Here is a 143,078-nt window from a genome sequence, read left to right on the forward strand (position 1 = left end):
TGAAAAAACTTCCAACAAGTCTCAATCATATCGCCCCCTCTTTCTCCTGTTTGCTAGTGCCTGCAGTCTACAAATTCTCAATCTGTTTTCATAATCTGTATTCTACAATCCTGATATAATTTTTGACACTCTCCTTTGCACTCTCTCCACCATATTATTATTATTCAGGCCTCCATGGAGTCAAAAGACTCATCGTGGGAGTGCCTTTCTAAGAAACACAAGTCTATCAAGACTCATCGAGGGAGGTCCCTCCTAGGAAACACAAAGTCTATCATACCACTCCTTAAATGCATTAACTGTTTCGCTCTCACCACTCCATCAGGTAATGCATTCCATGGTTCAACCAGCCTCCATGCAAAAAACCACTCCTCACCCTCTTTCTCACAGTTTCCTTTCGTAACTTCCAGGGATGGCCCCTTGTCATGACTCCTTCCCGCTGTTCAACCAAGCGAAAGAAATCCCCAGTGTCAACCCTGTAACCACCTCTCAACAGTTTAAAAGTCTCGATCATATCACCCCTCCTTCTTCTATCCATCAAACTCTGCAGTATCACAATATCAGAATCACAACGGAAACAGGAGACCAGACCTGCACAAAATAGTTTAAGTGAGGTCTTATCAAGGCCTTGTAAAGAGGCAAAATGACATCCTTATCTTTACGTGTGAAGGTTCATTTCAGCATTGCAATTATCTTTTGAGTTGTATTTTGCAATCTTTGGCACATGACCTCTGAGCTTCAACTTTCTATCTACTAACACTCCGAGATCCCTAACCTTATCAGTTTCTTCAAGCATAATCCCACCAATATAATACGATAGTGGATATCTAATCGTACCGAAGTGAATGACTTTGCATTTACTGAGATTGAACTGACACCCATTTTCCCATGCCTACAATTCCAGCCTATTCAAATTATTCTGCGAGTACTGCATATCAGCAGCATTCCTGAAATGAGCATTATATTTTTGGAAAAGTTAATTGGAGGATAATGTTGTAGCTAAACAGAGAAAATTATCATCAACTAGTTCATGTTCTGTATATTGTTATGTTGTTTCCTATAGGAGCATTCTGAAAGATTGTATGAAATGGATATGAAACTCGTGATATGGATACAAGAGGGATGATGGACAGATATCAAAAAGTAGTATATTAAGGAGCAGAGACCAGGAGAAAGCAGGTGACTAGTGATGTACCACAATACTTGAATCATTGTTTAATTTGTTGAAAATTTATTTATCACTAGGTTAGACTATAATAGATTTAGTTTAATCCTTTATCCCAGTGAGAGCAAACAAAGTTTGCGCCTGAAAATATCTTCAGGACTAAATATAAATATATATATATATATAAATATATATATATAAATATAAATATATATATAAATATAAATATACTATAGTGTTGTACTATCTTATCCAGTAAGTAGTGCAACACCAAGGCAACTCGTGGCAAAGGTGGAGCAAGCTACCAGGCACTTCTAACCCAGTATCTCCCATAATGCAAAACACATTTCCTATGTGGATATGTATACTGTTATGCATTAAAGGGATTGGCCATCTACCCAGACTAGTTTCGACCTTTATTGAGGTCTCTTCAGTGGGAGCCAGGCCCAGAGCTGGAGATACCAGGCAGAAGCAGTAGCAAGTCATCTGTGCCTATGGGAGTTGCCAAAAGGTTTATCACCTTTTTTTAAAAATTACTCTGGATTTAGAGAAAGATGTTGAAAATTTATTTATCACTAGGTTAGACTATAATAGATTTAGTTTAATCCTTTATCCCAGTGAGAGCAAACAAAGTTTGCGCCTGAAAATATCTTCAGGACTAAATATAGTGTTGTACTATCTTATCCAGTAAGTAGTGCAACACCAAGGCAACTCGTGGCAAAGGTGGAGCAAGCTACCGCATAACAAGCTAATGCATAACAGTATACATATCCACATAGGAAATGTGTTTTGCATTATGGGAGATACTGGGTTAGAAGTGCCTGGTAGCTTGCTCCACCTTTGCCACGAGTTGCCTTGGTGTTGCACTACTTACTGGATAAGATAGTACAACACTATATTTAGTCCTGAAGATATTTTCAGGCGCAAACTTTGTTTGCTCTCACTGGGATAAAGGATTAAACTAAATCTATTATAACATTGTTTAATTTGTACATAGATAATGTGCAACCTGGTTGACCGAGAGGTTAGCATATTTGCTCTCCAGCCAAAAGGCTGTGGGTTCAAATCCTGCCATGGATGTTTGTGATTGTGAAAATACTAGTGGTGGGCAATAGATAGTGTTGGTGTAGATAATGTGGTTCACTGTAGTTCATGGAGTGAGTGGTGAAGACAGAGAGTTGTAGAGTAGGTGCCCTCCCTCGATAAGTCTTTGGACTCCTTGGAGGTATCATATAATAATAATAATATAGGAAATGATTGAAGGGAAATATTCATTTGTTTGCTGATGGATAATTGGGTAGTGTAATTGTTAATCAAGGTAATGTACAAAGTTTGCAGGATGAGTTAAATAGGCTGAAAGTGTGGGCAAACGATAATTGTGTGTGCTACTTGGATGTCATAAAGTGTAAAGTTAATTGTTAAATACTACATTCCAAATTGAATCCCATCATTTTGGAATGTAGTGGAACTTCATCAATGTAATGTGCACTACATTGATGATACTATATCCAGGAAATTGATGAAGTTGGGGATTTGGAATGTTGGTGATAGGAAGTTGAATTCAGAGGGCATTTGCAAAAATGGTCAAGGTAGCTCATAGGATTACTTGGTTACTGAAGAACACACAAGCAAAGATAAAGAAGTTCATCTCTTTATAAGATTTTGATACAGCTAGGGATCGCAGCATCTGGATTTCTTGGGGATGAGGAAGTAGTGAAGATGATTCAGAGGTGAAGTGTGCGGGGTTGCAACCCACAAATTAAAGGTTGCAAAAGTTAGTTGATGGGCAGAAAAGAAGGGATATGATAGACATTTAAGTTACTAAAAGATTAATGCCTTCGAAATATTTCAGCACTTGGCTAGAGGTGGTAGAATAAGAGGAATAGATTTTTCACTTGGAAATGTGGATTCATTGTGGAATTGGTTGTTGTTGCTATGTGACTGTCAGCATTTCAGTTATTTTATAACAAAAGTTATGGAAATATCATGGGTTGCCTGAGGAGAGTGGTATTAGAATGCATGCCTAGGGCCAAGTGGATAAACTATTCAGGAGTTAAATGGATGAATCACATCTTTAAGCAGGAACTGGAAGATAATAATAATAATCAAAAACATTGCAAAAGGAATATAACAGAAAATGTGACTGTGCTGATATTAGCAGTGTAAAGTATACTAGCACAGCATGGTAAGGAAAGAAAAATCAGATTATGAGAGGAATTAGCTGAATAGATCAAATGAAATCTTAGCGTTATTTTGCTATATAACAGTTATGTGATTATTGAAGGATAACTTTAATGTAGCCTAATTTGACAGAATTAGTAAATTCTAGTACAAGAAATAGTTGAGTTACTAGCGATCACTTTGCAAAGGTGTATCATCCATTTAAAGATATTACAGTTACATATTGCAACTGTAATATCTTTAAATGGATGTTGCAACAGAGACCAAGGTGAGAATTGAGGTAAATGAAGTAGAGGTGCTCAGCATATTGAGAGATCAGTGTAAATACAGGCAGTGGAATTGGATGGGATGTTAGTCTTTAGGCTATGAGAATGTGCAAGAGAACTGGCAGTGTCTTTAACCAAGCTGTTTAATTTAAGTGTCAGCTCTGGCAAGATTCCAAGAGTGGAAAAATAACAAGATAGTGCTATTATGTAAAGCAGCCTCCAAGACAGAAATAGCAAATTACAGACTGATTACTATCTGAGGAGTGGTGGTTGGGTATTAGAAAAATTGGTTAAAGGCAGAATTCAAGAATGAGTGGATAGGAATCTGATAATAAAATCAGATTCCTATCCACTCTGCTGGAGGTCGGTGCTTGGTGAAAAGTAGACTATCTGAGTAATTTGCTTGCATTTTTTTAATAGTGACATTTAAGTTGGATAAAGTAAAAAATTGCGCTATGGTACTTCTATATTTTGTCAAAGCATTTGGCAGCATAAATACCACATAGAAAACTGTTATATAAGTTGGAGCTGATGGAATAGATAAGAAGCTGGTAGCATGGAAAGGAAGGTGACTGACAGACAGAAACCAGAGAGTAGTATTCAGAAGAATGAGTGACCAGTGGAGTGCCTACTTAACTGAAATGATATGGCTGTTTTTCAGATATCCTGCACTTATATTACTTTAGCCAGACTGTTAAATTTGTTGCTGTTCATCATGATGAACATTATCATCAAATTCCTGATATGTACCCTCAAGGGAGGGTGTAGGATATTATGATAGTACTACATGAAAAGGTTATATCATTACAACGGACAGTCTTCCTCCATCTCTGCTAAGCACTGAGACAACATAAGACTAAAATCCTACATAGAAGCATGTGAAATGCTCAAACATGATCCGAATCTGAATAAAAATGGTCTAACCATTCCAAGAATGTGGAGGACCCATCTGCAACCTTCATAGCAACCACGAAGAAAAATCTCAATACAAGAAGACTTGGTGAAGTGTTTTTTTTTTGTTTTGTTTTGTTTTGTTTTCCTGAAAATTCAATAGCAACCCGTACTGTACAAATCCAGAAGAATCCTAGTATGTGAGGATTTTTTTTTTTTTTTATCACTAGAGGACAGGCTAAGAAAAAAGATTAGTTAACAACGCAGATGTAATTTACCTGTATAGAGTGCAAGCATGTAGCTTGGTTCTTATACACATGTATCCTTCTGATGATGACCTCAATACAGGGGTCGAAACATCAAGTTATTATTTTATTATTAATCAGTAAAATAATGTTTTCAACATGTGTGTTTTTTTTTATTATTATTATTATTTGACAATTCCAGGGAGTCCAAAGACTCATCGAGGGAGAGTGTGCCAGCATCGAACGATTGTTCCCCTTCCAACTACTAACTGCACTCAAACTTACTTAACTGAGCAATTAGTAGCAGAGGCTCTACCAAATGACCAACCTTTGCCGGCTGTTCCTAAATTCTAAATATGAATGCTGATCACCGTGTAACCTTAAAAAAAATTGCAAGTAAACGATTAAAAGTATATCATCATTGAACAAAGTTTTAATTTTTATTAAACAAATAAATAATATGATATAATTATGTTACTATTTACTTTTAATGAGATGGATGAGCTTCTCGGCCTTGCAGAGTTGCTGGATATCTGGCTGAATATTGGTCAACTTCATTCGAAGATTGGCACACACATACACACACAAAAACGATTTCTGTGTTTTGTTTTATTTGAAGAAGCAATGAAAATCCTTTCTCACAAAGATAAGTTGTAAAAAACTGCATGATGATTTTCAATGCTTCAGATAATTCGGGAAATTCACTTTTCACTGAAGGCGAGATCCAGAATCGAGCCAAACCATGATCGTGGAATTGCATTTTAAGCCCACTGTCACTTGAAAGCTCAATTAGCTGTTTTTTTTTTCGTTAATGAAAGGTCGTTCTCGTGACTGCAAGCCTGAAATGGATCGTGAATCCACAGAAATTTCTTATAAAAGCTATTCAGAAAATATGTTTCCAAATTCTGTTTCAGAGTTTTGAGGTGGATGCAAACCCTTTCCCAGTGGTTAAATTCTAAACTAATAAGTTTCGGGGCCCTATACAAAATAACCAATTGTATTTACCTTTTGAATACTATCTGGGAAAGCTCCAAACCTCCTCATCCCTTTCATCACACTTTCGTAATCAGGCTAATGTTGATATTGACTTTATATACACATTCAAAACTGTAAACAATTGTTGAATAAAAACACAATAATGTAGGCATAATTACTGTCTTCTTCTTCTTCTTCTTCTTCTTCTGCAGCTTCTCCCACTTAAGTGGGGTCACTGTTTATTATGAGTCTCCTCCACACCTTCCTGTCTTGGGCTGTCACCACATTCAAGTTCTTCATCTTCAAGTCCTCTTCTACCAGCTCCCTCCATCTCTTCTTTGGCCGCCCACGCTTCCGCCTTCCTTGCACATCCATCTGCATGACCCTTCTTCCCACATATTTGTCCTCCCTCCTCATCACATGACCAAACCATTTCAACCTTGCCTCCTGTATTTTCGCTCCTAAGTTCGTAACTTTCACTGTTCCCCTGACATAGTCATTTCTCAGATGATCCTTTCTGGTCACACCGCACATCCACCTAAGCATTCTCATCTCTGCTACTTCCATCCTGCTAATGTTATTTTTCCTCAGGGCCACAGTTTCTATAGCATATGTCATAGCTGGCCTCACTACTGTCCTATAAATTTTGCCTTTCAGATTGATCGGCACCCTCTTATCACATAACACTCCAGCCATCTCCCTCCAGTTCCTCCAACCTGCTTGTATCCTGCATCCCACTTCCTTCTCACCTCCTCCATCTTCTTCCACTGTCGAACCTAAGTATCTAAAGTCTCTCACCTTCCTGATGACATTTCCTTCCAGCTCCAGGTCTGTCTCCTGGCCACCGCCCACTAACCAACACATATACTCTGTCTTACTTCTGCTCAGTCTCATACCTCTCTCTTCCAGTACTTTTCTCCATCTTTCCAGTTTAGTTTCTGCTTCTTCTCTTGAATCTACACACAGCAAGATGTCATCTACATACAACATTGTCCAAGGTGCATCTTCTCTCACCTCCTCTGTTACCACCTCCATCACAATATTAAACAGAAACGGACTTAATGCTGACCCTTGATGCAAGCCAACTGTTACTTGAAAACTTTCTGTCTGTCCCAAACAGGTCCGAACACTTGTCTTCACATTTCTGTACATTTCCTGCACCAACCTGACATATTTCTCCGGCACCTTCTTCTCCCTCAGACACCTCCAGACTTCTTGCCTTGGCACTCTATCGTATGCTTTCTCCAGATCAATAAATAACAGATGTGGCGCCCTTTGTTTCTCTCGATATTTTTCCATCATCTGTCGTAACCCAAAGATAGCATCTGTTGTTGATCTTCCAGGCATGAAGCCAAATTGTTCCTTTGCAATCTCCACCTCCTCCCTCAATCTACCATCAAGAACCCTTTCTAGGATCTTCATTGTGTGGGACATCAACTTTATTCCTCTGTAATTTTTACAGTCTTGTGCATCCCCTTTACCCTTGTAGATGGGAACAAGAGTACTCTCCCTCCATTCCTCGGGTATATTTTCCTGTTGGCAAACTTTCATGAACAGGTCCCACAGCAGGTCAATTCCCTCTTCCCCCAGTGCCTTCCATGCCTCCACTGGAATTCTGTCGGGGGCCCACCGCTTTTCCATTCCTCATCCTCTTCATGGCCTCCGTCACTTCCATTCTACTGATGTTCTGCACCATCCCCTCAGAAGGCTGCCCATCTCCTCTGTGAGTCCTTGCATTTTCCTCATTCAGAAGTCCCTCAAAGTATATTTTCCATCTGTTTCTTATGTAGGCATAATTACTGTAAAGGCAGAAAAGTCACAAAACAGAAAAATGTTCCTACAAAATAACCAATTGTATTTACCTTTGAATGCGATCTACTGGTCGAGTGTCCAGCAAGTCAGCAAATCTTTCTTTTCATTCAGCGTGTTAATATTATCGCATTGCAACTGATGGGAATTCTGTGTTTCTGTGGATTCATTAGAGATCTTCTCTTCAGAAACTACACACAAACTATCATTACAAACTCATTTTGTATTGTCACTGTCATCCCGTGAACACACACAGTTCTACAGTCATAAATACTTAACCCCCCTTGAGGGGGCTCAACTTGTCCCAGTAGGGATGGGGGAGAAATAGGGAGGAAACCCCATACGAATAAATAAAACTGTCATCCGAGCTATTTTTCTGTTTAAAAAAGGTACCAATGTACTTATCCATAATTTAAATACCTTACTTACTTGAATATAACATTTGTATTTGTAACATTGGTAGTGTTTGCAGAGAGCTTCTGAAAAGATAAGCATTATTTTGAGAAAAAATTGGCAATATTGATTTATATTAACGTAGTATTATTTGTTTTTGGTAACTTGGTCTGTCTGTGTGATTTTTGGTGTGATTTCCGCTTTATCTAAACTAGTAGTTTAAAGATACGATTGATAGTGTAGCACATGGCAGCAATGCGACGAAAAAAATAAAGGCGACCAAAACTTCGCCATCTTTGTTCAAAAACTTTAATTTAAGGGAATTCGTCCAGTGTGATGTGTGCGGGATGTATGCTTTTACAAAAGAGGCTGGAGTCTGGATAGATAATGATAGTGGTGGGAGACTTTGCCGAAAATGTAAGGAAAGTGAGGAATTGAAGTGTGTGTCAGGTTGTGAGATAGTAGTTGTAGAAGAAAGCCGGAATGTGAGAGAAAATAGTGGTTTGATAGTAAATTGTGATGTTGTACAAGATAGCAATGAGAGCGGCGATGAAAGAGAGTGTGAAGGTAATTATACAGAGAGAGAAAATGGTTTGAATGATGAAAAAAATTAGAAATTAGCTGTAATGAGTGAGACTGCATGGTTACGCGAGTAATACATAAGGTGAATTGGCAGTTGGAGCAACTGCAAAACTCTTTCCTGAGTGACTCAGCTAACAGAAATAAACAAGTGTATGAAAGGAAAAATAAGCGTATGACTTGGAGTGTTTCAGAAATGAAGGAAAGAGTGTTGTACGGTGACTCGTTAGTGAGAGGTGTGATAGATGAGAGTTTGACTAAATCGTACTTACTGGGTGCGAAAATTAAGGATGTAAGTGAGAGTATTAGAGCGCAAAAGCAGAGGGTGAAAGAAATGATAGTCATAGTGGGAACGAATGATTTGAAAGGAGATAAATTTGATGGGCGAAAGTATTTTGTACAAGATGAATGGATTTAGTGTGCGAAGACTGGAAAAAGTGTTGCTGAGTGAAGTGAGAGTGGATGTGCAAAATCAGGGAAACTAGAACTTTTAAGGAGGGGAGGAAGTGGATATACAGTCTGCTCCTCTTGCACACCCAGTCTCTCATTTTCTATACTCGTATCACTCACTTCCCCATTCATATCCACCTCTTCAATCTCTCCTGTCTTACTCTTCTGCTCTTCCACATCACTCCCCCTCTCGATCTGATTCATTCTCTCTATTCACTTTTCTACCTTCCAACAGCAGTCTCTCCAAGTGACTCACACCATAACCACTGAAATGCAGTCCATCACTCCCACACAGCTCACTTCGTCCCTCAAACTCATTGCACACATTAACAAACTGTACTCCCATCCCCTAACACATTTCAGTCAGCATATCATTCATAATCCTTGCTCTCCATAAGCAGCACCCAACTGTACATTTTGTTCCGTTAGTCTCAATCTCACACCAAATAGCCTTAAATGAACTCTTTTCACTATCCTGCAATACAACTTCTATTCTCCTTGGTTGCAGTTCATCAGCTATCATCAATAACACTCCTCCCCCCATTTTATTCTCTCTGTCCCTCCTGAACACACTATACCCTACACATTCTATCCCACTAACTATATCATCTTCAGTCAGCCATATTTCACTAATGCCAATAACCTGTGGCCAGGAATTATTAGAGGTAGTGAAAGAAAAGACTGATAGAGTTAGGTGTATTTTGATGGGCGAAAGTATTTTGTACAAGATGAATGGATTTAGTGTGCGAAGACTGGAAAAAGTGTTGCTGAGTGAAGTGAGAGTGGATGTGCAAAATCAGGGAAACTAGAACTTTTAAGGAGGGGAGGAAGTGGATATACAGACATAAGTGAGGCAGTCGAGTGTAAGAACGTATATAATGAGCCCGAGCCAGTACGAAGGACAGGAAATCAGAATGGGATAGTTAGGGGGGGACAAATGGACCACTGCATTTCATGTATACTAATGCCAGGAGTATTAGGAACAAGAAGAAAGAATTTTTGGCCTTGGTTGGCTCTTCCTGGCCACAGGTTATTGGCATTAGTGAAATATGGCTGACTGAAGATGATATAGTTAGTGGGATAGAATGTGTAGGGTATAGTGTGTTCAGGAGGGACAGAGAGAATAAAATGGGGGGAAGGAGTGTTATTGATGATAGCTGATGAACTGCAACCAAGGAGAATAGAAGTTGTATTGCAGGATAGTGAAAAGAGTTCATTTAAGGCTATTTGGTGTAAGATTGAGACTAACGGAACAAAATGTACAGTTGGGTGCTGCTTATGGAGAGCAAGGATTATGAATGATATGCTGACTGAAATGTGTTAGGGGATGGGAGTACAGTTTGTTAATGTGTGCAATGAGTTTGAGGGACGAAGTGAGCTGTATGGGAGTGATGGACTGCATTTGAGTGGTTATGGTGTGAGTCACTTGGAGAGACTGCTGTTGGAAGGTAGAAAAGTGAATAGAGAGAATGAATCAGATCGAGAGGGGGAGTGATGTGGAAGAGCAGAAGAGTAAGACAGGAGAGATTGAAGAGGTGGATATGAATGGGGAAGTGAGTGATACGAGTATAGAAAATGAGAGGCTGGGTGTGCAAGAGGAGCAGGGAAACGGGGAAGCTCAGGGTGGACAGGGGTACACAGCGTGAGAAAGGTGGATACTCCAAGAGGAGGTGAGAACATGTGTAGGTAGGAAAGAAATGGGATACAGGGATCAAGATGAAACAGTTGGAATTGAAAAGGGTTCTAAAATGAAGAAGTAGAAAGGGAAATGGCCCCAGTCGAGCATGGAGAGATCACATCGAGTGAGTGGTATCAGTGGAACTAGCTGTAAATCAAGAAATGAGTTGTTGTGTTTGTATACAAATGCTAGAAGTATAAGAAACAAGACAGATGAAATGGTTGCACTAATTGTGTCTGTTCACCCAAAGATTGTCAGAATAAGTGAGACATGGTTGGAAGAGGGTGACATCCTGACAGGAATAGAGATGGAAGGGTATGATGTGTTTTGTGAGGATAGAAGGGATAAAAAGGGAGGAGGAGTGCTATTGATGATAGAGAAAGAATTATGTCCATACAAAGTAGAGATGCAAGGCGGAAATAGTGCTAGTGGTTTTGAGGCAGTATGGTGTGAGATAGAGGGGAATGGAATCAAATACTTGGTAGGATATTGTTATAGACCAGGTAATGTGGATGGTGTTGATAGTGAAATGTATAGTCAAATCAGCCAAGCAAATAAGAAAAGGGTGATCATTATGGGTGATTTTAATTACAGCAATATAGACTGGAATGATGAGATAGCAACTGGAAGTAAAGAAAATGAGTTTCTTGAGTTTTTGAGGGATAACTACCTCAGACAGTATGTAACAGAGGGCATGCAAGGATTAAGGGTCTTGGATTTGGTCATCTCATCAGAGGATGTAATTATAAATGAGGTGTCAAATCATCCACAATCGGTGAGAGTGACCATGAGGTGATTACCTGGGTGGGTGCCGGCAGTGTGAGGACCCCTATGAGAAAAGGGGATATGTGGAACTACAAGGGGGGGGGGTGATTATGAAGAGCTCAGGAGAGAGCTTGCAGGTGTAGCATGGAATGAGGAGTTAGCTGGAAAAGAGATCAATGCAGCTTGGGGGATTTTCAAAAACTATCTAGTAGATGCAATGTCTAAATGTATTCCAAGGTTGAGAAGGTTAAATAAGGTTGGTGTGAGATGGATGAATAAAGAGATTAAGCATGCGATACAGAGAAAGGGGGCATTGTGGTGGCAGCATAACAGAAGTGGAAATAACCAATTTCATGAGGTTTACAAAGACCAGCCAAGGAGTGTGACTTGGTTGGTGAGAGTAGCTAAAGAGAGGTATGAACAGCAGTTAGCTAATGAAGCCAAAAAAAATCCTAGGGAGTTCTTTCAATATGTAGCCAGCAAAAGAAAGAATGATTATGGAAGGATGACATTGATTGGAGAAAATGGTATAAAGACAACTGTTGCAGAATGTGTGGTGGAGGAACTTAATGAGCAGTTCATAAAGATCTTTCAATCTTGTGAATGTGACTTCATGGAGAGATTGAGAGCAGTTGATGATGGGGAGGAGAGACTGACTGTAAGTGAGCAAGAGGTGTATGGGGAGTTCAGCAAACTAGATGTAAATAAGGTTGTGGGACATGATAACATATCACCGTGTATTCTAAAGCAATGTGCAAGAGAGCTGATGCTGCCCTTGACATTTTTTTTTGTATGAGTCTTGCACTGGGTCAAGTTCCTAAGGAGTGGAAGGAGGGCAAGATTGTGCCACTTCATAAAGGAGGTGATCAAACTCGAGCATCAAACTATAGGCCTATCTGTGTGTCAGGTGTTGTGGTTGAGTTGTTGGAGAAGCTTGTGAGAACTAGGATCCAGAGTTGGGTTGACAACAATGGTATTATCTTTGATGGACAGCATGGATTTGCTAAAGGGAGGTCATGTTTTAGTAATCTACTTACTTATTAAATAAAGTGACTGCTTCCTTGGACAGAGGAGAAGGAGTCACAGTAATATACTTGGATTTCTCAAAGGCTTTTGATAGAGTACCTCATGATAAGTTGACAGTCAAACTAGAGCAGATGGGGTTGGATATTAGATTAGTGCATTGGACTGGAGACTGGCTGTCTGATAGGTATCAACAAGTTGTGTATGGGGGTGCAATATCCAGGAAAAGGAAAGTCACTAGTGGAGTGCCTCAGGAGTTTGTTTTACGGCCATTACTGTTTAACTTGTATATTAATGATATTGGCAAAGATTTGGATGGAGATATTCAATTGTTTGCAGATGATGCAAAGTTGGGATGAACCATAAAGAGTAGTGAAGATGTTGAGGCCTTGCAAGAAGATTTGAATAAATTGAGTGATTGGGCACGGAAATGGGGATGTGAGTTTCAATGTTGCAAAATGTAAAGTTTTAAAATTTGGAAAACAAAGATGGGATGCAGAATTTATGCTTGGTGAGAATATATTATTGGAGGTAGAGGAAATAAGAGATCTGGGGGTAATAGTGGATAAAGATCTAAAATTTAGGGGCACATCGCCAAAATTGCAAAGACAACACAAAGGCTTCTGGGAATGATGCGGAGGACACTGACGTGTAAAAGTAGGGAGATTCTTGTTCCGTTGTTTAAGCCTTTGATTAAGCCACACATGGACTATTGTGCCCAGATTTGGTCACCAGGTTTTCAGCAGGATGAAGAGATGTTGGAAAGGGTCCATAGGCGACTGACTAAGGTAGTTCTTGACCTCTGGAATGTTGAGTATGAGGAAAGATTGAGGAGATGCAATTTGCAGAGTCTGGTGGGCAGGAGGAAGAGGGGAGATATGATAGAGACCTACAAGTTGGTAACGGGTTGTTATAGAATCAATGGTGGAGAAGTTCTACAGAGAATAGTGGGAGATCAGGGGAGAACCAGAGGTCATCCCTGGAAACTGTATAAAGAGGATGTGAGTAGGGGAGTGAGAGGCATGTTTTTTTTTTTGTGCAGAGTTGTGAATGATTGGAATACCTTGCCTGAGAGTGTGTCTGCAAGGAATTTGAGTGTGTTTAAGACATGGTATGATGAGATGTGTGTGTGTGTGATAAAAGGACCTCTCAGATGAGTCTTTAACTCCATGAGGTCTTGGGATAATAATAGACCAGGGTAATGGAATAGATGGTGGAGATAGTATGCATATACATATTGATGAAATAAGTGGAATGAGGGTAATTATTATGGGGGATTTCAACTATGGTAACATTGATTGGAAGGAGGAGAGGACACATGTGAGGAAGGAACTGGATTTTATTCAGTTACTAAGGGATAACTCTCTGAGACAGCATGTAATAAAAAATACTAGGGGTTCAAGAGTGCTCGACCTAGTAATAGCATCTAGAAATTTGACTGTAATGAATATGACTATGTTGCCACCTATTGGTGAGAGTGATCATAGGGTCTTGACTCGGGAGGTGGCTAAATGTGTGAAATTTTCAATTAAGACAGTGTACTTGTGGAATTACTGTGCTGGCAAGTATGGCAACCTTAGCAGATTGCTTGGTTTAGTGCCATGGCATGTAAAACTGCAAGGGCTGGATGTTGATAGGGCATGGAAGAGGTCAAGGAGCATTTTATTATTATTATTACATCACACCTCCAGGAAATTCAAAGACTCATTGAGGGAGGGCATCCACTCTACAACTTCTCCTTTCACCACTCCACCAACCTTCATCATCTAACATGAACACCATCTACTGCCACCTATCACCACTGGTACTTTCACAGACAATCAGAAACATCCATGCCCACAGAGGGATTCGAACCCGCAACCTTTTGGCTGGAGAGCAGATACGCTAACCATTCGGCGAACCAGGCCGGCAGGAGGTAATGGCTGACTGTATACCTAGAGTCCGAATAATAAATCATGTAGGGGTTAAATGGAAAAATAACACCATTAAACTTGAGTTGCAAAAAATTAACAACTATGGAAGGAATTTAAGGAGAAAAGTGACCTGCAGGCACATGACCGGTATAAAGCTCAGGTCTGAAGGATAACTAGTGTGATAAGAAAAGCAAAAGTGGATTATGAAAGGAAAAATAGCCATGCAAGCTAAAGATAATCCCAAACATTTCTTTCAATATGCTGTAAGTAAAAGAAAAACTATACACGGTAGAATGATTTTAAGGAATGCCGATGGTAGGGTGGTCACTGAATCAGTCGATATAGTGGAATTACTGAGTGAGCACTTTGCAAGAGTATATCATCCAGGTGGTGACATTGAAGGAATGAAAGAACCATTAGTTTATATGGGAATTGTGGTGAATGAAGTGGAGGTGAATAGTCTATTACAGAACCTTAATGTAAATACATCTGTGGGATTGGATGGTATACCAGCACTGGGCTTACGTGAAGCTGCCAAAGAATTGTCAGTGCCCCTGACCATATTGTTTAATCTGAGTCTCGGGCCTGGTTTAGTCCCGAAGGGGTGGAAAGAGGGGAAAATAGTTCCACTGCATAAAGGAGGATCCAAGACTAATGTTGCAAATTACTGACCAATCAGGAGTCATTATCAGTCTTGGAGAAAGTAGTCAAGGGAAAAATACAGGAATGAATTGATGAAAATGAGATACTGTATGTGGGACAGCATGGTTTTGTGAAGGGTAGATCATGCCTCAGTAACTTGCTCAGGTTTTATAACTCAGTGATGGCTGAGCTGGATAAGGGTAAAGGGTTTACAGTGATACTGCTGGACCTGGCTAAGACCTTTGACAGGATACCACATGGAATTCTAATCCATAAACTGCAACATATGGGAAAGGATATAGGGTTATTGAGATGGATATGAGGGTGGTTGATGGAGAGATACCAGAGAGTAGTTTACTCAGGAGTAGAGTCCAAAAGATGGCCTGTGACTAGTGGTATGCCGCAGGGTTCTGTTCTTGGACCACTGCTGTTTAATTTGTTCATTAACAATACAGGGAAGGAACTGAGAGGGATGGTTCATTTGTTCACTGATGATGCAAAGTTGGGTAGGGCAATAGTGAATGCAGAAGATGTCAAAATTTTGCAGGATGATTTGGATAGATTGGAGGTCTGGGCTAAGGAGAATGGATGTCAATTTAATGTGGCAAAATGTAAGGTTATGCATTTTGGGGTGAAAAGATTAGCAGCAGTATATCACGTTAGTGGAACTGTACTCCAGGAGATTGATGAGGCCAGGGACTTGGGAGTGTTGGTGGATAGGGAGTTGAAGTTTAGGGGGCACATTGCAAAAGTGGCTAAATCAGCTCATCAAATTCCTTGAATGCTGAAGAATTCTTTGATGAGCAGAGATAAGCACGTTATTGTTCCTTTGTATCGAGCCTTGATAAGACCCCATCTTGACTACTGTGCCCAGTTATGGGCACCAGGGTTTCTTATTGACGGAGAGGAGGTTAAGAGGATCCACAGGTGAGTGACCAAGATGATAGCAGGTCTATGGAATGAACCTTATGAAAACAGGTTGAAGATTTGTGGATTGGAGAAATTGGTTGATAGGCAGAAAAGGGGAGATATGATCGAGACATTTAAATTGCTGAAGGGATTCTATAGGATTAATTCAGAGGATATTTTTGAGAACAGGACTGGTGGTGGAAGGACTAGGGGCCATCCATGGAAGCTGGGCAAGAGTGTGGTTAGTAAGGGTGTTAGAGCTGGATTTTTTACTTTTAGAGTGGTGAATGAGTGGAATAAGCTGCCAGAGTCTGTTGTGGATGCTATGACAGTGAATGAGTTCAAGGCAAAGTATGATAGATACTGTGTGAATGTCGAACAGTTGTGATGGACATGATGTTTAGGGCCTCCCTCGATGAGTCTAAGGACTCCTTGGACTCACCCTTAATAATAATAATAACTTGCCCTCGCATATGACTTGCACCCCTGATTTTACTTTTTGAAAAAAGAAATTAGAAAGTTTTGCGTATACCTTGCAAATGAAAAAAAGCTGAAACACGTTCAAAGCGGGGTGATAGTAACTTGCTCTCGCGGTAAACAACATGCCCTCCTCAATAGCCACTATATTGCAGAGGCAAGAAAACGCCCACAGATGCAAGACCTTTCGACACCTGCACATGTCAACAGGAGAATCCATTTTGATAATAGGGTAATCCAGTGTTTCCCAAACTGTTCCAATGATGGAAACACTTCACAAATCCTGAAATTTTCATGGAACACCTTGGTTATTTTGTAATGTATTCATTAATAATGAATTGTTAATTTAGCTGATTTTTATTATTAATTAATAATTGATCATTAATTATTAATTAATAATTAATTGAATTTTGCCCAATGGAGGAAAAAAACACTGAAAAAAAAGCAATTTCTTTGGAAATGTAAACTGCAATTTTAGATCCTTTGCAAAGGAAGTGGGATCTACGGTGATTGGTAAACATTTTAATTTAGGCGAATCTAATATAAGAGCAATTAAAAAGAATGAAGTCACAGTAAGAAAATCTGTCATTTCTGGCACAAAATTAAGTGCCAAATTATCATTGTACTCAAGAGATGCTTTATTAGAAAACACGGAATGAGCCCTTGTAATTTGGATTGAAGAATTAACTCAAAGGGGAATTCCTATAAGTGGTTATTTAATTAAACAAAATGATCTTCGGTTTTATGAACAGATGAAGCAATTGGAGCCATCTACTTCCGCTTCACAGGCTGATAAAGAATTTTCAGCTAGCAAAGGATGGTAAACCGGGTTTTTAAAAAGGAATCCACTTCATAATGTGAAGATTACAGGCGAGGTTGCAGCAGCAGATGAAGAAGCAGCCAAAAAGTTTTAAGAGAAGTTAGCCACAATTATTGAAGATGGTAAATATTGTCCTGATCAAGTGTTTGACGCTGACAAAACAGGATTGTTTTGGAAGAAAATGCCTAGTCGAACTTACATCGCAAAGTGAACATATAGCAAAAGTTTTACAACCACTGAATATTTTTGTTGCCTTTCGACCATTTAGAAAAATCTCCATCTTTCTCACTTCTCCTAAGGATAAAGCTTCCACGTCTTAATTATCCAGGTGTCTACCAGATTCCGTGCTCTTGTGAATTATCTTATTTCGGACAAACAGGAAGATTTGCCTCTATTCGGCTAGAAGAATCCAATCTTATATTGAATACTTGAAACCTGAAAAGTCTGGACTTGCAGAACATGCCATCTTCACTAGACATAGAGTTCATTGGAGAAAGACAAGAGGCCTTCACAAAAGTCGGTTCCTCATGGAACGCCTTTATAAAGAAACGTGGAACTTGACTTCATTCGCCTGACTTAAACAGATCTGATGGTTTACGTCTAGCCCCTTTATGAGAGATAGGACTTTATAAATCAGCTATATACATTTTTTTTATTTTATTATTTATTTATTTATTTATTTATTTTTTTGTTAGGAAATTTATTGACCTTTTTAGTTATCTTACACCAGCTACTTAGGTGGCTTTTTGGAATTGTCAGTTATTGTTTAATTTGAGTTTAAAATGTACTGAAGATGGCTGTGACACACAGGCAAAAATTATACTATTAAATAATCTTTGTACGTGAGTTTTCCGTTATTAATTTTGTATCTGTATGTCTACTCATGGTATACCACTTTTAAAACTTAAATTAGTCTATTACTATTTAGATATGATAGATATGAGAGTATTGGAATACTGACTAGACTATTACTAATCAGTACTACAATATTGTCATATCTAATGTTTCATGGTTCTAAGGTACTTCTGACTAAATTAATCCACCTTGATCTTGGTCTCTTTCTCTTCCTCTGGGTCTCTTTCCTACCATCTTGACATTGAACACCAGAGTCGCTTACCCTTCCTCGCCTATTCTATTCAAATGGCCAATATCATCTTGGATTAGCTCCACTTACACATTCTTGAATGCTAATAATATCAAGTTCCGTTCTAATATTTTCATTTTTAATATGATTCTTCCGTTGATGCCATCTCTTCACTCTTCTAATTTTTCTCAGAACCCTCATAGCTGTGGTCACTAGGCCTTTGATCGGGTGCCTTATTTCTAACCCAACTCTGAGATCCAAAACTGTTTCAAACACTGTCTTATATATTGCTAGTTTGGTGTTTTGGCTAATTTCTCACTTATTTCACATTGGACTTAATTTATTCAGTGGCTACCCACGTACTAACTTTTCTTATTCTGTTGTTCATTTCCAGATTTAACTTGCCGTTTTCACTAAAATCTGTGCCTAAATAGTGAAATCTTTTATTTGCTCTAAAATCTGTTTTATGTGTTCATAGTTTTCATAGTTTTGGTCTTTTTATTGCTGATTTTCATGTCAAATTTCGGTCCGCTCGGTTACCCGAGTGGCTATGCACTTTGCAATTATATGCCTGGGAAAGCAGTGTCCTGGGATAGATTCTCATCAACGATATGAGGAGCTTAGGGATCTTTCTCATTAATGATCAGACATAGCCGGTCTTAGACAGCAGGGTTCTTCTCCCCAGTTTATCTGGGATTTTTCCTCCTGCAAGCAGACAACTTGTCTTATCCCTGATTTTACATCAAAACCATCATCCTGTATTTCCTTCAATTCTAACTGCTGACTTACAACTTAAATATAGACTATGTATTACTCTGTAAAATGATCCATTTACCCCATATAAGTGTAGTGTTTTGAGAAGCTTTTCTCTGGGCACCTTGTCATATGCCTTCTCCAGATCTACAAAAAGTACAAATCCTTGTCGTAGTCTCATGATTTCTCAATTATTTGTCGTAAAGTAAAAATTGATCTTGACCCTCTTTTTTGGCCTGAATCCAACTTGTTCCTCTCCATGTTTTTCTTCCACTGTCTTTCTCAATCTCTTTTCAGGTATGCTTGCATAAATCTTACTTGGAACTATTTAGAGAAATTCTTCTGTAATTCTCACATTCAGCTTTATTCTTTTTTTTTTATAATGGCAACTATTAGAGCTCTGCTCCAATCATCTGGAATTCAACCGTCTGACCAGGCCCTCTGAATTATTATTATTATTAACATCTGCCCTCCATGTAGTCAGAGACTTGCTGCAAAACATTTGTATTTCTGTATTTAAGCATTTCTGGTCAAATATCATCTACTCTAGTTGCTTTTCTGCATTTGAGGTTTTTGATGGCTTTTTCTACCAAGTATTGATATGCACTCCTCTTTGCATTTCTTTTGAAAATATTCTAGTATGGTTCTGTCACTGCTTGTTTCATTTAACAGTCTCAAAGTAATTACTCCAAACATCTAGGATATCCTTATCTTCAGTTTTCATGTCACCTTTATCATCTTTGATTCCTTTTCTGTTTTCTACATAACTTCCCGTTACGGTTCAAAATCCAGCTTGCCGCCATTTAAAGACTTTGTTACATACATTAATAAAGGATTTTGTAGCATGATCCACTTGTGGTGCAAATAACACTTCCTACAACTTAAAATTGTGCCATGTGAGGAACAAGAATGTGTGAATTCAATGTTGGAAGTGCAGAACTTGAGTTACTGTCTCAGACTTTAAGTGGAGATAATGAGCTGGAAACAGGTGCATGTTAACATTCAATGGATTTGATTTTTGTGTGTGTGTGGCATGAGGAAATATTTTGATGAATGGCATTGATTGTTTGAGTGAATGTTGGGTGAAAGCAGAACCTGGATTGAAACATTTTAAGAAATTAAATGGAAAGTATGTAAACTGAGTTGAGGAGGATGAATGAAGAGATTGAGAGAGGTTAACTAGGAAACAGTGTAAGGATGTCCCCAAGAATATTGCAGATGGAATGGACTGTTTTGGTGGATTTGAAGCAGATGCGATAAACTAAAGTTGACCAGAAGCTTCTATTCTTATAGGCTCAAAGGAAAGTGAAGGAACAGTTCTTGTTGGTTTGCTAGAATTGTCCAGTGAAAATACCTATAGTAAAGTCAGAAAGAGTCTGAGAAAGTGAATCTGTAGTGGAGAATCTGTGGAAGAGGAGTTGTCTGTTAACTTGATTGCAGTCTTCAGGGTAGCATCAGGTATTTTAGGAAGGTTTTTCATGCATATTCCAAACAGTATTCTAAAGTTAGGTGGTTTTAGGATTTATACAGTAGACAACAGTTATAATATCTTGAGCATAATAAAGGACATAAAGTGTTTGAAAGCAGACCTCCAAACTCCATTTGATTTTACAATATGCCATGCATTTTCTCATCTCCCAAGCAATTATTCCCACAAGAGGCCACCATCCACCCTGACAACTCTAGTTTCTCTGTCCTAACACTCTCACTTGCTGAGAGAACAATAATCTCTCCAAATGCCTGTCTCTTTCTTTGTTCAAATGCATCCATCTCTTGCATACAGCTCTCTTCTATCATCAAAACTCCAGACATCCACATAATCCAAGCTTCTCTTTCAATGCATTCTTGCCATCATGTTATTAATTATGATGCTCTTCTCCTCAACCCTGCATTAAGTATCATATCTGGGTAACATACTATCTTCACTCTCACACTCTTCTGCTCTACATTCTCAAACATTAACTCCAGATCTCTCGCCTTCCGATTCACGTTACCTCAGTCATTCATTGTTTAGTGGGTTAGAAACTGAAATGCATAATGAAAGTTGACCATTAGTTTCTATTCTTAAAGGAAAATGATCGTAGCTAGTTTGGCAAAATTTCCCAATGAAAATATATATAGAAAGGGCAGAAACAAAAAAGTGAGAAAGTAATTGGAGCGAATTTGTGGAAAAGCAGTTTTCTGTTAACCTGATTGTCATTATTATTATTATTATTATTATTATGATTATGATTCAGGTTTCTATGGTAGTTAAGCCATGGAATGCATTGCCTGATAGAGTGGCAAGAGCACAAATGTTGAATGGGTTCAATGAGTGGTATGATAGACGGTGTTTTCTAGAGTAGGACTCCCCACTTTTATCATTTTCTGGATAAAATCAAGCATTTTTAGGGAGGTTTTTCTAAAGTTGGCAGGATTTATGTGGCGAATACCACTTATAGCATCTTGAGCATAAAAACAAGCATTTAAGATACTAATTATATGCTATGGATGTGATGTCTTTATTCCAACAAAGACTAGAAATGTAGTAAGCTCTTGAAGATAAATTTGATCATGCCTAGAGATCTGAGTGTTATCACATATAAAGGATGTGATCTCTCTTGTGAGAAATAACATGACTGGATTTTGTTAGCATTGAAATTCACCAGATGATTCTTATCCTACTGAAGAATGGCAAGCGAACCTGAATCAAGTTAATGCATTGATTGTGAAGATCTTGATTTACAACGAATGAGAACTACATGGTTTATGAGATGAAGAAGATCAGCAATAAGGAGAGGATTTTTGGTTTGTGAGAGGCAATTTATTTTATATGAAAAAAAGCATGATGAAATTACAGAGTCTTTCAGTACACCATCATTGGTAGAGAAATCTGAAAAGAAGGAAACATCCCTCATTGCATAATAAACATCCATGAGGAAACCAGTGACTCAATTGTGTAAAGTAGGTGGTAGACTATAAGCTGGTAGCATGGTAAGTAATTAAGTACTTCTAAACCCAATTAAATGATCTGGAAATGTTGAGTGACCACACTAGTTTTGCTGCACCGTTCTTCTTTCTCTTCCATCATCCATATGGATGATGATGCCAATTGAACTCTTTCCACTTCTGTCTGTCCCTAGAGAGTCTGAACAATTCTGTCCAATTTGGTGTCGTTTGTTGTGATTTGGTTTTCAGGTCCTCTTTTATTTTGTCTATAATCTGTCTAATTCTCAACCGCCCTTTGGATCTTTTATCTTCCATCGTTTTATATATATACAGGGCTTTAGTTGGTAACCTTTCTGTTTCCATTCCTGTCACATGGCCAAATCATCACAGTCTTCTTTCTTGGATTTTGTCTATTATTGTTCTTGTTTTAGTCATTTCCTTATGTCTTCATTTCTTAGTCTATCCAGCAGAGATACTCCAAGTAATCTTCTTAGCCAACCCATTTCAGTAGTTAATAATTTTTTCTCTTCATTTTTTTTGAGATTCCAGCATTCACTTCCATAGAGAAGTATTGGAAGGACCATTGTCTCATAGATTCTTACTTTCATTACTTGTTTGATGTCGCTTGACTTCCGTATTTTATTCAGTCATCCAAAAGTTTGTGATGCTAGACAGATTCATATGTTTATATCTTTTGTAATTTTACTATTGTACTCAATTACTCCTCTAAGGTAGGTAGGTCAAGTTTTCTACCTGCTCTAGATAAAGTTGGTTAAAGCTGCTTAATATTAATTGACAGCAGCAGCAAAATCCATATATGCTGTCACTAATTAGCTACTGTGCCTCAAGGTGGTGACACTTTGAGGCACAGTAGCTTTGACAGCTTTCCCCATGATTTTTGAGAGAACTGAAGGAGGTTCACTTGTTTTTAGGATCGGGCTGAATATATATAGGCTTGTTGCAAAGCTATAGAATGATGCATATCAGTACAAAATATTATAAATGTGATATAGAATGATTAGTAATTCTAAAGTAGAAAATTTGAGTATATTTGAACTCTGGGTATCCAAGCTATACGCATTTTGTCTGATATGTTGCTAATGATAGAGGATGCATATTATGAGCTATTTCCTGTTATAATTATTATTATTATTTAGGCCTCCAAGGAGTCAAAAGACTCATTGCGGGAAGTCCTTCCTAGGAAATACAAGTCTGTCAAGACTCAATGTGGGAGGTCCCTCCCAGGAAACACAAAGTCTATCATACCACTCCTTAAACTCGTTGACCGTTCTCACTCTCACCACTCTATCAGGCAATGCAATGCATTTCACGGTTCAACCACCCTCCATGCAAAGAAACCACTCCTCACCCTCTTGCTCACAGTTTCCTTTTGTAACTTCCAGGGATTGCCCCTTGCCATCACTCCTTCCCGCTGTTCAACCAATCAAAAGAACTCCCCAAATGTTACTAATAGTGTCATCTGGACGTGAGAAGCACAAAAGGACAGAAGCTGCACCCACTGTGCTAAGGTACTACCAGAAGGCTTGACTGCCATTTGAGCAGATAGCAAGTTTTTGCATTCGGTCTTTTGAAATTCAAGTTTGTGAATTGTATATTTTTATCATTTATTTATGTAATTTTTGCATCTGTTGCAGACTGCAGTATAGGTTGAACCTGATGCTGACTTTGGTTTCAAGGCATTTGTTATGCTGACTTTATTTCTTGGTCTGTCTTGGCACACATGTTGGAGCACAGAGGCTTAGAAAGTGATAGGGGATTTTGAGTGTAGTCGAAAATGTAGATTGTCATTCCATTTAAATTCCCTTCTCCTGATCTAAATATTTCCTTGGATTGGGAGACATTAGAAGCATGGAGATCATTACTTTTGCCACTGTTGTAATCCAAATGATATCAGATGAATCCAGTTTCATTGTAGGAAACTTTGACGAGGCTATGTGGTCTCAGTACCAAGAGAACTGACATACAGTATATTTGGAAGGAGAAATTGTTTAAAAAAAAATGGTAAAGGTCAGTGTTGAAAGGATTATTTGGTATTCTGGCAAATAGATGGACAGTTTGTGTTAAGTCATTGCTAACAGGAATTATCTTCATACTGCTTCCAGCTTGATCTGTGGAGTTGGGAAGTGAAGCTAGAATTGTGGACATTAACGTCCCTAAGAAAGTATCTGAAATGCAAAAAAAAAATTTAGAATCATTGATCCATCCATCCATTCACTGGACATTAGATGCCATATGGTCACCCAGTTGCTCAGTGATGTGCCACACCAGTCCTCACCAGGTGGTCCTGCTGTTGCTTTTCTGGAGGCTTCAACTCTTGGAAGATCAGTCACTCCAGACATACCATCCATCCAGTTCATTGACAGTCTGCCCCTCCCTCTTTTTCCAGGACCTTTACCTTCTATTACTGTTTTGAGAAGTCCTCCTTTCAGTGTCCAAAGTATTTAAACTATCTTCTGTCAGTATCCTCAAGCAGCATTAAAATTCTACAAGTCCTTTCTAGCACCCATCCAGTCCTTCTTTCAGTATGTGATATCCTCAACGCCTTCTATAACACCATATCTCAAAAGCAGTTAGCCTTTTCCTATGAGATGTCTTTAGATTCCAAGTATCACATCCATAAGACGCTGCTGACAAAACGGCTACATCCAGAATCCTCAACTTTGTTCCTGTGGATATAGATCCATCCTTCCAGATTTTAGACAAGTCTTTGACTGGTTTTAGCTATTCCTAATCTTCTTCTACATCTTCTGAAAACAGCAATTCTTCACATTAATAATGGATTCCATTTACTTGAACTTGCTGACTTCCTCAATTCTTTCTCTATTAAGCTACACTTGTTTCTCAGGAGCTTCCCTGACTGCATTTCTTTTGAGAACCATAATCTTTGTCTTGCTAGTATTGAGCCTCTGTTCTTACTGTAGCTCAATCCTAACAAGACAAAGATTAAGCCTCTGTTCTTACTGATCTCATTAACTTTGTCAAGAATTTGTCCTACTTCTTCTTTGTCACTACAGTAAACAGGTGGGGAGAAAGTAGGCATCCTTGCCTAACTCCCTTTCCAGCCTGAAGCCAATCAGTTAATCCAACACCTGTTCTTATCATGGCTTCTTGCTCACTGTACAAGTTAGCTATCAACCTAATAATGTGTTGAGGAAAACTCATTATTTCCATTACTTCCCACAGTTTCACATGCTGAACACAGTCAAAAGCTTTAGAGTTATATATGAAACACATTTTCATAGGGAGTCTAAATTCTTTTTACTTTTTTATGATCTGTCTAAAGCAATGGATCTGATCTCTGGTATCCTTACCTTTCCTAAGGCCTGCTTATTCCTCAAGCAATTTTGAAGCAAAGCTTCAACTTTGCTTGAATTCCTCAAGCAAAGTTGAAGCAAGGCCTTTCCTGCTTAGGAAAGGCCTTGCTTCAACTTTGGCCTCAGTCCTATGTATAATGATCTTTAATCATTGATGGATGTGGAAATTTCTTTTTTTTTTACTGATGATATTTTTGGTCGAATTTTGTTTTGTGTGTGTGTGTTTATTATTTTCTTTTACGTATAAGATTTTTATTGATCTGCAGAATAACTATTTTTATATCTTCTCTTTCATACTTGATGGATAAGAAGAGTTAAATAAAGAGTAAGAGCATGCATTGTGAACATCATCACACAGAAGGAATCCAGTCTTGTCCATGCATGGCTTCACTAGTGTCCCCCTTCATTTTTTTGTACTGAGATCACAGGATTGTTTGGCTTGTTGGGAGGTCTCCTGGTTTGTTACCATCAAGTTTATTCCCATGTACTATCTTACAGCTTCCCTAGAGAGATCACCTAGAGTTGATTTCTGTGATATATTTGGAAAAAGTACTGATTAAGAAAAATGAAAAGTGTTTCAGGGAATAGAGATGATTATTTGTTATATCCAGATAATCCAGCGTAAATGGTTTGATTTACACTGGATTATTTGCTTACAAGAAATGTCTTGGTATGTCTTTCAGTTTGGTTTGTGGAAATGGAAAAGGAAAGCTAAGTTGGAGTTGTGGACTTTCAAGTCACTCAGGAAAGACCCTCACTGTTTGAGTAGTTACATTAGAAAATTAGTTTAGGGAATAAAATGTTGAAAGTGAAGTCAAATATAAAACAATTGTAAATGATTTTTGATATAATTTTTTTTTATCATTATCATTTTGAGTTGATAAAATTTTGTTTCATTATTGCAGGAATAAAGAAGAAATTTTTTAAAAGAGTATCAATAAGTGAAGTTAATGGTAAGTTAATGATTCTGTTTTTCAAGTGTTTAGTTTTGTTTAATTTTAATTACATATAATTTCAAAGCTGAATTTTTGTAGAAACTATGAAAGTGTTTAAAGAAAGGATTTTTAATTAATATTAATCTAATCTCTTTATAGAGATGATCTCTTTATTTCTAACAATTATTTTTTTTATTTCCGAGTGTATCTATATATGCACAAGGGTTCACTCCGATTGATGCAATGACCTCTTTTTTACTATTTCTTTCAGAATCAAAAAAAAAATCACTGGCTCAAGACCAAAATACAAAATAAACACATTTAATAAAACAAAACAATTTTACTATTTCTTTCAGAATCAAAAAAAAACCACTGGCTCAAGACCAAAATACAAAATAAACACATTTAATAAAACAAAACAATATACATACACTTCGAACAAATTTACATGACTATAACTAACTACAGAATTATTGGATCCAAGGCCTTTTAAAAATAAACTTACACTTAAGACTAGTCTAAACATTTGTTTGCATAATGACAAAATGTTCATAGCCCTCTCTCTGTCAAGGCCCTTTCCGAAGATATATGACTTTATTCTTCATTTTCATAGGATCCTTTCTCATCACTCATGTATCACACATTAATTCTTCCTGACTCAATTCTGTCTTCTTTTCAGTAGAAATAATAGTTAGATCCGGCGTCCTTAAGATAGATGAAACTTCCCAAATAGCATTTCCTCGAACATTCCTTTAGAACATAAATAGCAATTTCTTCTTTTATTCACTAATGCTTATTGACAGTCTTAACTCTTCCACCTTAAAAAATTCACAGTTCTACGATTCCCTTTTCAGAATCTACTATTGATCTTCCAATTAGCATTTCCTCCAATATTCCTTTTGAAACATCTATAGCAATATTCTCTTTTATTTATCAATACTTATTCCACCTTAAAATTTCATAGTTCTATGATTCCTTTTTCGGAATATACTATTAATTTTCCTCCGAACCTGAATATCTACCGGACTGTGTTCTTATTTCCTCCCAAATGCTCTCTTGTTTTCTCCCATTACTTCGATACCAAACACTCTCCTTGTCAGCCGTCAATCACACTTCTCGGCAAGCAAGAAACTAAATACAGTGACTGACATGGTGTCTCCGTTAGCAACAAAAGAATGTCTTCATAAAACACAACTTAATGTTTTAAACTACAAATAAATTGTTTAAAGTAACACAACTATTCAAATCCGGCAAGTACATCAATTTTTTAACTTCTTTACATTTCATTTTGACAAAACAATTTCAATAATGGGCACATCGCAAGTGCCGACAATGTGTGTTATGAAACTAAAACTAATAAACATACTAACATAAACAATACGTAAAAATATTCAGAATTTTAAATTATGATTATTTTTACAAAAGTGTTATAATTTTTGTCAGAGAGCCTATGAGAATACAATGCTCGGCATCAAAGTTGCCTTAGCTTGCACTGCTTAAAGAACATAACTGCTGCCCAAGTATCCATATATATTCACCTCTTATGGGTACATTATTTGATGAAGGTTTCACTCACCTGACAGATGGTTTGAACTGGTTGGTCGTCTTCAGAGACCAAACAGAACCCATGAGAGCAAAAACTCTCATTCAGTCTGAAGAAATCCAATGTCAGAGAAATGTATTTTTCATAAGTGAACTCTTGGTCATTATGAAAGTAATTAATAAAGAAACAACCATACGGCTTCATTTTGGCAATGTAAATTACATAGAAATAGATATTAAAGAAACCTTTATCAAATGCACTAATACAAGGTAAATATACAGAGGCTTGGGCAGTGGTCATGTTCTTTTAAGTAAAGCAAGCTAAGACAACTCGGATGCTGAGGATTGTATTATCATAAGCCCTCTGGTCAAAATTATGAAACTTTCATAGTTTCCACAAAATTCAGCTTTGAAATAAGATTGGATCTCTAATATCCACTATTTCTGTGTAATTTATTATTATTACGTGACATCTCCAAGGAGGCCACTCTACTCTACAACTCTCCGTCTCCACCACTCAATCCACCAGCTACAGTGAACCACATCATCTACACCAACGCCATCTACTGGCTACCACCACTAGTATTTTCATAATCACAAACATCCATGCCCACTGCGAGATTCAAACCGTCAGCCTTTTGGTTGGAGAGTGGACACACTAACCATTCGGCCAACTAGGCTGGCATTTATGTCACCAAACTGGAGCTGTATGACTCTGCTCTTTCTTTATTAATTACTTTTATTCACCGATTGAGAGTTCATTTATAAAAAAGACATTTCTCTGATATTGGATTTCTTTAGTATCGAATGAGAGTTTTTGCTATCTTAAGGTTTCTGCATGGTCTGTGAAGAGAACCAACCAGTTCAAAACAGCTGTCAGACCAAACCTTTATGAAATGTATAAAGGGTGAATATATGGATGTTAGGGCAGCAGTCATGTTCTTTTAAGTAGTGCAAACTAAGGCAACTCTGATGCCGAGGATGGTATTCTCATAAACTTGTTGGCCAAAATCAAAACTTTAATAGTTTCTACAAACATTCAGCTTTGAAATAATGTTGGATCTTTAATATCTGCTATTTCTGTATCTGATATGAATGTTTTCTTATCAATAAATCTGATATTTATATAATGATATACTGTATGTAAGTCTGAATGATTATTATGTTTTGAAAAATGCTGGCTTCATAAGTATAATGGACTACTCAAAAAAAAACTATCACATAAGTTCAATTTTAGTTTCTGATAAGAGGGATTTTTTTAGAACTTTTTTTTATTAGCTGGTTCTCAAGTAAGTTTGTCTTTGGCAAAAACAAGGGTTTTCCCCTTCCCTTAAACTTAAGCTTTTAACCCTGAAACTTAGAAAAATTAACCATTGAACAAATACTATTTCAGATAATAATTCTAGTTAGGGTTTAGAAACATAAGATGGAAATGGTTGCCTGCTTACTCTCACGCCAAGTCCACAAAATCATCAATAGCCATGAACTCAGCTATCATTGACTAAGGATGGAGACCAACTGCCTTCCGATTGTCATAATATGTTACTTAGGGCCAAGTAACCCTTTACATAATAAAAATTGGCATTGGTGAATTTATTTATCTACATGAAGTTACCTGCTGTTCAAGAAGCTTAACTTCTTGTTTTGTGATGAATGTTATAATCATTGCTTACATAATCAGAGTGGTTTTATCGTGTAATATCTGATTATGTGATATTGCAATGTTTATATATTTTCAGTCAATATAAAATAGTTTGATCATTTTATTTCAGAATTGAAGTAAATAGCTAGTTACAGGATACACCACACTATGGGAATTTGGCAAGCTGCCACAGCTGTTTCTCCACATTTCAAATAGGTTAGGTGAAGTTCTCTTCCCGCTTTTGTAGCCTCTACAATTAAGCGATCCTGTATATAATTTTTATTGTATAAAGATAAAATTGTATATGAACAATCACTTCTAATGTTTTGGTGATGTAAGCGTAATGTCATTTTCATATGTATAATGTACTAGTAATATTTTTCTTTTAAAATTTTAAATATTTCTTTACAATCTGTAGGTGTATATGAAATTAATTTGGATTCTCGTAAGTTAAAGACACCAATGGGTAAAGTCTTTCAAGTGCCAAATAAAGCATTAGCAATTGCTGTGGCAACTGAATGGCAGGGACAAAAGGAGAACATCCGTATCCAGAATATGCATATTGCAAGTAGTAATAAAGTTTTATTTTCATAAGTTCCTCATTTTAGATAATCTCTTCGATATTTCTGCCTCCTTTATTATTATATTATATAATGAAAAATGCTGGCCTAGTTGGCAGAGTGGATAGCTTACCTGCTATCCAGCCAACTGGTTGTGGCTCTGACTCCCACCTTGGACATGCGTGTTTGTAAAAGCCTGCTCTGGACAAGCATGTCTTTTTTTTAACAACAACAACAACAAAAAAGTAATAGTATATGAATCCTTGCTTTTAGTGTTGCATGGTGATCGGCATTCATTTTAGAAATTATGGACTTTACAACTGTGTTATAAATAACTTTTAATTTCCTGACGTTTCTATCTTCATATTAAGATCATCATCTGGAGCATATACAAATATTCAAGGACAAGCCGAGTTACATTACACACAGTAAGCTAAAAAAACAATGATTTCATCACTGGTTATTCTATTGGCGTGACCTCTAGTAAAAAAAAAAAAAATTACAAATTAATTATTTAGAAACTACATCAAAGTTAAATTCTATTTAAGATTATTATTATTATTATTCAGGCCTCCATGGAGTCAAAAGACTCATTGTGGGAGGTCCCCCCTGAGAAACACAAAGTCTATCATACCACTCCTTAAACTCGTTGACCGTTCTCACTCTCACCACTCCATCAGGCAATGCATTCCATGATTCAACCACTCCTCACCCTCTTGCAAACAGTTTCCTTTCGTAACTTCCAGGAATAGCCTCTTGTCATCACTCCTTCCCCCTGTTCAACCAAGTGAAAGAACTCCCCAGTGTCAACCCTGTAACCACCTCTCAACAGTTTAAAAGTCTCAATCATATCACCTCTCCTTTTATCCACCAAACTCTGCACTCCACATTCCCTCAGCCGATCCTCATAACTAACATGGTACAGTCCTGAAACCATCTTTAGTATCTGCCTTTGTTCCCTTTCCACAGTTAATTTATCCCCTTCAAATCCTGGAAACCAAATTTGAAAACAATAGTCCAGGTGTGGTCTAATCAGAGACTTATACAACGGAATGATAACCCTTTTATCTCTGCAGGTCAGTGTTCCTTCTCATTATTGCAGCAATCCTCTGTTACCTTCACCACCTTTGCAATATGTCCCTTAAATTTCAGGTTTCTATCAATCATCAACCCAAAATCTCTTGTCTACCCTACATCCTCCAGTATAACTCCTCCCATAGAGTATGCAGCGTCCCATCGATGTTTCCCAAACCTCGAGACCTTACATTTTGCTGCATTACACCGACCCCCATTCATTTGCCCATCTATCTAGCTTATTCATATTCTCTTGCAGGGCTACTGCATCTGCACTATTACTAATAATCCTTTCCAGCTTCACATCATTCGCAAACAACTGAATATCCCTTTGCAATCCACTGACAGTGTCATTGATATAAAGGTTAAACAATATAGGTCCCAGTACTGAGCCCTGTAGGACCCCACTCGTAACCCTCTGCCTCCTTGAAACTGTCCTGCCATACACAACTCTTCGATACCTATCAGACAGCCAATTCTGAATCCAGTTGACCGATCTGACATCCAAACCCATGTGCTGCAACTTAAATATCATCTTATCATGTGCACCCTGTCAAATGCTTTCGCTAAGTCTAAGAAAATCAAAGTATATGCCTTTCCCTCATCTTTATTATAAAAGGCTTGCATATTGCTAAAACAAGAGTGCCCCTTCACAAATCCCTGTCGACTCTCATAGATAACACCACCCTCATCTGTCCAATGCTGTATACAGTCCCTCACTACTTTCTCCAAGATCTTAACAACTACTGACGACATGCAAACTGGCCTATAATTAGACACTTCCAATCTGCTACCACCCTTATGCAATGGCACTATCTTACCTTCCTTCCATTCCATGGGCACCTTTCCCGCAGCCAGACTTTCATTGAAAAGCCAGGTCAAAGGCACTGTCAGTTCCCTAGCACGTTCTCTCGAAACTCGTGGTGAAATACCATCCACTCCCACAGCTTTATTGACATCCAGAGAACTCAGTATTTAAAACACACTCTCCTCCTATACCTCTAAACCGTGAACCTGCCCTATCCGTCTAGTATTAAAACTGACTCCTCCAGGATGAAATACTCCAATAAAGTGTTCATTGAACAATTCCACTATGTCCTCTGCATCAGTCACTCTATTCCCATTTTTCTCCCGCAATATCATTCTTCCACAGTCATTTCTCCTCCTACTGGCCACATAGCTAAAAAATTCCCTAGGATTTGCTTTGGATCTTAGGGCTAATCTCCTCTCATATTTCAGTTTCGCCTTCCTTACCATACTAGTCACTCTTCTATTCTGTGCCTTATATTCTTCATGCATCCTCTCTTCACCTATCTCCTTATATCTCTTCCATAGCCTCTTTTTCGCATGCAGTTCCTGCTTAATATTGTTTGTCATCCACTTTACTCCAAATTGTGTCCTCTTCTTCACTCGTGGTATACAACTTACCATTGCTGCTAACAAATATTCTTTCACAATTTCCCATGAACTAATGATATTCTGGCCTTCCAATTCCTCCCTCCATGAAACTTCCCCAAGTTGACATCTTAGACTGTTATAATCACCTGCTTTATGATTCCACATACGTTCCCGTCTCTTTGATACTCCTGCATGTCTATTCATTTTCCAAGTCAAAACCATATGGTGACTCTCTTTCCAACTGGTGGGAGAGATGTCATCTCAGTTATTATCAATTCTTCTGATGCTATAACCAAATCCAAAACTCTTGAACCTCTTGTTCCCTCTATTACATGTTGACTAAGACATTTGTCCCTCAAGAATTCTAGTAATTCCATTCCCTTATTGCTACATGTATCTTCCTCTCCCCAGTTTATACTAATGTAGTTAAAATCTCCCATAACAATCATTCTTTCTGCACTTGCCAAACTCAACTGTCTAAACATCTGGTCCCCACCCTCTGTGCTCCTGGGTCTGTAGCAACATCCCACTAAATATCCTCTCTTGCCAGCCTCTACTTCACACTATATGCTTTCAAAATCATTAGTGTCACTGCCTTCCAAAGCCTCCACTCTTAGAGGACATAGGTGGTCACTTATCATATGTAGTACTCCATCACCATGCTTTCCCTTCCTATCCTGCCGAAAAATGCTGTACCCAGCGACTTCTATTCCTGTTATTATATCCTCTTTTGTCAACCACGTCTCAGTGATCCCAATAATTTTTGGCCAGGCTGATGCTATCTGCACCACCAATTTCTCTCCCTTATTCTGGATACTCCTGGCATTAGTATAAAGCATATAAATGCTGTTGTTTCTATACCCAGTATTATCCCCTCTAGACTCCACTGGGCTCTGTGTTACTTGATGTCGTCTGGTTTTTCTTTGTTTTTTATTGAGGTCTTGTAGAGAATTTTGTTAACAGTGTTTTGGCTGTAACCATTTTTTAGAAAAGTATTGCTGATAACTTTAAATTCGTCTTTCAGCTCATGTTCATTTTAGCAGATCTTCAAAACCCTGTTTTTTAGAGTATTAATGACACCTAACACGAGAAAAACATTCTTTCTTATAGTTAATCCTCTTTCAGTAACAATGATGTCCTATTTTTAACATTACAATTGCTATTTTAGATTTAGGATTCTGGATTATCTGCAGTTTCTGTTTATAGTTAACTCTTAGAGAGAAAGGTTCTTGGGTCGTCCATATGCTTGGGATTTTTAGACCATCATTATTGTTCAGATTGGGGTGGTTGATATGAATCTTGCAGGCTTCCTTAAATTTGTGTGCATACCATGTTTCGGTGTGATGTAAACAACTGGTGCTTTTCCAGTCAATTCTATGTAAAGTATTCAGGGCATGATCAGAAAGGCCAACTTCACCATAGTTATTATATTTAATGTGTCGTTTATGTTCCTTTTGTCTGATAGGAATTGTGCATCCTGTTTCCCCTGTATAAGGTATATTACAGGTGCAATAAACACGGTATACTCCAGGGTGGGCCAGCGGAGGGAATGGGTCTTTGGATGAGTTGAGTAAGCTCTTTAATTTTGCATGAGGTTTAAAGGTGGCTTTGAGGTTGTATTTTTGTAGTATTCTGTTTATTTTATCTGATGTCCCTTTAATGTAAGGAATGGTTATAGTTTTATTGTAGTCTGGTTTATCTTTGTTTTTTATTGGTCTTGTAGAGAATTTTGTTAATAGTGTTTTGGCTGTAACAATTTTTTAGAAAAGTATTGCTGATAACTTTAAATTCGTCTTTCAGCTCATGTTCTTTGGAGCAGATCTTCAAAACCCTGATTTTTAGAGTATTAATGACACCTAGTTTTTCTGTTGGGTGGTGATAGGAGTTTATATATGTATATTGACCAGTATGTGTCGGTTTCAGTAAACAGTGAAGGAAAGACTGCCAGAAGGAAGACATGTGACAGGTATATCTAGAAACGGAAGTGAGTTCTGTTTTTCAATCTCAATTGCGAACTGTATGCATTTGTGTTGTTTGTTTAGGTTGCTAAGGAAAGTGTCTAGTTGGCGACCACGGGGCCATATTGCGAAAACATTGTCAACGTATCTTAGCTAGACTTTGGGTTTAAAGGAGGTTTTAAAGGAGAGGAATATAGAGCATGTTGCTCAAAATGTTCCATATAAAAGTTAGCAATAGGAGGGGGATAATGGTGAGCCCATGGCTGTGCCTTTTTGTAGGTAGAAAGCGTTTTGCCATACAAAATAAGAACATAATACATTTGCAAAGAGTGGCGTGATATCTGGAGGGAGTTTGCTCTGTAAAAGAAGGATTATGTCTTTGATTGAGACATTTGTAAAGAGGGCAGAGACGTCAAAACTGACTAATAAATCATCTTTTTTCTGATGTAATTTCTTTGATTATGTTTATGAAGTGTTGTGTGTTTCTGATATAGGAATGTGAATGACCTACCAACTCCTTGAGTGTTGCCACTCAAGGAGTTGGTAATTTCTTGGCTAGCTGATAATTTGGGCTATCTATACCTTCGACTATCGGCCAGTAGTTGAAGATAGTCGATAGACCGTAAATTCTCAGAGAACGAGCATAGTGCAGAAGTGGTTTTTTGACTGTATCTTCAGGCCATGTAGTAATAGATTTAAGTAGTTTCTCTGTTTTCTTTCTTATTCTATTGTTGGGTCGTATTTAACACGGTATGTACTATTGTTCGAGACTAGCAGATTAATTTTTTCTTAATAAGTGGTTTGGTTTAGAACAACGGTGACACTTCCTTTATCGGCTCTAGTTATTATGATGTTCGGAATTTGATTTTAATGATTTCACTGCCGTTAATTCATGTTTCATTAAGTTACTTGTTATTGTTTTCTTATGATTTATATTTAAAATGTTGGCTGTTTCAAAGATGAATTCTCGCTACTCAACAAAGGTCTAAATTTTGCTGTAGCACCCAGATCGATGAACAAACTGGATTTTATTTGTAATAGTGAAAGTGGCTTAATTTCCCATATTTCATCTGCTATGTTATTTGGGATGAATCTTAAGCTGCTTTCACTATTACAAATAAAATCCAGTTTGTTCATCGATCTGGGTGCTACGGCAAAATTTAGACCTTTGTTGAGTAGCAGAGGTTCATCTTTGTTTAAGGAGTGGTTGGATAGGTTGACTACGTTGCTGTTACCTGCTGGCAATTGGTGGCTCCTGTTACTTCTTGCTTCTGGTTGGTTTTTAACGTTCACTGTGGTGAAATTCAAATATGTCCGTTGGTTTTGTCGATCTTTTAGTCTATGAAATTTGGATATGAGATTTTCTTTCTTAGTTTGAAGGATATGGTTCGCCATGTTGTCTGTAATCTTTTCGAGGATAATCCAAATATCTGCTTTCAAGTAACTTGAAAGCTTAGATTTTTCATTTTGTACCTGGTTTTTTCTCGTAGCCTGGATCTGTTATCTGAGTAACACTTTCTCCATGCGGTGGTATATTCGTTGTGCCCTTTGTTGAGGTAAATTTTCTCTTTAGTTTGATGCAGTTTGGAATGATATTGCTGTCCCTACACCATTTTAATTTAAGGAGGCCTGTGAGATTCGTATCAGCCACCCCAATCTGAACAATACTGATGGTCTAAAAATCCCAAGCATATGGAAGACATATATTCTACCCACGAACCTTTCTCTCTAAGAGTTAACTATATATAAATAGGACTGTAGATAATCCAGAATCCTAAATCTAAAATAACAATTGTGATGTTAAAAATAGGACATCATTGTTACTGAAAGAAGTCTATCTATAAGAAAGAATATTTTTCTCATGTTATCTTAAGTTAGAATTTAGCTTTGATGTAGTTTCGAAATAATTAATTAATTTGTAATTTTTTTTTTTTTCGCTAGAAGGTCATGCCAGTAGAATAACTGGTGATCAAATCATTGTTTTTTAGCTTATTGTGTGTAATGTAACTCAGCTTGTCCTTGTCCTTGTAAGTTAGAATTTAGCTTTGATGTAGTTTCGAAATAATTAATTTGTAATTTTTTTTTTTTCGCTAGAAGGTCATGCCAGTAGAATAACTGGTGATCAAATCATTGTTTTTTAGCTTATTGTGTGTAATGTAACTCAGCTTGTCCTTGTATATTTGTACTAGGGGTCTACGCCCTCCTGTTGCCTACGGTGCCCAACCCCCCATGTTCCGGACTGGTAGGCTGGTTCTCCTTGAATTCTGATGATTCGAATTTTGAAGACTTGACACTCTGGGTGGCCCCTGAGTTTCAAAATTAGAATGTGACATACAAACGTGACATGAAAAGGCTTATCTTATCATTTTATATATATAGGGTAGATATACTCCAGATGATGATCTTAATATGAAGATCAAAACTTTGGGAAATTAAAGCAGTTATTTATATCATGGTTGTAAAGTCCATAATTTCTAAAATAATAGTGGATGAACTTGAAACAGCTGTGATCATACAGTTGGCTTTCTCTGTAGCAAATAGAGACCTCAGAAATAGTTCTTTATTGTAGATAGTTTGCTACAGTGATTTTTTGTGACAATAGCATATCTCCAATGGGATTTTTGTTCAGGAATGTTTGGTAATTTGTTATTATTAATAATAATATTAATATCTACTTTTTAACCTAATAGCCTTCATGAATAGCAAGCAATTTCAAGTAGAGTGATGTGGCCAAATTTCAGGATATGGAATTAGACATTGAGACTTATTTATGCTTGTGGTTGTTATACAGAATATTCTACCGAAGAAGTACTTTAGTTATTAGAGAATTCAGGGGAAAAAAGGACAAACAGGCTTTTGTTGGAGATCTATAGAAACATACACAAATATTTTGAGAAAATATGGAAAAAAGAGCAAAACCAATGGAAAGCACTCATTGGATTTCTTCAGGTTACAGACTAGTCATTATTAATACAGTGTTTCAACATAACGATATGCAGAAATTCGCATCGAAGACACAAGAAATAAGAAAAGTCTTACCAACTTTACTAAAATAAAGAGCCAAAAGGCTTCATTTCAGCAATGCAAAATTATGAAACCGTATCAAAATGGACCAATAGAAGACGAATATATGGATGCTTAGGCTAGTGATCATGTCTCCTATAAGATCCATGATAGGGCAACTCGTAAATGCCGGCGAGTGTATTCCCATAAGCTCTCTGGTCAATTTTCATACAAAACTTTCATAGTTTCTGCATTTGGCTTTGAAATAATGCTGGATTACCCACTTGATTTATATAGTCTTACAAACTATTTTAGTGTTGATAATGATATCTTCATATTTATTTAGGATACAAGAATATACAGAAGATTTGAAATAGACGGTGTTTAACATTTAACTTTGAGCAGAATAAAAATAAATATCATATGGACAAGGAAAATATAGACTAATTGAAGCAAAGTTGAGTAGCTTTCAGAAGTGAATTGTGATAAATATTATGTTAATTGATGCAGATATCTATGGAAAGACTTCTTCAGCAATAAATTTTATGAGACTTTCTGGGAGCAACTCTGGCCTTTCCTGTACAGAGTATACATTGAAACGTGCACTAATGGCTTCAAGCAGAATGACATCATTTTCATCCCAAAAGAAAGTGATCTCAAACTGGAAAACTGTCAGCCCATCTCCATTATCAATACTGGTTATGAAATGACATCCAAAGTCACTAACAGGATTAAACCTGCACTAGAGGAGATAATTTAAAGACAAACATTAACGCTGTGTCATATCAAATAGATTGATGCACAACAATCTGCATCTTATTACACCTGATGAGCATTGTCAACATAAGCAAGAGCATAGGCCTTATAACACTAGACCAAGAGAATACCTTTGACCATATTCAGCATGCCTACCTGTACAGCTTCATTAAAAGCATACAGCTTTGGCCTCAAGATTATTCATTTCATCTAGATGCTATATTCCAGTGCTCATTTCTGCCTATAAATAAACAACAGACTTGACACACCTGTGGCATACTGTGTTTGTGTCTACTCTGCCACACATCAGACAGCCTTGTTTTATTCCCCTCTGGTATGGCAGAGTAGACACAAACACGGTATGCCACAGGTGTGTCAAGTCTGTTGTTTATTTATAGGCAGAAATGAGCACTGGAATATAGCATCTAGATGAAATGAATAATCTTGAGGCCAAAGCTGTATGCTTTTAATGTCAAAAGTCAGTGCTTGGTAAGAAGGGCTCAAAGATCAAGACTTACCAAGCACTGACTTTGATAGCCTATGCAGATGATCAGGGGCGGCTCGTACATAGGCACTGCAGAACTGCAGCATCCCCAATTTTTCTCGATATATAAATATATTTATTAATTTATTTATATTTGCTTATAATATTTAATTTTATCATCAACAATCCTATACAATTCTCTTATTTCGTAAAAAAAAAAAAAAAATAAAAATAAAATAAAAATTCATCTTGTAGCACTTAGGAAGGCGAAGGACGCTAGCAGCACTGTGTTTTCCGCAGTGTCATATTGCTACGCACACAAGCATATGCAGGTCATAGTGAGATTCAAACTAATAGAGTAATGTGCCACTGTCCGTCGTGCAGTTCCACTGTTGTTTATATGCAGTTTGCACTAGTAGTAGAGTGTTCGTAGTGCTTATCGTGTTTACTCCGTCTCTTTAAATATTTGGACATTACAATTAAAGACATAACATTTGTTATAGTAATTTTTAAGTAATTTTGAATTATACTAAACTATAATTTTGTCGATAATAAACTATTTTTTCATGATTCTTCTTGTTGTTTCATTTTTATTTTTGAATTATACCAAACTGTGTAATTTTATCCATAATAAACAATATTTTTGGGTGCTTAAGGGTCAGCTGTATAACTGAGAGGAGACCTCCACATAGCCTTTAAAGGAATGCAGAGAACCGACCAGAGCTTCTGACCTAATGTCCAATTCTCACCTAGTGGTGCACCCTGTTGCGTATCTACTTGGATACTGAAAGAACGAGGATGGGCTGGCAATTTGGGATTTAGCCGACCAAATTGTATTCTTATTGGTTAAACTAAAAAAAAAGATCGTACAACATGACAAAATTTCATGCCGGCTGGGGTGTCGCCCGGTCAAACAAGGCCCGCGTTGTTTTCGCCAGGGAACCAGGGCGAACAGCGAAAAGTCAGCTACTGGAACAAATCTGAAAACAAACCCCAACTCAACATTTACAGAGTTAAAGATCAGTACTATCAACGTAAGAAGCCTGAATCGCAAAGAAATGGAGCTAGCTGAGGAATTAGATAAGTACCAGATCGACATAATAGGGGTGACTGAAACAAAAAAGACCAAAACTGGTGAGATCTTTCTGAGCAGTAAATACAAAATGTTATATTCAGGCAATAACAATCAAGGAAAAGAAGGAGTAGCCATAGTATTCAACACAAAATACGAGGCTAATCTTCTTGAATGGCAGGCAGTCTCAAGTAGAGTAATGTGGGCAAATATGAGAATGGGGAACTCGACAATGAGACTTATTTGTGCCTATGGTCCCACAGAAGGTTCTACTAAGGTAGAAGTGGAGGACTTTTTTGATGCTTTAGAAAAAGCAACTGACACAATGAAAAATGAAAAGTTGATCCTTGTTGGGGATCTAAATAGCAGAGTAGGAAATGATTGTGACACATACAAAAATATTTTGGGAAAATTTGGAGAAAAGAGCAAAGCTAATAATAATGGCAAATATCTGTTGGATTTCTGCTCAGGACATGGACTAGTTATTACTAACACCATGTTCCAACATAAAAATGTGCACAAATTCAGATAGAGAGAAGAGACAAGGAATAAGAAAAGTCTCATTGACTATGTTATTGTTGATAGTGATGTTTTCTCCCTGGTGCAGGACACCAGAGTGTGCAGAGGATTTGAAATTGGAAGTGATCACTATTTAGTCTTGAGCAGGATAAAATTGAATTTCATACTGAAAAGAATAACATGTAAGAAAGCTTTAAAGCGAATAAAAGTTGAGCAGCTCTCAGATGTGAACTGTAGACTAAAATACACAAAGATTATTGAAAAGAAAATGAAAGAGTTTGAGAACAGGAATCAAACCTTGGAGATTCAGTGGCAAACTCTGAAGAAAACACTGATTAATTCAGCCAGAGAGGCATGTGGTGAGGTTGTCTGCAAGGATAGAAAAATGAGAACTCCCTGGTGGACACAGGAAGTTAAAGAGGCAGTGAAGGAAAAGAAGAAAGCATATCAAAAGTTCATGTCAAATAAGTCAGCTTGTGCTCTTAGAGAATATAGAGACAAATGCAAGAATGCTAAACACTGTGTAAAACTAGCTAAACAAAAGTCATGGGAAGACTTTGGCAAGAATATAGAAAATAAATATCAAGAAGGTGGCAAAATATTCTGGAGGTTGTTGAAGAAGCTTAGGAATGGAGGAAAGAGTGCTGTAAAAGGAGTTAGAGATGATAAAGGTGACATGAAAACTGGAATAAAAGATATCCTTGAAGTATGAAGTAATTATTTTGAAAAACTGCTAAATGAAGCAAGCAGTGATGACAGCACAGTGGTAAAAAACACTGACCAGTTATGCAGGCAGGAATACATATCCATAGAATATCATCTACTCCAGGAATACTGGAGTAGATGATATTCGACCAGAAATGCTGAAGTATGGTGGTATAAGAGTCTTACAGTGGCTGCACTGCATAGTTCAGAAAGCCTGGACAGACGGACGAATTCCCAATGATTGGAGTAGAGCTCTCATAGTACCCATATAGAAAAAGGGAAATAAAACTGAATGTGAGAATTACCGAGGTATTTCCCTACTGAGTGTTCTTGCCAAAATCTATGCAAGTATACTTGAGAAACGGTTGAGAAGAATTGTGGAAGAAAAGCTTGGTGAAGAACAAGCTGGATTCAGGCCAAACAGATGCTGTCAGGATCAGATCTTCACTTTACCACAAATAGTCGGAAAGCATGGGAATATAACAAAGATCTGTATTTAAGTTTTGTCGATTTGGAAAAGGCATATGATAAGGTGCCAAGAGAGAAGCTATTCAGTACGCTGCAGTTATATGATGTCAATGGGGCATTATATCAAGCTATATTTAGTCTTTATTTGAGTTGTAAGTCAGCAGTTAGAATTGAAGGAAGTACAGGAAGAGGGTTTAATGTTAAATCTGGTGTGAGACAAGGATGTACATTATCCCCCCTGTTATTCATTATCTATATGGATCACATTATGAAAGAAAGTGGTATTAAACATGATATCAAAATTGTAGATGTTAATGTCAGCTCTTTGCTTTATGTGGATGATGTTATACTTCTAAATAAATCCACGACAAGTCTGCAAGATTCTCTGACTAAATTGAATAGCTGTTGTAATAGATATGGTATGAAGGTCAGCAATAAAAAGACAAAGACAATGAAAATAGGCAGAATCATTGAAAATGTCAACTGTGTTGTGAATGGGGAACCTGTGGAACAAGTAAAACATTTCAGCTACTTAGGCACGAATTTTACTGAAGATGGTAAATTAAATATGGAAATAGACAACAGAATCAGCAAAGCTGGTATGGTGGGAAGTCAATTGAATAAATTCATATGGAATAAGAGAGAAATTAGTCGGAACACTAAATTAGCTGTATACAAGACAGTGTTCAAACCAGTTTTAACTTATGGATCTGAGAGCTAGTTCAGAAGTAAAACACTCGACCAAAGACTAGAGACCGCAGATATGAGAGGCGTGAACAGATGGCATCAATGGCAATATCGTATTAAAAATGAGGATATTAGGAAAGAACTTGATATTGTCTGTATCCAGGAATGCGTTTGCAGAGCTAATCTCAGGTGGTATGGTCACCTAAACAGAATGGGCGAGGAAAGATTAGCAAAGCAAGTGTTCTCTGCCAGGTTGGCAGGAAAACGACCCAGAGGAAGACCAAGATATAGGTGGATTGATACGGTACAAAGTTCCTTAGACGATAGAAATATAAGATCTGATAATGTTGGAGTCTTGACAAGTAACAGACTGATTTGGAGGAAAATTGTAGATAGGAAGTTAGTAATGATATAATTTTTTCATGTAGTACTATCATATCCTGTACACTCCTTGTGGGTACATGGCAGGAATTTGATGATGATTATGGTGATGAACAATATTTTTTCATGTTTAATTTATTTTAAAATTTTTACCATAATTTTGATATTTTATCCAAATACATTAACGTATTTATACATACACACTGTACTTACCGTGTGTATGTCTTCAAGAACCAACAGCAGAAAACTTGGCACTTGCATATTTCTTGCAAATTGGTAAATACGATGGTGGCACTCAACTCCTCCAACCATGTTGGAGGAGTTGAGTGTTCAAACTTTCTAATCCAAAAAATAGCAAGCAGCTTCACTAGAGAATCCTTCATCATCTCAGCAAACATCCATTAATTGGATATGACATACAGTGAAGGATGTTGCACAGTGCCCGTCCTACTCCTACTATTCTACACAGATTTCGTTCGGAATTATCAGAGAATTGCTTCTTCTCAACAGAACCGGAACAATTCAGAGTGTCTTGTTAACATTTAATTGATACATTTATCTTGGGAAACTGCAGCTCTAACCTGCAACTGGCTGCATTGAGAAGAAGAATATTTTAACTTGTCCCATGCATCTTCTATAAATGATTGAATCTGTAACTATCTATTTATCACTATGAGAGTAGTGATATATAATTTTTATATCCAACACAAAAGTAGACAACAGAGCACCTTCACTGGGAAAAGCAACTGCTATCAATCTGCTTACAGCCTTTAAACAAAAGGTGATAAGCTATCTTTTCCACAAGCATCATCATCGTAGTGAACACAGCACCCTTGACCTCTTCCACCAACAACACTGGAATAAAAGGAATCAACTCCTTGATGAGCAGGGTGACAGTGTCGCAATCCAGTTACAACCTAGGAAAAACAACACACACACACAAAAGCGATTCTCGTACTATATAATGGATTAGAACTGGTTTCATTTAAAAAAAAAAAAAATATGATCATTATCATCAAATTTCTGACACATACCCTCCTTCAATGCACAGGATATTATGATAACACTACATCAAAAAGTTACATCATTACTGACTTCCCATCAACAATTTTCCTCCAAATTAATCTGTTAGTTTTCAAGATTCCAATATTATTATATCTTATATTTCTGTTTTCGAATGCACTTTTTACTGTATCAATCCACCTAGATCTTTGTGTTCCTCTGGGTCTTTTTCCTACCATCCTGGTAAGGAACAATTGTTTTGCTAACTTTCCTCTTACATTCTTTTAAGTGACCATGCCACCTGAAATTAGCTCTTCTGACATATTTCTGAATGCTAACAATGCCAAGTTCTTTCCTATTATCCTCATTTTTAATATGATATCACCATTGATGACATCTGTTGACTCCCCTAATCTTTGTCAAAACTCTCATATCTGTGGTCTCCTGTCTTTGATCAAGGTTTTATTTCTAACTCAGGTCTAAGATCTGTAAGCTAGTGTAGAGTAGTTTTTCTCTCTCATTACATATAAATTAGATTTGAAGGAAGTACAGGAAGATGGTTTAATGTTGAATCTGGTGTGAGACAAGGATGTACATTATCCCCTCTGTTATTCATTATGTATATGGATCACATTATGAAGGAAAGTGGTATTAAACATGATATCACCATTGATGACATCTGTTGACTCCCCTAATCTTTGTCAAAACTCTCATATCTGTGGTCTCCTGTCTTTGATCAAGGTTTTATTTCTAACTCAGGTCTAAGCTCCGTAAGCTAGTGTAGAGTAGTGTTTTTCTCTCTCATTACATATAAATTTATTCAGTTGACTTCTTACCTTACCAACTTGGTTAATTCTATTGTCTATATCCATATTTAATTTGCCTCCTTTATTTAAATTGTGTCTAAAATACCCAAAATTATTATTATTATTATACAGGCACCTCTATAGAGTCTGAAGACTCATCGCAAGAGACTCAAACCATCCATACAATCTATCATACCTCTCCTTGAACCCATTAACAGACAAAGCACTCACAAGTGACTCTGGCAATCCATTCCTCTCATTCACAACTCTCCAAGCAAAAAATCTAGTCCTCACACCCCTACTAGCCATGCCCTTATTCAACCTCCGGGGATAACCTTGTTCTGATCCCTCTAGCCAAATGCTGAAACATTTCCCCTGCATCTATCCTCTAAAACCCTTTAAGCAACTTAAATGTTTCTATCATATCCCCTCTTTTTTCTCCTATCAACCAATTTCTGTAATCCACACACCTTCAGTCTATCCTCTTAGGGCACATTCCACAGGCCACTCACTGTCTTGGTCACTCGTTACACATAAATTTAATCTAAATCCTCTCCACCGCTTCCTCATCCACAAGAAACCACAGTAATCCAGATGTGGGCGTACCAAGGCGTTATAAAGAGGAATGACAACTTCCTTATCTGTACACTTGTTAATGTGTTCTTCAGTAGCCAAGTAATCTTATGAGCTACCTTAGCAATATGTCCCTTAAACTTTGTGTCTAAAATAAAATGAATAACTTTACATTTCTCGACATTAAACTGAAGCCCATTATCATTTGCCCATACTCACAACCTATTTAAATCATTCTGCAAGCTCTCCACATCGCCTAAAATAGCCAAGTAATCTTATGAGCTACCTTAGCAATATGTCCCTTAAACTTTGTGTCTAAAATAAAATGAATAACTTTACATTTCTCGACATTAAACTGAAGCCCATTATCTTTTGCCCATACTTACAACCTATTTAAATCGTTCTGCAAGCTCTCCACATCACCTTGATTAACAATTTTTAACCTAATTTTACATCATCAGCAAACAGTTGAATATTTCCTTTCATTTCCTATATCATTTGTATTCAAATTGAACAGCAGTGGTCCCAGCACTGAACCTTGCGGCACCACTAGTCATTTGTTTTCGCCTCGATTCTGCCCCTCCATATACCACTTTTTGATGTCTGTCCACCAGCTGCCCTCTTACCCACTTAACCAGTGTCATGTCCATCACTTGCGTAGCAAAGTTCCATGTGGTATTCTGTAAAATGTCTTTACAAAATCCAGCAGAATCATCATGTAGTCATTTCCTTTATCTAACTCAGCTTTTACTCTATTATAAAAAAAAGTTAATGAATTACTAAGGGATGATTGACCCTCATACAGTATCATATTTTTATCTACCTATTCTTGAATTCTCTTTTTTTTACCAATTTTTCTAGTACTTTTACCACCATGCCTGAGATACTGATTGGTCTATAATTTGTTACTGCAGTCTTAGAACCTCCCTTATGCTTTATTTGTTCTATAGGCTTTCCATTCAGGATGCAGTTGATGTTTTTAATGTTTCTGCCTATGTTCATTGTTTTTGGATTGCTGATTTTCTTATAAAATTTATTACAGCAGTTATTCAATTTAGTCAGGGAATTTTGCAAACTTGTACTGGATTTATTTAGAAGTATAACATCATTTGCATAGAGTAAAGAGTTGAGATTAATATCTCCAATTTTGATATCAGACCTAATGCCACTTCATAATGTGATCGATACACATGATGAAAAACAGTGGAGTTTTTGGCTTCATCTTTAAAAGGTTTCACAGGAAATTTTTCTTCATATATAAAAAACTCAACAGATTTCATCTCGAAAATCAAAAATTTAAAATTCCAGCCTTTAAATTTAAAGATGAAGCCAAATTTAAAATTTGGCTTCATCTTTAAAAGGTTTCACAGGAAATTTTTCTTCATATATAAAAAACTCAACAGATTTCATCTCGAAAATCAAAAATTTAAAATTCCAGCCTTCAGATATCATGGTGAGCTTTGACATGGTGGCTTTCTTTACAAATGTTCCAACTCAAGCAAGAGGTTCTCGATATTTTAAAGAACAAGATTTCAAAAAAGATGTTTTCCTTGCTATCACATTGCATTCGCTCCGGCTACTTTCAATATGAGAAAAAAAGTTTACAAACAACATAAGGAATTGGCAATGGGTACCCCCCTGTCTCCTATGTTAGCTATCATCTTTTTTTGAAGATTTCAAACAAAAGACAATCTCCTCAGCTACTTTTAAACCAAAAATTTGGCTGAGATTTGTATATGACATATTTCTTATCTGGGAACATGGCACCAATAACCTTCAGTCTTTTTTAAATCATTTAAACAACTTCCACCAAGATATCAAATTAACAATGGAGGTTGAAGAAAATGATCTCTTCCCTTCCTGGACGTAAGACTTACTAAGACATCTGATTCTATTAAAATCTCAATCTTTAGAAAATCTACACACACAGATACATACCTGCATGCGTCCTCACATCACTATCCTGCACAGAAAGTGGGTATCATCTCAACCCTAGCACATCGTGCCAGATCTATACTGTCAGATGATGAAGAGCTAAAAAATGAACTACAACATCTACAAAGAACCTTAACAAGTAATGGCTACTCGTTGAAAATTATTAATAAGCATCTATACTGCTGCCATCAAAACAACTCAGAAACACAAGACAACCCCAAAGGTTACATCTCCTTATCATACATCAGCTCGCTCTCCACGAAACGAAGAAAAATTTTACGAAAGTTCAACATAAAAACCTGTTTCTCTACTCTTCCTAAACTAAAATCGATTTTAAGCAAATATAAACAAGTTCACAACCATCTACAATTCCCAGGAGTGTACAAAATCATATGCGACTGCGGGAAGCAGTACTATGGCCAAATTGAAAAATCCATCCTCATATGTCTGGAAGAACACCAGAGGGACATTGCCTACAAAAGAACTAAGCAAGTGCCCTTGTTGGATTGTGATAGAGTGGAATTTTATGAACTCCTATCTTATCACAATCTAACATGCTTTTCCAAACAAAAAAAGGAGATAAATACAGTAAATTGCCTCTAAGTGAAAATTAAGTATTATGTATATGTAAATCAAGTGTGTTCTGTTATGAAAAGGTTAAATAAGTATATATTTTGTGCCATTCACGAATGATTCAATATTGAAAGTGTAAAACATTAGCAGAGCATTATGAAATATGTATAAAAGAATTATAAAATGTAAGCACAAATTCACCAGTTGGGGGGGGAGTCAAGTCCAAAGGTTATGAAGTCGTAACGTGATGAGGGAGCGGCTCGCCCCAAGTAAACAACGTGATGTCAGCGTACATGCGATAGCAGGGGAGAGATATGGACGCTATGACGTAGTACGCGTGTGAGTTGGCTGGACATCGAAAAGGGCGAGAATCGCCGAGAAGGAAAGAGGGAAATATAAGGGTCATATGACAAGGCTTTTTTCGTTCCTGGATCTCCTGTGTGTTCCCCTCTCGTGGTGGCAAAGGGTACCAGGTACCAGTGCCCCGGTACCGGAGTCAGTCGCAGGTCTTGGCGGCAGTATCTCTGCGGATAGAAGCAAGTCCGGTTGTCCACAGAAGGCCAGTTTCCTGTGAACCTATGAAGCACTAAAGAACCAAAAAGGGAAGATTAGTAAACTTTGTTTGTGTTACACTGATTATGAATGAAAGATTTGTGTCACATTAATATGTTATAGAAGAAGAACATTAATGATATAGGATAGGATTGTATTGTTATCACTGTAGAAGAATATTGATTTTAACCTTACTATCTCTGTCGTTGTGTTAAAGGTCGCCTTTATATTGAATGAAGTTAAGGATATGTTAGAGTAAAGAATTGGCATAATATAAAGAGGTTGTGAAAGATATGAATGTTATCTTGTGTAGTCTGACAGAGCTACGGAGTTTTAGATTGATTGTGATAATAGTACATGACTAATGCATTAGCGAAGGTTAATATAATTCTTACTTTAGGAAGCTACTGTATAATATTTTATAAGTGTAATAGTAGTGTTTGAATATTATATACCTTGTCTGGAACTCCCTTAAGATGGGATTTTAATTTATGTTATTATGTGTATCAACTTTTGAGTATAATAAACCTTGTTTTTGATTTCTGTGATTTCTGGAATCCAATGCACCGCTTATAAAATATTAATGCAAACCTATGTGGGATATTAAAAAGGATATATTTTGGCCACGTCTGCAGAGTTGATAGGTATCATTAAGTACTGTCCCGAGATTACCTCTTGGTTGTTAATATTAATAATCTAATAGTGCTAAGTGGCGCAGCGAAACAAATAAATTTCTTGGCGTTTTACGAGAGGTAAATCTCAGACGCTCTGATACTCTGGTACTGCCTCGTTCTCGAGGAAATTCCATTGTCCCTCAGAGGTACCACGTGCTACCCGATAGTGTATTACGGAGATATAGCATAAAAGGTTAAAATAGTTGTGATAAGGAAGAAAGCGACACAACATCCTGTTTAGCCATGTACTGTTTCCAGTAAACACAAATGATAAAGGCTGTCAACATGAGATAAGCTGGACAACAACTTTAAACCTTCATATATATTCCGAGGTGGAGCGATGCATAGTCGAGTCTAAGGAAATTGTTATGGACCCTCATCACTTAAATAATAACCTTAGCTATAATCTACCGGACTCTTTCAGCTCTGCTATCCGATATTGTCACACTCGTGAAATCAGACGCACGCAGCAGCTTAACAATAGAACTTCAACACGGACTGTAGCTACTGTTCAAAACTAACTGAATTTTATGATAGTCATTTTTATAGTGATATGATGTTTCTTTTAGTGTTTATTTGCTTTCTATGTTCCCATGCCTGAAGAAGTTGGACAATCCAGTGAAACATGTTGCATTTTGAATGATATAATAGCAAGTTTTGACATTATCGCATTATTTACTAACGTCCCTACTGAGGAGGTACTAACATTACTAAAGAACAAATTGTCTAAAAAGATGTTTGCTTTATTAAAGCATTGTATTCAATCTGGCTACTTCAAATATCGCACTCCATTTACAAACAGAACCAAGGCCTAGCAATGGGCAACCCTTTATCCCCGGTTCTAGCAAACATTTTCCTAGAAGATTTTGAAATGAAAGCAGTATCATCCTTCTCATTTAAACTCAAACTCTGGTTAGTTACGTTATGTTGACGACATTTTTATCATATGGTGTCACAGGCACACATCTCTCATGGATTTTCTTCATCATCTTAACAACCAATATCCTAATATAAAATTCACTGCCGAACTAGAACGAAATAACTGTCTTCCGTTCCTGGATGTAATTCTTACACGATACTCTGATAGATTTAAAATCTCTATATACAGAAAACCCACTCATACTAATAGATATCTTCACTGTCAATCTCATCATTTTCCACCACAAAAGCTCGGAACTATTTCTACCTTAGGACACAGAGCATGCCTTCTTTTAAATGAACCAGATGAACTCCAAAAAGAAATTAATCACCTTTCTCTTATTTTTAAACAAAATGGATATTCTGAAAAAACGATTAAGAAATTTCTTCTGGATCTCCTAGGTAGTACACTACAGAAACTACTATTTTTAAAGGTAGTATCTCCATCTCATACGTTAGTTCAGTCTCCAATAAATTGACTAAAGTCCTTAAAAAATAGAACATCAGGATGTTTTTCACTACTCTTCCTAAAATCTGTTCTCTTATAAGCCATCCGAAGCCTATTCATCACAACCTAAAATATCCAGGTGTATATAAATTATGGTGCGATTGTAATATTCCTTATTTTGGACAGACTAATAAATCTATTGAACTACGTATAGAGGAACATAAGAGAGACATCTCCTATAAAAGATCACATGCAACTGCGTTATCCAGTCATGTTCTTTTCTCAAACAATCCTCGTGATGATCTCCAAAGTCACTCAGTTTGCGATAGATCCGAAAATATTTTTCGTTGCAGTGATGAGTTTGAAAGGAAAATTGTGGAATTCAGGGAAATCCTCTTTAATCCTGAACACTTAAACAACAATTTGAGTTACCACATCCCTGAGAGCCATACTGCAGTTGTTCAATACTGGCATTCACGAGAGCCTACAAACAAGCACGCATGCAATAAACAATGGCACGTTGGATAGAACAACTAGAAAAAATACGTTTTTTATATGTCAATTATGTATTGCATTTTTACCTATGATTCTCAGTTTTTTAGAAACTTCAATTTTTATTATTATTTTCTACCTTTAGTGGATACCTGATGAAGGCTGTAAAATGCTGAAACAAGTTGTATCGTTCTCATTAAAACTTAATATTTTATCTCGGTTTAAAGTCATTAATTCTCTATTTTTAAAATGTATCATATCAACCAAGTCGAAGCTCATGAATACATATATTAATTTATATATACTTATTTACTGAGCTGTTATGACAACTTTCTCAAGCAGCATGTGAAAGAAGCAACTCTAGGACAAAGTGTGTTAGATTTGATCATAGCATCAAAAGGTGTGTCAGTTAGGGAAGTGACTGTTTTGCCATCAATTGGTGAAAGTGATCATAATGTACTTACCTGGGAAGTAGCCAATCGTATTGATGTTCCAATCTGGACAGGTTACATGCTGAACTATAAAACTGGAAATTATAAGCTCAGGAGAATATTATTGTTGGTTCTAAAGGTCATTGAATGGAAAGGATATCAGCATTTCATGAGAAGCTTTGAAAATACGCTTAAATAATGTGGTGTATAAATTTCTTCCTAGAGTTTGAAGAACAAATAGGATGAAAATGTCCGCGTGGTTAGCCTAGTGGCTTTGCGCTTTGCAACCACATGCCTGGGGAAGGAGTGTCCTAGGTTCGATTCCCGTCGACAACGTGAGAAGCTTAAGGATCTTCCTCAGCCATAGCCACGTTAGCCGGTCTTGGGTGTGGACAGCAGGGTTTTTTCCCACCAGTTTATCTGGGGGTTTTCATCCCGCAAGCAAGCAAACCGGTCCCGTAAATACACAGAGATTACAGTCAGGAATACTGACCCAGCCATAGGTCTGATTCTTCAGCAATGCCGTTTCCAAGCTCGGATAAAATATTGGGAACTGAGATGGTGCCGTACCTCCCCATAAAAGGGGACTCACAGCCATGTCTCATCATACAATAATTAATTAGGATGAAAATTAAATGGATGTGCAACCTTATTAAGCAAAAGATCCATAAGAAGATGATGTTGTGATATTGTGGAAGGAATATTATGAGAATTAGAGTGAGAGAAGTTATGAAATGTATAAATCACAGTCCAGAAAAGAAATGTTCTCACATTTAGACTACCTTAAGCTCAATGAGCCAGGGCAATCAGGAGTTGCAGAGAATGCTATTATCACCAGACACAGAGTTCTTCAGAAAAAAATTAAGGTTCTCAATAAAAGTAATAATCTCTTGGAACATTTATGCAAAGAGAATTGTGAGACTGTGTAGCTCAGTGGATGTGGCGTTTGCCAACCACGGCGCTTGGCCGCACGAAGGAAGACTTGGTTTCGAGTCTAGTCGGTGACTAGAGGAAATTTTTCTAAGCCTTTTTTCGACCGGTTCCCGAGTTAATCAATCTCTGGCACGGGCAAGCAGGTTTTTCCTCCCGGAAACTCGGGTTTTTCATCCTGTAAACTCAAGAAAATCGACCGTAGAACACACATTATTTCAGACATTAAATATATTGTGTTAGGGTTAGGGACCACGAGATGGCGGCACATTTGAGCGGTCTCTCTTCACTGAGTACCGCTTAATTAGTGATAGCCTTGGGCCATCTATCTCTGATTGGTACCAGTGGAAATTGAACTGCCCACTCAGTCTCCAAAAGTTAGATAGGGCTAAATGGCCTCGCCTACACTCCGTATACGGGAATAAAAAGGCGTTAGCTGATTTTTTTTTTTTAATTGTGAGACCTTGCTACATTGACCGAACCTAAATAGAAACAATGGACTTAAATTATTTCCCTTATGGGAAATAGTTCTTCCCAAATTCCAGAATTAACTTAAATTTAATGATTTTTTTATATATTATTAAATCTTGTTAAAGTTATTTTTACTAGAACCTTATAAAATTAGACCATGATGCTCTACATAATGTACGTGTCATGCAGTTCAGGCATGTCATGGTGGAATATACCGGTTTCTTCTTGTTGTTTAATTGAAAATCATACTGAAGATGCCCTTGATACTAGGGCGAAAATTTTATGCTAATAAAAATATATAATATATAAATAACAAAAAATATATAATAAATAAATATATATAATAAAAATTGGGTGCTTAAAGGTTAAAGCTGTATAACCGAGAGGAGACCTCCACATAGTCATTAAAGGAATATGGAAAACTGACAGGGCGTCTGATCTAATGCCCAGTCCTCACCTTCTTGTGGTGCACCCTGTTAAGTATATACCTGGATACTGAACAAACAAGGATGGGCTGGCAATTTGGGATTTAGCCGACCAAATTGTATTCTTGTTGACTTAAACCAAAATATAAAATGATGATACAACATGACAGAATATTATGCTGGCTCTGGCAACACCCTGTTAAACAAGGCCCTCATTGTTTTCACCAGGGAACCAGAGTGAACAATGAAAAGTCAGCTACTGGAACAAATTCCGAAAAACATCCCAACTTATCACCAGAATTCAAAATCGGTACTATCAACATAAGAAGCCTGAATGGCAAAGAAATGGAGCCAGCTGTGGAATTGGATAAGTACCAGATCGACATAATAGGGGTGACTGAAACAAAAAAGACCAAAACTGGTGAGATCTTTCTGAACAGTAAATACAAAATATTATATTCAGGCAATGACAATCAGGGAAAAGAAGGTGTAGCTATAGTATTGAACACAAAATATGAGGCTAATCTTGGATGGCAGGCAATATCAAGTAGAGTGATGTTGGCAAATATCAGAATGAGGAACTCGACAATGACTTATTTGTGCCTATGGTCCCAAAGAAGGGCCTACCAAGGTAGAAGTGGAGGAATTTTTTGAAGCCTTAGAGAAAGCAACTGACACAATGAAAAAGGAAAAGTTGGTCCCTGTCGGCGATCTAAATAGCAGGGCAGGAAATGATTGTTAGACATACAAAAATATTTTGAGAAAATTTGGAGAAAAGAGCAAAGCTAATAATAATAATGGCAAATACCTGTTGGATTTCTGCTCAGGACATGGACTGGTTATTACTAACACCATGTTCCAACATAAAAATGTGCACAAATTTACATGAAAAGAAGAGGGGCAAAGAATAAGAAAAAATTTACTGACTTTGTTATCGTTGATAGTGATGTTTTCTCTCTGGTGCAAAAGGACACTAGAGTGTACAGAGGATTTGAAATTGAAAGTGATCACTATTTAGTCTTCAGCAGGATAAAATTGAATTTCATATTGAAAAGAATAACATAGAAGAAAGTTTTAGAGCGAATAAAAGTTGAGCAGCTCTCAGATGTGAACTGTAGACTAAAATACACAAACGTTATTTAAGAAAAAATGAAAGGTTTTGAGAACAGGAATCAAACCTTGGAGAGTCAGTGGCAAATTCTGAAGAAAACGTTGATTGATTCAGCCAGAGGGGCTGATTAGGGTGTCTGCGAGGATAGAAAAATCAGAACTCCATGGTGGATGCAGGAAGTTAAAGAGGCAGCAAAGGAAAAGAAGAAAGCATATCAAAAGTTCCTGGCAAATAAGTCAGCTTCTTCCCTTAGAAAATACAGAGACAAATGTAAGAAAGCTAAACACTGTGTAAAACTAGCTAAACAAAAATCATGCGAGACTTTGGTAAGAACATAGAAAATAAATATCAAGAATGTGGCAAAATATTCTGGAGGCTGTTGAAAAATCCTAGAAATGGTGGAAAGAGTGCTGTAAAAGGAATTAGAGAAGATAAAGGTGACATGAAAACTGTTGAAAAAAGATATTCTTGATGTATGGAGTAATTACTTCGAAAAATTGGTAAATGAAACAAACAGTAATGACAGCACAGTAATAAAAAACACTCAATAGACATGCAATCAGGAATACATAATCCATACTAGTAGAAAAAGCCATCAAAAGCCTGAAACGTGGAAAGGCAGCAGGAGTAGATGATATTTGACCAGAAATGCTCAAGTATGGAGGTATTAAAGTCTTACAGTGGCTGCACGGCATAGTTCAGAAGGCCTGGACACAGGGATGAATTCCATATGATTGGAGTAGAGCTCTCATAGTACCCATATATAAAAAGGGAAATAAAACTGAATGCGAGAATTACAGAAGTATTTTCCTACTGTGTGTTCCTAGTAAGATTTATGCAAGTATGCTTGAGAAACGGTTGAGAAGGATTGTAGAAGGGAAGCTGAGTGACGAACAAGCTGGATTCTAGCCAAATAGAGGCTGTCAGGATCAAATTTTCATGTTACAACAAATAGTCAAGAAATAGTGGGAATATAACAAAGATCTGTATTTAAGTTTTGTAGATCTGGAAAAGGCACATGACAAGGTGCCAAGAGAAAGGCTATTCAAAACGCTACAGATGTATGGTGTCAATGGAGCATTATATATCAAACAATACTTAATCTTTGTAAGTGGAGGTTTCTGTGGATTAGAAGTTCAGCTTGGTCACCTTTAATAAAAAATATACCTCATTCAGACCGTGGACATTATGAAAGTGAACAACAGAACATGGCGTCATCCAGCATTGTTTAAACCCAGCACTGCTTTGAATTTGCATTCTGATTTTTAATTTTATGAATTGTCAGACGGCTACAACTGTATAGTATGAACTATTACAAATAATTTATCTTTTCTTTGTGTTTTAAACTTTAAGTTACCCCTGAAGATGTAAGTCAAATAACTTACAAAACTTGTCGGGTCTTTTATTAATTCATTGTGTTTTATATAGCTTATTAAAAAAATGGGGTCCAATTACCAGAATATGCCATGTGAAATACTTAATCTTTATTTCAGTTGTAAGTCAGCAGTTAGATTTGAAGGAAGTACAGGAAGATGGTGTGATGTTAAATATGGTGTCAGACAAGGATGTACATTATCCCCTCTGTTATTTATTATGTGGATCACATTATGAAAGAAAGTAGTGCTGGAATTCTTTTTATGTTATCATAAAAAGAATTTAGCTTGATGTAGTTTCTAAATAATTAAATTTTTTTTTCACTAGAGGTCATGCCACTAGAATAACCTGATATCAAAATTGGAGATTGGAATCTCAGCTCTTTACACTATGCAGATGATGTTATACTTCTAAATAAATCTGCTACAAGTCTGCAAGATTCCTTTCTTTTAGTGTTGCACGGTGATCAGCATTCATTTTAGAAATTATGGACTTTGCAACCGTGTTATAAATAACTCTTTTAATTTCCCAACTTTTCGATCTTCATATTAAGATCATCGTCTGGAGCATATACAAATATACAGGACAAGCTGAGTTACATTACATACAGTAAGCTAGAGAAACAATGATTTGAACACAGGTTATTCTAGTGGCATGACCTCTAGTGAAAAAAAAATTTAATTATTTAGAAACTACATCAAGCTAAATTCTTTTTATGATAATATGAATAAACATTCTTTCTTATAGATAGTTTTCTTTCAGTAACAATGATGTCCTATTTTTAGCATTACAATTGTTATTTTTGATTTAGGATCCTGGATTATCTACAGTCTTGTTTATAGTTACTCTTAGAGAGGAAGGTTCCATGGGTCGAATATGTGCCTTCCATATGTTTGCGATTTTTAGACCATCATTATTGTTCAGATTGAGGTGGTTGATAATGATCTCACAGGTTTTCTTAAATTTGCGGAATTTAAGACAACTAGTGCTTTTCCAGTCAATTCTATGTAAGGTGTTCAGGGTATGATCAGAAAGGCCAGCTTCACCATAATTATTATATTTGATGTGCCGTTTATGCTCTTTTTGTCTGATAGGAATTGTGCATCCTGTTTCTCCTATATATGATGTGTTACAGGTGCAATAAACACGGTATACTCCAGGGTGGGCCAGCGGAGGGAATGGGTCTTTGGATGAGTTAAGTAAGCTTTTTAATTTTGCGGGTGGTTTAAAGGTGGCTTTGAGGTTGTATTTTTGTAGTATTCTGTTTATTTTATCTGATGTTCCTTTAATGTAAGGAATGGTCATAGTTTTATTGTAGTCTGGTTTATCTTTGTTTTTTATTGAGGTCTTGTAGAGAATTTTGTTAATAGTGTTTTGGCCGTACCCATTTTTTTGAAAAGTATTGCTGATAACTTTAAATTCATCTTTCAGTGCATGTTTACTGGAGCAGATCTTCAGAACCCTGTTTTATAGAGTATTAATGACATTGGCCAGTATGTGTCGGTTTCCAGTAAATAGTGAAGGAAAGATTACCAGAAGAAAGATGTGCGGCAAGTGTATCTAGAAACTTGTGTTGTTTGTTTAGGTGGCTAAGGAATGTGTCTAGTGTCTGGCGGCCATCGGACCAGATCGCAAAAACATCATCAATGTATCTCAGCCAGACTTTGGGTTTTAAAGGAGAGGAATCTAAAGCATGTTTACTCAAAATGTTCCATATAAAAGTTAGCAATAGGTGGGGGGATAATGGCGAGCCCATGGCTGTGCCTTCTTTTTGTAGATAGAAAGCGTTTTGTCATACAAAATAACCAGAACGTAATACATACACAAAGGGCACCGTGATATCTGGAAGGAATTTGTTCTATTGATTAGGACATTCGTAAAGAAGGCAGAGACGTCAAAACTGACTAATAAGTCATCTTTTTTCTAATGTAATGTCTTTGATAATGTTTATGATGTGCTGCAAGATTCCCTGATTAAATTGAATAACTGTTGTAATAGATTTGGTATGAAGCATTAGTCAAAACACTAAATTAGCTGTATACAAGACAAGTCAAATAAATTTTAACTTCAAACCAATTTTAACTTATGGATTTGAGAGCTGGGTTAGAAATAAAACACTTGACCAAAGACTAGAGACCACAGATAAAGTCCTGAGAAAGATTAGGGACATGAACAGATGGCATCAGTAGCAATATCATATTATAAATGACGATATTAGAAAAGAACTTGATATTGTTAGCATCCAGGAACATGTTAGAACTTATCACAGGTGGTTTTGCCACTTAAACAGAATGGGAGCACAATGGCTAGCAAAAATAAGTGTTTTCTGCCAAGTTGACAGGAAAAAAGACCCAGATATATATATATATATATGGATTGATGCCTCGTCTTTGTCGTCTGTGTTCACTGGGCATCTACAGATGCCATATGGTCACTCCGATGCTCGATGATGTTCTACACTAGGCCTCGCCATGTAGTTCTGTTGTTTGCCCTTCTGGCAGCCTCAACTCTCTGAAGATCAGTCACTCCACACACGCCATCCATCCATCTCATTGATGGTCTACCCCTGCCTCTTTTTCCAGGAACTTTACCTTCTATTACTGTTCTGAGAAGTCCTCCTTCCATCCTTTCTATGTGTCCAAAATATTTTAATTTTCTTCTGTCAATATCCTTAAGGAGCCTTAAAGTTCTACTAATCTTTTCTAACACCCATTCATTTGTACGCCTTTCAGTGTATGATATCCTCAACAGCCTTCTGTAACACCACATCTCAAAAGCAGATATTATTATTATTATTATTATTACGGGTATCTCCATGGAGTCAGTAGACTCATCGCTGGAGACCCAAACTAGCAAAACAATATCTGTCATATCTCTTCTTGAATTCATTTACAGATGAAGAGCTCACAACAAAGTCAGGCAATGAATTCCACTCGTTCACCACCCTCCAGGCAAAAAACCTTGTTCTGACACCTTTGTTAACCACACTCTTCTTTAATTTCCAGAGATGACCTCTTGTTCTTCCATCACTATCACACAGCTGAAACATTTCCCCTGCATCAATCCTATAAAAACCTTTTAGTAATTTGAATGTTTCTATCATATCCCCTCTTCTTCGCCTATCAACCAATCTCTGCAATCCACAAGCTCTCAATCTATCAATGTAGGGAGCATTTTTTATATCACTCACCAACTTGGTCACTCTTCTCTGAACCCTCTCCACAGCCTCCTCATCTCCAAGGAATCCAGGTGACCAGACCTGAGCACAGTAATCCAAATGTGGAAGTATCAATGCTTTATAAAGGGGAATAATAACCTCTTTATCTCTGGATGTCAGTGTGTTCCTCAACAACCAAGTAATCCTATGTGCAATCTTGGACACCTTAGCAATGTGTCCTCTGAACTTCATCTCCTTATCTACCAATACCCCTAAGTCCCTAGCCTCATCAATCTCTTGGAGTACCTTTCCGTCTATGTAGTACACAGCTGGTAATCTTTTAATCCCAAAATGCAAGACTTTACACTTTTCCACATTGAACTGACATCCATTTTCTTTTGCCCATTTTACCAGCTTATTTAAATCCTCCTGCAAACTTTCAACATCAGCTTGATTTTTTATTGCACTACACAACTTTGCATCATCAGCAAACAACTGAATATCTCCCTTTTCTCCCTTTAAGCCGTTTCCTATATCATTTATATACAAATTAAACAACATTGGCCCAAGCACACAGCCCTGAGGCACACCACTGGTCACCTGCCTCATTCTGGACTCGGCTCCTCCATACACCACCTTATGGTATCTCTCCCTGAGCCATTCTCCTATCCATATCACCAATTTAATATCCATTCCCATCTGCTCCAATTTGCGTAACAGTGTTCTATGGGGTATCCTGTCAAAAGCCTTAGCAAAATCCAGAAGTACCACTGTGTAGCCAGTTCCTTTGTCCAACTCTGATGTTATTCTATTATGGATAGTTAATAGATTGCTAAGGCAGGATCTACCTTTAACAAAACCATGTTGGCCTCTATAGAGTATCATATCCTGATCCACCCATTCTTGAATTTTGTCTTTAACCAACTTTTCCAATACTTTTACCACTACTCCTGAGATGGTGATTGGTCTGTAATTCAATACTGCAGTTTTAGAGCCACCCTTATGCAAAGGAACCACTTTGCCTAACTTCCACTCCCTAGGGACCATACCAGAGTTCAAACTTAAATTAAATATCCAGGTAAGAGGGGTTGACAATTCATTTGCACCTTCACGCAACACCCGAGCTGATATTCCATCTAAGCCTACCGCAGTGTTTGCATTTAAGTTTGGCAATATATTTAATACCTCTGATTCTTTAGCTTCAATTCTCACATTAGGTATTGCTATAGGTATAGAGATATCCTCACTTGGGTGATAGACTTTTGAGAAGTGATCACTCAGTAACTCGACTATTACATCTGATTTTGTCACCTCAATACCATCAGCACCCACTAAGGTTATCCTTCCGAAGTCATTCTTCCTCTTACTTGCCACATAGCGGAAGAACTCTTTGGGATTACCCTTGATCTCTTTGGCTAAGGTCTTCTCATAATCTGATTTAGCTTTTCTTACTATGCTGGTAACCTTCCTAGCTTGAGCCTTGTACTGCTCATGGGTGTCCTGATCGCCCTTCTCCTTGTAAATTCTCCATAACATTTTCTTTTTTTGTAGTTCAAGCTTGATACTACTGCTCATCCATCTAATGCCTGCCTTGTTTGACCTCCTGACCATGGGGACACAATCTGATATTGCTTTCCTCAGATACCCGCTGATTTTATCCCAAGCACTGCTAACATCTTTCCCTTGCAATATGTTCTGCCATGGGATGGCTGCAAGCTCACTCCGAAGCTTGTTATAATTGCCTAACCTGTAGTTTCGTACATACCCCTTCTTAATAGAAAAATCCACAGATTTTGCAACCTCCCAAGTCAATACCACATGATCGCTTTCACCAACTGGAGGTAACGAGGTCACCTTACTTATGCATATAACCTCTGAACCAATAACCAGGTCCAACACTCTCACACCACGTGTCCCTTCAGTTACGTGCTGTTTCAAGTAATTATCTCGTAGCAGATGTATGAACTCCATTTCCTTTTTGCTACGTGATATTTCCTCCTTCCAATTGATATCACCATAATTAAAATCCCCCATAATAATCACTAAGCCTTCACTCATTGCACTAAGTTGCTGATGCATGAATTCAATATCTCCCCCTGTACTCCCTGGCCTATAGCAGCATCCAACTGTATATTTGGTTGTGTTGGTCACTATTTCACACCAGACTGCCTCAAATGAACTCTCATTCACATGTCTATCATCATGATATACTACTTTCTTTGGCTGCAACACATCAGCTATCATCAACAGTACTCCTCCTCCTGTTCTATCTTCTCTATCCTCCCTGAAAATACTGTACCCATCACATTCAATTCCAGTGACCACATCTTCTGCTGACAGCCAAGTTTCACTAATGCCTACAACTTTTGGTGAGATTTCACTGACTAATGCCAAAAATTCTTCTCTCTTATTTCTAATGCTTCTAGCATTGGTATACAAAAATTGCAGATTCCCTCTAGATCTTGTACCGGCTTTAGAACTGATATATAAGTCACTAACTACCGTAGTCCTATGCCGATTTTTTCCCCTCTCTTCTGCAATTTATTCTGCCTATAAGGATCAATAAATACACAATCAGTGCTAAAGTTTCTCTCTCTTACACTCAACCTTTTCAATATTAGTTTCCCTGCCCAATAACTTCAACCTGTTCAGAAAACAATAACTTCTTCAATCTCTTATGTCCTTCCATGTTAAGATGCAGTCCATCTCTAGCATACAACTGCCTTTTTCCTTCAAACACACTCCAAACATCAACAAACTCCAGACCTCTTTTTCTGCACATTCTTGCAATCATATCATTCATTATCATTGCTCGTCTACTTAACTCGTAATTGTCAAAACGAGGCAGCACACACACTATTCTCCCATTGACACTTTTCCTCTTCACAATATCTAATAATGTTCTTAAATCTTTTCCTACCCGATTTATACTACCTCTCAGGTCATTCGTACCCACCATAACTATCATCTTGTCTGTTTCATGCCCTCTCTTTATTGCTAAAGCCACTCTTTCTATTGTACCATCAGCCAAGCACTCCTCATGCATACCACTCTCCATACCCTTAATCATAGAATCACCATATATTTTACCACTATTAACTTCATTCAAGTTCACACTCATGGACTCATTCTCTACACTATTCAGCATGACTCTCCCAGCTTCATTACTCAACTCTCTATTACTTACCCCCCCACTCTCACTACATCTCATTTCTTCTTGGCCACTTGTGGTTTTATTATGTTGACTCCCAATCACTCCCATACTATTTATTACTGAATCATTCACCAAAGACTCACCCATATGTAATCCTGTTCTAGTTACTTCAGCTAAAGTAATCTCTATAGTCCTAATTTCTCTGTTTAACACATTAAATTCAGCTTTAACTTCCAGTATCTCCTTACCGATCACTTCCACTTCCTCGTGAAGAAGATGAAGGTCATTTTTCATTTTCATAAACTCCCGCCGAAGTTCTTCCGCTACGGTCCCGATGTCAGCTTCCATTCCTAAACGCTCCAGCCTATCCCGACACTTCTCACATACGTCGACATTTTCTTTCTTTTCATTTTGCCAGACCGACCACAGATCCTTCACATTTTTCGGTGCATACATGTAGCAGTTTCCGCAACGCATCCATTGCGAAAAATCTAACGCTGAGCCAGCCTTTCGATATCCGTTTCTTATCTGACTTCTTTAGGTTCCAAGTCTCGCATCCATAAGTCGCTGTTGGAAAAACAGCTGCATCCAAAATCCTCAACTTTGTTCCCATGGAGATAGATCCATCCTTCCAGATTTTAGACAGGTCTCTGACTGTTGTTTTAGCCATTCCTAACCTTTTTCTGACATCTTCTGAACACCAATTCTTCACATTAATAATGGATCCCGGGTACTCAAACTTCCTGACTTCCTCAATTCTTTCTCCATTAAGATTGATGCCTCAGAAGATGGAAATATAAGATCTGATAATGTTGGAGTATGACAGGTAACAGATTGATTTCCAGGAAAATTGTAGATAGGAAGTTAGTAATGATGTTAGTTTTTCATGTAGTACTATCATATCCTGTGCACTCCTTAAGGGTACATATCAGGAATTTGATGATGATGATAAAAATACATATGTAAGGTAAATCAGTTTTATGTTATTTATCAATTTTGTAAGTCTCAATCATATCCCCTCCCCCTTTCTTTTGTTTGCTAGTGTCTGCAGTCTACATATTCTCAATCTGTCTTCATAAAAGGAGATTGCTTGGATCTGTACCATGGCATTGTCAAACTGCAAAGGCTGGATGCTGATAGTGCATGAGAAGGATTAAAGGAGTGTTTGAGGGAGATAATGTCTGACTGTATACCTAGAGTCCGAATAGTAAATCAAGTAGGGGTTAAATGGATGAATAACACCATTAAGTTTGAGCTGTAAAAAAAAAGGAAACAACTGTGGAGGGAATTTATGGAGAAAGGTGACCTGCAGGCACACATACGGTACAAAGTGCAGTCCAGAAAGGTAACTAGTGTGGTAAGAAAAGCAAAAGCAGATTATGAAAGGAAATTAGCAAAGCAAGCTGAAGAGAATCCCAAACCGTTCTTTTGATATGCTGCAAGTAAAAGAAAAAATGTATACGGCAGAATGATTTTAAGGAATGCCGATAGTAGGGAGGTAACTGAATCAGTCGAAATAGTAGAATTATCCTGTAATATCATCCAGGCAGTGATATTGAAGGAATGAGGGAACTAATGGCTTATACAGGAATGGAGGTGAATAGTATATTACAGAACCTTAATGTGAATACATCAATGGGATTGGATGGTATACCAGGTCGAGTCTTATGTGAAGCTGCAAAGGAATTCTCAGTGCCCTTGACCATATTGTTTAATTTAGGTCTCAGCTCTGGGTTAGTCCCGAGGGGGTGGAATGAGGGTAAAATAGTTCCATTGCATAAAGGAGGCTCCAAGACTGCTGTTGCAAATTACCGATTGATCAGCATATCAGAAGTCATTGTCAAGGTATTGGAGAAATTAGTCGAGAGCAAAATACAGAAATGGATAAATGGAAATGGAATACTGTATGGCGAGCAGCATGGTTTTGTGAAGAGTAGATCATGCCTCAGTACCTTGCTCACGTTTTATTATACAGTGACAGCTGAATTGGATAAGGGTAATGGGTTTACAGTGATACTGCTAGACTTTGCTAAGGCCTTTGACAGAATACCACATGGAATTGTAATCAGTAAACTGTAGCACATGGGGGATGGATATAAGGTTGATGAGATGGATAAGTGGATGGTTGATGGAGAGATATCAGAGAACAGTTTATTCAGGATTAGTGTCCAAAAGAAGGCCTGTGACAAGCAGTGTGCTGCAGGGTTCTGTTCTTGGACTACTGCTATTTAATTTGTTCATTAATGATATGGGAAAAAATCTGAGAGGAAGTGTTCATTTATTTTCCGATGATTCAAAGTTGGGTAGAATGAGCAATAGTGAATACACATGATGTCAAAATTTTGCAGGATGATTTGGATAGATTGGCAGACTGGGCTAAGGATGTCAGTTTAATGAACAAATTAAATAAACTGCAGTTATGCATTTTGGGGTGAAAAGATTAACAGCAGTATACCACATTGGTGGAACTGTATTCCAGGAAATTGACGAAGGCAGAGATTTGGAAGTGTTGGTGGATAAGGAGTTGAAGTTTAGGGGGCATTTAACAAAAGTTGTTAAATCAGCTCATCAGATCACTTGGTTACTGAAGAATACTTTGACAAGCAGGTTATTATTCCTCTTTATCAAGCCTTGATAAGACTCCATCTTGATTACTGTGCCCAGATCTAAGCACCAGGGTTTCTTCTTGATTGGAGGAGATAGAGAGGATCCAGAGGTGAGTGAGCAAGATGGTAGGTGGTCTATGGAATGAACCTTAAGAGAACAGGTTGAGGATCTGTGGGTTACAGTTATTGACTGATAGGCAGTAAAGTGGCAATATGATTGAGACATTCAAATTACTGAGAGGTTTTTACAAGATTAATTCAGAGTAAATTTTTCAGAACAGGTCTGGTGGTGGGAGAACTTGGGGCCATCCATGGAAACCGAACAAGAGTGTAGTTAGCAAGGGTGTTAAAACTAGGTTTTTTACTCGGAGAGTGGTGAATGAGTGGAATGGGCAGCCTGAGGCTGTTGTGGGTGCCATGACTGTGATTGAGTTCAAAGCAAAGTATTATAGATACTGTGCAAATGCTGAATAGTTCTTGACATAATGTTTAGGGTCTGCCTCGATGAGTCTAAGGACTCCTTGGAGTTGCCTGTAATAATAATAATAATCAGTATTCCATAATTCTGATATCATTTTTAAAACTCTTCTTTGCACTCTGTCCACTGTCTCAGTAGTGCCACAGAAACCAACCGACCATATCTGTGCACTGTAGTCCAAGTGAGGTCTTATCAAATCTTGTTATATTGCCTGACAGGATCTTTTACTTTGTTATAGTTATTATAATGAATAGCATCTTGTTTTGAAGACGATCATATCGTATTTATTTTTGTAGCCTAATCTTTGTAATACAGCAATTGACAATCCAAATAGACTAAGTAATGAGGCAAAATGACTTCCTTGTCTTTACATGTCAAATTTGTTTTAGCATTACAATCATCCTCCAAGTTGTATTTGCACTCTTTGATATATGGCCCTTGAAACTTCAACCTTCTATCTCCTAAAACTCTAAGAACCCTAGTCTATTAGTTTCTTCTAGCATAATCCCACCTATATAATATGACATTGGATATCGAATCACCCCTTTACATTTACTAACATTGAACTGACAGCCGTTTTCAGATGACCACAGTTCTAGCATATTCAAATCATTCTACAAGTGCTGCTTATCAGTTTCATTGATTATCCTGCCTATCTTTGCATCATCAGGAAATAGTTGTATGTCACCTGCCAAATCTTTCCCAATGTCATTAACATACAGATTGAATAACAATGGATCAAGAGCTGATACTTGTGGTACACTGCTGGTTTTCTTAAATCTTGCAGACTCAAATCCTCTGTATACTACTTTTTGATAACTTTCAGTCAGCCATCTTCTTATCCATGCAAATATTTTATAATCCAATCCTATATGCTCCAGTTTATGCAACAATCTTCCATGTTGTATTCTGTCAAAAGCTTTAGCAAAATCCATAAGTATCATGGTTTATCCATTCCCCCTTGTCTAACTCAATGGTAACGTTATTATAGAATGTGAGCAAGTTGCTCAGACATGACCTGCCCTTAGTAAACTGATGCTGTTCGTTGCAAAGTAGAAAATTACTTTTATGTGTGGTAACAAATCTTGTCATATTGCCTGACAGGATCTTTTACTTTGTTATAGTTATTATAATGAATAGCATCTTGTTTTGAAGACGATCATATCTTATTTATTTTTGTAGACTAATCTTTGTAATACATCAATTGACAACCCAAATAGACTAAGTAAGGAGAAATTAGTTGATCACATTCTTCAGTTCATGGATACAGATACACTTTGGTAAGTGGCATGTCATAGTTCATATTAATACTGCATGACACTGCATATCCACTTTAATGTAAATTAGTTGTGATCAGCACTATGTAGGGGGGCTGAAAAGTTCTGATAAACACCTAAAGCAAAAATGACTGGTTTATGCATCATGTGAAAGGCTTTTTTCTCAGAGGATTGCAAATGATGCAGTAGTGTTGTAAGAAGTGTATAACACTTCATGGGGAATATGTAGAGTAATGTGTAAGTTACATGGTTCTATCTCATTTCTAGTTCTTCACGGTTCTACTTCATGGCGATTATCACAACTTCTCAGCACACCCTCATATTAATGTACCACATGCATAAAATGCTGTCAGTTAACTTACATATATTGAATTTTTTTTAATTTGATTTGTAAGCAGAGTTAGATAACTGGGTATAGACACACAGTCTAAAAGGAACTTGAAGTACTGACTGCGCTTCTAAAAGTATTTGGTTCTTACCATCATATACCTTGTTGGTAACGTTTGCTTACATCACTCTATTTAATATTCCCTCTCATTCAAGATCATTTTTGTGTTTAGTGTTGAATACTATAGCTACTCCTTCCTTTCCCTGATCATTAATGCCTAAATGCAACATCTTGTTTTTATGTTCATTGTCTAACTGGAAATTCGATGCTATCCGTCATGTACCAAAAATGTTTCCAATTCTTAATTGTTTGATAAATGAATTTTCACACACTTTCAATTCTCTGTGATATGCTGAAATTCACTTTCATTTCTTGGTGATATGTTGCACATGACATAAAGTTTGTCAATAAATTCTTTAAATCGATTGATATCTGCAACTAATTTCACAATATCATCAAATGATAGTTCTAATTGGTGATTAGTGCAATGTCAAAATTAAGGCAAGTTTTCTTTCATTACTTTGATAACCCTGCTTTTGCACCATCACATATTTCAGAACTTAGAGTGAGATTTTAAATAGTTTTCATGTTATACTTATTGAAGGCAATTGGACAGAGATCAACTATCTGTTTTGTAGTAGCACGATTAAAGTTGGTTCATTACTCAACATAGTCAGTTCGTCATTGAAATTTTACTATATGACAGTGATTTTATTATCCAGAGTTTTTTCTCATTTCATTGCTAATGTGCAAGATGTTATTACAAGCATTAGTTGAATAAAGAAGAGAATATATGTCAATTCCATTTAATTCTTGTAGGTCAGTTTCTGATTCAGAATGTTGAAAAGACTAATTTTCTTTGGCTATTTTAATATGTGATACGAAAAATTAATTATTGCTGTTATTAATTTTGCACAAGATACTTTTTAAGCAGATTTTCAAGGGACTATTTCTAAGTTCTGCATGCAGTTTTATAGCAGCTTTATATACTACTGTTTCCTTTATGTTTGAAAATTTTCTTTCTTAAAGACAGCAGCTGTTGTTGTCCACTTTCACCAAAATGGGTAACTTGTTTGCCCATTCTTTAGAAATCTTCGTCCCCATCTCTTCTTCCACTCCAGGAGTTTCCAATTCATTTGCATAATGCACATCCAAGTCTCTTATTTTGATAATTTAGCCAGTTATACTTTGCACAGAAGTCAATTTTTTGATCAACAGTCCAGTAATTGGCCAGTCTTGGTACTATCAGGAATAAAAACAGTCTTTGAGACAATTTCTTTTCTCACTTGTTTTTAATTTCTAATTGTGGCAGATGAAAAGAAATTAGCACTTTTCATTTTTTACTTTACAGTGCAAGACAAATGATATATTTAATATAGTTGTGATGGTCAGGGTCAAATCATCTCATGCTTTGGACTTTGAGGAAGGACAAGAATTTATCTTGTGCTTCCTGTTCTGATATTCTTTCAGTCTCTTCTGTATTCACAACCATATTCTCTCACTCATCAAGGCTGATACTATTCTTCAATCACTCGAGAAATGCATCTTCTATGCACACACTCCTCCAATATGTACTACACTCTGACAGTGAACCACCTTCAGAAAGTCCACACCGCTCACCATGTTCGATTTGCATGCCACACATCTGTTTGATCTTGTTCTCACCACCATTTTGCTTTCGTTTACTGTAAGCTGTATTATGCACAATCTGCTACAAAACTTATTAACAATCTCAATGATTACTGTGTATTCACTCTCACTTAGCACATTAGCATTAATAAATAACTTTTCATTGAAATGCACACAGTTTTCACCAATGTTACACGAAACTTATATCTCTGGACAGTTTTAACAGTGATCTTCTTCTGGTGGTGCACAGCACCACCTCTTCAATGTTTCAGTTTTATTATTGATAGTCTTGTCTTCTAGATCTGCAGCTAAACAGAGAGAATGCCAGTATTATATAATTATGAATTAACATGGATAAAGTGGTATTAGTAGACAACAAGCTCAATACCTTGCACTAGTTAGATGGGGAAAAAACTAAAAAGTGTGCTTCAAAAGATTGAACTGGAAATCTGTCGATGCTCTATAAAAGACTCGTTATCTAAACAAATTTGGATATAGAACACTTCCAAATATCTGGTAGACTGTCATCCTTCATTTAAATTAGGGCTGTCCAAAACACGGGCCACATGCGGCCCGCAGTGCAATTGTGTGCAGCCCACCTGTGGGTTTTGATTTTCACAAGTGAGAAAATAAAACAACAATTTGAACCGAATGCATATTACATATTTTAATTCTATCACTAATAGATAATCTCTATGTTGGTTATTTATTTATTTATTTTTTTTTTTATGTTTTTACATGACTATAATCCATGTGTTTTTCAAATATTAGATGTGTCAAAGAAGTGTTCTGGGGCGCTTAAGGGTCAAAGCTGTATTACTGAGAGGAGACCTCCCCATAGCCTTTAAAGGAATGCAGAGAACCGACCAGGGCTTCTGACCTAATGTCCAATCCTCACCTTCTCATGATGCACCCTGTTGGGTTTCTACCTGGATACTTAATGAACGAGGATGGGGTGGCAATTTGGGATTTAGCCGACCAAATTGTATTCTTATTGGTTAAACCAAAATAAAAACGATAGTACGACATGACAAAATTTCATGCCGGCTGGGGCGTCGCCCGGTTAAACAAGGCCCCCGTTGTTTTTGCCAGGGAACCAGGGCGAACAGTGAAAAGTCAGCTACTGGAACAAATCTGAAAAAAAAACTCAACATCACCAGAGTTAAAGATCGGTACTATCAACATAAGAAGCCTGAATGGCAAAGAAATGGAGCTAGCTGATGAATTAGATAAGTACCAGATCGACATAATAGGGGTGACTGAAACAAAAAAGACCAAAACTGGTGAGATCTTTCTGAGCAATAAATACAAAATGTTATATTCAGGCAATGACAATCACAGAAAAGAAGGAATAACCATAGTACTCAACACAAAATACGAGACTAATCTTGAATGGCAGTCAGTCTCAAGTAGAGTAATGTAGGCAAATATGAGAATGGGGAACTGCACATTGAGACTTATTTGTGCCGATTGTCCTACAGAAGGTTCTACTAAGGTAGAAGTGGAGGAATTTTTTGAGGCTTTAGAAAAAGCAACTGATACAATGAAAAATGAAAAGTTGGTCCTTGTTGGGGATCTAAATAGCAGAGTAGGAAATGATTGTGACACATACAAAAATATTTTGGGAAAATTTGGAGAAAAGAGCAAAGCTAATAATAATGGCAAATATCTGTTGGATTTCTGCTCAGGACATGGACTAGTTATTACTAACACCATGTTCCAACATAAAAATGTGCACAAATTCAGATAGAGAGAAGAGACAAGGAATAAGAAAAGTCTCATTGACTATGTTATTGTTGATAGTGATGTTTTCTCCCTGGTGCAGGACACCAGAGTGTGCAGAGGATTTGAAATTGGAAGTGATCACTATTTAGTCTTGAGCAGGATAAAATTGAATTTCATACTGAAAAGAATAACATGTAAGAAAGCTTTAAAGCGAATAAAAGTTGAGCAGCTCTCAGATGTGAACTGTAGACTAAAATACACAAAGATTATTGAAAAAAAAAATGAAGGAGTTTGAGAACAGGAATCAAACCTTGGAGATTCATTGGCACTCTGAAGAAAACATTGATTGATTCTGCCAGAGAGGCATGTGGTGAGGTTGTCTGCAAGGATAAAAAAATCAAAACTCGCTGGTGGACACAGGAAGTTAAAGAGACAGTGAAGGAAAAGAAGAAAGCATATCAAAAGTTCCTGTCAAATAAGTCAGCTTGTGCTCTTAGAGAATACAGAAACAATAGTCATGGGAGGCCAGAATATAGAAAATAAATATCAAGAAGGAGGCAAAATATTCTGGAGGTTGTTGAAGAAGCTTAGGCATGGAGGAAAGAGTGCTGTAAAAGGAGTTAGAGATGATAAAGGTGACATGAAAACGAGAGAAAAAGATATCCTTGAAGTATGGAGTAATTACTCTGAAAAACTGCTAAATGAAACAAGCAGTGATGACAGCACAGTGGTAAAAAACACTGCCCAGGCATGCAATCAGGAATACATATCCATACTTGAAGTAGAAAAAGCGATCAAAGGCTTGAAATGTGGAAAGGCAGCAAGAGTAGATGATATTCGACCAGAAATGCTGAATTATGGTGATAAAAGAGTCTTACAGTGGCTGCACTGCATAGTTCAGAAAACCTGGATAGAGGGACGAATTCCCGATAATTGGAGTAGAGCTCTCATAGTACCCATATATAAAAAGGGAAATAAAACTGCATGTGAGAATTCCAGAGGTATATCCCTACTGAGTGTTCCTGGCAAGATCTATGCAAGTATACTTGAGAAACGGTGTTGAGAAAAATTGTGGAAGAAAAGCTTGGGGAAGAACAAGCTGGATTCAGGCCAAATAGAGGCTGTCAGGATCAGATCTTCACTTTATGATAAATAGCCAAGAAAGCAAGGGAATATAACAGAGATCTGTATTTAAGTTTTGTCGATTTAGAAAAGGCGTATGACAAGGTGCCAAGAGAGAAGCTATTCAATACGCTACAGTTATATGGGGTCAATGGGGCATTATATCAAGCAATACTTAGTCTTTATTTGAGTTGTAAGTCAGCAGTTAGAATTGAAGGAAGTACAGGAAGATGGTTTAATGTTGAATCTGGTGTGAGACAAGGATGTACATTATCCCGTCTGTTATTCATTATGTATATGGATCACATTATGAAGGAAAGTGGTATTAAACATGATATCAAAATTGGAGATGTTAATGTCAGCTCTTTGCTTTATGCGGATGATGTTATACTTCTAAATAAATCTGCTACAAGTCTGCAAGTTTCCCTGACTAAATTGAATAACTGTTGTATTAGATATGGTATGAAGGTCAGCATTAAAAAGACAAAGACAATGAAAATAGGCAGAATCATTGAAAATGTCAACTGTGTTATGAATGGAGAACCTGTGGAAGAAGTAAAACATTTCAGCTACTTAGGCACGATTTTTAGTGAAGATGGTAAATTAAATATGGAAATAGACAACAGAATCAGCAAAGCCAGTATGGTGGGAAGTCAACTGAATAAATTCATATGGAATAAGAGAGAAATTAGTGGGAACACTAAATTAGTTGTATAGAAGACAGTGTTCAAACCAGTTTTAACTTATGGATCTGAGAGCTAGGTCAGAAGTAAAACACTTGACCAAAGACTAGAGACTGCAGATATGAGAGTCCTGAGAAAGATTAGAAGCTTGAACAGATGGCATCAATGGCAATATCATATTAAAAACAAGGATATTAGGAAAGAACTTGACATTGTCAGCATCCAGGAATGCGTTAGCAGAGCTAATCTCAGGTGGTATGGTCACTTAAACAGAATGGGCGAAGAACGATTAGCAAAACAAGTGTTCTCTGCCAGGTTGGCAGCAAAATGACCCAGCAGAAGACCAAGATATAGGTGGATTGATACGGTACAAAGTGCCTTAGAGGAAAGAGATATAAGATCTAGTAATGTTGGAATCTTGTCAAGTAACAGACTGATTTGACGGAAAATTATAGATAGGAAGTTAGTAATGATGTAATTTTTTTCGTGTAGTACTATCATATCCTGTACACCCCCCTTGAGAGTACATGACAGGAATTTGATGATGAAGAAGTGTTCTTACACTGTTTTGTTCTAATGAATGCTCTAGGCGCTCGCTATGCAATTAGTGTTGTTCATTTGTTCAACGATCGAGGTTGTGTTGCTGCTGCTCACTAAATTACTAGATACACATTGGATGCAGCCCTCGTATTAAATAAGGTTGGATAGCCCTTATTTAAATCAACAAAAAAACTGCCACTATGGACTTTAACGAGAGGATGTAATATTTCATGCCTCAGTTACTGTGGATGAAATATTGGATTAAAATATTACTTTTTTTACATGTTGTATTGTTAATTAAGCAATCCGTCTTATTAACTGGCAGGGGTTATATTTTCATTGACTTATTATTTTCACATGTCAAGCTCCTACTAATAAGATTTCAATAGAGGTTGAAACTGGCTGGGATAGTGATTCTCACCATAACATATATCAGATATGCCCTATGAGGTAGATGTGCTGTGCATTAAAGACTACAAAGTACAACTTTATGCAGAGTCATCTGTTCTATATATGATAGAGACCTACAAGTTGGTAAGGGGTTGTTATAAGATCAATAGTGGAGAAGTTCTACAGAGAATAGTGGGAGATCAGGGGAGAACCAGAGGTCTTCCCTGGAAACTGTATAAAGAGGGTGTGAGTAGGCGAGTGAGAGGCAGGTTTTTTTCGTGCAGAGTTGTGAATGATTGGAATGTCTTGCCTGAGAGTGTGGTGTCTGCAAGCAGTTTGAGTGTGTTTAAGACACGGTATGATGCGATGTGTGTGTGATAAAAGGACCTCCCAGATGAGTCTTTGACTCCATGAGGTCTTGTTTAATAATAATAATAATAATAATATACAAATAACTTAATTATGAAAATATTTTCAGGTGCACATTTTTTTTTTATGCCTGTATAAATGAAGGATGAAAAAAAAAAAAAGGATAATTTCTTGTTAGGTATTATACTGCCAGCATGTTTATCACATCTGCTTCTTCAACCAACAGGTTTAAATCCAGCCATGGACATGGATGTTTGTAATTGTAATGATTGTCTTTAGATAGGAAATGAACTTCATCATCAAATGTGAAACTACCGCTCTGCTTAGTGGAGGCCTGAAGTGGCTTGGAAAAGTTCCATTTGGTCTCTAGAGTGGGATTTCTGGACTGTGTAAAAATAATAATAAAAATAGAAAAAAATCCTTAATCCACTCACAATATGAATGTACTATAGGTTTACAAAAACCTTTTGTGGAATAGGATCCACATATAAAATAAAGTAAAATGAAGTATAAATTTGAACAATCTACTCAGAAAGTTGAATTCCATATTGTAGATCTCATTTGTAGCCAGGTTGGTCAAGTGAATAAATCTCTCCCTGTCCATTTTGGTTTAGAATCCCACTATGGCTTGAATGTGTGTTTTTAAGTGAGATGTCATTTTCCCAGTGTGAAGTTGTTGCACTGCTTATTGGTGACGTGAAGTTGCTTAAAAAAGTACCATATTTGGTCTCTAGAGGCAGGTTCCCAGATTATTCAATTATTACCTCACCTGCAGTACTATACATATGATAGGTTTACAGCCTTTCATGTGGGATTAATATATAGTATTCATCTGTGAAAAGGGAAGAAAACTTAGTGTGAGAATTAAAAAGGTGTTTCTTTTTTAAGTGTTTATATAAACCTACTTGAAATGTGGTTAAGGGAAATTACTGTGAAGATGCTTGAAGAAAAAGAAGCTAGGTTTAGATAAATAGGTATTGTTAGGACAATTAAAAAAAAAAGAGAAATCATTGGAATATAACTATGATCTGTTCATGGCTTATTTTTAATGGTATTAACAACACCAAATGAACTATTTTATAAAAAAGATGTTTAATTAACTTGCTTATATTTTGTTGAATTTCAAATCAGCATTATCAGAGCACAACAGCATCTATACACGACAGTGAGCAAGTGAAACAATACAACTGTAATGGACAAAAGATCTGAAGTCCTATTTTGGTGCTCTCTAATGTAAAATAAAATAAAATAAACAGGCTCTCAAATTTTTATCAAATTAATGCAACCATATTTTTTCAGGTTAGGAGAATTCTTCATAGCCATGGCTGACTCGAAAAATAATCTTTTGGATCTGTAATAACTTCTAAATAGCACATTAGTTTTCTTCTGTCTAATCCTGTATGAAGGGGTGTCTAAAATGTGGTCTACCAGTCCTGACTTGCCATAATAATGGTAGTGAATGTATCTTTTATGATCTTCCCGGCAGATGTTAACAGATCTTCCTATCTGCCTGCAGAATGAAGATAATAAGCATTGTTACTGTGTTAAGAGCCATTTAAATAAATTTGTGGAATAAGAGAAATTAGCCATCTATAACTGGCCATTCACAAGTGATATGATATCTTGAGACTCTTTTCATATGTAGAGACTCAGATATGAAAATATTCTGGTTAAAATTCGGGTGAAGAAATGTCATCATTGGCAGAATCCTATTAAAAATGAAGATATTAGAAAAGAATTTGATATTATTATTAGAGATTATTAGCATTAGAGAATGTGTGAGTAAAGTTAATCTAACATAGTAGAGTTACTTACATAGAATGGAAATGTTAGCAGAACTGGGATTCAGTGCCATGCTGCAGGAGAAAAACCCTGAGGAAGACGAAAATTTAGATGGATCGATGCAATTATTATAATTTTATTTAAGCTAGTGGCTCAAAAGACTGAATTGTAAGATTTGATAACATTGGAAACCTGACAAATAAATCAGTTTCAAAGAAACAGTTGATAGGAAGCTAGTAATATCAGTTATATTGTACTATAGCAGAGTTTTCCAAAGCAGGCTCTGCAAATCTTGTTTACAAACATTCACTTTTTTTTTCTTTTTTTTTTAAATTTAAATTAATGAATCGATGATATGATGCTACAAGTTACGTCCATCATACCAGACTTTGAAAAACTCTGCAGGTCAAAACAACAAATACACTGTAGTCATTAAAATGAACTTAAAATTTTTTTTAATTTACGGAGCACTAAATTGTAAAATGGTTGAGTGTTTGTTGATTTCTTCCTTTTTTTTTTTTTTTTTTTTCATGTTTACTTTAAAGATGAGTTGTGAGGGTTCTCCAAAAAAATAATTTGCTTTCTTTAGGGCTCCACTTTAGCTAGAAGTTTGGGAAACCCTGCACTGTGGCATCATAGTATCCTGTAGGCTACTTGAGAATGTGCAGGATACTGCGATTAAAAAAAAAAGTCAGTGGTTTTTTTTTTTTTTTTAGTCATCTACAGGATAAATGAAAAAGTGAAAATTTTTGTGGACAATTTGAAAGCTATTTTTAATTTTCCATTATATGAGGACTTCTTAGAGAGAGAGAGAGAGAATGCAACACTGAATGAAAGAAAAAAGATTTTGCACTTGTAAACGGTATGCTATAGTTGTGATTTTTTTTTCTTTTTCTAATAGTTATCAGTCAGATGAGCCACCTGAATTAACATCTCTCCAAAAAGATAAGTGGGATCCTATTATTAAGTGGTTTGAAAACAGGTAAAAAAAAAAAAAAATGTTAATCACATTTTTATAAGAGTAAATTAAGAAGTCTTTGTCAGTCTATATGTATATTGTAGTTTTACACTACAATATAAATACAGACATGTCATATACAAATGAACTAGAAATACTTAATGTTTTCATAATTTTTTTTTTCTAGGAGGGCAAAACTGTATTGGCTGTTAGAGATATTCTAAACATGGCTTGGCTGTTTCTCCCTTATATATGTTAGGGGAACCACAGTTTTGTGCATTTCTTATATTTCCAGAAAATCATCTATCAAATGAACCTTTGTCATCATATCACCTCTATCTGTGTGACCGTTGGAGACCTAGGATATAGTGAACCTTTATAAGAACTTTTCAGTTGAAAGTGAGCTATCTAGTTTCATACAAAGGTGACAGAATTTTTCATCCTTCAAAACAGGATAACTGGCCAGAAGTACACACAAGTGACAAACATAATACACTGGCCTCAGAGCTTTAAATGCTTCAGTCATAACTCCAAATAAGTAAACAATAACTAGATGGTGTATGCAGTTCAGACTGATGTCAGTGTTGTAGAAATGTCTGGTTGGTCAAGAATTTTAGCTACTCCAGACAACAGTATGCTTGCCATTCATAGAAACAAGCTTGTAAAAATCAAGGACATGCTGATTTTTCATTTATTACAGAACTTTATATCACCTCTGACTGCAAGTAGTTGCTGGATATGTGTGTGGGGGAGGGGAGGACTTGCTAAGCATCGAATATCAAATTGCTATATGCATTTAGTCAGGCATATTTACATTACTGTCGATGTGATAATAATGAATTTTTGGATTGCGCATTAGACCGAACATAAATGTTTGGTCTAATTACAGAGAGAGAGAGAGAGAGAGAGATGCAGAACATGATGTAGAAATATCTCTTCTTCTCCATCATCCCCCTCCCCTCAGTTCAAAATGTTCTACATAAGTCTATCAGCATGAAAAGTGATAATTGATTTTATCTGATTTTCTGCAAGGTAGGAAATCAGCCAAATATCAGATCACATTGTTAACATTCTGCATCAATTACATAATGCTTCATAGCATTGCCCAGCAATATATTGATGGCTGAGTACGGAAAGTACTTTCTTATAATCCTCACCTAGATCTCAGCTACTTCTTCCATCTGTAAGTTAACCAGAGAGCTTACGGGAATACGTTCCCCGGCATTCACAAGTTGCCTTTGGATTGCTGAGGAATGTATTCCCGTAAGCATTCTGGTCAACTTGCCTTATGAAACTTTCATAGTTTCTACATTCGGCTTTGGAATAATGCTGGATCTAATATCCACTTGATTTATATAATTCCACATTGCCGAACTGAAGCCTTTTGGCTAATTTATTTTAGTAATAACAGATTATATAAGATTTTTGGATTCTGAAGGTTCAGGCATGGTTCTCATCCCATCAACACTAGACACAGAGTTTGCTGGAATCATACCAAGATGCTACAGTAGGTTCACTTTTGAAAATTATGGAGACAACTACCGTGTTTGAATAAAAACTTTAGTTTAATATAACTAAAATCTACATTCGACGTTTCGATCTTTATGTCAAGGTCATCTTCTGGAGCATACACACTATACACAGAAAACAAACTGCACTACAATCAAATTGGTTTGTTAAAGTTACTGACCGACCACTACAACAATTATTGGCCTGACCTCTGGTGGGGAAAAAAAAATTATTCGTCAACGCTAGAGTCCTATTATTAGTGTTATCTGTTGGTTGTAGAAATACATTGGATGCAACAACAAGTCTATGTGTCTATCTATATACATATATTAACATCGCGATTATACATGTACATTCCAGCCAGTTGGTATGGAATGGTTTCTAATACTAGCTGAAGATTGGCTAGAGTCCTGACTTATGCTGGATCTTATATATTAGGTAGGCTGAATGTGTGCCATCCAGATCGTTGGAATTTTCATGCCATCTTTGTTGTTGATATTTGGGTGGTTTATCAGCATTTCACAGGCTTCCTTAAATTTCCTTTCATACTAGGTATGGTGTAAAGAGCGGGTGCTTTTCCAGTTGATTTCGTGTAAGGTGTTGAGCGCGTGATCTGAGAAGCCTGCTTCACCGTAATGGTTATATTTAGTGTGTGTTCTTTCTTACATATAGGGATTGTCCATCCTGTTTCACCAATGCACAGTAAGTTACAGGTGCAGCAGATGCAGTAGACTCCAGGATGTGCCAATGGGAGGAGAGGAGCTGAATATGGTTTTAAGTTTAGTGGGTGGCTTAAAGGTGGCATTGAGGTTATAATGTTGTAGGATTCTGTTGATTTTTACTGATAACCCTTTAATGTTTGGGATGGCTATGGTTTTACTGTAATCTAGATTTGTTTTTGTTGTTGTTTTATGGAGTATTTTATTAATAGTATTTTTGTTATAGCCATTATTTATGAATGTGTCGCTGATGATTTTTAGTTCTTGTTTCAGGGCTTGCTGGTTAGAGCAAATTGTTGTAGCTCTGTTTTTAAGGGTGTTAATGATTCCATATTTTTGTGATGGGTGGTGGTATGAATTAGCATGTATGTATTGGCCCGTGTGTGTCGGTTTTCAGTAGACCATGAAGGGTAGACTGCCTGAAGGAAGACGTGTGTCTAGGAATGGGAGCGCGTTTTGATTTTCGATTTCGATGGTAAATTGTATGCGTTCGTGTTGTTTGTTCAGGTGGCTAAGGAATGTGTTTAGCGTTTGTCGCCGGTGCGGCCAGATAGCGAACATGTCGTCAATGAATCTGAGCCAGACTGTAGATCTTAGCGTAGTGGAATCACGAGCCCTTTGCTCAAAAGTTCCCATGTAGAAGTTAGCGATTGGGGGGATAGTGGTGAGCCCATGGCTGTACCTTCTTTTTTGTAGGTAAAATTTGTTTTGTCGCCCGAAGTAACCAGACTGTAGTACGTGGGCAAAGAGGGCCGTAATGTCAGGCAGAAATTTGTTCTGTAGTAGGAGAATTGTGTCATTGATGGGGACATTTGTGAAAAGGGCAGAAACATCGAAACTGACTAATAAGTCGTCTTTGTCGCATGTTATGTTTTTAATTTTGTTTATAAAGTGTTGTGTGTTCTTTATGTAGGAGGGGAAATGACCTACCAACTCCTTGAGTGTTGATGCTAATTTCTTGGCTAAGTGGTAATTAGAGCTGTTTATTCCTTCCACAATTGGTCGAAGCGGCACATTTTGTTTGTGTATTTTCGGGACCCATGTATTCTGGGGGGGGGGGGGGGGCGTAGTGGGGTTTGAGTTTTTTAACCATGTTCGGTGGCCAAGAAGTGATGGACTTGAGTAGTTTCTCTGTTTTATCCTTTATCCTGTTTGTTGGGTTATAATTTACCATCTTATATGTGTTGTTATTGGCTACTAGTTGATTCATCTGAAGTATGCATGTTGACCTGTCAAGGACGACAGTGGCATTGCCTTTATCCAATTTTGTTATTATTATGTCTTGGTTGGCTTTTAGACTTAATTGCTGCTAGTTCTGTTTTTGTGAGATTGTTCTGTATGGTTTTCTTAGTGTTCAGGACATTACTAGTTTCTAATCATATTTTATCGACTATATTGTTAGGTAGGAAACTGATGCCTCTTTCTATGTGGTAGATAAAATCCAATTTGTTTACCTTCGTAGTTAAGTCCTTTATTCAGTAGCGTAAGTTCGCGCTGTTCAAGATATGGCTTGATATGTTCATCACATGGTTCTTGCTTGCCGGTGGTTGGTCGCTCCTTCTCTGCCTTCTTTGTTGTTCATTGTTGATATCGGGGAGGAGGTCTCCTGATTGGCGCCACCATATTTCGCCGTTGTTTCAAACTGTGGAATTTGGTCTTGAGTTTTTCTTTATTCTTTTCCAGGGTATATTTGGCTGAATTGTCAGTAATTCTTTCAAGTACTTGTAGAATGTCTAGATTAATATAGCTCAATAGTTCAGATGACAATTTTGAAACCAGGTTTTGAGTTATTGCTAGGTTTGGCGGGCTGTTTGGATCTGTTCTCTAAGCATTGCTTTTTCTGTGCGGTCATAAATACGGAGTGCTTTAGCGGACGTAAATGTCTTTTTCAGCCTGATGCAGATAGGAATAAGGTTATCGTCTCTGCATCTCTTTAAAAAGGCCAGCCAATTGATCAAGGGGGAAATACGTATCTTTAACTTACCATACTGATTGCAGCACTTGTGGATATCATTTCCATGGATGATCTGAATCCTTTCTTTTAAGCTTACACGGTGATCCGAATACATTTTTGAAAATTATGGAGACAACTATCGTGTTTGAATAAAAACTTTAGTTTAATATAACTAAACTCTACATTCGACGTTTCGACCTTTATGTCAAGGTCATCTTCTGGAGCGTACACACTATACAGAGAAAACAAGCTGCATTACAATCAAACTTTTTCCACCAGAGGTCAGGCCAACAATTGTTGTAGCAGTTGGTCAGTAACTTTAACAAACCAGTTTGATTGTAGTGCAGCTTGTTTTCTGTGTATAGTGTGTACGCTCCAGAAGATGACCTATTTCCGCTATAATCACTTCCAAAAACTTAGAAATAGGCTATGCCTATTTCTAAGTTTTTGGAAGTGATTGCTGTTAATTGGTTATAATTTTTTATATTTTTATTTATTTTTAAATTAATTATACATCTATTTCCACATCTCTGAACTCTAATATAGTTTCTTCCTACTGGACAGTTGTGACTGAGACACAGGATCGTTCTTATATTCAGAATTTAAACATTGTTATCAGTTTTTCTGTCTTCTCCCTGAAAGAAGCCCATCATGACATATTGCTCAAAATACACTCATGTCCAAAATCTAAGGATGAACACTATTTCTGAAGATTACAACTGCAAGTCAGATAAATCAGCTGGTGGTAATTTGTATAACTGACAATTTTGAATATAAAGCAGGTACACATACAAATTTTTGAATCATGTGCAAATGGATCACATGATAGCACTCAACAGGATAAAAGCCAAAAGGCTGTGCTAAGTGAATTGTGTTTGAAGAAAGCTCAAAGCTGTTTTTCTGAAAGAATAAAGTTGGAAACTTGGATGTCTCAAAGACATCATGTAGAAGATTTCATGTAGGGAAGAATTATTGGAAAGCTTGAAGAAGTCTGCAGAATTGCTGATATTGCCAGAGAGTTTGGATACATAGTGTTATATCCAGCTTCTGAGCAGGATTTCAAACTAATGAAATGTGTTCCAGACATTTGAACTAAGAGGTCACTCTTGCTCTACCACAGAGCATTTAGTTATAACAGCAAAATGTAAGTTACACACCATGACAAGTTGGCTCCATTCAAGCACAGCACACAGATATCTCGACAAATTGTGGTAAGACATCTGTGTCAAGTAGGCCTGAAGGAATGTAGTCTGTGTTCTTTTATCCACAGTTCATCATAGAGCATGTTTTCAGTGGTGTTGGATCCATAAAAATTGGACAAGACACCAATAATCTGGTGTACTCTTTACAGATGAGAGTTGCTTTAATTTTTCCTCCAATTCTAGACAACGCTTGATCTGGTGTGAAAGTGGTACTTACCATCACGAGAACGTTCTTGATAGGGATAGATACAGCAGTGCTAGGATCATGGTGTGGGGAGGCATTATGCTTAATGGACACACCAAGCTACAGTTGCTGCTGGAAAAAAGGACTGACTAGTGAACGATATTACAATGAAGTTTTCTTTAGCATCATGTTTGATTGTTCCATGGGTGTTGTAGGTGAAGAATTCATTTTTGTGGATGATAATGCCACGCCACATCATAAAAAGGAGTGGAGATACTTCTGGAGACCGAGGTTATTAAATGAAATTGAGTGGCCAGCACACCTGCCAGATCTCCTTCATAGAACACGTTTAGGATGCAATAGGGATACACATTGCTGCTCGAAAACAAGGCCTTTTCTTGTAGATAAACTTATACATTGGTTACACGTGATTTGTTGGTTACACAAGAAGGTTAGCCAATATGGGATTATAAAAACTCTACATAACAGGGCCAAATTAATCTGCTCAGATAAAACTGCCCTAACTACTGAACTTAACCTCATCCTTCACACCTTAGCCAATGACTACAACCCCCAAAAAAATCCAGAAAATATTAAAACCAGTTAACCACAATCCCTCCCCCCCTCCTTCATGACAGAGATTACACTAAATCTATCACCATTCCTTATATCTGGGGAACTTCTGAAAAGCTAACAAAAATCCTAACAAAATATCACCTGATTACCTGTTACAAACCATATAAGAAATTGGCATTCCTTATCCTCTCCACCAAAGACCAGCCACTTTCCCCTAGACCTACCTGGGTTATACCAGGTCCCTTGCAGTTGTAAACTGCTATGGCCAAACAGGCAGGATAGCTAATATCAGGATATCTGAACACAAAAAAAACTTCCCATGGTGCATGAGACTGCCCCAAATTTGGGAAGCTTTCATCCTAAGAACATCAGCTCAGCAGCCAAGACAACTCAATTTAGCCTGCTAGGGGTCACTTTTAGGACTCTAGGACCAACTTCAGTTTCCTTCTTCAGCATCATTTGCTTTTTGTTAGTGCCTGCATGCATATATCATAGTTTTATGTTCCCAGAATATGGCAATGTAACATTGCCAAAATACAGGAAGGTATTGATAAAGTTTTTTAATAAATAATTTAGTATACGTTGTCACTTCCTGAAAAATTTAAAAACAAGGCCTTTATCCTTGCTCTGAAGGAGGAGTGGATCAGTTTGCCTCAAGAACTCCTGAATCACTTAGTGTTAAGCATGGTATAATGTTGTGAGAGCTGCATCGTAGTTTGGGGTGGACATATTCCATACTAAAATGTCTCTCTGCATAGTTTTCTTTAAGCACCGTACATTAATTCCTTGACTGTGTCCTTAGGAAATTTGTAAATTTTGACAAAAATGTATTGCAGTTTAATTTCTATGAAATTTATAACACATTTTTTGTGTAATATAATTTATTAGTATGCTGGCAATAAAAATGTCCATATTTGGCCATAGTCATGAAAATATTTTCACATACAGGTAAAAATGTAGCTCATCCGTAGCTTTTGGACACCAGTGTATATGAATAATAAGTTATATTTAGTTGAAGATGTTCAAAAATATATATATATATATGTATATATACACTATCTACCGATAATTATCTGGATGCCCTGTTATTTGAAGTTATGGAATATTCCAGGTTTGTTAATAACATAAAAACTGGTGTACAGATAATAGGAAGCAGTATTTCGTTGTAGCAGTTGAATACAGGTGGTATGGCAACATGACATGAACTAAGTGACTTCAAGAGAGGTGTGATCGTGGGCTGTCACATTGGTGGCATGTCCATATGTGCCTTTGCTGCTCAACTGGAGCTTCAAGAATCAGCGATTGGCAATGCAATCAAGAAATGGAGACATTCTGCCATCACTAGTGCAGGAAAACATCCAGGGCAGCTGTTGAAAATGACTGACAGGGACAGGAGGGTGTTAAAATAGGTGGCATGCAAAAACTGGCTACAATAGGCACAGACCATCCCTGATAAGTTTCAGAGTGCCAGTAACACCATGGTTAGCACTAATACTGTATGAAAAGAACTCCATTTACTGACTTTCCATGGAAGAGCAGCAGCATGCAAGCCAATCATCACAATAACGAAAAAGGCTGCTATTCTGACCTGGTGTAAAGAGCAAGTGAACTGGACAATTGACGAGGGAAAATGGTATTCTGGAGCGATGAATCAAGGTTTACCTTTTACAATCTGATGTCAGGTTGTGGAAGCAACCTGGTGACTGCTTGTTACCACAGTGTGTTGTACCTGCAGTAAAGTTTGGTGTTGGAGGAGTAATGGTGTGGAGTACATTCAGCTGGTTTGGAGTGGGACCACTGTTCATTGTCTGTAGTTCCATGAAGGCAGCTCGGTACCTTGATATTCTGGATAATCAGGTGCTGCCTACACTATGGAGTTTTATGGAATGGTATGAAGAGATGGGTATTAAATGACTGCCCTGGCCTGCACAAAGTCCTTACCTTAACTGCATCAAACACCTGTGGGATGAATTAGAGCAGCGCATTCTCGATCTGTCACTGAACTCAGTTCTGCTTTGATAGAGGAATGGAGACAAATTCCACCTCTCTGCCTCACATTGGTGGAAAGCCTCCCTCAAAGGTTGCAGGAGGTGATCAAAGCCAAAGGTGGATATACTCGATATTAGGGCTCGCCTGGTAGTATAATTGTAAATTGCTAAAGCGTCCAGACAGTTATTGGTAGATTGTGTGTGTGTGTGTGTAGGTGAAACAGGGCACATAATTCTAGTTGAGAAAAAGGAATACAAAATGACACTTCAAATTTGATAGTTATGGAAAATCAGTCTTTTCTGATAATTCTGGATACTTCTTACCAACTTAACTTGAAAGGTACCTGTTTCTATTATATTATACCACAACTGGGCATGAACAAAAATTTAAAAGCCTGTGAAATTCTAATCAACCAATTTTAATCTCAATTAATAATGGCCTAAAATCTCAAGAGTATGGATGGCACATTCAGCTCATATAATGTCTGTTTCAATTCTCTCATAGACCTATACTCTAGGCAATATTTCAGATATTGATTTCTCTCCGTATGCGAGGGTGCCTGAAAAGTTCCGGCCTGACAATGAAAAAACAAATTTATAATTTCAAAATTATTTTTATTTTTCAACATAATCTTCCTTAAGACTAATACATCTATTCCAGCAATGCTCCAGCACCATTATCCCAACTCTAGTGGTTCTCAGTAAGATCTGCAAAATACCTCTGTATAGCTGCAATCACCTCTTGATTCAAAGAAAAATGCTGACCAGTGAAGAAGAGTTTTAGTTTTGGGAAGAGAATAGAAGTCAGAGAGAACCAAATCTGGGGAATAGAGGGGATGTTCCAACAATTCATAGTGCAGATCCCTTAATTTTCCCATTGCCAAAACGCCTTTGTGGGCATGATTGTTAAATTATTTAAGGAATTTACAACATACACTGGAATATTAATTAAAAGAAACTTTAATAAATACCACCTATATTTCGGTAATATCACGTTGCCATCTTCATGGGAACATACAACTATGACACGTGCACATGTCATAGTTGATGGGGTTATGAAAACACTATATAACAGGGCAAAATTAATCTGTTCAGATGATAATGCCCTAACAACTGAACTAAACCACATCCTTAACACTTTCTTAGCCAATGGCTACAACCCCCCCCTAAAAATATTAAAACCAGTTAACCACAACCCCCCCCCCCCTTTCATAACAAAGATTACACTAAATCCATCACCATTCCCTATGTCCTGGACACCTGAAAAGTTAACCAAAATCTTAAAAAAATATGACCTGACTTCTTGTTACAAACCATATAAGAAATTGGCATCCCTTATCCACTCCACCAAAGACCAGCCACTTCCCCTAGACCTACCTGGGGTATAGCAGTTCCCTTGTAGCTGTAAACTGTCCTACTTTGGCCAAACAGGCAGGACAGCAAATGTCAGGATTTCTGAACACAAACATTATATCCGGTTTCACCAATAGAGCCACTCTGGGCTTGCAGGCCATTCTCTGGATACCTGCAACAGATTACATTGGAAGAAAGCCACGTTAATACACTGCAGCAAATTTAAATATGAAAGATTGTTCATGGAATCAGCCTCAGCCATTAAAAAACTTTCCAAACCTCAACAAATTTGGGAAGCTTGTATCTTGAGAACTTCAGCCCAATAGCCAAGATAACCCAATATACCCTGCGAGGGGGGTTACCTTTAGAACTCTAGGAACAACAGTGGTTTTCTCTCTTTTGCCTTATTTGCTTTTTGTAGTGCCTGCATGCACTTGTCATAGTTGTGTGTTCCCATGAAGATGGCAATGTGATATTGCCGAAATATAGGAGGTATTTATTAAAGTTTCTTTTAATTAATATTCCAGTTTACATTGTAAATTCCTTAAATAATTTAACTGTCATATGTTACCAATGTATAAGCCTATCTACAAGAACCTTTGTGGGCAGGTGCATTGTCCCGATGAAAGATGATTTTTTCTTCTGCAAACCCGGTCTTTTCTCGTGAATTTTTTCATCTAGTCTGATTAAAGGATTGGAATAATATTCCTCTGTTATTGTTTTATCCTTTTCAAGATAATTAATAAACAAAATGCCTTTAGCATCCCAAAACACCGATGCAGTGACCTTTCCTTTCCTGCTGATGGAACCGATTTTGTGTTCTTTGGCACTTTGTTTTTTTTTTTGACTGCTGTTTGGATTCTGATGTGTAATAGTGAATCCAAGTCTCATCCATAGTAATAAATCGCTGCCCAAAATCAGTTTTATTCGTATTAAAACGCTCCAAGCACTTCAGAGATTTTCATGCGAGTCCGTTTTGATCTGCTATGAGCAAGTGCGGCACCCATCTTACACAAAGCTTTTTCATTTGCAATTCTTCATGCAAAATATATCATACCACATTCCTTTGAAATGCCTGTATTCTCAGCAATTTCATGCACTTTGACTCGCCAGTCATCCAAAACCATATCGTGCACTTGATCAATGATTTCTGGTGTTGTTACACTTTTTGGGCATCCTTCACGTGGATCATCTTCAAGGCTGGTATGGCCACATTTAAATTTGGCAGCCCATTTCTTAATTGTCGAAATCAAAGGAAAAGAGCACCCAAAACTTTTATGAACTTCAAATGAATTTCTTTTGGCATTAAACCTTCTTTTACAAAGAATTTTATAACCACACGATACCCAATTTTACCCATTGCAAGAGATACAGACAACACTTTTGCTTCATACAGCTGTATAAAACAAACTATTTGATAGAATGACTTGCAATTTCACATGGATGCTTATGACAGATATACCAACTTAGAAAAAAAAATCTTACCAGTGTTGCCATCTATGGTCGAGGCTGAGAACTTTTCAGACCACCCTCATAAGTAACAGTCCTCTATCTTCTGATGTAACATTTTCCCCCCTTACCAGAAGTCAGGCCAGTAGTGTTCTTAGATGATCAAATCAGTGATACTTTGGCATATTGTGTGGATTGTAATGTAGCTTGTCTCTTTGTGTGTGTGCTGAGGGTCAAAATGATGGGTGATTATCTTGGTTTATATACAAATTATTACTCCAACATGGTAGTTGTCTCTATAATTTACCATAATGAATTGTTAATGTGTCAATTTTTTTTTTGGTCTGAATTCAGAACTCAAATCAGTCACATTTGGTAGGTGGTGGTTCTTGCTTAGAAGGAATAAAAGAATTTTTGTTTCCTTACTCATAATAAAAATAATTAATGAATTTCTTACCAGGAGAATCTGTGCTTTTTATATAATTACTTGTTATATCTTAATTATCCTATTATAAAAAAAAAATGTTCATATCAAATATTTACTTATATGGTTTCAGATATCATGTTAGATTTGCTGTATCACACGATGTTATCACTTCCACAGTGACTCAAGAAGACAAAGCTGTTCTTCAGAAATATCTTTTATCTTACAGTGATTTTGCTCTTGTAGGTAGGTTTAAAAATATTTATAGTATTATTATTATTTCCAGATCTTCATTGAGTTAAAAAGACTGAAAGGCCAGGCTCTCTACACACCACAATTCTTATCATACTTTGCCTCAAATACATCCAGCATCGGTACACTTATCACCAGTTACTCCAACAATGTATTCCACTCATTCATCAGTTTTAGTGCAAAACAAAATGTACTTTTCAATACTTGACCCTTCATACACAGATTCCAGGAATTTTAGATATCATATTAGATTTTATTATCCCTTCATTTATCTTCTGATAAGCTCCTCTCAACAACTTCTGTCTCAATCATATTACCTCTTATCCTCCTATACAAGGCACTCAATTGTCCTGATGTTGAATTCTGCAATCTGATACAGTTATAATCATTTACCTCAGTTTTAAAAGTTACTCTCTTGGAGTATTTCAAAACTGCTGCAGCCCCCCCCCCTGTGGTCAAAGTTCAGACCTTACTTAAATTAAGGGGATATTAAATCCCACATTATTTCAAAGCTGAATAAGAAACTCAAAGATCAGAATCAAAGCGTTTCATGCCTAATATAGTAAACTATATAAAAGTTGGCAGATTGTAGCATAAGCTAAAGCATGTAGTTCAACACTAGGGCAATCATAGCAAAGGTGGGTAAAGTTCTGATCACTATTCTTAGTATTACCCATAATGTAAAACACATTTCCTAGGAGATGTATGATGTTATACATTATGGTGGAAGGTCACTACCCAGACCAGTTTCGACCTTTATTGAGGTCTCATCAGTGAGTAAGTAGACCAGATAATACTGAGGTTTTAGCGAAAAGAACTTATATACTTTGCTATATGAGTTGTCAAAAAGGTGCACCCATAAATGTTAATATAGGTTACCCATAATGTTACATCGCCGAAGTGAAGCCTATTGGCTCTTTTATTTAAGTAATTTTTGGGTGCATCTTTTTGACTACTCGTATAAGCAAAGTATATAAGTTCTTTTCGCTAAAACCTCAGTATTACCTGGTCTACCTACTCACTGATGAGACCTCAATAAAGGTCGAAACCGGTCTGGGTAGTGACCTTCCACAATAATGTATAACATCATACATCTCCTAGGAAATGTGTTTTACATTATGGGTAATACTAAGAATAGTGATCAGAACTTTACCCACCTTTGCTATGAATTGCCCTAGTGTTGAACTACGTGCTTTTGCTTATGCTGCAATCTGCCGAAACTTTTATATAGTTTGCTATATAAACTATATACTATAGCAGTGCTTCCCAAACTGTGGGCCATGGCCCCCCCTTGGGGACTGCAAGTTTTGTTGAGGGGGCAGTGAAAACAAATTTAAAATGTTTTAAGACTAAGTAGTTCTTTTATTAGTCTTAAAAGAAACATATTTAATTTCTATTAATTATTATTTCTTTTTTGTTATTTTTTATATTTTAATGGAAAAAATCACATATTGCTGTTGGTTCACAAATTTTGCTTCCTGTGCATTTCAGTGCTTAATGAATATCAGTAAATAAATGCTTATTCATATAAGTTTCATTTCAAAGGTATTGATAAGAAGCATACAAAAAAGCTTACAAACGCAAAATGTTGAATATAAATACAATAAATATAATATATGTCTGTATTACGATTTTTTTATGGGGGGGGGGCTAAAATATTTTAATTTTTCCAAAGGGGGCCTTTACATCCATAAGTTTGGGAAGCACTGTACTATAGTTTACTATAGTACAGTGCTTCCCATTTCATGCTATATTCAGCATGAAACTCTTTGATTCCGATCTTTGAGTTTCTTATTCGGCTTTGAAATAATGTGGGATTTAATATCCTCTTAATTTAAATAATGTTACATCGCTGAAGTGAAGCCTATTGGCTCTTTTATTTAAGTTCAGACCTTACATTTAACTGTTATTTATTAGTTCATAATACCAACCTTTTCAGGTCCTCTTGTAACAACTGCAACATTAAATCAGAACTCTCTCTCTCCCTGCCCCTTATCCTCCCCAGTTTAGCATCATTTGTAAATAGCTAAATCTGAAATCCTGAACTGTTCTTTTTCTTCCTATTTCTCTACAGCTCAAATTGAACCTTGGCCTTCTGTATTTGTTGCCTCCAACCCTGTCTGTCCAGGACATAACTTCTCCAGTTTGGAGACATTGCGATATGATGTTGCTATCTTGATTAATGGTATATGTCCATCTAGTTCTTGGTCTTTTACCAAGAATTTTACTATTTATAGTCTTCTTAAAATTTTAATTTTAAGAAGACTATAAATAGTAAATTAAAGTCTTCTTGAATTTGTATAGTATATTACTAGATATTGTGGGTTCTTTAGAGTTGGTATATCTCATGGTTACATCTGATCTTCCAGAGACCATTATCACTCCCTCAGCTAAAGGATTTTTCTTTCAAAGGATGAAATCAAATTCTCCACCCTCACCATACATATACATATTTCACATCCGTAGGTAACAGTTGGAGAAATTATCGATTTCTATATTTGTACTTTAGAATGAGAGAGGAAAGATTCTTATTGCTTGAATGCCGACAAGTAATAGACTAATTTGGAGGAAAATGGTTCATAGGAGATTATTGATAATGTAAACTTAATCATGTATTGCTATCATAGTAGCCTTAACACATGCATCATTAATTTCCTGATATGATGGTTCGTATATTTCCTGGAGCATCAATGTAATACATGGCTTGTAATCTGTTTATTCCAAAATGCATAACTTTACATTTCTTGACATTAAACTGACACCCATTAACTTTTGCCCATACTGGCAGCCTATTTAAATTGTCCTGCAAGCTCTCCTCATCACTTTGATTAACTACTACTCTACCTAATTTTGCATCATCAGCAAACAACTGAATATTTCCTTTTAGTTTATTTCCTATATCATTTATGTTTAAATTAAACAGCAATGGTCCCAGCACTGAATCTTGTGGTACACCACTAGTCACCTGTTTTTGCTTCGGTTCTGTCCCTGAATAAACTTGTGATGTTCTTCCATTGGGTGGTCTAAGCTACACAGGCTATTCCAACATCAAGTTAAAAAATACTGGACCTAGACTATCTCCTTGTTTTAATCCTTGAGTTATTGGAACTATATCAGTAACATATAAGGTACGCTGAGATATTGCTCATCCACATGTAAGCCAGCATGTATCTCCATTCACATGGAGATACATGCTGGCTTCTATCAGCCAACCATCCCTGTGTCTAAGCTACCCAGTTGCCTAACCATCCTCATCCTTTCCTTCAACTTCATCAATAGTTTGTGATGCAATAATTTTGTCAGAAGTAGTTGCAAATTCAAGATAAATTACCATATAAGTATCCCCTTTGCCAATGCAATTGTTACCAGATTTCAAAATATAATTTGTTTATATGAATAAGACAACTCTTTAACAAACCCATGCTGCCATCTTGCAAAGATTCCTATTCTCATCAGTTTTGTATTATGTATTATATCTCTAGATAACCTCTCCAACACTTCACCACCACACTAATATGTAGACCAGTTTATGGTTTTCTTGGTAGAAAACCAGTTTATGGTTTTCTACCAATTTGGATTCCCAAATCAGTGATAGCAAATTATGCAAAGATATTGTTTCCTTTCTTGCACTCTTAGAGACAGACTGCTTGGTAGACTCATATACCACTCTTTATACTCCTCATAAGTAAGCACTGACAAGCATTCCTTCACTCCTTCACACATTTCTTCATATATGTGGAGTATCCCATCCAGATCCACAGTCTTAACGTCAAGCTTGCTTAATTCAAAGTGCATATTATTCATTCACTAGTCTCCCTCCCTCCCTCTCTCTCTCTCGGTATTCAGTACTACTCTCCCACCTATCCACCAACATGAAATGCATGGACATGGACAAAATACTTACTGAACTTTTCTGCTATGTTCTCACTGTCACCTTTGTATTATCTCCAGTAACTGAAGTTGGTCTCCCATAATTCACTCTTTCTTCTGCTAACCATATAACTTTAGAATCTTAAGATTTTGCTTTGCCTTTACTAATTTTTTTTTCTTCCTTGCTGTACTCATTATTTTCCTGGTCTATGCTTTATACATCATTATCAAATTCCTGACATGTACCCACAAGAGGTGTACAGGATATGATAGTACTACATGAAAAGTTTACATTGTTACTAACTTCTTATCTACAATTTTCCTTCAAATCAGTCTGTTACCTGTCAGGACTCATTATCAGATCTTATATTTCTATCTTCTAATTGATACGGCACTTTTTACCGTATCAGTATATTTTACCATGCAAATAAGTATTCCTCAGCTACATTTGCAACTCTTTTCTATAAAATCATCTTCTATAGTTTCTACATAATTTCATGATTCATTGCCAATCTGATTATTCTTTTAAGAGGAATGCAATCTGATTCTGATCTATCTCCCTTTCAGTTAGCCATGCTACAGTAGGTTGCCAATCATTTCCTGAATTTGCAGGTCTCTGTTCTTTTTGTTGCACACAGCTGTTTTTTTTTTGGGGGGGGGTGCACCTGTCTTGCCACCTCCCATTTCAAAACTACACAGTTATTCTCATCATAGTCAGAAGGAATGCGAGTTAGATCCACTAGCTGGTAAATGGCAGCACTGGGAGGATAGCATCCAAAAAAGACAACTGAGATGAGAACCCTGGACTGGACTGAAAGATCTTAAAATAAAAAGGAATGGAACCTCCTTAGATTGCTGAACCTCTAAGGTTCAGCAAGCTAAGGAAAAAGGTGACAGATTTTATTGCCCTGTATGACTCATAAAACACACTGCTTATCAAAGGCCTGAAGGGGAATCAATTCCATGTTAGTCTCCACAGCAGAGATTTTGATTTCATGCAATATGAGTAATATTCTTCAACAGCTTTCCATATATGCTTAGCAATCCAAACCATCTCCATTTTGACAGTACAGCAGTAAAACAGTGTTGTGTCACAGACTGGCCTCAGATAATATATTGCAAAGTTTGCAAATACAACTTAGAGAATAATTGCAATGCTGAAATGAACATTAACATTCAAATAGACAAGCTTTGGAGTTGAATGTCCTTCATAACTTATTTTAATGGTATTAAACACCAAACGAACAAATTTATAACAAATTCTAGTATATCTTAGAGTGTATGAAGTTCCTTGTGATTGTGACTTGGCTTACTATGGGCAGAACATAAAATTACATTTCTACTATTATTATGAAAATTCAGGGCTGTGGACAGTAGCAGAAATGAGAAATAGAGTTGATATTGATAGAGATATACAAACTTATGAATGGGTCATATAGGATGCCAATAGATTGAATTTTTCATTTTAGGGAAGGTGAGGAGAAAATGCAATTGTATTCGTGGAACTTGTGAATGAATGAATGCAGTAAAGAATGGGGCAAGAGCTAGATTTTTCTCTCATAGAGTGCTGTGTGATTGGAATGGCTTGCCTTTGGAGGCAGTGAGTGCCATTAATATGAATGAATTTAAAAAAGTGTATGACAGGTGATGTGTGATATGTGGCCACTCTTGATGAGTCCTGATTCCCTGGAGCTCTCCGGTAAGAATAATTTTTGAAAGTTTGTAAATTGGAACTAGTAGAATCTACAATAAGTCTTAAAGGAACATTTTCTGTATGGATCTTTAGAAGTCCTCAAATCTTTTAATTGTATTTTCCTAATTACTTTGTACTTCATTTATTATGTTATTTAGTTTATTTATTTATGATTGTGTAGAGATGCATCAATGCATACCATTTATCATGTATAAAATATTAAGCTTCCTGAAGTACTTCTTTTTATCTTGCTGACTAAAGTACATCTTTTATCAATTCTCATTGTAAATGTATTGTTGTTATGCTTAAGAGAAGATGTAACTGCAAATTTGATTTCTACTTAAATTGCAAGGATGTACAGATTTAAATTAAATAAATACTGCATTCCACTTGCAATAGGATGTGTCATTACAAAGTCTTATCAGTATCACACATGAACTGAGTAATAAGAAAAGTTTTTGGAGCTATAGATGTGAAGGTGAAAACTTAAGGGAATCCTTTTCTTTCATGTTACATGGTGATCAGCATTCATTTCAGTAAAATTATGGGGACTACAACCGTGTTAGGAATAATTACTTCAATTGCCCAACGTTTCAACCTTCATATTAGGGTCATCATCTGAAGTATACTTGTACACACACACACACACACACAAAGACAAGCTATATTACATTTCAAACAATATGTTAAAGTGACAGTGATTTGATCCACTGTTATTCTACTGGTCTGACCGCTAGTGAAAAAAAAAAAAAAAAAGCTACATTAAAGCTATATTCTGTTTATAACATCATCAGAGAACAAATTCATATAGATAGTTTTGATACAGCAAAAGTGGTGGCCTAATCCATAATTTAACAAGAGTGTTGTTATTTTAGTTAAGATCCTAGATTACTTATAGTCCTGATTAAAATTAACTCTTAGACCAAAAGGTTAAGTGGGTAGAATATACACCATTCATATTCTTGGATTTTTAGACCACCATTATTGTTCAGATTAGGATGGTTGATAAGAATTTCACAGGCCTCCTTAAATTTACGTTCGTACCACATTTTGGTGTGATGTAAAAAACAGGTGCCTTTCCAGTTAGTTCTGTGTAGTGTATTCAAGGCATGATCAGAAAGGCTGGATTTATCATAGTTATTAAATTAAATTCTGTGTAATGTGTATATATTGGCCAGTATGTGAGGCTTGCAGTAAATAGTGAAGGAAAGACTGCTGGAAGGAAGACGTGACAAGTATATCTAGCAAAGGAAGTGTGTTCTGACTTTCAATTTTAGTTGTGAATTTTACGCATTTGTGCTGTTTGTTTGAGTGACTAAAGAAAATGTCTAATGTCTGGCAGCTCTGGGACCAGATAACAAAAACATCAAACATATCTTAGCCAGACTTGGGTTTTAAAGTAAAGCAATTTAGAGCACATTGCTCAAAAGCTTCCATATAAGTTAGCAATTGGGGGAGATAATGGTTGATCAAATCATTGTCACTTGGGCTTACTGTTTGAAATAATATAGCTTGTCTTTGTGTATATATGTATACCCTAGATGATGACCTTAATATGAAAGTAAAAACATCAGGAAATTAAAGTAATTATTCCTAACACAGTTCTCTCCATAATTTTACTGAAAGGAAAGCCCAATATTGATGATAATGATTTTTTTTTATAATAATAATTTAAATTTTTGAATATGATGTTCCTTAATTATTCTAAAATCTTTTTGGGCTGATTCAGAGGAAATTTTGTAGATTCTATTATAATCTTCAAGAGATAAAATTACCAATAGCTCACTGGAAATAGTTTTTTATAAATTTTTTATTAATACATCGATTAATAAAAAATAACCACATTTTAAAAGTAAAAACAATTAAATTGCATGCATATAGATCTGATATGCTTGAATAGATTGAAAAACTTGTTTAATATAACAGCAAGTAGCAATTACTTGTGCTCCTCTGCAGCATTTTAAAAACATTGTTTTTACATTTATAGTGCTTTTTACCATTTCAACAGATGTTTTTGAAAAAATAATATATTCACAGAGTATAAGAATATTACAAAATATAGATACATAAGAGGTAGGTGTAACTATAAGCAAATATCCTATTAGATGAAGTAGAATCAATAAGATTAGAGTTCATCATGCTAGTACTCAGGGACTTTATGGACTTACAAAAAAAAATGCATAAAAAAGTGCTCTTTTATAATTTATTGTATTGTACATTATATTGCTGTCCAACTTACAAACTTTCAAAGCATCTGTCAAAAGTTTTCTCCTTTTTTATTGGAAATTCTCTAACATTTCAAAAACTCAGATGGCTTCAAGATTTCTGGAATTATCTTTGATATAGTTCCGCCCTTTACAAATATCCCTCTTACAGATTCACAAAATCAGTTCAGTCCATCTAAGGATTAAATTTACTCTTGAAATTACTCATTCCTCTTCACTCCATTGGAAGCATAGGACCTTGACCACAGATCTCCATCTGACTCTTTTGTGCCTTCCTTCATCTCTGTCCAGCTCTTTCCAAGCTTTTCTCTTGAAATAGAAATCATCAGTTGCCTTTCATTCCTGGAAGTTTTCATCTAAAGGCAACCTGATGGCAATCTTCAGTTTTCAGTATACAAAAAGAAAAGATACAGGGTGGATGATACTGCTTCTCATCATCCATCTGATAAGTCAGCAATCTTCACAGCCTTAGTACTGACTCTCTTCTGAAAACAGAATTATCTTTTGGATAGCCTTGTTACACAGTGACTAAATGGATCCTTGACTTTAATCGTTTATATAAAACTTGCACATGCATAAGTAAATATATCCACCAACAGTTTCATCATCCTTCCCCAGCAGTATTGCATTATAAAAACTGTCAACAGAGAAAAATTGATTTGCTCCGATTACAGTATGCTCACTTCTGAATTCAACTATATAGACAATATATTTTTAACGAATGGTACATAAAACTACAGCAAAAATCAGAATCTGTATCTATGCTCCTAAAGACCAGTTTCAACATTTATTATAGCCAAACAGGCAGGACAGCAAACCTCAGGATCTCAGAGCACCAAGACTACTTCCAATTCCACCACTATATAGTGTGATAAGAAAACTATAAGCCAAAGAAGGTCAGAAAGAGAATATTCAAGATTTGATATTCTCTTTCAGTAAATATCAGACTACAAATGTGTATGCCATCCTTGTGGAGAATCATACAGAGTAATTTGGAGCGTTAAAAGGACTTGCTGTAGCTACTATTTGGGATCCATTGAAAAACAGGAGAGTAGGTCTGGATATCTAGTGATACTGCACATGATTTCAGCTTCCATTTATGCTACAAAAGTTAGAATGGATGTAGAATCGGTTTAATTTAATTTTTTTTTTTTTTATCTACTCTTACTCAGGACATCTCTCTTCACTGCATACTGCTTAATTAGTGATAGCCTTGGGCCAGCTTATCTCCAATTAGCTACCAGCAGAGATTGAACTGCCCACTCAGTCTCCAAAAAGTTAGATAGGGCTAGAGCTTATGGCTAGAGCGGCATCATCTGCTCCCTATCTATATGGGAATAAAAGGCATGGCATTAGCTTTTTTTTTTTAACTCTTCAAATACATAATGCATTCAGAATGGAGATAGCCCTGAAACATTGCAAGCTACAGCAACAATAACACAGGATGGCCTAAATTATTAACAGAATGGAGATCTATGGATTACAGCAGGCAAAGAGGAAGATCAAGGAAGAGATGGTAAGATGAAATTGTTAGGGTTACTAGAATACGATGGATGAAGAAAGAGAATAGAATGGAAAAAATTGGGGAGACATTTATTCAGAATTTACTGAACCAGATTGAAATAAAAGATTTTTACTCAAATACAACTCATCTGCAAGAGACAGCTCCCTCCTGCCCTGAAATTTATCCCATACACAGCCAGTGTTCCTACTCATCCTAATCATTAACCATCGCTCATTGCTTCTCTCCTCATTTCCTTGTTATCATACCTTACAACATACAGCTCTCCTGCTTTTTCTGTTTCACTGTCTTTGATAATACATTCAAATTCTGCACTGCTTCATTCACACTTGCAAATTATTTGCTCCAAAGCAATACCCTTAACCCTTCATTATTTTTTTTTTTTTACAGCTTGTCACTCTTTCTATTTGTCCCTTCTCTTATACCATTTGATGAATTGTTTGTTGTTTTTAATTTAATTCTGATCTCTCTTGTTATTGAGATATCTATATATCTCAATAACATATTGAGATATCTGAGCAAACTTTTTTTTAGGAAATTGAAATCTACTACTTGAAATAGGATATCAAACCATCATCTTTACTGTTTACTGTGAATTCATATCATCTTTGAAATGTCAGATGAAAATATATCACAATATACTCAAATTATTCAATGGATATTTTTTTTTTTTTTTTTTTTTTTTTTGTATATTTCTATACATTTTATTTCTAGTTTTCTTTGGATCCTCTTCCCTCCCAGTTTTTTTTTTTTGATATAATTGACACAGCTTCTAGTCACTTTTTACTTGAAAATCCCCCTCTCCACACTTCGGCCCAAAAAAGTTTAACACTCCTTGATCAAATTATGTATTTAAGAGGTAGAGGAAGTATTAGAGAAGATCCATGGATGAGTGGCTGCAACTGTGGAGTATTGAGCATCAGGATAGGGTTGACTAAAGGTCTTTGAATGAATGGTGGATGTATGGAATGAGTTGTCAGAATGAATACTGAATGCACCAACACTGAATGAGTTTGAAGTGAAATATATGAGGTATTGCAGGGTGTAGATTAGAAGGACTTCCTGCAGTTAGTCTAGTGACTTCACGGCAGCCTCCATACTTAAGAGTGTATTCATCTTTAACAATAGGGATGAATTGTTTGTTGCTTTTAATTTAATTCTGATCTCTCTCGTTATCTTCATATATCTGAGCAAACGTTTTTGTAGGAAATTGAAATCTACTAGTTGAAATAGGATATCAGACCATCATCTTTACTGTTTACTGTGAATTCATATCATCTTTGAAATGTCAGATGAAAATACAGTGGTATCTCGCTAATCTAAACCTCTTTAGTCCGAACCCTCCAGTAATCTGAACTGTGGTTTGAAAGTAAAGAAGTTTTATTTATTACTTATTAATATTTTGTGTACTATTTTTTTTATTTAATAATTATATTTTGAGTATTATTATTTATTTTATTATTATTAAAGTTTTTTCATACTGTCGATTGCACAGTTATACTGGAGGCCTATTTTGATTTATTATGTGTTCACATTTGCTTTTTTATACTGTACAGTACCTACTGTATTGTCGGCATGAATCACAAATATACACAAAAAAGAGGAAATTCAAAACGTGCATAATTTGGTTAAAAATATAAATCTAGAAGTTCAAATTTCACAAACAGATATTACAGAATCGATTACAGGTAGAACCGAAAGTGAATTCGAAATCAAATCTGATGCTGAAATTATAAATATGATGCTGCAGAATGAATAACAAATATACACAAAAAAGAGGAAATTCAAAATGTGCATAATTTGGTTAAAAATATAAATCCAGAAGTTCAAATTTCACAAACAAATATTACAGAATGGATTACAGGTAGAACCGAAAGTGAATTTGAAATCAAATCTGATGCTAAAATTATAAATATGATGCTGCAGAATGAATTAGAAGACGACGATGATAAAGAACTCAGAAAAAAAAATAAGTAAAACATGAACAGGAAGTTCACAGTTTTAACATGCGTATAGAATGGGCTGAGCAAAATGATACACCATTCCACAAAATTTTGTTGCTAATGCAGCTTTGAAAAGAAGCATTCGAAAAAAGTTTAGCTTCCAAGAAGCAAAAGAGAATCAGTGACTTTTTTTACAAAGAAATAAAAAAACTTTTTTGTGTGTTGTATACAAGAAAGTGATATTTTTTTATGAAAATTAAGTTACGTACTGAACTATGAAATTTTATTAAATCAGAATCCTCAACAATACAGGTACACACAAATTAAATTTTTAACTAAAATAAACTTGTGTACTGTATTATTTTTTTTTGTTTTACATTACAGTACATTAGCATTTATCTATCAGTTAATTTATTTACAGAATTAAATTGATATACCATTAGAATCTGAATATTTTTGTCTTAAATGCTAGTCATGTTGTCTTTTCGGGGGGAAATTCGCTAATCCGAAACTTTTCAGTAATCCAAACGAGCACGGTTTTTATTAGTTCGGATTAGCGAGATACCACTGTATATCACAAATATACTCAAATTATTCAATGGATTTTTTTTTTTTTTTTTTTTTTTTTTTTTTTTTTTTTTTGTATATTTCTATGAGTGTGGCAAAAGAGAGCAGAAGCAACATTTGTGATGTCCAGCCAGGATTATAAGTAAACAACCTATGAGGAAGGAAGGAAGAAGGAAACATTTTGTTTTCATCATTTAAAAAGAAAAGGATTTGAGTTGATTTTGTGATTGTTTCCCATTTGGTCAGAAATCAAATGGCAAAATAATAAATATCATTCCCACCCTTGAAAGGTTTAAAACCTATACACAGGACATGCTCATGATGTAGGAAGGCTAAGGATCACCTAATATGAAAATCTTATTGTAGAGGCCATGCATGGTACTTATTCAAGCCACTTCGGGTCTCCAACATAAAGAATTTCACAAACATTTGTGCCAGTGTTTCATAGAGTGTGGTACCCCCCCCCCAAGGATATTCAAAAGGTTTTTATGGGGTACAAAGTGCTTTTTTTAAATGCTGATTACATTTTTATAGCTTTTATTTTTTGTTGCCATATCATCACAGATAAGTACAAGTTTATTCTATAATTAATTTTACAATAACTAAAGAATCTAAAGTAAGTTATAAACAAAATGTGTGGCATGTATCGACTGACTTCCATTAGTGCTGCTTCTGCTTGATGATATGATTGCACTTCAACCACATGGTTTGAACTGCTTGAATTAAAAGTTTAAATTCAAATAGTTTTTGAATCAAGCAATCAAAATTATCCACTAAATTTCCTTAAATCTCTTCACTAAATCTAGTATATGCATATTGTATTCGTATAACTAAAATGTATTTAATAATTTTAAAAAATGTTTCACATGTTTGTATTTATTATAGCTCAGATGTTAAAAAATGAATACCTTTTGTAATTATTAATGTTTGAATGAAATATAACTTCTCCCAAATTGCCTTTATTTGAGAGGAGTGTATACGCTGGTGTTACTAAACTTTTAAAAAGGGGTACACAAATAATTAAAGTTTAGGAAACAATCATCTATGCCATAAATTTAAAATCATAGCCAGATAATTGGGAAACAGAGATTCTGTCCACTTGACCAACCAGGCTACCATCTTAGTTCTAGCAAAGACTATGAATTATGTGATTCTCATGTCTGCATGTTTTTGTAGTATGATAACATTTCATTGTTTTATTTTTAATTGAGTTTCTTTATTTGGTCAGGTTTCTTTCATGCAGTGGAAAACCTGAAATCTCTTATTTTAACTTGTGCTGCTGTGGAGAGGCATTTGGATGTAGAATCAGCTGTATCTCTGTCAATGTTAGAAGCTAAATTTCAGGTATTTATTTATGAATGTTAGCATTTTATTGTAAAAAAAAAGTTCTCATTTATTTATTTGAAGATACATAATAACTGTTATTAGTTCATAATTATGATAAAAATATTAGTACACAGAAGCTGAGTTTGTATAGCATCAACATCAAATGTATACAGAATTATCAATATATAATATACCTGAAAAGAAGTAATTTTTTCATTCATATGATACCCTAGCATAAGCAAATAGTAAAAGTCTGTGCACAACTAGTTATGAAAAGTTTTTTTATAATTAGCTGTTTGTATACCAGGAAAAGTTAACTTGCCACCAGTAGCCATAAGCATTTTATAATGCAGAGCTCCTAGGAAGTATTTATTATTGAAGCATGAAGACTCGATTTTTTTGCTTGGAAAGTGATTACTCAGTAAATAGGTTGCCAGAGGCAGTTTTGAATGCATTTGTCAGTGAATGAATTTTATGGGAGAGGTACGATGAGTCTGGAAACCATAGCGATGACTATATTATTATGTTGGAGGTTTAATGGATTATTTACAACACTCAAAAAGAATTAAAATAGAATTTAATACTTCCTATATTTCGTCCTAGTCACTAGGACATCTACGGGGATTACAAAGACAATTAATGTAACATGCACACAAAAACTTACAATACTAAGCCCAACCACGTGGGTGACAATAAAGTCCTATCTAGGTGGAGCGCCCTCTAAGGGCAGTTGTAGGCGGCCTGGAATGTAAGGTGGGACCTCTGGTGATGACTGTTTCCCAAATCTTCGGAAGCTTAATGCAACCGTATTTGTTAAGATTTGGTTGGTTTTTGAGAGCTGCTGCTGCTTCTAGGAAAAGTCTCTCTTTCTTGAATTTGCTGTGGTGGAGCATGGTGGTTTTCTTCCATGATACTCTGTGGGTGGTGTCCAAAACATGGTCAGCCAAACCTGAATGGCCATAGTTGTGTTTAACGATGTAAGACTTGTGTTCCTCTAGGCGGATGGATGCTGATCTGCCTGTCTGTCCAAAGTACGCAAGCTTACAGGCACAGGGTACTTTGTAAACTCCAGGCAGAGAGAGAGGAGGGAGCTGATCTTTCGTAGAACGGATAAAGGTAGCCAGTTTGCGGTAGGGCTTATATGTTGTATGTAGGTTATACTTTTTTAGTATCTTGGCTATTTTTTCCGAAGTACCACGGATGTAGGGTATGGTGATGGCATTTTTAAATTCTTGTTGACGAGAGGGATGGGGAATGGGGGGGGAAATTGATTATTTTTTTGATGCTGTGTTCGCTGTAGCCATTGGAGAGGAAAGTTCTGTGTATGTGGTTAAGCTCAGTAGAGAGGGTGGTTCCACTGGAACAAAGATTGTGGGCTCTCTTGGTAAGGGTTTTAATGATGCCATATTGTTGTGAGGGGTGGTGGTGGGAGAGTTTGTGAATGTATCTGCCTGTGTGTGTGGGTTTTCTGTATACAGTGAAGGCAAGTGTATCATTAGGCATGTGCGTGACTAAGGTGTCTAGGAAGGGTAAACAATTGTTCTTTTCCTTTTCCATAGTAAACTGGATTCTTGGATGTAGGCTATTGAAATGACCAAGGAAGGAATCTAATGTGTCTGGGCCATGAGGCCAAATAGAGAGCACATCATCTACATATCTTAGCCAGATAGAAGGTTTGAGTGGGGCTGAGTCTATGGCTCGTTTTTCGAAATCTTCCATATAGAAATTGGCAAGGGGGGGTGAGAGGGGGGGAGCCCATGGCGGTTCCCTCTATCTGCTTGTAGATTTTGTTATTCCAAGCGAAATACCCAGAGTTGATGGCAAAGGAAAAGAGATCTAAGATGTCAGAGGGAAAAACGTTTTCTAAGAGAGATAAAGTGTCAGTTAGGGGAATATTGGTAAACAAGGAGGAGATATCAAAGCTTACTAATATGTCTGTATTATTCAAGGTTAAATTTTCTGTGAGGGCTTTAAAGTGGGTCGAGTTTTTTATATAGGAAGCAGAATTTCCTGTGAGGGGGGACAGAGAGTTTGCCAGCTGTTTAGACAGTCTGTAACAAGGTGCATTGGTGGCATCTACTATAGGCCTGAGTGGGGAATTAGGTTTGTGGATTTTTGGTAAACCGTATATTCGGGGGGGACGGGAGCGGAAAGGTTTAAGTTTTTTCGTGACGTCGGGGGGCCAGGAGGTTACTTTTTTAAGTAAGATTTTTAATTTCTTAACTTGCGTTTTTGTGGGGTCGTGTTCTAGCGGGATGTAGGTAGCGCGATCGCGGAGGATAATGTTCATTTTACGATTATATTCGCTGGTATTAAGGACAACTGTGGCATTACCTTTATCCGCTCTGGTGATGACGATACTTTTTTCTTTGCGTAGTTTCTGGAGAGCCAAGCGTTGGGAATAAGATAAGTTACTTTTTGGAGGCGAAGAGTGAACGAGGATGTTGGCAACGTCGAGTCTGATATTGTTGGCTACCTCCGACGGTAAGCGACCGATCCCCCGTTCGACGTTAACCATTACATCGAGTACCGGCACTTCTTTAGGGGCGACGGCAAAATTACTGCCGAGGCAAAGGGCGCTGACGGCATCATCGTTGAGCCTTTTGGACGAGAGGTTTATTACTGTCTGGAGCGGTTGAATTTGTGGTTGTGGTTTGTCTTTAACCAGGTTGTTGTATTTCTTGACGTGTTTGTTTTTTATTTTCTGAAATTCTCTCTGTGCGGAAGTTTCCGAAATGTCAGAGAGAATCGACCAAAGTTCATGGTTAAGAACGGTGGAGAGCTCTGCTTGTAAGGAGCCAATGGCGGCGTTCGTCACTGCGAGGGCGGCACGAGCAGAGGCGATTTGCTCGCGTAGTAATGCTAAGCTGGCACGTTTGTATATCCGGAGTGCTTTTTTAGAATGGAAATTGATCTTCATTTTAACACATTTCGGTATCACTCTTGTGTCCCGACATCTTTTTAAAAAGGCCAGTCTATTTAGTTGTCTAGATAGTCGTAGTTTGGACTTACCGTATTGCTTGGATTTGCGTGCTAACTCTTCTCCATGGATGATTAGAATTCTTGTGTACTCCTTGTGTAAGCCTCTACACAAGAGGACTATATTATTAATAATATAGGCATCTCTGTGGAGTCCAAAGATTTGATAGGGAAGGTCATTGTCCATACAATGCCTATTATAATCATAGTTCTTCTGTAAAAGTCACTGAGTGCTAAAACATTCAAGGCTACCTATGGCAGCCATCATTGATTTGCCACTATGATGAAAGAAAGAGTCTAGTTTTCATGGCCTTCCTAACCACACAACTTCCAGGAGTGATCTATTGTTCTGTCCCCTCGTGTTAAGTATCAAAAAATTTCTTTTGCATCATATTCCATTCTCAATCCATTAGTAGCTTATAGCATATGTTAGTAACTTATATCAACTAAATTTATAACCTACAAATTTTCAATCTACTCATATAGAGAGCACTCTGCAGACATATCACCACTGGGTCATTTGTCTATAGATTCTCTTCACCACTTCTTCGGTACAAGAAATTCAAATAGCCAAATTGAGCATATCAGTCCAGATGCATTTGTATCAAATTCACATCTATAAAAATGGATAATAATTTCCTTATCCCTGCTTGTTGGTATGTGTTTCAGTGTCCAAGTGAGCTATTTTGAGCTATTTTGCCCACTTTTGCAATATACTCTATGAATTCTCCTTCCTGTCCTCCATTATCCCTAAATCCTTAGTCTCATCAATCTTGTGCAGTTCACTTCATGTATTTAAATATTCAAGTGAACTTGTGAGTTATTTTGTCCACTTTTATAATATGTGCTCTGCTGACCTACCTTTCCATCATCATCCTCAAATCCATAACTTCATCAGTCTTGTGTATCTCATTTCACAGATTACACAGGTTATAATCTTTTCATCCTAAAATACCTAACCTCAACTACTTTAGCTGGGAGATCAATGTCCTTTGAGACCCCTGTCCCACTTATTTGCAGGCCTGAAGTGGCTTGAAAAGGTTCCATGTTTGGTCTCTAAAGCAAGGTTTCTAGATTATGTAAAAAATAAATAAAACATACAAAATTAATAAAAAAAAATAGGAAAAAATTCTTAGCCCACACCATAGTATTAATATACTGTAGGTTTACAACCTTTTGTGAGTGAGAATCACTTAAAAATTTAGATTCGTTAAACAGGTATCAATTTTCTTTGGTCTGCACTCTCAATATATTTAAATTATCTTGCAGGACCTTTACATTACCTTTATTATCTATTGCCCTTCCTAGTTTAGCATCATCAGCAAACTCCAAATATCAGCATATTATCCCACATTATGGTGGAAGGTCATGCTATTTGGCTGTTAGTATATGAAAATTATGCCTTCTGTCACTAAGTTACTCTTTAATATCTTCAAGAGTTTTGTTTCTTGCCAAGTTAAGGTTCAACCAAGTTAAGGTTGAAAATGCTCTATGGAAATGGCTCTCACCATGGGCAATGTACCTGTTTTCATTATGTGTGCTGTCAGCAACTTAAGACATATTTGGCTGCTTTTAGTATAAAAATTAGATTAATTTTTTTGCATTATAATCCTCAATGATGATGGTTGTTGTTTGGTATTATTCTGTCAACTGTTTTTTACTATTTCATAAAAGTCATAATTTGTCTCGTCTGCATATATTCTGTTAATGTATGTACATTGATTCTTATTATAAAAATAATCTTAATTATCATGAAAAAATTACATGCAAAGAACTTCATCTGCATACTTTTATTGTATGCATGCATTTGAGTAAATTTGGATGAAACAGGAATATACAGTTGACTCTCACTGTAGCAAACGTGTATGGACAACAGGATAGTTTGTTTTATTGGATACCTTGCTTTACTGAATTTTCTTTAGAATATCATTGTGCGTATGGGGACTTAACTCAGGACGTTATGGTAATTTGTTTACTTTTTGCCAAGTGCAACACATGCCCATTTTATGGAAAGTTTGCTACAGAATGCTCAAGGATATAATGTCCTTGATGAATTTGTGCATCATCCATTTCCATTAAAATTATCTTCTCCATATAAGATATAGAATATTCAAGATTATTCTAATATATTTCTGACGAATGGCTGTAGAAACATAGTGTGTTGTTTTGGCTATGCTTGATCACCTGTAGTTTGCATTGATGATAATGGCAGAGTGTGAGCTTTGTCTTTGGACATTGTCACAGCAGTGATATCTGAATGGGAGAGATAGAAATGCACTGGTTAGCCTTTGCAAGAGGTGAGTTTCCAATTTTCTGCATTGTACAATTTTGAAATCAGATGGATTTGTTTTTGGTTGTTGTGTACTTCAGTGCAAGTGGGGAATGAAGCTGAACTTGCTATGCTAAAAAAATTTTTTTTTTCTTGAATTGCCTTGTTATTTGCATAGTTATTGCAAAATCAGAGTTTGGATGTTGGGCAGGAATTTTGAATGGAATGGTGAATAATGGGGGTGCTTAAGGGTCAAAGCAGTATAACTGAGAGGAGACCTCCACATAGCCAATCCTCACCTTCTCGTAGTGCACCCTGTTGGGTATCTACTTGGATACTGAACGAACGAGGATGGGCTGGCAATTTGGGATTTAGCCGACCAAATTGTATTCTTATTGGTTAAACCAAAATAAAAAATGATGGTACAACATGACAAAATTTCATGCCGGCTGGGACGTCGCCGGTTAAACAAGACCCCCCGTTGTTTTCGCCAGGGAACCAGGGTGAACAGCGAAAAGTCAGCTACTGGAACAAATCTGAAAACAAATCCCAACTCAACATCACCATCGTTAAAGATCGGTACTATCAACGTAAGAAGCCTGAATTGCAAAGAAATGGAGCTAGCTGAGGAATTAGATAAGTACCAGATCGACATAATAGGGGTGACTGAAACAAAAAAGACCAAAACTGGTGAGATCTTTCTGAGCAATAAATACAAAATGTTATATTCAGGCAATGACAATCAAGGAAAAGAAGGAGTAGCCATAGTATTCAACACAAAATACAAGGCTAATCTTCTTGAATGGCAGTCAGTCTCAAGTAGAGTAATGTGGGCAAATATGAAAATGGGGAACTGGACAATGAGACTTATTTGTGCCTATGGTCCCACAGAAGGTTCTACTAAGGTAGAAGTGGAGGAATTTTTTTGACGCTTTAAAAAAGCAACTGACACAATGAAAAAGGAAAAGTTGGTCCTTGTTGGGGATCTAAATAGCAGAGTAGGAAATGATTGTGAGACATACAAAAATATTTTGGGAAAATTTGGAGAAAAGAGCAAAGCTAATAATAATGGCAAATATCTGTTGGATTTCTGCTGAGGACATGGACTGGTCCACAAAAATGTGCACAAATTCACATGGAGAGAAGAGGCTAGGAATAAGAAAAGTCTCATTAACTATGTTATTGTTGATAGTGATGTTTTCTCCCTGGTGCAGGACACCAGAGTGTACAGAGGATTTGAAACTGGAAGTGATCACTATTTAGTCTTGAGCATGATAAAATTGAATTTCATATTGAAAAGAATAACATGTAAGAAAGTTTTAAAGCGAATAAAAGTTGAGCAGCTCTCAGATGTGAACTGTAGACTAAAATACACAAAGATTATTGAAGAAAAAATGAAAGAGTTTGAGAACAGGAATCAAACCTTGGATACTCAGTGGCAAACTCTGAAGAAAACATTGATTGATTCTGCCAGAGAGGCATGTGGTGAGGTTTTCTGCAAGGATAAAAAAATCAGAACTCCCTGGTGGACACAGGAAGTTAAAGAGGCAGTGAAGGAAAAGAAGAAAGCATATCAAAAGTTCCTATCAAATAAGTCAGCTTGTGCTCTTAGAGAATATAGAGACAAATGCATGAATGCTAAACACTGTGTAAAACTAGCTAAACAAAAGTCATGGGAGGACTTTGGCAAGAATATAGAAAATAAATATCAAGAAGGTGGCAAAATATTCTGGAGGTTGTTCAAGGAATGGAGGAAAGAGTGCTGTGAAAGGAGTTAGAGATGATAAAGGTGACATGAAAACGAGAGAAAAAGATATCCTTGAAGTATGGAGTAATTACTTTGAAAAACTGCTAAATGAAACAAGCAGTGATGACAGCACAGTGGTAAAAAACACTGCCCAGGCATGCAGGCAGGAATACATATCCATACTTGAAGTAGAAAAAGCCATCAAAGGCTTGAAATGTGGAAAGGCAGCTGGAGTAGATGATATTCGACCAGAGATGCTGAAGTATGGTGGTATAAAAGTGGCTGCACTGCATAGTTCAGAAAGCCTGGACAGAGGGACAAATTCCCGATGATTGGAGTACAGCTCTCATAGTACCCATATATAAAAAGGGAAATAAAACTGAATGTGAGAATTACAGAGGTATTTCCCTACTGAGTGTTCCTGGCAAGATCTATGCAAGTATACTTGAGAGACAGTTGAGAAGAATTGTGGAAGAAAAGCTTGGTGAAGAACAAGCTGGATTCAGGCCAAACAGAGGCTGTCAGGATCAGATCTTCACTTTACGACAAATAGTCGAGAAAGCATGGGAATATAACAAAAATCTGTATTTAAGTTTTGTCGATTTGGAAAAGGCATATGATAAGGTGCCAAGAGAGAAACTGTTCAATACGCTGCAGTTATATGGTGTCAATGGGGCATTATATCAAGCAATACTTAGTCTTTATTTGAGTTGTGAGTCAGCAGTTAGAATTGAAGGAAGTACAGGAAGATGGTTTAATGTTAATTCTGGTGTGAGACAAGGATGTACATTATCCTGTCTGTTATTCATTATGTATATGGATCACATTATGAAGGAAAGTGGTATTAAACATGATATCAAAATTGGAGATGTTAATGTCAGCTCTTTGCTTTATGCGGGTGATGTTATACTTCTAAATAAATCCGCTACAAGTCTGCAAGATTCTCTGACTAAATTGAATAGCTGTTGTAATAGATATGGTATGAAGGTCAGCAATAAAAAGACAAAGATAATGAAAATATGCAGAATCATTGAAAATGTCAACTGTGTTGTGAATGGAGAACCTGTGGAACAAGTAAAACATTTCAGCAACTTAGGCACGATTTTTACTGAAGATGGTAAATTAAATATAGAAATAGACAACAGAATCAGCAAAGCTGGTATGGTGGGAAGTCAGTTGAATAAATTCATATGGAATAAGAGAGAAATTGGTGGAACACTAAATTAGCTGTATACAAGACAGTGTTCAAACCAGTTTTAACTTACAGATCTGAGAGCTGGGTCAGAAGTAGAACACTTGACCAAAGACTAGAGACTGCAGATATGAGAGTCCTGAGAAAGATTATAGGCGTGAACAGATGGCATCAATGGCAATATCATATTAAAAACGAGGATATTAGGAAAGAACCTGACATTGTCAGCATCCAGGAATGTGTTAGCAGAGCTAATCTCAGGTGGTATGGTCACCTAAACAGAATGGCCGAGGAAAGATTAGCAAAACAAGTGTTCTCTTCCAGGTTGGCAGCAAAACGACCCAGAGGAAGACCAATATATAGGTGGATTGATACGGTACAAAGTGCCTTAGATGATAGAAATATAAGATCTGATAATGTTGGAGTCTTGACAAGTAACAGATTGATTTGGAGGAAAATTGTAGATAGGAAGTTAGTAATGATATAATTTTTTCATGTAGTACTATTATGTCCTCTACACCTCTTGTGGGTACATGGCAGGAATTCGATGATGATGGTGAATAATGGTCTTCATTCTGAATGGATAATATTCATAACTTGATCAGAGGAAGTATTTGGATCTCAAGCCCAGGAAAAACAGTAATATGACTGTGGAAAGGAGGAGTAAAGTCCCACCATCTGTCTCATGTTTTTATTATGTGAATCTCACCTGTGGTTTGCGTTATTGAGAGAGAGGAGATAGAAATGAAAACCAGTTAAGAAACGATCAAGGATGTTGGGTGATTGGAGAGAGTGTCTGGTATTCTGTTTGGTACATGAGTGATTTCCATTAGATCATTGCTTCATTGCTTTCAAGATATATTGAAATATTTCAAATATTTCAATATATCTTCCTAGCTTAGTCACTGGACTTGAAGTTCCACTCCAATTCAGCTCACCAAGGGAATGTTCTGTGAAATGTACACACTGCATCATTCCCTTTTCAGAGACTGTTGGACCTTGCAGAAATCAATGCTACAGATTCACACTATCATTTTTGGTGTGAATCTTCATAAGCATGCATTTTCATATTCCCGAAAATGCATGCTTATGAAGAATCATGCCTTTATAGAAATCGTTGTTACTTTGAATATGAAATGTTTTTTATTTTTAAATTTCATTGATTTCAAAACTTTGTTGTATTACAATTTCCATTTGTAGAGAATAAAAGTTGGTTTATCTGTGTGTATAACAGTGAGACTGCCAATTAGGAATCTTTGATAAAATTTGCCTATCCTTTTGGTTTAAATCAGGCCAGTTTGGTATCTGAAATTTACAAAATGATACAAATTAGTATTATTTCTGAGCCTCCATGGACCCGCATGAAGTCAAACTCTTCCAGACCACAATACATATCATAGAAGCCGCCGTAGTGCAATTGGAAGAACAGAGGAACATTGTGCCCTTTGATTGGAAAAGACCTGGGTTCGATTCTCGTCCTGATGAGGGGAATGCTTGTATGGCCTTTTTCAGTTAAAAGTGAGTTAGCTGATCTGATATAGTGGTAGCAGGGACTTTTTCTTCCAAAAACTCGGATTTTTGATCCCACATGCAGACAAATCGGCCTTCAGAACACGTGCAATTTACAGACAAGACATACTGTTGTTGGTGATGATGGACGATAGATGCTGTTGATGGTAGTAGTAGTGGAGAGGATGAGATGTATTTAGCAAAGTAGAGTAGTGTGCCCTCCCATGATGAGCCCTTGGACTCCCTGGAGGTGTCACATAATAATAATAATGATATCATACCTAGCCTTCCATGTATAGGATTGATAAAAAAAAAATAAATTTGCCACATATCTTGCAATTCATTCTACTCATTTACTACTTGCCGAGTGAGAGAGAGAAAATGTGATGAGGAAACATTAGAATGTTTACTTATCACAGTTAAGTAAAAAAAAGATTAAGTTTCTGTTCACAGTAATCCATATGTCTTGATTAATCCTGTATCCAGTTGTCACCTCTTTATCCATACTACAAAGGGGTTGAGTTCATGGCTTTATTGAATATGATGTGACCTAAGATTGTTGGCATTAGTAAAACCTTGCTATCAGAATCAGATATGGTAACTGGGATCAAGTGTACTATTTTAAGGAATGACAGAAGAGATAGGAGAGGAGGAGAAGTACTACTGCTGATGACTATCAGATGACTAAAGTCCACTTAGCATAGAAATGCAAGAACACGATGATGGTAACAATGTCCCTTTAGTGGTGAGTTTAAGTCTACCTGGTGTGAAGTGGAGGTTAACAGAATAAAATATATGGTGGGATGTTGATGGAGACCTGGCAGCTCAGTTGCAGGAGAAAAAGAAATGCATTGCCAATTTATCCTTATGGGTACCAAACGAGCAATCATTATGGGTGACTTTAATTTTCCAAACATCGATTGGTATAAGAGAAATCTTGTGATAAGAAAGAAGAGGAATTTATTGAATTGATGTGAGACAACTTTCTCAAGCAACATGTAAAAGAAGGAACTCGAGTTCAAAGAGTTGGATTTGCTCATAGCATCAGAAGAGGGGTCTCTGTCAAGAATATGGCTATTTTACCACCAGTTGGTGACAGTGATCATACTGTGCTTTCTTGGGAAGTATCTAATTGTATTGATGCTCCAATTAGAACATGCTGAACTACAAAGATGGAAATTATGTTCAACTTAGGAGAATGCTATTTTTGGTGCCATGGTATCTGTTACTGAATGGGAAAAATATCAGCAATGCATGGGAATCTTGAAAAAGTGCTTATATGAGGTAGTATCTGAATGTATCCTTAGTGTTCGAAGAATAAATAGGTTAGGAGTAAAATGGATGTGCAACCTTATTAACCAAGAGATTCACAAGAAGAAGGCAATGTGGAAACAATATCGTGAGAATAAGAGTGAGAGGAGTTATGAAATATATAAAGCTCAGACCAGAAAAGTAACGAGTATTGTGTGGAAAGCTAAATCAGAGTATGAAAAGAAATTAGCCATGCAAGCCAAAGGCATTTCAAAAGAATTTTATCGTTATGCTGCAAGTAAAAAAAATAATGAATGTGAAAGAATAACTTATTGAATGCAGGTGGTACTCGAGTGTCGGAAGCTAATGAGATTGTTCAGTTAATGAGTGCTCACTTTGCTAAGATTTATCAACCAGGTATATGTAACACGGTGCACATTGCTACTGCTATGTTGGATAAAGAGTTAGCGGTTCAAAATGAGGTTGAAGAGTTGTAGCATAACCTGGATAAGAATTTGTCAATAGGGACAGATGGAATATCAGCCCGTTTGCTAAAGAAATGTTCAGTAGAATTGACAAGGCCTTTCACATGTTTGTATAACTTGAGTCTCAGCTCAGGAATGATACCACAGGAATGGAAGGAATGTATGATAGTTCCATTGTACAAGAGTGGTGCAAAAACTACTGACTTATCAGTATCTCTGGTGTTGGTAGTGAAGATTTTAGAGAAGTTGGTAAGAACTGACATACAGAAATGGATAGACAGCAAGCTATATCTGCAAGGAGCAGCAGGGGTTTACTAAAGGAAAATCATGTTTTAGCAATTTGCTCATATTTTATAACAATGTTACAGCCAAGTTGGATAAAGGGAATGGATACACTATAATAATATTGGATTTTTCTAAGGCATTTGATAGGATACCACACAAAAGGCTGTTTCATAAAACTGGAGAATATGGGATTGGAATATAAACTCTTGACTTGGATCAGGGAATGGTTGACAGACATATCAAAAAATGGTATACAGTGGGTGTAAATCTGCCAGATTTAAGGCGACTCGTAGGTGTACCTCAGGGTTCAGTCTTTGGGCGATTATTGTCCATTCTATATATTAATGACATCAGGCAGGGTCATCAGCAAACAATTACACATCAGATGTGTAATTGTTTGCTGATGATTTGAAGATAGGCAGGGCAATGGGATGCTACTGATATTCAGCACTTACAAAATTATTTAAATAGGTTGGAAAATTAGGAAAACGAAAATGGCTGTCAGTTTAACGTTAATAAGTGTAAAGTTATGCACTTTGGAATGATGAGATTTTCAGCTGCACATTATATTATTATTATTATTATTCGTGATACCTCCAAGGAGTCCGAAGACTCATCACGGGAGGACACCTATTGTACAACTCTCCATCTCCACCACTACACCGAACTTCTACTACCAATCACCAACATCAGCGCCATCTACTGGCCACCACCACCACAGCTAGTATTTTTTGTCTGTAAATTGCGTGTTCTGAAGAGTCAATTTGTCTGTATGCGGGATGAAAAACCAGAGTTTCCGGGAGAAAAAACCCTGCTACCTCCGTATGAGATCGGCTAACTCACCTTCGATTGAAAAACGTCGATATAAAAATTTCTCCCGTCATGACAAGAATCGAACTTAGGCCTTTTCCAATCGAAGGGCGCAATGTACCGTCATTCTTCCAATTGCGCTACGGAGGCGCATGTTAGCGAGACTATGCTACAAGAAACTGAGGAGGCAAGGGATCTTGGCATATTGGTGGATAGGAATTTGAAGTTGCAAATACAACTCAGAGGATAATTACAATGTTGAAGCGAACCTTGACATCTAAGAATAAGGAAATCATTTTGCCTCTTTATAAGGCTTTGATAAGACCATACCTTGATTATTGTGCACAGATTTGGTCTCCCGAGTTCCAAGAGAATGAAGAAGCTGTGGAAAGGGTGCAAAGAAGAGTTACAAAGATTATATCCAGATTATGGGAAAGAAATTATGAGGGGGCATAATGGAATAAAGGAATCAATGTGGATTACAGATTCTGATTAACAGGAGAAAGAGGGATGATATGATAGGTGTCTAGAAACTTTTGAATGGGTGTTATAGGATATCGTCTGAATGAAATTTTTCGTTATATGGATGGTGGGGAGAAAACGCAGGGGGGGGGGGCATCCATGGTGCATGCACAGTGCTACTGTTACATTGGATGAAGAGTTAGAGGTTCATGAGAATGAAGTTGAGCTGTTGCATAACCTGGATAAGAATATGTCAACTGGGACAGATGGAATATTAGTCTGTTTGCTAAAGGAATGTTCAGCTGAATTGACTAGGCTTTTCACACTTTGTATAACTTAAATCTCAGCTCAGGAATGATACCACAGGAATGTATGGAATGTATAATAGTTCAAGGGTGGTACAAAAACTAAGGATAAGGAAATCATCATCATCATCATCATCAAATTCCTGCCATGTACCCTCAAGGGGTGTACAGGATATGACAGTACTACATGAAAAAATTACATCATTACTAACTTCCTATCTACAATTTTCCTCCAAATCAGTCTGTTACTTGTCAAGACTTCAACATTATCAGATCTTATATTTCTATCGTCTAAGGCACTTTGTACCGTATCAATCCACCTATATCTTGGTCTTCCTCTGGGTCGTTTTCCTGCCAACTTGGCAGAGAACACTTGTTTTGCTAATCTTTCCTCTCCCATTCTATTCAAGTGACCATACCACCTGAGATTAGCTCTGCTAACGCATTCCTGGATGCTGACAATGTCAAGTTCTTTCCTAATATCCTCATTTTTAATATGATATTGCCATTGATGCCATCTGTTCACGCCTCTAATCTTTCTCAGGACTCTCATATCTGCGGTCTCTAGTCTTTGGTCAAGTGTTTTACTTCTGACCCAGCTCTCAGATCCATAAGTTAAAATTGGTTTGAACACAGTCTTGTATACAGCTAATTTAGTGTTCCGACTAATTTCTTTCTTATTCCATATGAATTTATTCAATTGACTTCCCACGATACCAGCTTTGCTGATTCTGTTGTCTATTTCTATATTTAGTTTACCATCTTCAGTAAAAATTGTGCCTAAGTAGCTGAAATGTTTTACTTGTTCCACAGGTTCTCCATTCACAACACAGTTGACATTTTCAATAATTCTGCCTATTTTCATTGTCTTTGTCTTTTTATTGCTGACCTTCATACCATATCTATTACAACAGCTATTCAATTTAGTCAGAGAATCTTGCAGACTTGTAGCGGATTTATTTAGAAGTATAACATCATCCGCATAAAGCAAAGAGCTGACATTAACATCTCCAATTTTGATATCAGGTTTAATACCACATTCCTTCATAATGTGATCCATATAGATAATGAATAACAGAGGGGATAATGTACATCCTTGTCTCACACCAGATTTAACATTAAACCATCTTCCTGTACTTCCTTCAATTCTAACTGCTGACTCACAACTCAAATAAAGACTAAGTATTGCTTGATATAATGCCCCATTGACACCATATAACTGCAGCGTATTGAATAGCTTCTCTCTTGGCACCTTGTCATATGCCTTTTCCAAATCGACAAAACTTAAATACAGATCTTTGTTATATTCCCATGCTTTCTCGACTATTTGTCGTAAAGTGAAGATCTGATCCTGACAGCCTCTATTTGGTCTGAATCCAGCTTGTTCTTCACCAAGCTTTTCTTCCACAATTCTTCTCAACCGTTTCTCAAGTATACTTGCATAGATCTTGCCAGGAACACTCAGTAGGGAAATACCTCTGTAATTCTCACATTCAGTTTTATTTCCCTTTTTATATATGGGTACTATGAGAGCTCTACTCCAATCATCGGGAATTCGTCCCTCTGTCCAGGCTTTCTGAACTATGCAGTGCAGCCACTGTAGGACTCTTATACCACCATACTTCAGCATTTCTGGTCGAATATCATCTACTCCTGCTGCCTTTCCACATTTCAAGCCTTTGATGGCTTTTTCTACTTCAAGTATGGATATGTATTCCTGACTGCATGCCTGGTCAGTGTTTTTTATCACTGTGCTCTCATCACTGCTTGTTTCATCTAGCAGTTTTTCAAAGTAATTACTCCATACTTCAAGGATATCTTTTTCTCCTGTTTTCATTTCACCTTTATCATCTCTAATTCCTTTTACAGCACTCTTTCCTCCATTCCTAAGCTTCTTCAACAACCTCCAGAATATTTTGCCACCTTCTTGATATTTATTTTCTATATTCTTGCCAAAGTCCTCCCATGACTTTTGTTTAGCTTTCTTACATTTGTCTCTGTATTCTGTAAGAGTAAAAGCTGACTTATTTGCCAGGAACTTTTGATATGCTTTCTTCTTTTCCTTCACTGCCTCTTTAACTTCCTGTGTCCACCAGGGAGTTCTGATTTTTTTATCTTTGCACACAACCTCTCCACATGCCTCTCTGGCAGAATCAATCAATGTTTCCTTCAGAGTTTGCCACTGAATCTCCAAGGTTTGATTCCTGTTCTCAAACTCTTTCATTTTCTTTTCAATAATATTTCTGTATTTTAGTCTACAGTTCACATCTGAGAGCTGCTCAACTTTTATTCGCTTTAAAACTTTCTTACATGTTATTCTTTTCAGTATGAAATTCAATTTTAACTTGCTCAAGACTAAATAGTGATCACTTCCAATTTCAAATCCTCTGTACACTCTGGTGTCCTGCACCAGGGAGAAAACATCACTATCAACAATAACATAGTCAATGAGACTTTTCTTATTCCTAGCCTCTTCTCTCCATGTGAATTTGTGCACATTTTTATGTTGGAACATGGTGTTAGTAATAACCAGTCCATGTCCTGAGCAGAAATCCAACAGATATTTGCCATTATTATTAGCTTTGCTCTTTTCTCCAAATTTTCCCAAAATATTTTTGTATGTCTCACAATCATTTCCTACTCTACTATTTAGATCCCCAACAAGGACCAACTTTTCCTTTTTCATTGTGTCAGTTGCTTTTTCTAAAGCCTCAAAAAATTCCTCCACTTCTACCTTAGTAGAACCTTCTGTGGGACCATAGGCACAAATAAGTCTCATTGTCCAGTTCCCCATTCTCATATTTGCCCACATTACTCTACTTGAGACTGACTGCCATTCAAGAAGATTAGCCTCGTATTTTGTGTTGAATACTATGGCTACTCCTTCTTTTCCTTGATTGTCATTGCCTGAATATAACATTTTGTATTTATTGCTCAGAAAGATCTCACCAGTTTTGGTCTTTTTTGTTTCAGTCACCCCTATTATGTCGATCTGGTACTTATCTAATTCCTCAGCTAGCTCCATTTCTTTGCCATTCAGGCTTCTTACGTTGATAGTACCGATCTTTAACTCTGGTGATGTTGAGTTGGGGTTTGTTTTCAGATTTGTTCCAGTAGCTGACTTTTCGCTGTTCGCCCTGGTTCCCTGGCGAAAACAACGGGGGCCTTGTTTAACCGGGCGACGCCCCAGCCGGCATGAAATTTTGTCATGTTGTACCATCATTTTTTATTTTGGTTTAACCAATAAGAATACAATTTGGTCAGCTAAATCCCAAATTGCCAGCCCATCCTCGTTCGTTCAGTATCAAAGTAGATACCCAACAGGGTGCACCACGAGAAGGTGAGGATTGGACATTAGGTCAGAAGCCCTGGTCGGTTCTCCGCATTCCTTTAAAGGCTATGTGGAGGTCTCCTCTCAGTTATACAGCTTTGACCCTTAAGCACCCCATTTTGCCTCTTTATAAGGCTTTGATAAGATCACACCTGGATTATTGTGCACAGATTTGGCCTTCATCAGCAAACAGCTGAATATCTCCTCTCTTATCTTGATCTATATCATTAAGTTTGTTTGCAGACAAGAAAGGGGTAAGAGCTAGGTTGTTCTTTCACAGAGAAGTGAGTAAGTGGAATAGTTTGCCTTTAGGGGTAGCGAGTGCATGTAGTGTGAATGAAATTAACAAAAGGTATGGCAGCTAGTTTAGGTGATTTATGGCCTCCCTCAATGAGTCCTTGACTCCTTATAGGTCTTAGATGGTAATAATAATAACAAATTATCAGTGTCCTTCTCATTATAGCAGCAGTTTTCTTTGATAACCTTTACTTCTTCCACCTATTCACAATCTCTCCCAAATCCCATCTTCTCCACCTAAGCAAAGTTTCTTTAATACTATACAATACATCTCATTTCATGTTTTCTAGACAAAGTGTTTGACTTTATACTTAGCAACATTGAACAGCTATTCCCATTCATTCATGCCCAAAATACCAACCTATTCTTCATCACATTAGAGCTTCTCAAAATTGCTCTTCCCAGTTTAGCATCTCAGCAAACAGCTAAATATCTCCTCTCAAACCTTGAACTATATCATTGATATAGATTTAGCAGTGGCATTCTCAGAACCTGAAAGCCTGCGATTGTAGTAATAATGAATGACATCATTTGGCATGTGGTGTCAGCCATTCATTCACAAGCAGGCTATGAGGATTCCTAGGTAAATTGTGTTTTCTTGAGGCTTGTGATGGCCATAAGGCATCCATTTAAAAAAGATGAAAAGAAAATAAGAATGGGTACATAGTACACTTTTTAATGATTATCTTGAGCTTGTATGCAATTTTTTTAACTCATAAAATGTTTTCATTATGGTTATCTAATTGATACATATTTATATTTTTTATAGATTAAAAAATGGGGAAAGATTGAATGGGCTCATGATATGGAATTAATGCAAACACTGTCTCGAGTAGCTGCATCTATTTTATTAATTTACCTAAGCAGTGGTTCAACTTCACTTGTGCAAAAAAAGAGGCTTAGTCATCACTAAATTGAGTTGAATTTTTTTTCTTGATGTACTACCATTTGCATTTAGAGAAGAATAAAAACTCTTTTCAAATATTTTTCATTGCCATTTTCTTGTTACACATATTTGCATTATTTCATCATCATCATCAAATTCCTGCCATGTACCCTCAAGGGATGTACAGGATATGATAGTACTACATGAAAAATTTACATCATTACTAACTTCCTATCTACAATTTTACTCCAAATCAGTCTGTTACGTCAAGATTCCAACATTATCAGATCTCATATTTCTATAGTCTAAGGCACTTTTTACCGTATCAATCCATCTATATCTTGGTCTTCCTCTGGGTCATTTTCCTGCCAACCTGGCAGAGAACACTTGTTTTGCTAATATTTCATTGCCCATCCATACCACCTGAGATTAGCTCTGCTAACGCATTCCTGGATGCTGACAACGTCAAGTTTCTTCCTAATATCCTCGTTTTTAATATGATATTGCCATTGATGCTGTTCATGCCTCTAATCTTTCTCAGGACTCTCATATCTGTGGTCTCTAGTCTTTGGTCAAGTGTTTTACTTCTGACCCAGCTCACAGATCCATAAGTTAAAACTGGTTTGAACACTCTTGTATACAGCTAATTTAGTGTTCCAACTATTTCAATTGACATCCTAACATACCAGCTTTGTTGATTCTGTTGTCTATTTCCATATTTAATTTACCATCTTCACTAAAAATCGTGCCTAAGTAGCTGAAACATTTTACTTGTTCCACAAGTTCTCCGTTCACAACGCAGTTGACATTTTCAACAAATCTGCCTATTTTCATTGCCTTTGTCTTTTAATTGCTGACCTTCATACCATATCTATTACAACAGTTATTCAATTTAGTCAGGGAAACTTGCAGACTTGTAGCAGATTTATTTAGAAGTATAACATCGTCTGCATAAAGTAAAGAGCTGATATTAACATCTCCAATTTTGATATCAGGTTTAATACCACTTTCTTTCATAATATGATCCACATAGATAATAAATAACAGAGGGGATAATGTACATCCTTGTCTCACACCAGATTTAACATTAAACCATCTTCCTGTACTTCCTTCAATTCTAAATGCTGACTTACAACTCAAATAAAGACTAAGTATTGCTTGATATAATGCCCCATTGACACCATATAACTGTAGCGTATTGAATAGCTTCTCTCTTGGGTACCTTGTCATATGCCTTTTCCAAATCGACAAAACTTAAATACAGATCTTTGTTATATTCCCACGCTTTCTCGACTATTTGTCGTAAAGTGAAGATCTGATCCTGACAGCCTCTGTTTGGCCTGAATCCAGCTTGTTCTTCACCGAGCTTTTCTTCCACAATTCTTCTCAACCGTCTCTCAAGTATACTTGCATAGATCTTGCCAGGAACACTCAGTAGGGAAATACCTCTGTAATTCTCACATTCAGTTTTATTTCCCTTTTTATATATGGGTACTATGAGAGCTCTACTCCAATCATCGAGAATTCATCCCTCTATCCACACCTTCTGAACTATGCAGTGCAGCCACTGTAAGACTTTTATGCCACCATACTTGCAAATTCAGGGAAGAATGAATATAATATGCCCAAGCAAATAAGGACAACAAATCAGAGTGGGATAGTTAATATAGGCATCAAGGTAGGGTTGGGGCTAATGAGGGTCTTAAATTCATGTACACTAATGCTAGGAATATTAGGAACAAGAAGGAAGAGTTTTTGGCCATGGTTGGCGCTTCCAGACCACAGGTTATTGGTATTAGTGAAACATGGCTGACTGTAGATGATATAACTAGTGGGATTGAATGTGATGGGTATAGTGTGTTCAGGAATGACAGGGAGAATAAAATGGGGGGAGGAGTATTGTTGATGATAGCTGATGAGCTGCAGCCAAGGAGAATAGAAGCTGAATTGCAGGATAGAGAAAAGAGCACATTTGAGGCCATTTGGTGTGAGATTGTGGCTAGCAGAACTAAATATACAATTGGGTGCTGCTAGACCAGGTGATGGAAAAGATGGTGGTGACAGTATGCACAAGCAAATAGAAGAAATGAGTGGAAGGAGGATGATTATTATGGGAGATTTCAACTATGGTCGCATTGATTGGAGCGAGGAGAGGACACACGGGAAAAAGGAATTGGATTTTATGCAGTTATTAAGGGATAACTATCTGCAACAGCATGTAATGGAAAATACTAGGGGTCAGAGAGTGCTTGACCTAGTAATTACATCTGAGGATTTGGCTGTAACAAATATGACCACATTGCCACCAATCGGTGAGAGTGATCATAGGGTCTTGACTTGGGAGGTGGCTAAAGGTGTAGAATTTTCAATTAAGACAAGGTACAAATGGAATTATCGGGCTGGAAAGTATGACAAGCTTAGGAGTTTGATTGGTTCAGTGCCATGGCATGTACAACTGCAAGGACTAGAAGTCGATAGTGCATGGGAGGTAGTTAAGAAGTGTTTGCATGAAGGAATGGCTGACTGTATACCTAGAGTCCGAATAATAAATCAACTAGGGGTTAAATGGATGAATAACACCGTTAAGCTTGAGCTGCAAAAAAAGAAACAACTATGGATGGAATTTAAGAAGAAAGGTGACCGGCAGGCACATGAACGGTATAAAGCGCAGGCCAGAAGGGTAACGAGTGTGGTAAGAAAAGCAAAAAAGGATTACGAAAGAACATTGCCATTCAGGCTAAAGAGAATCCTAAACAGTTTTTTAGATATGTAGCAAGGAAAAGGAAAAATGTACATGGCAGAATGATTTTAAAGAATGCCGATGGTAGGGAGGTAACTGAATCAGTTGATATAGTTGAGTTACTGAGTGAGCACTTTGCAAGAATATATCATCCAGATGGTGACATTGCAGAAACGAATGTACCAGTAGATTATACGGGAATTGTGGTGAATGAAGTGGAGGTGAGTAGTCTATTGCATAACCTCAGTGTCAATACATCTGTGGGATTGGATGGTATACCAGCTTGTGTTGTACAAGAAGCAGCTAAAGAATTGTCAGTACCCTTGACCATTTTGTTTAATTTGAGTCTCAGGTCTGGGTTAGTCCCGAGGGGGTGGAAAGAGGGGAAAATAGTTCCACTGCATAAAGGTGGTTCCAAGACTGCTGTTGTAAATTACCGACCGATTAGCATATCAGGAATCATTGTCAAGGTCTTAGAGAAATTAGTCAAGAAAAGAATACAGGATTGGATAGATGAAAATGGGATATTGTATGGGGGACAACATGGTTTTGTGAAGGGTAGATCATGCCTCAGTAACTTGCTCACGTTTTATAACACAGTGACGGCTGAACTGGATAGGGGTATTGGGTTTCCAGTAATACTACTGGACCTTGCGAAGGCTTTTGATAGGATACCACATAGAACCCTAATCAGTAAACTGGAGCAGATGGGGATAGATATAGGGTTGGTGAGATGGATAGGAGGGTGGTTGAAGGAGAGATACCAGAGAGTGGTTTATTCAGGAGTGCAATCTAAAAGACGGCTTGTGACCAGTGGAGTGCCACAGTGCTCTGTTCTTGGACCACTGCTTTTCAATTTGTTCATCAATGATATAGGAAAGGATTTGAGAGGAAGTGTTCACGTGTTTGCTGATGATTCAAAGTTGGGTAGAGCAATTATGAGTGCACAGGATGTCAAAATTTTACAGGATGATTTGGATAGTTTGGAGGACTGGGCTAGGAAAAATGGATGTCAATTTAATGTGCCAAAGTGTAAGGTTATGCACTTTGGGATGAAAAGAATAGCAGCAGTATATCGCATTGGTGGAACCATACTCCAGGAGATTGATGAGGCCATGGATTTGGGAGTGTTGGTGGATAGGGAATTGAAGTTTAGGGGACAGATTGCAAAAGTGACTAAAACAGCTCACCAAATCACTTGGCTTCTGAAAAATACTTTAACATGCAGAGACAAACAAGTTGTTGTTCCTCTGTATCGAGCCTTGATAAGACCCCATCTGGACTACTGTGCCCAGTTATGGGCACCAGGGTTTCTTCGTGATGGGGAGGAAGTGGAGAGGATCCAGAGACAAGTGACCAAGATGATAGCAGGTCTGTGGAATGAACCTTATGAGAATAGGTTGAAGATTTGTGGGTTGCAGAAATTGGTCGATAGGCGAAGGAGGGGTGATATGATTGAGACATTCAAATTACTGAAGGGTTTCCATAAGATTGATCCAGAAGATATTTTTGAAAATATGACTGGTGGTGGGAGGACTTCTGAGAGACCATAGGCACAAATAAGTCTCGTTGTCCAGTTCCCCATTCTGATATTTGCCCATATCACTCTACTTGAGACTGCTTGCCATTCAAGAAGATTAGCCTCGTATTTAGTGCTGAATACTGTGGCTGTTCCTGCTTTTTCTTGATTGTCATTGCCTGAATATAACATTTTGTATTTATTGCTCAGAAAGGTCTCACCAGTTTTTGTCTTTTTTGTTTCAGTCATCCCTATTATATCGATCTGGTACTTATGTAATTCGTCAGCTAGCTCCATTTCTTTGCCACCATTCAGGCTTCTTATGTTGATAGTACTGGTCTTCAACTCTGGTGATATTGAGTTGGGGTTTGTTCCAGTAGCTGACTTTTTGTTGTTCGCCCTGGTTCCCTGGCGAAAATAATGGGGGCCTTGTTTAACCGGGCGACGCCCTAGCCTGCATGAAATTTTTTCATTTTGTACCATCATTTTGTATTTTGGTTTAAGCCAATAAGAATACAATTTGGTCGGTTAAATCCCAAATTGCCAGTCCATCCTCGTTCGTTCAGTATCCGGGTAGATACCCAACAGGGTGCACCACGAGAATGAGGATTGGACATTAGGTCAGAAGTCCTGGTCGGTTCTCTGCATTCTTTTAAAGGCTATGTGGAGGTCTCCTCTCAGTTATACAGCTTTGACCCGTAAGCATCCCTTGCATTATTTCTGAACTCGATAATATGCAATGAATTACTTGACATCCCCTTCCTCTCCTCTTTTGGGGAGAAAGTTGGATAATTGCAAGAAATAAATATTTGGAATATATATATATATATATAACATATTAGTGCATCCATATGCAATTACAAAATAAAATAAATCCTCTAATGCTTTAATAACTTTTATGAAGATAGATGGGCAACTGGTATTCACCATTCAGCCATCACTGGTAGTACGCTCAAGGCTATTAAAAAATCGGGACTTTCAACGGAGAGATTACTTGTGCTATGACAATCTCTTGGCCATAACAAGCATATATTATGTCTAGAACTCTGACTTCTGCATTAAATTTTTGAGCTGTGAGATTAAAAACCAGTTTCCAGCAGGGGAGGATCCTACTTGCCAGTTCCAAAAATGAACTAACTTGAGAAACCAGCTGAAGAAAGACCTACAGAAAAGTTCCTTTTGTGCTACTCGAATTAAACCCTTAACTGTGACATTTGCTTCCATAGTCTACCACTATGAAAACAAGTGCCACAGGACTACATGGAACTATGGAAGCAAATTTCACAGGACTACATAATCACATTATTATTGTTATAAAATACTGAGAGTTTCTGACTGAAGCCCAGTGTAGCAATGCAGTTTCAGTTCAATATGAAGAATGATTTGAAGTTCATAAATATGCCGTAACCAGCTGAATTTATTAGCAGATGATCTGAAGATCGATGTCCCAAAATTGTTGATGATTCATTCACTAATGCAAGTATATTTATTTTTAATTTAATTTAACCAGCGCAATAAATATATCAAAAGAATGTTTTATTGCAATTGGCTAATGATAACTGGCACTGCTGCTTAGAACATTCAGTTATGATAGGATGACCATTCTTTACTTTGTTTTGGCATCTTGCTAACAAGATACATTTCTGAATCTGGTATGGCTTTATTGCTGTGCGTCTATTTTAAATAGATGCGTAATTTTGACCATTGAAAAGAAACTAAAAAGTTTATAAGTTTTAAAATTTTAAACTAGAATATATGGTTAAATATTGTGCAAAAAATGTTATCTGATACTAAAAAAAGTCTGGTACCAGAATTAATTTTCAAATTGCATTGGTAATTATAGCATTAATAAGTTATCTAATGAGCCATCATACATTAACATGTATAAGTTGATTTCATTGAAGGTAAATACAGTAAAACCTCGATATAATGGACTAATTCGGGCAAGGTTGGGTGTCCATTATATAATAAAGTAGATTTTCCAAATGCATCGGCCAGCACACATTAAAACTGCCTCAGAAAGTCACGCCACGTGACAAAAGAACCAATTACATCGTGATTGGTGTGATCATGTGCTAATCATTCACCAAATATGTTTTATGAGCGGCGACTCATTTATGTCGGCTAAATTACTACAGTGTTTTTTCCTACATATGATAGCCATTTCACCAAAATTTGTTAAAAATAACAAGAAATTAATAACAAAAAATAACCTGTTAATTTAATTATAAACAAATCTTGGTTAAAAGCATTTTAAAATTAACAGGATGTTAATTTTCACATGTGACATATGGACTGGAAATTTTGTCCTTTAAATCGAGGGTTTACTGTAATGTGTTTATAAATATAGTAGGTTCATTTTAGCTGGCTAAAATCATGTAATTTACATTCTTTTGACCTGTATTGAAATAAATTATACAGTTTGGTTAAAAATAAATAAATAAAATAAAAAAAATTCTTTTCTTCAAGAAAATCAACTTGGCATTTTCCATAGCAATGTTATATTATTATATCTATCATTATTATATTACAAAAACTGTATACCAAATTTATGGATAAAATTCTACTTCTGATTAAGCACCCCAAGTATTGGGAACCAATTAAACTAGCTTTAAGTGGTGAAAAGAAGAAGCTGCATACCAAATTATGATCCTAGCTCTTATCATTTCTGTAAAACATTTAATGGCCTTGGTTTTCCTCACTTACAGGGAAGGATGCAAGGAGGAAGATCAGAGAGATCAACTAAACAAAAATATTTCTTCAAGTTAATAAATGGAATCTGTATACTAGATCTTTAATATTAACACTTAATGTTTGGGATAGTGGTTATCATCAGCTTTTTTAAAACAATGCTCCCTATTTTAAGAACTTCATCCTTCTATTCAAACTGGTTTTCCTTGATAATTTTTTCTATTTCAAAAAAAAAAAATATTACTTAAAGACATTTTTAATCAAGTGTAAATTTAGGAATGAAATGTATTTTATTATTTTTTTAAATTTCATCCCCCCCCATTCAAACATTATTATTTGCCTCATTTACTATTAACATGAGCATTGAGGCTCCCCATCAAAAGCTTTTTTGAATTACTGGAGAAAATAGAGTACAGTATAAGCCACTTTCAAGAAATAACACAGAACTTCGTTTCCCATTTTTCAAATGAAAAAAGTATTATATAGGTACCTCAACAACAAAGTCCAAGGATTCATTGAAGGAGGCCTACTCAACCCAAATCCTACTTATCACATCTTTTCTTTAAACTAGTTCACAGACATTGCATTCACCATTTTTGTATTTATTTCATTTATTTATGGGTTGGTAAATTTATAGACTTAAAATGTACTTACTATAAATGCATCTGAGATAAATCATCCCTGTTTGTCTTGTAATATAATAAAACTCTGATGGAAAAGACTTTTGCTCACCACTTACCTGAACAAAACATTTAGCTCTTTCACCCTTTTTAACTGAAGTAGCATACAATTTCCAGGGATGATCCTTTCTCGTCTTCTACTACATACACCCTTTTCATTAAAGTAAACATTTTTATAACAAACTTATCATAACCAACTACCAAAACATCCTGATCAAGGCTCTCATGGTGAGTGCCATTCAAAATGAAATTCACTATAGCAAACTATGCCTGAGGCTCCCACAGGCTTGCTATTATGAAAATCTACTGTAATGAGAGATTTTGCCTGATTCTATCCTATAAAATCCTGATTTTTGAAGCCCACATTCCCTTAATCTGTCCTTACATTCAATGTTCCATGAATTAAAGATGCCAAGAAATTATATTCTTGCTTTAATCCTTTATCCAAAGTTTGCACGTGAAGTAACTTCACGACTGGGCAACTCGTATATACAGGCTAATGACTTCACATCGCTCGCCTTAGTATCCCATAATGCGAAGCACATATCCTTACGGACATGTATAATGATATGCATTGTGAGAAGGGCCACTGTGCAGACTGGTTTCAACCTTTATTATGGTCTCATCAGTGGGAGACAGACCCAGAAGTGATACCAAACTGAAGTAATGCAGAAGTCATGTTTCCACATTCAAGTAGCCAAAAGATGCCACACTGTTGTGTTACTAAAATGCTCTGGATTAGAAATAGATGTTGAAAGTGGTTCCACTTGGTTTTTCACAAGTAGCCGTGAAACAAAAGAAATATCGACTATTCATTTTAAAGAAACATTTGTAGTTGAAGAAAACATAGATAAAGACTCCTTCAACCCTGAAGAAACTTCTCATACAAAAGACATACTAAATGAAGAAATACATAGAACAATCAAACAAATGAAAAATAATAAAGCACCAGGCATAGTCAACATTCAAAAAGAACTTCTAGAAAAAGAGTAAGAAAGCCTAATAAACTACCTAAGGGAATTGTTCAACAAAATACTAAAGAAAGGAAATTTACCAACAGAATGGTGAACAGGCCAGATTGTACCCATCCACAAAAAAGAGATGTCAGATCCTGCACTAACTATAAATCTATCACACTTCTAAGCCATTGCTATAAAATATTCGTAAGGATTCTTCAAAACAGAGTTAGACATTCCTGTGAAGAACAGATGGAAAGAAGAGCAAATAGGATTTAGAAATAGCAGAAGCACAATAGATGCAATTTTCACATTAAACAGATTAGCAGATCTTATGAGGGACAAAAATAAAAAATTTACTGTTGTTTTATTGACTTCAAAAAGCGTTTGATTCAATAAACAGAAGCAAACTCATTAAAATTCTAGAAAACAGAGGGTTCTACAAATACCTATTAAATTGTATCAAGAATTACTATTCGGAAACACAAGCAGTAGTGAAATACAAAAACATAGAAACAGATCAAATAGCAATTAAAAAAGGAGTTATGCACGGCTTCTATTGTCACCATATTTATTCAATCTGAAGAAGTAGTAGATGAAGAACTACAGATGTGTGAATGCATAACTATAAATGGAAGAAATATAACACATTTAAAGTATGCTGATGACATGAATCACATAGATGACTGATCACTACAGACAGCTAAGAAAAATTAGAAAATATCCTCACCAAGCTGCATCAAACAAGTAACAAATATGATATGAAAATCAATTTTACTAAAACAAAACTAGTGGTAATAGGAAGAAAAAGTGAAGCAATCCAAATGAAAATAGGAAACAATAATATCGAACAAGTAAAGCAGTTCAATTACCTAGGATCAGTGACCACTGAAGATTTAGACTATTTTGAAACCATCAAACACAGAATAATGGATGGATAGCAGTGGACAGATTACAAAAAATATGGAACAATAAAAGATTAAGGAAAGAACTCAAAGATATATAAAACAGTGATAATTCCCACAGTACAGTACTCTGTAGCTCAGAATCCTGGCTCTTAAGAAAAAAAAGAAACTGATAAACTATGCTTTTGAAATGAAATTCCTAAGAAAAATCAATAGACCAAACTGGACAGAAAGAAAAACAAATGAGAAGGTCAGATAAGAACTTAACTTTAAAGAAACAATAATTATGGCACTAAAAAAGAGTCACCTAAGCTGGTTTGGATATGTTTCTAGAATGAACCCAGAAAGACTACCAAACATACTATTAAATGGTAGAATTGAAGGACATCCCAGCAGAGGAAGACCAAGAAAGAAATGGATTGACAGCAGTAAAGAAAGCACCCGCTTAAACTCCATAACAGAACTTCATAAAAAGACAGAAAGAAATGGCAAAAATTTGTCTTTGAGGAACTCAACCCACCATGAGCGAAAGAGAAGAAGAATTATAGAAATAAACCGATTCAACTGTGAACAAAATATCGCCCAACAGACTATCAAACAAACTGGTAGAATTCGATGCCTTGGTGAATATGTTTTGGCTTAAGATTATTGGCATTCGAGAAACCTGACTCGCAGAGTCAAATGTAACTGGAATTGAGTAAAAAGTGTTTCTAGGAAGGACAGAAGAAATAAGAGAGGAGAAATAAGAGTAGATATTGTTAATAATATCAGATGATGTGTCCAATTAGGATAGAAACTCATGAAGGCAAAAATAATGTCCCACATAGCAGTGAGTTTGAGGTGGTCTGGTGTAAAGTCTAAACTTTCTTTCTTAATCCTCATCTACCTTTTACGGTGTCGAGGATTCATTCCTTATTCTTGCAACCACAACCGTCTCGAGAATAACGTGGTTGGCCCTTTGCTTCCAGGTGTCCTGTCTGTAGATGTGTGTGTTCACGGGGCCGGTTTGCCTGTTCCGGAGGACGAAAAACCCCTACCTCCATATGAGACCGGCTAACTTACCTTTCGTAAAAAGAGACCAGATGAAAGTTCCTCGCATCACTGACGGGAATCGGACCCAGGTCTTTCCGACCAAAGGACTTCGTCTATAACGACTGAGATACGGAGGCTCAAAGTCAAAACTAATAGGATGAAATATGTGATTGGATATTGAACCAGTCCCGGCGGTTCAGCTGCTGGGTATGATGAAATGCATCACTAAATTACACTGAGGAATACTAAGAGGGTAATCGTTATGGGTGACTTAAATTGTCCAAACATTGATTGGGTAGAAAAGAAACCTCGTGATAAGAATGAAGGAGAATTTATTGTGCTGTTCTGATACAGCTTTCTCAAGCAGAATGTGAAAGAAGAAACTCTAAGTTAAAGAGTGTTAGTTTTGATAAAAGCATCAGAAAGGGTCCCAGTTAATGTGACTGTTTTGCCAGCAGCTAGTGACGGTGATCATGTCATAGTGTCCTGGGAAGTAGCTAACTATATAGATGTTCCAATTTGAACAGGTTACATGCTGGACTAAAAAGCTGGAAATTATGACAAAACTCAGCAGAATACTATCTTTGGTCTCAGGCATCAGTCACTTAATTGGAAGAATATCAGCAATGCATGGAAAGCTTTGAAAAGGTCGTTAAATTAGGCAGTATCTGAATGTGTGTCTCTAGAGTTCAAAGAACAAATATGGTGAGAGTGAAATGGATGTGCAACTTTATTAAGCAAGAGATCCACAAGAAGAAAATTGTGCAGAAGGATTGTCGTAAGAATAAGAGCAAGACAAGTTATGAAATATATAAAGCACAGGACCACAAAAAGTTACAGGTATTATACAGGAAGCTCAGTTGAAGTGAAAATAATTTAGCTGTGCAGGCTGCAACCCAAAAGAATTTCATTGTTATGCCACAAGCAAGAAAAACGAATGTGGAAGAATAACTTGACTGAATGTAGGTAGTATCATTGTGCCAAAAGCTGATGAGATTGTTCCGATAACGAGTGCTCACTTCTCTAATATCTATCAACCAGGTGGATGTATGGTGCACAGTGCTACCACGACATTGGATTAAGAGATAGAGGTGCACAAGAATGACGTTCTAGAGCTGTTGTATAACCTGGATAAGAATCCGGCATTAGTGATAGATAGGATACTAGGACATATGCTAAAGGAATATTCTGCTGAATTGGTTTGACCTTTGATATGTTTGTATGACTTGAGTCTCAGCTAACGGAAGATCTCGCGGAAATGGAAAGAAGAGGTATGATAGTTCCATTGCACAAAGGTGGTACAAAAACATATGTCTAGCTGCCTGGCCACCAATATGTAACTTTGGTGGCCAGGCAGCAGCTAGCTAACAATATGCGAGTTCTTACCAACTTTGAGAAGTTGGTAAGAACTTGCATATACAGAAATGGCAAACAAAGAATCGCATTAATTTACTAAAGGAAAGTCGTGCTTTAGCAGTTTGCTCATATTTTATAATAATATTTAGGCTGAGTTGTATAAAGTGAATGGATACACTATGATAATGTTAGGCTTTGCTAATGCATTTAATAGAATACCACATGAAATGCTGTTTGCATAAAATGGAGAATATGGGATTGGAATATAAACTATTGACTTGGATAAATGGGTTTGCTAACTGACAGGTAGACTGAGCAGTGATCTTTGGACCATTGCTCAGTCTCTACATTTTAATGATATTGGAAAGGACCTGACAGAAGTTGTTCACCGATAATGCATAGAATGATTTGAATAAGCTGGAACAGTGGGCAAATGACAAATTACTAACTCAATGTTAGTAAGTGTAAACAGTGCCGGCGGAAGCGGGCATGCGGGCGCCGCCGCCAGGGAGCGGTTCATAAGTTAATTTTTAAGAAACAAAATTTTTATCATAAAAACAAAAAATTAGCATGATCAATATTAAAATAAATAATTTAAAAATAAAATATTTAAAAAAAAATAAAAAATTAAAAAAAGTGTATATTGCCGGCTGTTTACAATTTGCAGCTAGAGCAGGCTAAATGCTTGCCTGCAGAATGTTGCGTCTACTGCAATTTATCTAAAGTGAAACGATGAACGGTTTTTATGCGCAGAAACAAATTTTCATACAAAACATTTGTTGCTAGTTAACCAGTCATATGGTACTCATCTCACCTCAGTAAGCTACTGACAGTACCGCAGTGTCGACTGTTATTTCGTCTCTGTGTCGTGTTGTGTAATAATTTCTTGTGGGTATAAAATAGAGATGGAATCAAAAATTTAAAAAAAAGTTATTCGGTGCACAAAATCGTAAGCGTCATGCTGCGAAAAAAGCAGATACCACGCTACCGGCCAAGACGTCTATAGACGTCGAGTTTATCATGGATGCGAAGTGCATATTAAAATTTTAATACCATTGATATTACATTGAAATATGTGATGGATACGAAGCGTATGCGTATCCGTATTTGATCCATAATGGCCGGTGAGGTGGGGGCTCTTAATAAATTTGTTAAAATATTAAAATATTCTGATGCAGATTGTAATCAACTCGATACATCAGAAACCAGAGTTGAAGAACCGTGCACACATCATCCAGTTTTCATGAAAGTACTATTGCAACTATTGAACATGATTTAAGTGAAAAATAATTAGGATTTAGTCAACTACAAGATTTAGTTGTAGTTGACCACGAAACTAACACATTGCTAGTCTGTAAATTTGGATGATCCAGGTGAATGGGGAAATATTGATGAAAAATTACGAGCTGTTTTAATTGAAATGGGACCTGTTCAAAAGAAAAATATAATATATCCCAGAGATACATACGTAAATTTGGCGACACGTATTATAATATAGAAAAATGGAAAACGGGAGCTCGAAGAACATGGCTCATTTATTCCGAAACTTTAAATTCTGTTTTTTGCTTTTGTCGCAAACTTGTCGCACCTACTAAATCAACTGAATCACCTACTGAGTCTTTAGAAGGTTATAACGATTGGAGAAATGTAAGTACAACTTTACATAGACATGAGACTAGTTTAACACATGAAAAATTTCTTTAAATGGAAGGAACTTGATAAAAATTAAAAAAAAAAAAAAAAAACTACTATTGATTTCCAGACTCAAAGCATGTATGAAATGGAAAAGAAACATTGGACAAGTGTTTTAGAACGCTTGATTGAAATTATAAAATTCCTTGGTAGTCGAAATTTAGCTTTTCGCAGATCATCTGATAAATTATATGAAAGGAGTAACGGCAATTTTTTTAAAATTAGTCGAACTGTTTGCTATGTTTGATCCCGTTATGGAAACTCATGTTGAAATGGCCCTACAACGAATACAATAGGTTACACTATTTGAGTAAAGATAGTCAAAATGAAATATTGGAAACTTTAAGTAACGCAATCAGGGATACAATTTTATTATAAATTCGAAAATCTAAATATTATTCCATAATTTTAGACTGCACACCTGATGTAAGTAAAACAACAAATGACCATTATTATTCGCTTTGTTTCCTGTGACAATGGAATTGTCAAGATCAGAGAAAACGTTTTAGGTTTTGCAGATATATTAGATTCCACAGGACGTGGTTTATGTGCAACAATAGTGGAAAAATGGAATATTCTCATTGAAGACATGATTGGTCAAGAGTATGAAAATGGGGCAAATATGAAAGGGAAAAAATATGGGCTCGAAAATTTGCTTTTGAACAAAAATCCTCGAGCGTTTTACGTGCCATTTGTTCTCCTCATACTCTAAATGTAATCATTAACGATGCAGATACAATTAGTTGCTTTGCAATTATTCAAGAAATATAAAATTTCTTTTCATTCTCTTACAAACGTTGGGCAATCCTTTTAAACTTCGTAAAAAAAGCTAACATTGAAACAGCCATCAGAAACGCGATTGGAAAGTAAAATTAATGCAATCCGCCCTCTACGATATCAGTTAGGAGAAATTTATGATGCACTTTTTGAAATTTTAAATAATGAAAATTTTAATAAAGAAACTCAGCATGAAGCACAAACATTATGTGCTAAGATAAAGGACTACAAATTTATTTGCTCTCTTATAACTTGGCATGATTTACTTAGCAGAATAAACCCTCTGAGTAAAATGCTTCAAGACAAAATTATGAACATTACACTTGCTTTAGAATCTATCGAAAACTTAAAAATATTCTTACAGGAGTATCGATCAGATACAAATTTTAAAGAAGTTCTAAAAACGGCAAAAGAACTGAGTGAAGAGGTGGATGGAGAACAAGAATTTAAAACTGGTACGGAAGTTCGACGAAAGAAGACACGACAATTTGACTACGAGTATCATGACGAAACGCCACAATCGCCAGAAGATAAATTTAGAGTGAATGTGTTTTATACACTTCTAGACGTTGCAATGTGTTCGTTAATAGAACGTTTTGAACAACTAAAAACATATTATGATAATTTCAATTTCTTGTGTAGATTACTACAAATTAATAACGAAGATTTACGAAAAAATTGTGACGATTTAGAGATTCCCTTGAAGGACGGCGACAATAAAGACGTAAATGCAATAGAACTATATGACGAGTTATGTGCTTTCCGGGATATTTTTCGGAAGGATAATTTAAATATTGAAAAGCCCTTTCGTTATTCTTAATTTTATTGTGTCCAATAATTTATCTTTCCCTAACTTTTCAATTGCTTTAAGAATACTATTAACCTTACCTGTTAATGTAGCGAGCGGTGAACGTTCCTTTTCCAAGTTGAAATTGATTAAAACTTACTTAAGGACAAGTATGTCACAAAAAAGGCTTGTTAATTTGGCGTTAATAGTTGAAAATGATATATGTGCGGGATTAAACGTTAAGACCATTATTTCTAATTTTGTGAATATGAAATCAAAAAAATGAAATTTTAATAAAAGAAAATTTCAAGTATATTTATGTAATTTCATTTATTTTCTGTTATTCTGTAAAGATGTCAGTTTTTGAATACTTATATTAAAAATTAATTCGGAATTCTTTTCTTATTTTCTCATCTATTTTGAGTTGCTTTTATTTTTCTAAAAGATAGTTCCACTTATAAAAAATTATTAAAAAATTTTTACAAGTTACTAAGAATTTAGTAACTTGTAAAATGCAAGAATTTTTTAAACTTTAGTTCAAATAAATTTTAACTTTAATTAAAATTCATTTAATTTTGTTAGCGATTCGGGTCGGTGAGAAGGCTATAATCCCTGTATCATTATACTCAACGATTAAAGTGAAGTGGCTTTATCAAAATTTGCTTTAACTTTTGAGAAGTTGTTGAATATTCTGGTTTTTAACGATAATCCTGCCTAGCCAACACCCCCGGTTCGTTACATTTAGCGAACCAACGTTTGGCTGCTCTGTCAAAATTAATTTAAGAAATTTCAAATAATTAAAATTTTTATTATCGTAAAAGAACCACTCCCGCCCGGATCGTTACAGGGGCGCTTAGATAGAAATTGCATGCCAGCGCCAAAGACCCTAGCGCCGGCTCTGAGTATAAAGTTATTCAATTTGTCATGATGAGATTTCAATCGGAATATTGGTGGGATTATGCTACAAGAAACTGATGAGGCTACGGATCTTGCGTACTGGTATATAGGAATTTGAAGCTCAAAGGTCACATTACAGCACTTGCAAATACAACTCAAGAAGATAATTGTGATGTTTAAGCAAGTATTGATATGCGAATATAAGGAAAGCATTTTGCCACTTTGCAAGGTCTTTGTGCAACGGCATCTAGACTACTGTGGACAGATTTGGTCTCCCAGGTTTGGAAAGAAAATGCGGAAAAGGCAAAAAGAAGAGTAACAAAGATGATGTCTGAATTATTCTATTTCGATTATGAGGACGGAGTGAGAGTACCTGAGTTGCACATACTGGTTAACAGGAGAAAGAGGAGTGATGTGGTGGAAGTCTGTAAACTTCTGAAAGGTGGGAAGAGGACAAGGGGCATCCATCAGTTAGGTGAGAGCGTGCGGCGTGAATGAGTTTAAGAGGAAGCTGATGGGGGAGATCTCCCTCTATGAGTCTTTGAATCCCTGTAAGTCTCTCAAGTAATAATGATAATCAACAGATAGTATGGAGGGGTGACATCAGTTTTAAATTTCATTGTTCTTCCTGCTGATTTTTCTTTCCTCGTGATAATTGCTGATATTTTCTTGCAGTGATTGACAGCGTGGACTTAATTCTAGAGATTGATGTTAGTGCGTGTGATCTTTTATCGGCATGCACTCTTTGAAAAGAATAAAATCAAAAACAGCAAATGAAATGAAGGATGTCCAAAGTGGATTTGTGATGAACAAGAGGGGTATCTTCAATCAGAATGATCCTGGAAAGAAATCTGGAAATGCAGAAAGACGTTTATCTCTGTGATAGATTATAATAAAGCATTTGATAGTGTTCACCATAAGAAATTAAAAGAAACATTAATAAAGAGAAGAATAGACAGGAATAACATAAGACTGATTTCTTACATATACTACTCGTAAACTGCAAACATAAAAAAAAAAATAAATCTCCGTCTTCAACTGCTGAGAAAGACTTGCAAATAAATGCAGGGTGGCCTTACATTAAATTCCAAAAAAACTAAAGTTTGATAGTAAGCAGAGAAAAATATATCCCAAAGTTAAAAATTAAAGTATTAAACCCAATTTTAGAACAAGTTAAATGTTTCTCTTAATTACAGGGAATGCAAAAGAGAGATTAAGAGGAAAATAAAATTGCAAAATGAACCTTTAACAGTATGAAAAGTGTGATAAAATCAAGAGAGAGAGAAAACGAGATTGCGAATGATGAAATGCTTTGTTTGCTCTACTGTTCCCTGTGGAACAGAAACAGGACAATAAACAAGAAAGACAGCGGAGAAGAATTGATGATTTTGAGATGTGAACGTGAAGAAGGGCGCTGAAGATTTCGGGGGTTCAGAAGAAGAGATGAAGTTTGGCAGATGATGGTACCAAATGGAACTGATGAAGAACAGAGAAAAATAGATGCGAGTCACATTACGAGGCATGAAAGACTTCAAATTTTATTTATTAGGAAAAATTGAAGGCAAATGAAAAAAAAAACAAACTTGGTTCAAAAGCGTAAAACTCTGGCTGGGCCTGAACTATGCGGAGAGAAGCGCGAGACAGAAAAAGACGGAGATCCAAAATAGCCAATATTGTGGATGAAGATGAGACGTCTTTAAGAAATGAAATGCACAATGTTCTACTTCTTTCTTTCTTTCTTTCTTTTACCTTCAAAGAGGGCAGCTCTAAACTAGTAGTTGCTTATCGCAGTTGCATTTTTCTGATAAACTGACATTCATGTTTCTATTTGGTGCCGAAAACCTTGTTTTAAACAGGAACGTCAGTCCTTGACTACTAAGCGGTGATCAGAAAGAAAGCCTAAACTTGAATCTCACAATAAATTTAATTCCAGCGGAATTAAACTCTGCTATCGACCGATAAAGTAGTATTCCTTGAATAATGCAAATTTATTCAAAATAAAATAAAATGAAAACTTCAGCTCGTTCGTGAGGGAAAAAATAAACTGGTTATTCGAATTCATAAGAGTGGTAGAACAAGTTAATTTCGAAAAGCAAGGAAATAAAGTCTTATTACGTAGCATATTCTTAGAGCTGTCACTGCCGGGCGAAACACCCACAAAAATTGCGATGCTGAAGAATAATTTTAGAGGAGGTGAAGGAAAAGAAAATTGAAACTCATCAGACGACAAACGGTGAGGTGACCCAACAGAACAAAGTCGGGAGGTTGAAGCAGCAAGAAATGAAAGGGAAATGACGTTTCTCCCTCTTTCTCTCTCTCACTTCATTTGTGTCTTGCAGATAAAGGACGAAACCAATGAAAGCCTGGAATGTATCAGCTCGCGAAAGAATAGTGTTGGATCCTACTTCTTCTCAATCTATACTTTGGATCCGACATTTAGTTATTACGATGTTCTTAACCTAAAAAACAGTTGCTAGTTGATTTCTAATACAAATATAGAGAAAATTTATATTTATAGACTGTGCCACTCTATATCTGGATTAGTTCAAGAATTGAAGATGAATCAACCCTCAACTATTTCTCCTTAAAATATATACTGGCCGAGTATATTTGACTTACTTAATTTACCCGCATTGGTTCGAATATTTTATGAATGGTGCAGTAAAAGAGATTCAGGCAAAATACAACTTTAGATAAACAAAAACAAACATTTAATTTTAAAATCACAAATTATACACTTAAGACCAAAATACTAAATAAGTTATTATAAACACTTCAGCCTTCCTGGCAATACAGTCATGCAAACTCAGACAATGGTAATTCTGTTATCTGTAATACAGTCACCTCACAGTTCCTTTTAGCTATTTAATAAAGTTCCTTAATGATCATTCACATCAATATCTCATAGTTCTTTAAGTTTTAAATACAATAAAATTTTCAGTAACACCTCTTTACAAACAAACACTTTTAATTTTACACTTCAGTTAATTCTTCACAATAGTTACTGTTAGTATCAGGAAATTCTAAGATGAAACTCACACACTTCTCTGTACAGAAACATTAAGGTTGGAATAATCTTACCGATAATCTTTTCTTCTTCATTTACTTATACGTAAACACTTTTTATAACTGTAAACACTTTTAACAATAAACAGCACTCATTAAAATAAATCTTCTAAGCATTAACTGAATTAATCATCGGTCACAATGCACATAAACAAACGTTGTTGCATAAAGTACTACTGATCAGTCATGAAATAAGGCAACATACAATAATTCCTTAACTTGAGGTTTTATATGCACAGTTGTTCATTCCTCCGGCATTCAATTTAATCCTTTAGGTACTATAATTCTTGACACCGCTATCATTAAACACAACTCTGTTGCCTCTAATTATTCTCTAGTTACTTCGTGCTATGCTTTAAGTTTCCGCGTGTCCTTGAAAGGTCGGCCCTGAAATTAAATCTCAACTCAAGTAATCGCTAGTCTATCCGTATCACTTAGCTATCTTCCGTAGCTTTATTTGTTATTCCGAAACTTTTATAAGCTAACCGCTTCTCGACTAGTAGACTTTATTTAGCTGCTCGAGTGACTTGCCGACTCGCTATTATCGCACTGTGATTCCCGAATGCTCCGATTCTAACCTAATGCCAATCCCTCTCTAATGCTCTTTCTTTTCCAGCGTTCCTCGCTTTTTATATCCGTTTTTCCCGCCTAAATTCTTCTCGTGATCTTTTTAACTAATTCCTTTTTAGTAAACTTTCAGCTTTCTCCCCACGTTCTGTTCCAAAAACGTGCTCGTTCACTTACATACGTTTCCATGACAACCAAACAAAATATAATAAAATTGAGGTATTGCATAACGCTGAACTTCTACAAATAGGAATAAATAAAGAATATTTATATTTAAATTAATGCGCAGTTAAATTATCAAATACAAGTTCTTATAATATTAACATAGTAATAATTAAAATAGCTTAATAATATTTAATACAGTCTTTTCATTATTAATACATATATCTTGATTAAATAATTAAATATTAGACAAAATTAAGGTAGTTATATGAATATTAAATTATAAACAAGCGATTTACATTAAATAATATTTACAAGTCTAGCCTTTGTTATGGAAGATCATGTTGGATTCTGAATCAAATAATAATTACTCCAATCTCTATATATTCAGAATCCAACAATAAGAAGGGTTGAGTCAAGATATCCGTTGATGAGAACGGGAGGCAGAGAAAGTTAAGAAACTACTGGTGAGAAGGAAGAAAATAGAATACACGACGAGTGAGGAAGATGAGACCATCGGCTGGTGCGAACGTTCTGCGATTAGCGATGTGGTTTACAGAAGTGTGTTAAGAGCACCAGGGATGGGGAGGGTGCAGATCTATAAAAGGGTAGAGAAGAGGTGGTTGGAAATGCGCGTTCAACGCTTGTTTTCAAGGGTGAACTAAATTAGCTTTAATTGCAAAGTCCTCATAAAAGTTTCTCCCGTCCTGCACCACATACGAACGCTTGTCTTTATGGTCAAAGGGAAAAATCCATCCACGCACTCAGGCGAGCGAAGGAGAAACTGCATTAGCAGCGAAAGAAAACGGTGAAAGGGGATACTCGGGATGAGAAAAAGAAAAAAGCAGAGAAATAGTGGGATTAGTAAGATTAGCAGCATCCAACCAATGTCGTGAAGGAATTGCGAATAAGATGCGACTGGGATTGCTAAAGTGAGCCTCTGTAGCTCGGTTTGCGTGGACGAAGCCCTGTGGCTAGAAACCCCTGGGTTCTTCTCGTCTAGGACGAGGAGAACCTTCGTCAGAGCTTTTCAACAGCTTCGTCATTCCGAGACGGAAGGGCTTTTCCTCGCGGAAACTCGGTTTCTCATCGCGAAAATAGACGAATTGTCCAGGAAGCACGCGCAATTTAAACACAAAAAGATGTACATTGGTGTCCAAAACGTAAGGACGATCACTATTTTGGAAGAACACAACCGCAAATTCAGACGAATCAGATTGTGGCAATTTCTATAACTGACGGTTTCCAGTAGAAAGCTGGTTCACATCCAAATTTTCGAATCGCGTGCAAATGGGTCACGCGGTAGCGCTCAAAAGGATAAAAGGCGATGGTGCGCTAAGTGAATTGTGTTTAAAAGAAGCTCTTTTCATGAAGGAAAAAAGTTGCAAACTTCGATGTGTTATAACGTCTCAAAGACATCACCAGATGATTTCACGCGATGAAGAATCGTTGGAAAGCTTAAAGGAGGCCGGAGAATCCATGATATTGCCAGAGAGTTTGGAATCTTACTTAGCGTTGTATCCATGCTCTGGGCATCGTTTCAAATCAATGGGATGTGTTCCAGATGTGGGCTAAGCGGTCGCCCTCGCTCTATCATGGAGCATGAAGACATGTTTGGTTATAACAGCAAAACGTAATCGACGCACCACGGCAGGTCAGTTTGCAAGTCGGCTCCATTCAAGCACTGGCACGTGGATATCTCAACAAACTGGCAAGTCAAGTAAGCCTATACGGACGAATGCCTGTAGTCCGCGTCCCTTTATCCACAGCTCATAAATTTTAGGTTGGTGTATCCATAAAAATTGGACAAGACACCAATGGGCTGGTGTACTCTTTACAGTTGAGAATCGTTTTAGTCTTTCCTCCGATTCTAGACGACACTTGATCTGGCGTGAAAGTAGTACTCCTTACCATCGCGAGAATGTTCTTGAAAGGGATAGATACGGAGGTGCTAGGGTCATGGTGTGTGTAGGCATTATGCTTAATACACGCACCGAGCAACAAGTGCTGGAAAGGGGGGGGAGACTATGACTGGTGAACGATATTGCAACGAAGTTCTTCAACGTCACGTTCGATTGTTCCGTGGTGCTGCAAGCGAAGAATTCATTTTCATGGATGGCAGTGCCACACATCGTACACGAGCAGTGGAGACACCTCTGGAGATCGAAGATATTGGTACGCAATAGGGAGACCATTGCAACTCGAAATTCTCCTCCAGAAAACAAACAAGGCCTTATCCTTGTTGTGAAGGAGAGGTGTTCCAGTTTGCCTCAAGAAGCCCTGAATTACTTGGTGCTAAGCATGGTACGACGTCGTGAAAGCTGCATCGCAGTTTAGGATGGACATATTCCGTACTGTAACGTCTCTCCACATATGTTCTGTAAGCACTGTCGATACATAAGCATATCGTGCTGAACGCTTGGAATGATTTTGTTGGGGGGAAAAAGGGGGGAATTTAAATATCTGCGTGAGGGTTTGCATTTAAATGGGTTTCAAATGACAGTATGATGATTGACAACGTGAAGACACGGGAAAAGGAGGGCCGTTTGGATGGAATTGGGTGCGATTAACATGAAAGAGTCACTTTAAATGAAGGATTGGAATGAAAGGCTAGGAGTTCTGCCATTAGTGTGCTTTTCAGGCTTAGGGCATTGCGCGTGACATTCCTTATTATTTTTCTTACGTGGCACGTCCAAGGACTCGTCGAGGGAAGGCACTCAACTCCACTGCACCAGCTCACCGTCTCCACTAAGTAATCATCGAACTGCACGCAACAGCACCACCGCAGCCATCAATACATAACGCCATCCATCGTCCACGACCAACAAGATTTTGTCTAAAATACGTATGTTCCTCGGTCGATTTGCCTGTATGCAATGTGAAATATATTTGCCGAATTTGGTGAACAGCGCACGCTCTTTCCAACCAACAGAGGGGTGTGGTCGTAGATCTCCGTGGATGTGTTCAGCTGGTGAAAGAATTTCAACACCACCACGTGTGAGACCACCACGCTCCTCATCGGAGGCCTGAAGTAGTTTGAAAAAGTTGTGTGTTTTGTCTCTCTCGAACAGGGGTTCTGAATTCTCTAACTCTAGCCCCTCCCCACCCCACCCCTCCCATAACAGTAATATGCGATAGGCTTACACACTTGGGTGGGCGGAATTTACATTAAAAAAAAAAAAAAAAACTCGATGGACGCAAGCAAGCAATTGTGATGGACGAGTTAACGAAGAGAATCTGAATCGAAAGGAGAGAAAGAGAATTAGATGTGACATCACATAAGAGATTATTATGTGACACCTTCAGGAAGGCCAAAGACTCATCGAGGGAGAGTGTGTGCCAACAGCATCGAACGATTGATCCCTTCCAACTACTAACCGCTCTCAAACTGGCTTAACTTTTTGCATCAGCCATTAGAAGCAGAGGCTCTACCAATCGACCGACCTTTGATGCGGGAAAAATTCAGATGCTAAAAGTAAAGAGAAACCACTCAAACTTCAACGCGCAAATCTCTCATTCATAACATTTTGGAGAAAACGACTCCAAAATTTCGCTGATCATGGAAAACAAAATTAATTCTCGAAGTGTTTCTCCTGCCGAAGAGATTTCTTGGTGAATATTTCGGAGACGACCCTTGAGTGTTTTCCTCTCCGGACTTTGAGGACATCTCCGCTTTTGAATCAAGGCCAGTGTGACCTTTTCTTTCCTTCAGCTGGCACCGATGTGTTGGCTTTATTTTGCGTTAACGTGATGTGCACGAGCAGTAGAAGAGACGTTTTGCCAGCTTTTGGGTTCATGGCTGAAAAGAGAGAGAAGAAGATTCTTGCGAAGATTAAAACGCGCTTTTTTTTCTTTTTTCCGCAAGGATTTCTTAAGCCTTTTAAAAACGAGGACAAACCCTGATATGAGATGACACCGTGGATGTCAGACTCCTTGCTTCACTTTGGTGGATTGCGAAGGACAAACGTACTTGAATGCCGGCTGCTGATACCACGCACTTCAAACTCAGCGTCACTTGTGTATCACCGAGTCTTCGACGTGGAGAAAAACTGGTAAACACAAGACAACATGTAGGTTTTTTTTTTTTTTTTTTTTTTTTTTTTGGTTAACGATAAAAATAAATGAAATAAAGATCGGGACTGTGAAATCGATTCTTTTACACGAAGGACTTTCTTTCGTTCTTTTCGGCCTGTTGTTATGCCAATTCCGTCCGATTTTACGACAATTACAACCGGCGCAGCTCAGGCATGAGACCATCGATTTAGAAAAGTCGTTTTCGGAAGCGACTTCTGCGTTTATTTCTCTCTTTTGAGGCGCTTCTTCTCCTGGAGAAAACAATTTTCCAAATTCTCATTCAGCCGGATAATAACTCTGCCGCTTCCCTGTGCAATCGGATAACTCCTTTCGATTGAGACGAGCCCTTATAAAGATCCCTTGCTTCCTGGACGGGATTAAAATCGGGGAAATCCTTCTAGTGAAAGGTAAATGTCACGCTACCCTCTCGACGGCGCTATTGGGAATCTCAGATGACCAGATGTGTGTGTGTGTGTGTGTGTGTGTGTGTGTGTGTGTGTGTGTGTGTGTGTGTGTGTGTGTGTGTGTGTGTGTGTGTGTGTGTGTGTGTGTGTGTGTGTGTGTGTGTGTGTGTGTGTGTGTGTGTGTGTGATGTCGTCAGCTTACAGAGCCGTGTGGTTGCTGTCCGGAAATTTCCTATTTGTTTCCCTTCTGACTCGGCAGCAGAGTTTTGTTTTCTGATTGTCGTTCTTCCGCACGGAATTGGGCGATTTAGATACGGCGTGTTAGTGCACAATAATTCCGGATCATTAATGCGATTCGCAGAAGATCAGCGAATGCTTAATTAGATTCTGTCAAGAAAAGTCATCAATCGCTGAAGATGTGTTTAATCTTTTTATTTTTGCTGTCACTCGTCGAGTTGATCACGACGTTTTAACGAGGCGATCTCTCTCTCTCTCTCTCTCTCTCTCTATAGCAGAATCGCTGGATCTTCACAGAAATTGTTCGATGGGTGCGTGCGTGCGTGCGTGCGGTTTATCTTTCTTGGCAAGGACGCTTAAGAGGAGATATCGAAGCTCAGATTAGTCAGCAGGAATAATGACGGGCGCGAGTGAAATTCTTCCCTTTGAGCGTGCTTGGCAAAAAGCCTGCCTTTTGAAAGTTCTGGCAAGGACGCAAGAAACTTTATTTGTTTTGTTTTGTTTTAATTCGTGCTCCCAAAGAGCACTTCGTCGCTA

The 143,078-nt window shown here is 36.8% G+C and overlaps 1 protein-coding gene across 1 annotated transcript; it reads left to right on the top strand.

The window, feature by feature from the left end:
* The first annotated feature begins 1,109 nt into the window (after positions 1–1,109).
* Positions 1,110–118,099, top strand: l(2)k14505 (ATP synthase mitochondrial F1 complex assembly factor 2 homolog l(2)k14505). Its single transcript, XM_090407318.1, has 8 exons — positions 1,110–1,176; positions 26,184–26,231; positions 29,816–29,961; positions 65,755–65,852; positions 75,379–75,459; positions 86,927–87,039; positions 100,094–100,209; positions 117,883–118,099. Exons 3-8 carry the CDS (start codon positions 29,860–29,862, stop codon positions 118,024–118,026), a joined length of 654 nt encoding a protein of 217 aa, XP_090263444.1. The 5' UTR covers positions 1,110–1,176; positions 26,184–26,231; positions 29,816–29,859; the 3' UTR covers positions 118,027–118,099.
* The last annotated feature ends 24,979 nt before the right edge of the window (positions 118,100–143,078 follow it).

Source organism: Typopeltis vanoorti, chromosome 17 (genome assembly GCF_054136105.1).
Source record: "Typopeltis vanoorti isolate ZY-2024b chromosome 17, IOZ_Tvanoo_1.0, whole genome shotgun sequence".
NCBI classification, from domain to species: domain Eukaryota; kingdom Metazoa; phylum Arthropoda; class Arachnida; order Uropygi; family Thelyphonidae; genus Typopeltis; species Typopeltis vanoorti.